This window comes from Fistularia commersonii, chromosome 24 (assembly GCF_037954325.1).
Source record: "Fistularia commersonii isolate RoL2024-O1a breed Wild chromosome 24, RoL_Fcom_v1.0, whole genome shotgun sequence".
Lineage (NCBI taxonomy): Eukaryota > Metazoa > Chordata > Actinopteri > Syngnathiformes > Fistulariidae > Fistularia > Fistularia commersonii.
Window position 1 is genome coordinate 8,926,305 of NC_141307.1, and position 122,937 is coordinate 9,049,241.

The following is a 122,937-nucleotide window of genomic DNA, read 5'->3' on the forward strand; positions in this document are numbered from 1 at the left end:
AAGGACCAAAAGTCAGTTACAGTTGCCAAAGTATTGTGGGAAAGTACTTTGTTCATTATGGACTACCCGCTAGAATACATTCAGACCAAGGTAGAGATTTTGAAAGCCGCCTTATAAAAGAACTCTTATCCATGCTTGGAGTAAGAAAGTCGCGCACCTCACCTTATCATCCGCAAGGTGATGCTCAACCAGAACATTTCAACAGAACACTTCTCTCAATGCTTGGAACTCTTGAAAATGTGCAGAAACAAAACTGGAGTCAACATATCAGTCAGTTAGTACATGCGTATAACTGCACTAAAAATTAGTCCACTGGATATTCCCCATACTACTTAATGTTCAGGCGCAATGCCAGATTGCCTGTTGACCTCTGTTTTGGTACAGCTCTCGACGGTAATTCAGAGACGTCTCACCTACAGTATGTGGACAAAATGAGAAAAGAACTCCAAAAAGCTTACCATTTAGCTGCAGAGTGTGCAACCAAGAGCCATCTGAGAAACAAAACCTGTTATGATCAACGAGTAAGAGACCAACCTCTACAAGAAGGAGACCGAGTCCTCGTAAGAAATGTTGGCCTCACTGGGAAACATAAACTACAAGATAGATGGAAATCCACACCCTATATTGTGATTAAAAAGTTTTCCAACTTACCTGTAGACAGAGTCAAACCCGAACAAGGAACTGGAAGTGTCAAAACTTAACACAGAGACCACCTTCTACAAATTGGTTATCTTGTCAGGATTCCCGATAATTCTGAACAAACTAAAAGAGTCAGAACACCAGTTACCAGGAGACAACATACTCTAAGACATCAAACACATCACCAAAATGATCAGACATCTGACATCTCTTCAAACTCTGAATCTGAGTATGAGCGTGTCTACGAGTGCCCAACCTATGATAAGGTCAGGAAACCACTGTCCATACCAGACCGAACCACCCCAGAGCATACTCCCTTTGAAAATTTCCCCTCATCTGAGAGTGAACCGGAGGTGGAGAAAGTACATTCTGTCAGTTCACAGGAAGAGGAATATCAGTCCTCCAACGAGGACGCAGATACTAATGATACAGCTGAAGACACTGATGTGGAGTTGAGAACTCAAACGAGCCCTAGAAGCAGAAAGTCAACGCGTGAAGTAAAACCAGTGATCCGCTTGACCTATGATAAACCTGGAACTCAAGCTGGGGAACCTGTGACTATTGTGCACCAGAGCATGGTCATTCACTTGAACCTCAGTGCCAGAGGAAACCCTGATCTTGTGAAACATCCTAAAACATGCCCCTACAGATCTAAGTCTAAACAGTACAGTTAGTTGAGGACATCTACAGTATATGTATATTTTAGAAGGGGGAGGATGTAGCCCGTCTAAAATTTCATTACAGACCATACAGGCTAAAATGTAAAGATGTTTTAACATTTAAGTAAAATTAAATAAGACTGAAATGGCTGTAAAACATTTAATATTTCATGTTTAAAATGTGTTCATAAATGGTTAAAAACAAGGTTTAATCTTATCTAAGGTTTTTGTTATTTATTTGGGAATCGTGCTTTTAATCGCCGCAAGCTTGTGTGAAACGTACAGCTCAACATGTGCTTTTGCTTGCATCCGAACTTGTTAAGTGTCAATATGGTATTTTCTTGAATTGTATTGGTTGATGTACACTTAGTGTCCAATCCAATGCGTGAGGGCGGGATCTGAATGAGGAAGGCAATAGAACATCTAGGCGCGAGGCATTCGACTGCTGCGTTTGCCGAGGGAAGTTTGTGAAGCTAAGCTGAAAGGAGAATGGTCATAAAACATTGTGGATGCAGAGTCTACGTTGCTGTTTTCGACTATTTAACCCTGTGATGAGTGAGTACTCGATGTATATGATTTTTATGCTAAGACGATATGTTTAAGTGCACATATGCGATGCTAATCGAGCGTTAGCATTGTTAGCATTTTACCGCAAGTTAATTTCATACTCTGTATGTAAAGTATATGAGCTTGGAATTGGAGACCTTTGACGCTCAGTGGACCGAGAGGAATTCTCTGGACGTTTCTGCTGAGGCTTAACCGATGAGTTTCACCGAGTGCACTTCGTGATGCCGTGATGCCAAGTCATTGCTAACCCGTTTGCCGAGAGGGAATCGCATGGTGATGGACAACATTTGACTATCCATTGCTTCGACACCAAAAGGATTAGTGAGTACATCAAAGCACATGCATTTTATTTTGGGGCTTGTCAACAAGTGAAACGGACATTTTCTGTTTTTCTGGTCCAACGATCCCGAGCATCGAATCAGGCCTGCCACGATTGAACTTTCTGAGAAAAACAAAAAGTACTTTAAGGTTATGGTTTTTGAACTGGACTGAACTTGAAGGGATGTACATGGTTTTTGAATATGTTTATGTAGTTGCAAAGCGACAAAATCTCAAATGAACGCACTACCAATTTTATTTCATTTTTCTTTCTTTTAATTTTGTGAAACTAAACTTTAAATTTGTACTTAAAGAGATCTGTGTTTGTCTTAATTCATATTTTATCCTTAGGAGATGGAGGCACCGCTCTAATCAAAAAGCATAAATAAGTTTAAGTTATCAAAGAATTAAGTATTATTGTTTCTCCTATTTACCATTGAAAATTTCATCTAAGTAACGTTCCCAGGGCCAGAACCATTGTACTATCACTGCATTAACTAAGAGGTTGGGTGCTACACTGCTCTAACCATAAATCATCACACACTCTCTGCCTTAGGCTACAGCCTAAGGCTAAAGCCTAAGGTAAAGAGGGATCTATCAAAGGCCATACCAGGACTCAAATGCACGGCGGGACACTTCATGACAAGAGAAAGAGAAAATTAAATAAAATACACATGAAAAAAGGAAGAGTACTACAGATGCAGTATTTGCGCCGAGAATGCTCATAGAGAAGTACAGAGAAGGCCCGTGGGAGCCCCATTGCCTTTTTGTACACCTTGAAAAGTCGTACGACAGGTTGCCAAGAGAGGAGCTCTGGTATCCTATGAGGAAGTCTGGAGCGGCAGAGAAGTGTGTTACACTGGTGCAGGACATGTATGCTAGCTGGGAGACAGTGGTGCGGTGTGCTGTAAGACGGGACCAGAGAAGTTCAAGGTGGAAGCGGGACTCTGTTGGGGATAGGCCCTGAGCCCCTTCTTGTTCGCAACGGTGACGGATGAGGGTAGACGTGAATCTCCACGGACCGTGACCTTTGCAGATGCCGTTGTGATCTGCAGTGAGAGCAGAACACAGGTGGAGGTCAAGATAAGATAAGATAAGACCTCCGTCTCGCCCCGGAGACGGAGGTCCCCGTGGAGGCCGATGTTCCTGCTTTACAAAAAAAAAAACATGGCTGATGCATCTTCCGCATCTGCCCGGTCACGTGGTGCACGGCCCCCCGACAGGACGCCAAAGCATCAAAGTAAACCCAGGACTTCAACAACCAGACTCTTGGAATCGTGTCCCCTTCAAATCCACCTGGAAAGTGGCAAAAAGTCGCCCGTGAGGAGAAAAGACACAGGTGGAAACGGGACGTTTGCACTGCTCACGATAACACAAGACACAAGACAACAGTAAAATGGATTTAAATCCACATTTACATTTAATTACATTCATGTTTTCGTCACTACCAGCAGAACAATTTTTAAACACGACGGTAAATCATCTCGTCCCGTGGCGACCCCGGCACCCCAAACAGCCTTCGACGGCCTTGAACGCTAACCCCGCCCCGCACCGGCTAATACCGGCTGTTACGACGACTGCTGGTCCGGACGGAGCCGATCGCGCTCGGTTAGACCACCGCTTTTTCGTTGTCGTTTGAGTCGCCAACATTCAATTACCGACGCGCTCCGAGGCAAGATGGCGGAAGGCTGCGAGCTAGTCTGTTTGGCTAGCGGAGCGGCTTAGTTAGCCTTACCTCAGCTCACGAAATCAGTGACGTCGTCGAGATTTCTCGGCCGAAAGGACCTAAATTACCGTCAAAAATCACCGGGAGTTGCTTCGTGGTTGTTATAAACACGGTCAATTCGGTTGTAGGTCGAGGAATCGTCACTATTCTCTGTAAAAGTGAACTTACGTCGCGGGGCTGGACAGCGCTCTTGACCGGAAACACATCGTGGAACCCCGGAGCCTTCAGTGACCGACATAAACGGTCATAAACTCTTCGGTTCAATTCTACTTCGAACTATTTAAATTAATTCTACTTCAAACTATATGAATTAATTCTAATTCTAACCATATGAATTAACTGTACTTTAAATTATGAATTAAGAAAAGAGATGTGGGACCTGTGGAATCCCCTCCGTGGACACTTTCATCCCGAGTCCCGCTTCTCTGTACTCTTATACTGGCATTCTGTGGCTTAACTGATGCCAGACCACCATCGTTGACATGCAGAGGTTTTTAAATGCACTGAATGGAGAGAAGTTCTGACACACTGTTGATGAATCAGGTCCAAGTCCAGTCACCCAGCAGCCCAGGAGTCTCCTTCTGTGCGCCGGTCTGCTCCAAGACCTCCAACATCATCCCCGTCTGCAGGAAAACAAAGAACCACAGGACCCTGGGTACAGATCTCCCATCCTGGCTCTGTAGGAGTGACTGACGTCCTCTGAGCACCTTGTTGTTCTGTCTTACCTGAGATCCAACGCCGACCCGCCCTGGACCCCCTGCATTTCACCTAGAGTGAGCAGGACCAGAGGAGATGCTGTGATAATGAGCACTGTTGTGCAACTTGAAAGTCCTAGAAAGTGACATCTGGACATCTGGAGCTCATCTGAATATAAACCACAGCGGGTAAAAACACAAACACATAAGCTGCACTTGTCTGGAAACTGCAGGTGTTCACATTGTAACGAGATATTTACACATTAACCTTTTTTTTTTTTTACTTTTAATTAGATACATACTGTTAACATTTGCAAATATGTCCTGGAAAAGCAGTGCCTGTAACACGGCTGATGGAAAATGTTCATAATGAATAAAACAAGGAAAAGTTCATCCATTTTTTATCCCCACTTTGTCCCAATCCGAGTCATTTTTGGCTTTGAACATTTCACTCTGTTGCTATTCAACTATGAGAGACAGTGCTGGGGTTAAAGAGATTTAATAAATTAACTGGTAAATTCTTCAGTAAAATAAGTATTTGGTTACCAATAAACAAGATATCACAGAGCTCCCACAGACCTGTAACTTCTTTTTTAAGATGCCCCTCTGTTCTCCACACCTTACCTGTATTAATGGCACCTGTTTGAACTGGTTACCAGGATAGAAGACACCTGTCCACAACCTCAAACCGTCACACTCCAAACTCAATCAGGCCAAGACCAAAGAGCTGTCTAAGGACACCATAAACAAAAATGTAAACCGGCACCAGGCTGGGAAGACTGAATCTGGACTAGGAAAGCAGCTTGGTGTGAAGACATCAACTGTGAGAGCAATTATTAGAAAATGGAAGACATACAAGACCACTAATAATCTCCCTCCATCTTGGGCTCCACACAAGAGCTCACCCCGAGGGCTCAAAATGATGAGACGCCCACAGGGGGACCTAGAGAATGAACTGCAGAGAGCTGGGACCAAAGTAATAAAGGCTACTATCAGTAACACACTACGCCGCCAGGTACTCAAACCCTGAAGTGCCAGATGTGTCCCTCTACTGAGATAGCATGTGTCCCATCGCGTCATCTAAATTTACTGGAGGGCATTTGGATGATCCAAAAGAGGACTATGAATGTCCTATGGTCAGATGAAACCAAAATACAACTTTTTAGTAAAAGCTAAGTGTGTCGTAGCTGGGGGAAGGAATGCTGAATCACATTCAAAATAACACCATTGCCAGTGTGAAGCATTGCTTTGGGGCTGTTTTTCTACAAAGGGACCAAACGACTGATCAGAAAGGCTGAAAGGAAAGAATTAATGCGGCCATGGATTCTGAGATTTGGAGTGAAAATCTCCTTCCATTTGCAGGAGCATTGAAGATGAAACGTGGCTGGGTTTCAGCATGACAATGATCCCAAACACACCGCCCGGGCAATGAAGGAGTGGCTTTGTAGGCAGGATCTACAAGAGGTAAGAGGTCTGCATGGAGGAATGGGCCAAACTACCAGCAACAGTGTGTAAAAACCCTGTGAATACATCAAGGGTAGGCAAACCCTTCAGCCGAAGGGGATATTCAAGTCTTTGTACTTTTTAAGACCTTAAAACACTTTATAGCCTTGCCTTTGACACTTTATGGTTTTATTTGTATTTCTTATTCTCCCTCCTTCCGACTATTATTTATTATTGTTATGTTTTACTTGAAACTCTGGCACAACAATTTCCTTTGGGATAAATAAAGTTGTTCTTATTCTTAAACAGGCCACATCTGGCCCATCAAAGATTGGTACAGAATTCATGCTTGATATGTATGGTTGGATCAACGAATGAGGGAGCTCAAAGTGGAGATTATCAATTTTTGGAGCTACTTCAGAACTCTTGAGAATTTGTCCTGAACTGAATGACACGGATTGGCTTTGTTATTTAACATTTACTGTGGACCTACTGACACACATGAATGAGCTGGACGTGAAGATCCAACCAAAAAAACGGTTTGTGAATGAAATGCAAGCAAATGTCAGAGCCTTCAAAACCAAGTCGGTTTTATTTTCAAAGCGAATATCAAAAGAGTCTGATATGTACTGTTCACAAATACATTTTTTGTTTTACATGTATCATATTGTCAAATTTTAAAAGTCAATCCGGCCCTTGAGCCAAAAAGTTTGCCCGCCCCTGGAATACCTTATGAAGACTTTTCAGAAAACCTTTGACCTGTCATTGCCAGCAAAAGGTATATAAGAAAGTATTGCAATGAATGTTTGTTCCTGACCAACTACTTATTCTCCATCATTATGTCCAAATAAGTTTGTTAAAAATCAGACAAGGTGATTTTCTGTCTCTCATAGTTGAAGTATACCAATGATGAAAATGAAAGACCTCTATCATGTTTTTAAGTGGGAGAACTTGCACAATTGTTGGCTGACTAAATACTGTTTTGCCCCACTTTATCTGGATACTGGGCACTGACACCTATTCAAATCAACATTTTAAAATGAGCTGATTTAGACTGTAATGATCATTTTGAGCTTATTTTAACCAAATTGTCAAATATTCAAATACAACATTCAAGTTTTTAGTTTCACCTATGAACAGGGTGATGGCAATCAGCACCAACAACACACTGAAGTCTCACAGCACCTTGACTGGACTGAAAATCAATGTCAAAATTAAGCTATGACAAACAGTGCACCTCTGCGTGAATTCTGTCCTCTTTAAACATATCTTGAACCCCCGGTGCATGTCTTTGTGACAACAAGTCATAACTTCTCACTCCAAACTTACCTGAAACACAAAAACAAATAAAATCTTCAAAGGGCACAGAAGAGACCTGCATGTTTTATTCCTAAACCGAGCCAAGGCTTCTTAATCCATCCCCACATCTGTCATCTGGGAGGCCTTCAACCTCTTCCAAGTGCATGAAACCACCACAAACCTGGTCAGAAGCTTCCTCCAGCATTTCTTATTCTGTAAAACAACCACAGAGTACAAAACATGGTGATCATTGGAAGTGGGCTTCAGGGCAGGCTGCGTCACATCCCCTCCAGCCTTTACCATGGCAATGGAGATGATCATCGGTGCATCTCGGTGGAGCGACGGAGGGGAGCTACTGCAGGCTTGACAGCGGCTGCCTCCGATTCGTGCCTCCAAATAATTATTGGAAAAGCCCCCCAGTACAACAGTTGAAGAACATGAAATGACCACCTAGATCCCCACCATCACCTCTACCAAATGCCAGCTGGAGAAGCTTCACTCCAACACTACCTGGGGAAGAAGAAGTTGGAAGCCAACAAGTAAGGGAGCATTTCCATCGTGAAAGGAAAGCTTACTGGCCACGGTTCCACCTCGTCGAAACAGCCATTCCTTTGATATCAGAGCTGCAGGTCCAGCCTTGGATGGTGGAAGCCTCAGATGCAGAACAGACCAACGCTGCATTGAATCCCTTCAGTGGGTTGTAGGACAGGATACAGATTGGATTGGATTGGAAAAGCAGGATTTCCCTTGAAAGGTTGTAAACATCAGACTTTTCTACTCATCCTGAAATTTATTACAAAACACACAAGAGATGTGTTTCAGTATTACACATTTACAATACGCAATTAAAAATGTGTCTGTAGATCTTTGTGCAAGTCGCTACAAATCAGCCTTGCTTGTTCAGAGATGATTAAAAAATCCTTTTCACAGAAAGGTGGATTTAGAACTCAGTAAAATTAAAAAAAACATTGTAACAGTTTTACCAGAGATTTTCAATAATAATGTTTTCGTTTCCCATATGAACAAGCAGATGAAAATGTGTACAAACAACAGACGAGAGTGCCACATGACCACAAGCATGTAATTGATTCCTAAGTACAAATACAACCACAAATACAAAACTTTTTGAGTCATGCATTGCTCCATTCAGAAGCTGATCCAGGGTCAGCCATCGCAGCCATTCAACGACAAGAAAAACGTCAACTATGAGTTCCGATAGGCTGGAATGACCGAAACGACATAGACGCTTCAATTTTCATGAAGAAGTCAGAACACAGAACACATTCCGTCCATCCTCCTGATGCCACAATTGGTTTCTATTGTTTTACAAACGGGAGAACTTTGCCACGATCCCGGTCTGACAGTCTTTAAACGCGACCAGTGTGGTGGACGGATCGGGGCTGTCGTCTTTTGTCGTCAAACACAATCCATTTGCGCTAAGATCGGATTCCTTGGTGGGAATTTATTTCGGTACACGGAAGCAAGGCGTAGAGACAGATTGTCCAGTTAACAAACTTATGTCACACGTCACCCACAACCCTCCTGCCTCTTTGCATTATCATCTACCAACATAATACAGTAGACGCACCAAATGGCACGTTAAACATTCGTCTTCACGATCTTTGAGATGTCTGCCATCAAATTTGTTATTATTTGCAATTTGAGAGGGTGCACCATCAGCTTCACTTCAAACAACATCGCTGATGCATCTTCCGCATCTCCCCTGTCACGTGGTGCACGGCCGACCAATAGGACGCCTTCTTCTTCTTTTTCTTTCGGCTTTTCCCGTCAGGGGTCGCCACAGCGAGTCAACTTTCTCCATCTAACCCTATTCTCTGTGTCTTCCTCTCTCACACCAACTACCTTCATATCCTCTCTCACTACGTCCATAAATCTTCTCTTTGGTCTTCCTCGAGACCTCTTGCCTGGCAGCTCCAATTCCAGAATGCGTCTACCAATATATTCTCTATCCCTTCTCTGTACATGACCGAACCATCTCAGTCTGGCTTCTCTGACCTTCTCTCCAAAACATCGAATTTGTGCCGTCCCTCTGATGGACTCATTCCTGATCCTATCCATCCTGGTCACTCCCAAAGAGAACCTTAACATCTTCATCTCTGCAACCTCTAGTTCTGCCTGCTGTCTTTTGGTCATTGTAACAGTTTCTAGTCCATACATCATCGCTGGTCTCACCACTGTCTTGTACACCTTTCCGTTCATTCTGGCCGATAGTCTTCTATCACATCGTACCCCTGACACTTTTCTCCACCCATTCCAATCAGCTTGGACCCGTCTCTTCACCTCTTTTCCACACTCTCCGTTGCTCTGGACTGTTGACCCTAAGTACCTGAAATCCTCCAGCTTCTTGATCTCCACTCCCTGTAGCCTCACCGTTCCACCTGAGTTCCTCTCATTCACACACATATATTCTGTCTTGCTGCGACTAACTTTCATTCTTCTCTTTTCTAGAGCATACTTCCACCTCTCTAGAGTTTCCTCAACCTGTTCCCTGCTCTAACTACAGATCACAATGTCTGCAAACATCATGGTCCATGGAGATTCCTGTCTAGCCTCATCTGTCAGCCTGTCCATCACCATTGCTAACAAGAAGAGCCTCAGAGCTGATCCCTGATGGAGTCCCACCTCCACCTTGAACTTCTCTGTTACCCCTACAGCACACCGTACCAGTGTCTCACAGCTAGCATACATGTCCTGCACCAGTCTAACATACTTCTCTGCCACTCCAGACTTCCTCATACAATACCAGAGCTCCTCTCTTGGCACCCTGTCATATGCCTATTCTAGGTCTACAAAAACACAATGCAGCTCCCTCTGGCCTTCTCTGTACTTCTCTATTAGCATTTTCAACGCAAATACTGCATCTGTAGTACTCTTCCTAGGCATAAAGCCATACAGCTGTTCACAGATGCTGACTTCTGCTCTCAGTCTAGTTTCCACTACTCTTTCCCATAACTTCATTGTATGGCTCATCAACTTTATCTCTCTATAGTTGCCACAATTCTGCATATCCCCTTTATTATTAAAAATAGGCACCATCACACTTTGTCTCCATTCTTCAGGCATCTTCTCACTCTCTAAGATCCTGTTGAATAATCTAGTCAGAAAATCTACCGCTGCCTCTCCTAGACACTTCCACACCTCCACGGGTATATCATCAGGACCAACTGCTTTTCCACTCTTCATGGCTCTTCAATGCCTTCCTCACTTCCCTTTTAGTAATTTGTGCTACTTTGTGGCCTACAATAGTCCCCTCTTCTACCCTTGCCTCTCTTTTGTTTTCCACATTCATCAGCTCTTCAAAGTACTCTTTCCATCTTCCCATCACTCTTCTAGCATCTGTCAATACATTTCCCTCTCTGTCCTTAATCACCTGGACCTGTTGTACATCCTTTCCATCGTTATCTCTGTTTCGCCAACCTGTATAGATCATTCTCACCCTCCTTACTATCCAACCGAGCATACAAGTCATCGTACGCCCTTTGTTTTACCTTTGCTACCTGTATCTTTACCTTTCGCCACATCTCCCTGAACTCCTGTCTATTCTCTTCAGTCCTCTCAGTATCCCACTTCGTCTTTGCTAACCGCTTTCTCTGCATATACTCCTGCACTTCCTCATTCCACCACCAAGTCTCCTTATCGACTTTCCCTCCAGATGACACACCAAGTACTCTCCTATCTGTCTCCTTGATAATACGAGCTGCTGTTGTCCAATCATCTGGAAGCTCACCGTGACCACCCAGACCCTTTCTCCCTGAAAACCATGCAACACTCCTCCCTTTTCAGCTTCCACCATTGTGTCCTGTGCTCTGCCTTTGTCCTCTTCATCTTCCTTGTCACCAGAGTCATCTTACAAACCACCATCCTATGCTGTCTGGCTACACTCTCACCTACAACTACTTTGCAGTCACTGATCTCTTTCAGGTTACCTCATCTATACAAGATGTAGTCTACCTGTGTGCTCTTACCTCCACTCTTATAAGTTACCCTATGTTCCTGTTTTTTTCCGGAAAAAGGTGTTCACTACAGCCATTTCCATCCTTTTTGCAAAATCTACCACCATCTGTCCCTCTGCATTCCTGTCCTGGATACCAAATCTGCCCATCACTTCTTCATCCCCTCTATTGCCTTCGCCAACATGTCCATTGAAGTCTGCACCAATGACCACTCTCTCATTTCTGGGAATATTCTGCATCACTTCATCTAACTCATTCCAGAACTTCTCCCTCTCTTCAGATTCATTTCCCACCTGCGGGGCATAGCCACTAACAACATTGAGCATCACACCTTCAATTTCCAATTTCAGACTCATAAGTCTATCTGACATTCTTTTCACCTCTAGGACGTTCCTAACAAACTCCTTCAAGATAACTCCTTCTTCATTTCTCTTCTTGTCAATACCATAATAGTACAACTTAAAGCCTGCTCCTGAACTTCTAGCCTTACTACCTTTCCACCTGGTCTCCTGGACACACAGTATATCCACCTTCCTTCTTTGCATCATGTCGACCAACTCTCTACCTTTTCCTGTCATAGTCCCAATATTCAAAGTCCCTACTCTCCCTACTCCCAGGCTCTTTCCTTTCCTCCTCTCTCACTGCTTCTGAACACGCACTCCTCTTCTTCTCGTTCTTGTTCTTCGACCCAATAAAGCCAATAAAGCCACAATAAAGCCATCTAGTCAAAACAATTTTGACTAGATGGCTTTATCGTTAAAACCTTCAGCAGTAGGTGACGACATTGTGTAGAATCACGTCCTCTTCAGCATATTTCAGCACCAGATACCAGCATTAAGAATTCCATGGTTATTTACAATATGTGCCAAAAATCTTTAACTTGGAAGATAAAAACTTTTTGACCAAATGCCTTTATCTTTCATTGTTGAGTCTGGATTTGAGTGAATTTATTCATTTTGTAGATTCTATATTTTGTAGAATTCTTTAATATTCAGCATATTTCAGCAAAAGACACAACCTCTAAAGAATTCCAAAGTTATTTACAACTTGTGCCATAAACATTCGACTTGGTGAGATAAACATTTTTGACCAAATGGCTTTATCTTTTAAATCTGCTGCTGGATTTCAGTAAATGTGACATATATTGTGTAGAATCATGGCCTTTTCAACATATTTTAGCACCAGACACCAGTTTTAAGAATTCACTTGTTATTTATAACTTGTTCCAAAAAGCTTCAACATCATGACATGAAGAGTTTTGACCAGATAGGTTTATGGTTTAAACCTTTGGGTAGATTTAGGTAAAGATGACATACTTTGTGTAGAATCACATCATATTCAGCATAATTCAGCACATGGCACCAGCATTAAGAATTCCAAAGTTATTTACAACCTGTGCCAATAAACTTAAACTTGGAAGATAAACACTTTTTGACCAAATGGGTTTATCTTTTAAAGATGTGGCTCCATATCAGTAACTGTCGCAGATATTGTGTAGAATCACGTCCTTTTCAACATATTTTAGCACCAGACACCAGTTTTCAATAATTCTCTTCTTGTTTAAAACTTGTTCTAAAAAGCTTCAATTGGTAAGATAAACACTTGATGTCCAAATGGCTGGATTTCAGTAAATGTGACATATATTGTGTAGAATTACACCCTATTCAGCATATTCCAAAAAAAGACACCAGATTTAAAGAATTACAAAGTTATTTATAACTTTTGCAAAAAACCTTCGACTTGTTGAGATACAACATTTTGACCAAATGGCTTTATCTTTCTAACCCTCGGCTGCATTTAAATAAAGATGACATATACTGTGCAGAATCACATCCTATTCAATATATTTCAACAATTACCAGCTTAAAAGAATTCCAAAGTAATTTAAAACTTGTTCCAAAAAATTCAATTTGGTGTGATAAACATTTTTGAATAAATAGCTTTGTCTTTCATTCTTTCGGCTGGGATTGAGTGAATTTATACATTGTTTAGATTCTGTATTGTGTATAATCACATCCTTATCGGGAAATTTCAGCACCAGACACCAGCTTTAAAGAATTCCAGTTTTTTAATACCATTGCCAAAAACCTTAAACTTGGAAGATAAACACTTTTTGACCAAATGGGTTTATCTTTTGAAGATGCGACTCCATATCAGTAATTGTCACATGTATTGTGTAGAATCATGTCCTTTTCAACATATTTCAGCATCAGACACCAGTTTTAAAGAATTCCCTTCTTGTTTAAAACTTGTTCTAAAAAGCTTCAACTGGTGTGATAAACACTTTATGTCCAAATGGGTTTATGTTTTAAACCTGCAGCTGGATTTCAGTAAATGTGACATATATTTTGTAGTATCACTTCATATTTAATATATTGCAGCACCAAACACCAGTTTTTAACAATTCACTTCTTATTCAAAACTTTTTTCAAAAATCTTCAACTTGGTGAGGTAAGAACTTTTCAACCAAATGCATTTATCGTTTAAACATCTGGCTGGATGCTAGTGAATCAGACATTAATTGTTTAGAATCACATCCTATTCAGCATATTTCAAAAACAGACACCAATTTTGAAGAATTACAAAGTTATTTGCAACTTTTGCAAAAAAACCCTCGACTGGCTGAGATTAAAAAATTGACCAAATGGCTTCATATTTCTAACTGTCGGCTCCATTTAAGTAAAGATGATATATACTGTGCAGAATCACATCCTATTCAATAATTTTCAACGACAGGTGCCAGCTTTAAGGAATTCCAAAGTAATTTACAACTTGTTAAAAAACCTTCAATTTGGTGAAATAAAAAAAAAAAAAGACCAAACTGCTTCATCTACTAAACCTGCAACATGACATTTATACATTTGACATATTTTGTGTAAGTTCAAATCCTATTTAACAGAAACCAGCTTCAAAGAATTCCAAAGTAATTTACAACTTGTTCCAAAAACCTTCAATTTGGGTGATAAACATTTTTGAATAAATGGCTTTATCTTTCATTCTTGCGGCTGGATTTGAGTGAATTTATACATTGTTTAGATTCTGTATTGTGTATAATCACATCCTTATCGGGAAATTTGAGCTTCAGACACCAGCTTTAAAGAATTACAACTTGTGCCAAAAACTGTCAACCTGGTGAGATAAAGATATTATATCCAAATGACTGCCAGATCTAGTGATCTGAGAGAAAGACCGGTGGTTAGAACTTCCTCCTTACACCTGCCATCGCTGTATTGACAGGATCTGACTGGACCGAGAAGGCCAAGGAGTAAACACCAAATTAACAGACTGAGTATGGTTTTGTCCATTAAAAGAAAGTAGATGTGGTTTATACTTTTGTCCGCGAAAAGTAGGTAGGTGTGGTTCATACTTTTTCCTTCAAAAGAAAGTAGACAGAGGTTTATACTTTTAGCCCTAAGAAAAGAAAGAACAGCAGGGTGCACTGGAATATATGTGTGTGTTGTCACTTCAAAGAGATTTTTATACTGACTAAAGTCAGTCTCTGAAGTAAGTGTAATTTTTAGGTTTTGGTTAAAATTGAGAAAGTTGGTTTGCAGTGACAGCTGTGTCTGCAGAATACTAGGTTCTATAGGAGCTTGGCACGGTCAAAGATCTCTGTGAACATTGTGACTGATAGTTAACCACAACAACCTGTAGTGTAAAAAAAATGGGAATCTCTTGTAGTAGAAAAAATGAAAAAGCCTTGGAAGGGGCTGTGAAGTTCATGCACAAATTGGATCCAGATACTACAAAATATTAAAGAAAACGGAAAAAGAAATACAGCAGGGATGGAAAATGAAGATTAGCATCATTAAAAAACTTATGGATGAACACGAAAAATGCAAAAACAAGAAAAAGAGTGACAAAAAGTTAGACGAAGTGAGAAAAGTTGAAAAATGGATTAAACAAGCCACTACACGAACACAAAGTATACAAAAGAAGAAGAAAAGAACAAATTAAAGATCAGAGTAAAGAAACTATGTTTGTGCAGAAGGAGGATAATGAAACAGCCGTCAAAGCTGTGATGCAGCAACCCCCACCACTGGAGATGCCACAAGGCACAGTGGGAGGGGCTCCAGAGCCATTATACCCAGATCTTAAAAAGCTGCCAGCATATGAGGACATACACAAAGACAAACAAGAACAAGTAAAAGTAAAACCAACACATCCATACAAAACACGGAGAAAGAACCTTAACAAAAGTTATATTGTAGATGAGGCCAAATTATATCCTATCATACAAGTTCCGAATCCACACGATGCGGAAAACCCCCCTGAGGTAAAAGAAGCTGCAGATAATGGCTGGGGGCCATTCCAAGATGCAGTTTTCCAGCTCGCTGAGTCATAGAGTTTGATTGGATTGGAGTTAGAACAAATATTCAAACTTGTCTTTCTATTAAAATGGGCAAGATATCGAGGTGATTACAAAGGAGGAAATCTCCAACAAGAGATTTGTCAACATCCAACAGATGGTCCTATTGTTGGAAATTATCTGGCTGCTGTACAAGCAGTATTAAATAGAGCAAGACCACTGCATGCTACCACCGCAACCCATGCACAGTAAGCAGCATGCAAACAAGAAACAGGAGAAACTGTTACACAGTTTCAATTCTGCAATGAAGGGAAATTTGGAAACCATAGTGGATTAGAATTCAATGAGCAGGATGATTCTCCTTACCAACTACATCTGAAACTTGGTCTGCTGAGAGGACCACCGAGGAGCTCCGATGAATGCCACAGGAGGTCTTTCCTACCTGAGGCTATCAGAATTTTTAATTCCTCTCCCTTCAGCCACAGGGAATCTCAAAATCTTTGTACTTAAGACCTTAAGACACTTTATAGCCTTGACTTGCTACTTAGACACTTCATAGTTTTATTTGTATTTCTTACTCTCCCCACCTTTTTTTTTATACTGTTTACACAATTTCCTACTAGTATTTATTATTGTTATGTTTTACTTGAAACTCTGGCACAACAATTTCCTTCGGGATAAATAAAGTTGTTCTTATTGTTAACTGAGAAATATGCTTTCAATTATTTTCCGTTTTATTTTGAAGGGCCAGTCCCAGCTTCCGGTCTGTCTGTTGTGTTTTTATTTGCTTGAAAATAAACTTAACTTCTTCCAGTTCCGCAAAGCAAGAGATGTGTCACACATATTATTCCTCTGTAAAAGACCCAGTCGGTATTGAGGGGTAACACGCAGATCTACTGCAGAGATAACCTCTGACAGCAGGTTAATGGCCCAGGAAACCCCCAAAGACGGCTGAAGACAGTTTGGAGCCGCTGAGAAGAGCGACGATACTGCGAACTCGGCGTGACGGTGAGCTTGATTAGCTAGTAGCTGCTAACAGTGCTACCACGTGCTCTAACTAGCAAGCCATGGAGCGGCCAAGTAGATGGTCACGGCTAGTTTTTACCGGAGATGAGAAGCAGTATGATCTCTGGGAGACTAAATTCTTGGCCTACATGCGGCTGCAGGGGGTCAAAGACACAATTCTGAGTGAAACTCCAGAATTTGATGACGATGACGAGGAGGCGAAGGACAAGGAGCAGAATGAAATGGCCTATGCCCAGCTGATCCAGTTTTCAGATGACAAAAGTCTAGGCCTGGTCATGTGCGAAGCTGCAGATGATGGGAGAAAGGCACTGAAGATGCTATGAGAGTATTATGCAGGTAAAGGGAAGCCTCGCATTATAAACCTGTATACTGACCTGACAAAACTGCCGAAAGGCAGCAATGAAAGCGTAACAGACTTTGTGATTAGGGCAGAGACTATAATCACGGCGCTAAGAAATGCAGAGGAAGTCATGAGTGATGATCTTCTCATAGCTATGGTGCAAAAGGGACTTCCAGAATCGTTCAAACCATTTGCAGTTCATGTGACTCAAAGTGAAGAAAAGCTAAAATTTGCTGATTTTAAAAGGAGATTGCGTTCACATGTAGACACTGAAAAACTCTGCGCTCATGTGTCAGATAATGTTATGAAAGTGAACACGAAAGTAAAATGACACTCTGAGGGGCAATGACAAAAACACAATGGCGGATATGGTGTGCTTTAAATGTGGTGTGAAGGGGCACAAAGCAAGAACATGCCAAAGAAGACAGTGGTGCGGTTTTTGCAAAAGCTCGATGCACAGAGATGCAAACTGCAGGCGTCGTCCAACGAGTGAACAAGCGAGACGAGCCGCAGAGGGAGAGGGCAACACATCGTAGGTTTCCTTGACCGAAGACCGGGGAGCGGACATTGTTCCAGAGCGTGGTGTGAAGATGAACGGCCTAATGGTGGACACGGGCGCTACTTCCCACATCATCACGGATGAGACAAAGTTCAAGAGCTTCGATGAGACTTTCAGAGATGACACACACCATGTTGAGCTGGTAGACGGGACCAAGTGTCAAGGCCTGGCGAAGCAGCAGAGAGAGGCAGAGTCGATCCTCATAGACAGCAGAGGACGTCACCACACAGCAACACTGAGAAACATGCTGTTCATCCCTTCCTATCCACAGGACATTTTATCTGTGATGGCCACCACAGCAAGCAGAGCAATGGTAATCTTCAATGTAGGAAAAGACATGGTCAAAATGAGTGACGGTACTGTATTTCCTATTAATGTGCAGAACAAACTTTACTACCTATCTACAGCAGATGAAAGTAATGACAAATGCAAAGGGTGTTTTGATTTACAAACATGGCATGAAATTTTCGGCCATTTTAATTATAGCGATGTACAAAAGTTGACAAAAGTGGTTGATGGTATGGTAATCAAAGGGACAACTGAAAAACCTGTATCACCATGTGAAGTGTGTATTCAAGGGAAGTTTGTGCAGATCAGAAACAGAGAGCCTGATGCAAGAGCAACAGAGGTGTTTGATTTAATGCATACAGATCTGGCAGGGCCAGTAGATCCCATATCTATAGATGGACACAGATTTGCATTGTCGTTTACTGATGATTATTCCAGTACAATTTTTGTGGACTTTCTCAAACAAAAGAGTGATACAGTGAGTGCCACAGAGAGATTCTTAGCAGACACTGCCCCTTATGGGAAGATTAAGTGTATGAGATCTGACAATGGTACTGAGTTTATGTCAAAAGAGTACCAAGGACTAATGACTAAACGGGGTATTAGACATAAAACGTCAGCGCCATACTCACCACACCAAAACGGGACAGCAGAGACAAACTTTATTCGGACTTTATTCGACATGGCGTGGTGCATGTTACTAGGTAGCAACCTACCCAAAACATTGTGGACCTATGTAGTGCAGACAGCAGCAGTGGTCAAGAACCGATGCTTTAATAATTCAATAAGCAGACGGCTTACTTTATGTTGACGGGAAACAAAACCAAATGTGTCACAAATGCAAAAGTTTGGTGCTGTGTGCTATGCCTACAAGCACAACAAAAAGAAACTTGACTCATGAGGTGAGAAGGTAATTTTCATTGGATATGACAAAAATAGTCCAGCTTATTTTGTTTATTATCCAAATAGTGAAAGAGTACTAAAACACAGACTGCTAAAATTTGTCATCTCCAGAGCAATAAACCCAGATTGAGATGAGCTTAGGCCAGGATGATGATGATCAGTTAGACTCAGGGAGACCAAACAGAAAGTCACATACAGAGGAAAGAGTGCAGGAACATATGGAAATGGGCAGCCCTGTATCTGACCGTGTGACACAGCCAACCAGTGCAGACAATGTGAGACAATCAACTAGAACCAAAAAGAAGCCCAGTTACTTAAATGGTTATGTGACTTGGGCTATTGACGATGACCAAGTGTTCACTAACATTGACTACTGTTATAGACTGGCGTGTGGTGTCCCACAGACATTTAAAGAGGCAAGGAGTTCACTTAATGCTGACAAGTGGATGAAAGCTATGGACGAAGAGATGGGGTCATTGAGAGAGAACAACATTTACCCTAACACAGCTACCCCAAGGCAAGTGTGCAGTAGGGGGAGGGTGGGTGTATGCACTAAAAAGAAATTAAGATAGCACAAACAAATATAAAGCTCATGGCAGGCAGGCAGAGCGTGCCGCTGCCCTTTATAGGGATCTTGATTAGCGGCATCTACTGCAGCTGGCGCAGATTACAAATCGGGATCAGGTGTGAAACCCTGACAACGACACCAAATGGACGTAAAGACAGCCTATCTTCATGCACCCATAGATTGTGAGCTCTATGTAGAACAACCAGAAGGGTATGAAGTAACAAATACAAAACAGAAGCTAATGTGTAAACTCGAAAAGTCACTATACGGCCTTAAACAGGCAGGTCGTGATTGGAATCTGATGCTCCATTCTTACTTGATTGACAATGACTTTATTCAGAATGAAGCAGATCATTGTGTCTATGTCAACGAAAACCAAAATGACAAAGTCATCATCATAATATGGGTAGATGATTTAATCATAGCTGTGAGTGATGAGGAAGTAATGACAGAGGTGAAAATCTTGCTGACAGCTAGATTTAAAATTATTTTCTGGGTATTGATTTTGATCAGTCAGAGGAGTGTGTTAAGATGTCACAAAGAGAATATGTGGAAAGGTAGCCCTACAGTATTGTCCAACACAAGAGATGCTGGCAGATGTTATGACAAAGCCTGCATCACAGTTTGAGTTGTTGAATTTTTCAAAGTTGAGTATTTTATTTTGATGTAAATGGGCAAAGATACCAATAATATGAGAGCAAGTGGGGGTGCTGTTAACTGAGAAATATGCTCTCAATTATTTTCCGTTTCATTTTGAAGGGCCAGTCCCAGCTTCCGGTCTGTCCGTTGTGTTTTTATTTGCTTGAAAATAAACGTAACCTCTTCCAGTTCTGCAAAGCATGAGACGTGTCACACATATTATTCCTCCGTAAAAGACCAAGCCGGTATTGAGGGGTAACACGCAGATCTACTGCTCAGATAACCTCTGACAACAGTTCTTATTCTTATATGTCTGATTGATTGGTAAACAGAGACAGTAGAAAATGTTATGGTGTATGCAAAGGCATGCGGAGGAATTACAAACAGCCAAAGAAACATCAGTTTATGTAATGGAAGATGATGATGATGATGAAGGATTGGTAATGTTTCAAGGAGGTCGTAGAGGACAAAGACCCCAGAGAGGGAGTACAGGAAGAATTAGATATCAGAGTGGAATTGAGAAAAGACAAAATAGACAGAGATGACTCATGTTGGCATTGTGGTAAAACAGGCCATTGGTCACGACAGTGTGGGCAAGAGCACCCTTACCAAGTGCACGCACCCCAACTCATTCAGGTGATGATGATGAAGAAGAGGAAGGACTAGAAAGTATAAATATAGCAAGTGCATGGGAACTACTGAATAATTTGACAGTAATAATACAGGAGCTTGCAAAACAGTTTTGACAAGAGCACTTCCAAAAATAAAATATTCAAACACAAAGATAAAAGTTCAAAGTGCCCATGGACACAGCAAAACACAAAAACTCACTGAAAAGATTAATATGACACATCCAAATACAAGCCGATCATGCCAAGTACAGATAATCATTGATCCAAGCAGTGGTGGGCTGTCAGGGCCTGCAAGGCCTTCTCTGCTGGCCCTAAGAAATATCTGAATCACAAACGTTAATTATATTTTATCCATGAATTTTTATTAAATAATTCCAAATGGTCGGTTCACTTCCTTTCATAGCTTTTCCCCTGGTTGTGCCGCTTCCAGACATATACTTTCATATTAACAATCACATTCCAGCCATAATTGGTTGTCAGGCAGGGTCAAAGTCAAAGGAATCTGCCTGTTGGGGGGCCTGCACAATCAGTTCTGCAAGCCCTTTACGCAAATAATAAGTGTTGATGACGCTGTTGCTTCAACCAATTAGATTTTGAGTTGGCGACATCAAAGCCTTCTAGCAGGCCATAGCAACATCAGCATATTCACACCCTCTGATTGCATAGTCAGAGAGTGGACAAGTGTATTAACGAGGAGAAGCGTACTCGCAAGCTGCGGACAGAAATATAGTTGTGTTTGTTTAATATTGGCATTGTCAACCCACAATGGCTGCAGGAGGAGAAGAAACGGATTCAGTTGCTCATATATTGTTAAAACTGTTTTCTAGATGGAGTTTTGAAGAAAAGCTGGGCATAGTAAAGAAAGCTTGGGTAACTCATAAGCTAGCGAACCTGTCACAACCAGGAAAAGGATTTGTTCGACATTTTCAAACCACAAACTACGACCGGTACCCCTGGGTCACAGGCTCCGAGTGTCACGACTCATTGGGTCCCCGGGCAAGCGGCACAGCAATCACAGCAATTATCCTCCGCACCTGGTGACCACACCGCACCAGGGAATAATCCCGCTAAACAGGCCTGAGTATAAAGGCGGACCCAAAGGTTCAGTCATTGTCTGATCTCATTAGGATAAGAAGTTCGTATTGTCCTCATCTCCACTTGTGTAGAAAGTCCCGGACTGAAAACCAATTAAACTACCTGCAATCCTACGTGCCTGTGTCTTTTTTTCAAAGAAGATGAGTTCAGCTGAGAGCAACTATGATATTGGGAATAGAAAGCTCCTGGCCATCAAGTTGGCTTTAGAAGAGTGGCGCCACTGGGTTGAGGGCGTTACCAACATCACTATCAGCCCAAGCAGCTGAAGTTATAGCATTGATAGAAACCTGCCAAGTAGCAGAAGGGATTGATGTAACAATTTACACTGATTGCCAATATGCCTATTCCACACTCTTTGTATTTGCAAAAATGTGGCAACAGCGAGGCATGGTGACGACTACAGGCAAAACAGTGACGCATGCAGCACTCTTAAGAAAACTGCTAGAAGTTATACTGCTCCCACGAAAATTAGAAGTAGTAAAATACAGAGCACATCACTCAGGAACAGATGATTTTACAAAAGGAAATGCCTTTGCTGACAAAATAGCAAAGGAAACAGAAAAACAAAAATACAGCATGCATGCTGAAAAACTATCTACCGCACCATCGTTAATTGACAATGATGTACTAAAAGATGCTCAGGAGAATGCGTCAGCTGCTGAAAGACAATCCTGGCTCAAGAGAGGAGCAACAGACTTCAATGGAATTTTGATGATAAATGAAAATGACCCATGGGCCTTGCCATGTGTCAACAGGAGGGATGGAGGTACTTACGTCAAAACACTTCTATACCATTATCCTAAATTCCTACTTAAAAAATTTGTGTGCACAATGTATAACATGCTTTAAAAATAATACTCAAGGAAACTAAGAACAAAGAAAGGAAGGTTTCCAGATCCACAATATCCTTTAGAAGTGATGGACATGGATTTTATTGAATTCAATTCTGTAGGAAAATATAGATATTGTTTGGTAATGATTGACAGCCACAGCAAATGGGTGGAAATTGCAACTATGACAGCGCAAAGACCAGACATCCCCCTCCCTTTTTTTGATATTTAATGTATTTTATTTCCTGAGTTGGCAACTTGCTCCTTTCCTCTCACTCACTGTTCGTAAGTATGTAGTACCACATTCCACCACAGGATGGCGTGAAACCAACTGTGATTAGTTTGCCGAGACGCGGTCACAGCATTAGTTCAGTGCTGTGTCGGCAGCAAAGAGGTTGGACGCCAGTAATGTGGCTAATGTCTGCGTTACAGGTAAAGAGTTATAACGACACGTAAATAGGTAAAAACGAGCGAAAGAGTCCCGGTGAAGTGAGTGAATGGCCGTTTAACTTGTAGGGTTGAGGTCAGCAGTAGCTTGGGTAGTGCTAATAGCATGCGATCGCTAGCCGCTAGCTAACTGTAGCCTCGTGGCGGGACTACTGTGTATTGGAGACGAGTGTCGGTTTGGAATGTGTGTAAATGTACGTGTACAGAGGGGAAATGGGAGCAATTGCTATACTGGTTTTGTAAATAAGGAAAACTGTGATTAGTTTGCCGAGACGCGGTCACAGCATTACAAAAGCTGATGCAGAAGCTGTAGTTAATCCTATCTGTAAATACATTCTGCCAACCCATGGCATACTGCAGAGAATAAATGAAGTAGTACACAATGGGTCAAGTTATGGACATTGACTTAAAGAGACATTGTTCTTATCATCCACAAACTGCAGGGTTAGTGGAAAGAACAAATGAAACAGTAAAAAACAGACTAAGAAAATGTATGGAACATACAGGAAAGACATGGCGAGAGTGCATATATATGGTAAAAATGTATATGCACATAGTTACCACAGTGAATGGTTTGACACCATTATAGATAGTACATGGTGGACCATTCAGGTTACCGATGACACATCCAGACCTAGAGAAGGCCCACACAGAAGAAACTTAGTGGAATACATTAGAAATACACGAAGGCAACGAGATGTAACAGACGCAAATGATCTGCCTGAATCTCAATCTGCTCCACAGGTGAAGGTCCGAGTTGGTGATTGGATCTTCGTGAAAGTCATAAAGAGAAGCTGTTGGAGTTCAGCACGCTGGGAAGGACCATTCCAAGTACTTCTGACCACGCCGACTGCAGTGAAAACTGCGGAACGATCCACTTGGATTCATAATCACACTGTAAGGTACTCCCTGTTGATCCTACTAACACTGGCTAGAGGAGAAGGCTGACTACAAAGGGGAGTAAGAAGGATAGTCTTACTCGTCTCAGGCAACAGCTGCATTTGTGAAGAAACCACCAGATCCCTAACCGTTTAGGTTGGAAGGATCCAGGATGAGCCCTCCAAAACAGGAGCACCCAACCCAGCAGGAGAAGGCAGAGACAAACAATGACAAGTCTGATGAGTAAAGAAGGACCTATCTCAAACTTATAAAGAACTATGAAATGAGAACAATGCTCCTCACTGTAACAGTCTCTGGTGGCAATTGATAAATATAACAGCAGGAGACCAAACTGATTGCTATGTTTGTACTGTAATGCCACTATCAGTGTCTCCTAACCCGTCTATACAACCTCATCCAACTAATGAAAGTGAAGGTCTGAAGTGGAGATGTGAAGCACAGCTGACAGATGATCATCAGTGAGAGGATCTATACCTGGATTTTGTAAACTTCATCATTGAAAATGTTTGTTCACAAATGTAGGTAGAGCCAAAGAGAACAAACATCTTCTGAGCATGTCTCCTAATGTTTGGAAAGTTCTCCTCCTTGAGAGAAGAGTAGAAATCCAGCAGAGATCCTGACTTAAAGTGCTCTGCCAGTACTACATCAGACTGCAGGTCAATGAGTTCCAGCTGAAAATCACTGGGTGCCTCATCCACACGGAAGGTAAAGAGAGAAGAAATCATGTGCATGTCATCCTCCATTGTTCTAAGATCCTCAAATCGCCTTGAAAACTCACCATACAATGCTTCTCACATGGATGAGTACCTGCAGAGGTTATCAGCTGAAGGTGTGACTTCTTTCAGGGTCAGCATGTGAGTGAGAGTGTTGCTCTCCTGTTGTCTTGAAAGCAACTGTATCTTTCTCATGAAAGCCTTCACCAGGCTGTGCATTTCATGCACAAAAAGGCCCTTGCCTTGCAGCTTGGTGTTCAGTTCATTCATCAGTGCAGTCACATCAACAGCAAATGCAAAATCTGCCATCCTGTCCTCATCTGCAAGCTCTGGGATGGCCTTGCCTTTTGTCTCACAAAACTCCTGGATTTCTGCTTTCAGATCCCAGACTCTTTTTAGCACTTTGCCCAGGCTGAGCCATCTCATAGAAGTGTGGTAGCCAATGTCACTGTGCTCACTCTCATGCTCCTCCAGAAGTGTTATAAACTGTCTGTGATTCAGTGCCCGCGCCCTGATGAAGTTAACTCTTATAGTAACAACATCGATAACATGGTTAATTTTTAGCACTGATGTGCACAACACATGTTGGTGTAAAATACAATGTAAAAATACCAATTTCTGATCAGGGTTAATTTCAGTCACTTTATCCTGCATGCGTTTTAAAAGTCCGACATTTCTCCCTGTAAGATTTGGACAACCGTCCTTGGTGACACCTGCCAGTCTGTCCCATTTCAGTCCCAACGTGTCCATACAAGCATTTACCTCAGTGAAGAGATCGCTCCCTGTCGTCATCCCTTTTAACGACCGCATTGCTGCCAGCTCCTCCGTAATCTTGAAGTCCGGCGCTATCCCACGGACAAATACGAGTAGCTGGGCTGTGTCGCGGACATCACAACTCTCGTCCAAAGCCAAGGAGAAAACGTCAAAACTTGGCACTTCACGTTGCAACTGTAGCTCCAGATTCCCCGCAATGTCCTCGATCCTTCTCGTCACGGTTCGCCTGGACAGCGGGACTTGCTCAAATGCCGCTTTTTTTCAGGGCATATTAGTGCTGCAGAGTCTACCAAGCACTCTTTCACAAACTCCCCCTCTGCGAATGGCTTGCTGTTTTTGGCTATTTTGTGGGATATCACGAAGCTGGTCTTGGTTGCTGCATCCCTGGATGTATGAAGCTTGGTAAAAAAGCCTTGCTGCGTTTGCAGCTTGGCTAGCAAAGCTTCCAATGTCCGCGTTCTTTCGTCATCAGTCAGGTTTTTATATTTCTCTGCATGTTTCGTCTGGTAATGCCGACTCAAATTGTAGTCCTTAAACACGACGATCTGCTCCCCGCAAACTAAACACACAGCTTTACCTCCAACTTCAGTAAATAAATACTTAGCTGTCCAATTTTTGTTGAAAATCCTACATTCGGCATCTACCTTTCTCTTTTTAGCCTGAGCGGATATTTTTGAGAGCGAAAATTGTCTTCTTGTGATTCAATCGCGCGCATGTCTTGATATTCGCATTACGTCATTATGTGCGTGAATTAAGAAAAAAAACAACAACTTCAGAATAAAAGCAGTGCAGCTTTAGCCCATGAATGAGGTGAAATTGGAAAGTATGTTTATTTTGTAATTTCCAATTAACCTTACACTGGCGGTCAGAGTCAACCAAAGGTATGTGGCCCGGGCCATACAATGCCCAGGTCTGTTATACAAGGTATGCTCAGGCATTTCCTACAAAGGACCAAAAGTCAGTTACAGTTGCCAAAGTATTGTGGGAAAGTACTTTGTTCATTATGGACTACCCGCTAGAATACATTCAGACCCAGGTAGAGATTTTGAAAGCCGCCTCATAAAAAAACTCTTATCCATGCTTGGAGTAAGAAAGTCGCACACCTCACCTTATCATCCGCAAGGTGATGCTCAACCAGAACATTTCAACAGAACACTTCTCTCAATGCTTGGAACTCTTGAAAATGTGCAGAAACAAAACTGGAGTCAACATATCAGTCAGTTAGTACATGCGTATAATTGCACTAAAAATTAGTCCACTGGATATTCCCCATACTACTTAATGTTCGGGCGCAATGCCAGATTGCCTGTTGACCTCTGTTTTGGTACAGCTCTCGACGGTAATTCAGAGACGTCTCACCTACAGTATGTGGACAAAATGAGAAAAGAACTCCAAAAAGCTTACCATTTAGCTGCAGAGTGTGCAACCAAGAGCCATCTGAGAAACAAAACCTGTTATGATCAATGAGTAAGAGACCAACCTCTACAAGAAGAGTCCTCATAAGAAATGTTGGCCTAACTGGGAAACAAACTACAAGATAGATGGAAATCCACACCCTATATTGTGATTAAAAAGTTTTCCAACTTACCTGTATACAGAGTCAAACCCGAACAAGGAACTGGAAGTGTCAAAACTCAACACAGAGACCACCTTCTACAAATTGGTTATCTTGTCAGGATTCCAGATAATTCTGAACAAACTAAAAGAGTCAGAACACCAGTTACCAGGAGACAACATACTCTAAGACATCAAACACATCCCCAAAATGATCAGACATCTGACATCTCTTCAAACTCTGAATCTGAGTATGAGTGTGTCTACGAGTGCCCAACCTATGATAAGGTCAGGAAACCACTGTCCATACCAGACCGAACCACCCCAGAGCATACTTCCTTTGAAAATTTCCCCTCATCTGAGAGTGAACCGGAGGTGGAGAAAGTACATTCTGTCAGTTCACAGGAAGAGGAATATCAGTCCTCCAACGAGGAAGCAGATACTAATGATACAGCTGAAGACACTGATGTGGAGTTGAGAACTCAAACCAGCCCTAGAAGCAGAAAGTCAACGCGTGAAGTAAAACCAGTGATCCGCTTGACCTATGATAAACCTGGAACTCAAGCTGGGGAACCTGTGACTATTGTGCACCAGAGCATGGTCATTCACTTGAACCTCAGTGCCAGAGGAAACCCTGATCTTGTGAAACATCCTGAAACATGCCCCTACAGATCTAAGTCTAAACAGTACAGTTAGATGAGGACATCTACACCTTTTAGAAGGGGGAGGATGTAGCCCGTCTAAAATTTCATTACAGACCATACAGGCTAAAATGTAAAGATGTTTTAACATTTAAGTAAAATTAAATAAGACTGAAATGGCTGTAAAACATTTAATATTTCATGTTTAAAATGTGTTCATAAATGGTTAAAAACAAGGTTTAATCTTATCTAAGGTTGTTGTCATTTATTTGGGAATCGTGCTTTTAATCGCCACAAGCTTGTGTGAAACGTACAGCTCAACATGTGCTTTTGTTTGCATCCGAACTTGTTAAGTGTCAATATGGTATTTTCTTGAATTGTATTGGTTGATGTACACTTAGTGTCCAATCCCATGCGTGAGGGCGGGATCTGAATGAGGAAGGCAATAGAACATCTAGGCGCGAGGCATTCGACTGCTGCGATTGCCGAGGGAAGTTTGTGAAGCTAAGCTGAAAGGAGAATGGTCATAAAACATTGTGGATGCAGAGTCTACGTTGCTGTTTTCGACTATTTAACCCTGTGATGAGTGAGTACTCGATGTATATGATTTTTATGCTTAGACGATATGTTTAAGTGCACATATGCGATGCTAATCGAGCGTTAGCATTGTTAGCATTTTACCGCGAGTTAATTTCATACTCTGTATGAAAAGTATATGAGCTTGGAATTGGAGACCTTTGATGCTCAGTGGACCGAGAGGAATTCTCTGGACGTTTCTGCTGAGGCTTAACCGATGAGTTTCACCGAGTGCACTTCGTGATGCTGTGATGCCAAGTCATTGCTAACCCGTTTGCCGAGAGAGAATCGCATGGTGATGGACAACATTTGACTATCCATTGCTTCAACACCAAAAGGATTAGTGAGTACATCAAAGCACATGCATTTTATTTTGGGGCTTGTGAACAAGTGAAACAGACATTTTCTGTTTTTCTGGTCCAACGATCCCGAGCATCGAATCAGGCCTGCCACGATTGAACTTTCTGAGAAAAACAAAAAGGACTTTAAGGTTATGGTTTTCGAACTGGACTGAACTTGAAGGGATGTACATGGTTTTTGAATATGTTTATGTAGTTGCAAAGCGACAAAATCTCAAATGAACGCACTACCAATTTTATTTAATTTTTCTTTCTTTTAATTTTGTGAAACTAAACTTTAAATTTGTACGTAAAGAGATCTGTCTTTGTCTTCATTCATATTTTATCCTTAGGAGATGGAGGCACCGCTATAATCAAAAAGCATAAATAAGTTAAAGTTATGAAAAAATTAGGTAGGTATAATTGTTTCTCCTGTTTACCATTGAAAATTTCATCTAAGTAACATTCCCAGGGCCCAAATCATTGTACTATCACTGCATTAACTAAGAGGTTGATACCTAGCTACTTGGGTTGGGTGCTACACTACTCTAACCAAAAATCATCAGACACTCTTTACCTTAGGCTACAGCCTAAGGCTAAAGCCTAAGGTAAAGAGGGAGCTATCAAAGGCCATACCAGGACTCGTATGCACGGCAGGACCGTTAATGACAAGAGAAAGAGAAAATTAAATAAAATACACATGGAAAAAGGAAGAAGACTACAGATGCAGTATTTGCGCCGAGAATGCTCATAAAGATAATACAGAGAAGGCCGGTGGGAGCCGCATTGCCTTTTTGTACACCTTGAAAAGTCGTACGACAGGTTGCCAAGAGAGGAGCTCTGGTATCCTATGAGGAAGTCGGGAGCGGCAGAGAAGTGTGTTACACTGGTGCAGGACATGTATGCTAGCTGGGAGACAGTGGTGCGGTGTGCTGTAAGACGGGACCAGAGAAGTTCAAGGTGGAAGCGGGACTCTGTCGGGGATAGGCCCTGAGCCCCTTCTTGTTCGCAACGGTGATGGATGAGGGTAGACGTGAATCTCCACGGACCGTGACCTTTGCAGATGCCGTTGTGATCTGTAGTGAGAGCAGAAAACAGGTGGAGGTCAAGATAAGATAAGATAAGACCTCCGTCTCGCCCTGGAGACGGAGGTCCCGGTGGAGGCCGATGTTCCTGCTTTACAGAAAACAACATGGCTGATGCATCTTCCGCATCTGCCCAGTCACGTGGTGCACGGCCCCTCGACAGGACGCCGAACCATCAAAGTAAACCCAAGACTTCAACAACCAGACTCCTAGGAATATGATGAATGAATGGGGAAAAATGAAAGAGAGCCAAAGGTTGAAGCGCTGACTACTGGCGACCGCAAAGGAGCAGAGACGAGTATAAAAACAAGCGGGGAGGGCATCGAAGAGGATGAAGAGTTCAAAGGCAGTGGGTCCTGATGACGTACCGTACATGTGGAGGCATGGAAGTGTCTAGGAGAGCCAGTGGTACGTAGGTTAGCGGCTGGATTACTCAACAGCGAGAGGCACAAACGAGAGAAAAAGAAATTCAGCACACATGGAGAAATACTGTACAGGGATGACGAGAAAGGCGGCGAGCGACGGACGGAGGCGGCGAGACAACGGAAAGTAACCGAACAAGGTAAGGCGGGGAACTATGACTGAGCGCGTGTCGCGCCGGGCTTGACGGTGACTCTGGTGGGACAGACACAAGGGAATGAGCGGCGTGTGTCCGTGTGTGAAATACTGGCGCTCTTGAGAGACAGCACCTCCTGCTGTTGACAGAGGGGACGAACATAAAAAAGCTTACGGCACCTGGTATTCCCAGGCGGTCTCCCATCCAAGTACTAACCAGGCCCGACCCTGCTTGGCTTCCGAGATCAGACGAGATCGGGCGTGTTCAGGGTGGTATGGCCGTAAACGTGAGAGGCCCGCGCGGAAGGGCACTTTATAAGCAGCCGTCCTCTGTCCTTTCCACCTCCAGTCATTCCCACATCTGTCAGGAGCTCCTTCTATTTAGTCGCCATGATTACAGCCAGTGGCGCCCAAGGCTACTCGAACCGAACATCATCAGACACTTTTTACCTTCGGCTGCAGCCTAAGGTAAAGGGGGAGCTGCCAAAGGCCATACCAGGACTGGTATGCACGGCGGGACACTTCATGACAAGAGAAAGAGAAAAATAAATAAAATAAACATGGAAAAAAGGACGAGTACCACAGATGCAGTATTTGCGCCCAGAATGCTCATAGACAAGTACAGAGGGGGCCGGCGGGAGCCGCATTGCCTTTTTGTACACCTAGAAAAGGCCGACGACAGGTTGCCAAGAGAGGAGCTCTGGTATCCTATGAGGAAGTCTGGAGCGGCAGAGAAGTGTGTTACACTGGTGCAGGACATGTATGCTAGCTGGGAGACAGTGGTGCGTGCGGTGTGCTGTAAGACGGTACCAGAGAAGTTCAAGGTGGAAGCGGGACTCCGTCGGGGATAGGCCCTGAGCCCCTTCTTGTTCGCAATGGTGACGCACGGGCGGGCTGACGGATGAGGGTAGACATGAATCTCCACGGACCGTGACCTTCGCAGATGCCGTTGTGATCTGTAGTGAGAGCAGAAAACAGGTGGAGGTCGAGATAAGATAAGATAAGATAAGATAAGATAAGATAAGATAAGAACAACTTTATTAATCCCGAAGGAAACTGTTGTGCCAGAGTTCCAGAAAATATAACAGTAATAAATAATAAAAGGCAGAATTAGAAATCAAAATAAACTATAAACTGTAAAGTGTCTCTGTGAAACTATAGAGAGGTGGGGGTATGCTCTGGAAAGGAGAGGAACGAAAGTTAGTCGCAGCAAGACAGCATACATGTGTGGGGATGAGAGGAACTCGGGTGGAACGGTGAGGCTACAGGGAGTGGAGATCAAGAAGCAGGAGCATTTCAGGGACTTGGACACTCTGGATTGTTTTCTGGCCCGATCGTAAATCCACGCTTTCGCGGTGCACCTGCCATGTGCAACGACAACTCCCTGGTTGGGTCACAGCCCGGCCAGGGAGGGTGGGCGCGCGCGACCATAAACAGTGAACCCGGCCTCCAGCGATACAGACTTGCTCTTGAACAGCACGACAGGGGAGGGCGCGGCCACAGTCCCCCACTACCAGAAATTATGCAGTCGAGATTCCCACATTTGGGGAATTCGCAGGGGTCAGCACAGCCGCAGTGCAATGGCTGAGCCTCGCCCTGGGTGAACCACCTTCTTGATCATGGTATCTCCCCTGCCAGGTAAGTATGAGTCGTCCCGCGCACGGACCGCTTTCACACGCACGCCGTTCTCAGTCGGGGGGGAACCCACGCGGACTCTTCCGGGAGCTCACACGCGATCCCTCTCCCGCGCGCACACACACACACACGCGCATACGCGCACACACGCACACGCGCACACACGCACACACACAAACACACTCCGTCAAAAAACCGTCAACTCTGAGTTCTGACGGGCTGGGACGCCGAAAACGACACGGACGCTTCAATTTTCACGAAGAAGTCAGAGGACAACCGGAACACGTTCCGTCCGTCCTCCTGATGCCGCGAGGGGTTTCTGCCGCTCTACGACCGGGAGAACTTCCCCCTGAGCCCAGTCTGACACAGTCTATCGGGGGCAATCCATCCGTTTCAAATGCGATCCATTTAGGCTCAGTTCTGGTCCATAGTGGGATTTTATCGGGCTGCACGGGGCGAATGGTAGGGACAGGGTTTCAGGCAGACACGCTCGTGTGTCGCTATCTACCGCTCCCTACCGGCAGAAACAGCGGGGACAGTGTCGCTGGTCACGCAGGGCACAGACAAGATCTGGATCCCGTGTGTGTCGGTTACGTATGACGTTGTTGGAGGCCACGGCAACCTTGACATCGGACACAGAAGCGGGGGGGTGCACCGTTCCCGGAGATACGAAGCGCGGAGTGGACGGAGCAAGCCCCTATTCCATCTCGCTATTCCAAAAATCAATTTAATATTTGGTCCCCAGATAGGGGACGTATCAGATATTAAACTGATAGGAACAGATACTACACTTGATCTTAGCCAAAAGGCCAAGAAGCGATAGCCCCGCGCCCTCGCTCGACGCCAGCGCATTCCCCGCACCGTCAGCTTCACTCACGACTTCATACTAGAAACAACATGGCTAAAGCATCTTCCGCATCTGCCCGGTCACGTGGTGCACGCCCCCCCGACAGGACGCCGAAGCATCAAAGTAAACCCAGGACATCAACAACCAGACTCTTGGAATCGTTTCCCCTTCAAATCCACCTGGAATGTGGCAAAAAGTCGCCCGTGAGGAGAAAAGACACAGGTGGAAACGGGACGTTTGCACCGCTCACGATACACTGGGCTGCAAACGGGCGCCATCTTGTGAACCCGTCCGGTTACCGCATTGTTGCGACCAGCTCTCACAGAGACTCGTTGCTCATCGCCGGGAAACACAATTCAAAAAACGTCACGAACACAAGACAACAGTAAAATGGATTTAAATCCACATTTACATTTAATTACATTCATGTTTTCGTCACTACCAGCAGAACAATTTTTAAACACGACGGTAAATCATCTCGTCCCGTGGCGAACACCCACTGGACCCCGGCACCCCAAACAGCCTTCGACGGCCTTGAACGCTAACCCCGCCCCGCACCGGCTAATACCGGCTGTTACGACGACTGCTGGTCCGGACGGAGCCGATCGCGCTCGGTTAGACCACCGCTTTTTCGTTGTCGTTTGAGTCGCCAACATTCAATTACCGACGCGCTCCGAGGCAAGATGGCGGAAGACCGCGAGCTAGTCTGTTTGGCTAGCGGAGCGGCTTAGTTAGCCTTACCTCAGCTCACGAAATCTGTGACGTCGTCGAGATTTCTCGGCCGAAAGGCCCTAAATTACCGTCAAAAATCACCGGGAGTTGCTTCGCGGTTGTTATAAACACGGTCAATTCGGTTGTAGGTCCAGAAATCGTCACTATTCTCTGTAAAAGTGAACTTACGTCGCGGGGCTGGACAGCGCTCTTGACCGGGAACACATCGTGGAACCCCGGAGCCTTCAGGGACCGACATAAACGGCCATAAACTCTTCGGTTCAATTCTACTTCGAACTATTTAAATTAATTCTACTTCAAACTATATGAATTAATTCTAATTCTAACCATATGAATTAACTGTACTTTAAATTATGAATTAAGAAAAGAGATGTAGGACCTGTGGAATCCCCTCCGTGGACACTTTCATCCCGAGTCCCGCTTCTCTGTACTCTTATACTGGCATTCTGTGGCTTAACTGATGCCAGACCACCATCGATGACATGCAGAGGTTTTTAAATGCACTGAATGGAGAGAAGTTCTGACACACTGTTGATGAATCAGGTCCAAGTCCAGTCACCCAGCAGCCCAGGAGTCTCCTTCTGTGCGCCGGTCTGCTCCAAGACCTCCAACATCATCCCCGTCTGCAGGAAAACAAAGAACCACAGGACCCTGGGTACAGATCTCCCATCCTGGCTCTGTAGGAGTGACTGACGTCCTCTGAGCACCTTGTTGTTCTTTCTTACCTGAGATCCAACACCGACCCGCCCTGGCCCCCTGCTGTTCACCTAGAGTGAGCAGGACCAGAGGAGATGCCGTGATAATGAGCACTGTTGTGCAACTTGAAAGTCCTAGAAAGTGACATCTGGACATCTGGAGCTCATCTGAATATAAACCACAGCGGGTAAAAACACAAACACATAAGCTGCACTTGTCTGTAAACTGCAGGTGTTCACATTGTAACGAGATATTTACACATTAACCTTTTTTTTTTTAATTTTAATTAGATACATACTGTTAACATTTGCAAATATGTCCTGGAAAAGCAGTGCCTGTAACACGGCTGATGGAAAATGTTCATAATGAATAAAACAAGGAAAAGTTCATCCATTTTTTATCCCCACTTTGTCCCAATCCGAGTCATTTTTGGCTTTGAACATTTCACTCTCTGTTGCTATTCAACTATGAGAGACAGTGCTGGGGTTAAAGAGATTTAATAAATTAACTGGTAAATTCTTCAGTAAAATAAGTATTTGGTTACCAATAAACAAGATATCACAGAGCTCCCACAGACCTGTCACTTCTTTTCTAAGATGCCCCTCTGTTCTCCACACCTTACCTGTATTAATGGCACCTGTTTGAACTGGTTACCAGGATAGAAGACACCTGTCCACAACCTCAAACCGTCACACTCCAAACTCAATCAGGCCAAGACCAAAGAGCTGTCTAAGGACACCATAAACAAAAATGTAAACCGGCACCAGGCTGGGAAGACTGAATCTGGACTAGTAAAGCAGCTTGGTGTGAAGACATCAACTGTGGGAGCAATTATTAGAAGATGGAAGACATACAAGACCACTAATAATCTCCCTCCATCTTGGGCTCCACACAAGAGCTCACCCCGAGGGCTCAAAATGATGAGACGCCCACAGGGGGACCTAGAGAATAAGCCGCAGAGAGCTGGGACCAAAGTAATAAAGGCTACCATCAGTAACACACTACGCCGCCAGGTACTCAAACCCTGAAGTGCCGAAGGTGTCTCTCTACTGAGATAGTATGTGTCCCATCACGTCATCTAAATTTACTGGAGGGCATTTGGATGATCCAAAAGAGGACTATGAATGTCCTATGGTCAGATGAAGCCAAAATATAACTTTTTAGTAAAAGCTAAGTGTGTCGTAGCTGGGGGAAGGAATGCTGAATCGCATTCAAAATAACACCATTGCCAGTGTGAAGCATTGCTTTGGGGCTGTTTTTCTACAAAGGGACCAAACGACTGATCAGAAAGGCTGAAAGGAAAGAATTAATGCGGCCATGGATTCTGAGATTTGGAGTGAAAATCTCCTTCCATTTGCAGGAGCATTGAAGATGAAACGTGGCTGGGTTTCAGTATGACAATGATCCCAAACACACCGCCCGGGCAATGAAGGAGTGGCTTTGTAGGCAGGATCTACAAGAGGTAAGAGGTCTGCATGGAGGAATGGGCCAAACTACCAGCAACAGTGTGTAAAAACCCTGTGAATACATCAAGGGTAGGCAAACCCTTCAGCCGAAGGGGATATTCAAATCTTCGTACTTTTTAAGACCTTAAAACACTTTATAGCCTTGCCTTTGACACTTTATGGTTTTATTTGTATTTCTTATTCTCCCTCCTTCCGACTATTATTTATTATTGTTATGTTTTACTTGAAACTCTGGCACAACAATTTCCTTTGGGATAAATAAAGTTGTTCTTATTCTTAAACAGGCCACATCTGGCCCATCAAAGATTGGTACAGAATTCATGCTTGATATGTATGATTGGATCAACGAATGTGGGAGCTCAAACTGGAGATTATCAATTTTTGGAGCTACTTCAGAACTCTTGAGAATTTATCCTGAACTGAATAACACGGATTGGCTTTGTTATTTAACATTTACTGTGGACCTACTGACACACATGAATGAGCTGGACGTGAAGATCCAACCGAAAAAACGGTTTGTGAATGAAATGCAAGCAAATGTCAGAGCCTTCAAAACCAAGTTGGTTTTATTTTCAAAGCAAATATCAAAAGAGTCTGATATGTACTGTTCACAAATACATTTTTTGTTTTACATGTATCATATTGTCAAATTTTAAAAGTCAATCCGGCCCCTGAGCCAAAAAGTTTGCCCGCCCCTGGAATACCTTATGAAGACTTTTCAGAAAACCTTTGACCTGTCATTGCCAGCAAAAGGTATATCAGAAAGTATTGCAATGAATGTTTATTCCTGACCAACTACTTATTCTCCATCATTATGTCCAAATAAGTTTGTTAAAAATCAGACAATGAGATTTTCTGTCTCTCATCGTTGAAGTATACCAATAATGAAAATGAAAGACCTCTATCATGTTTTTAAGTGGGAGAACTTGCACAATTGTTGGCTGACTAAATACTGTTTTGCCCCACTTTATCTGGATACTGGGCACTGACACCTTTTCAAATCAACATTTTAAAATGAGCTGATTTCAACTGTAATGATCATTTTGATCTTATTTTCATCAAATTGTCAAATATTCAAATACAACATTCAAGTTTTTAGTTTCACCTATGAACAGAGTGATGGCAATCAGCACCAACAACACACTGAAGTCTCACAGCACCTTGACTGGACTGAAAATCAATGTCAAAATTAAGCTATGACAAACAGTGAACCTCTGCGTGAATTCTGTCCTCTTTAAACATATCTTGAACCCCCGGTGCATGTCTTTGTGATAACAAGTCTTAACTTCTCACTCCAAACTTACCTGAAACACAATAACAAATAAAATCTTCAAAGGGTACAGAAGAGACCTGCATGTTTTATTCCTCAACCGAGCCAAGGCTTCTTAATCCATCCCCACATCTGTCATATGGGAGGCCTTCAACCTCTTCCAAGTGCATGAAACCACCACAAACCTGGTCAGAAGCTTCCTCCAGCATTTCTTCTTCTGTAAAATAACCACAGAGTACAAAACATGGTGATCATTGGAAGTGGGCTTCAGGGCAGGCTGCGTCACATCCCCTCTAGCCTTTACCATGGCAATGGAGATGATCACCGGTGCATCTCGGTGGAACGACGGAGGGGAGCTACTGCAGGCTTGACAGCGGCTGCCTCCGATTCGTGCCTCCAAATAATTATTGGAAAAGCCCCCCAGTACAAAAGTCAAAGAACATGAAATGACCACCTAGATCCCCACCATCACTTCTATCAAATGCCAGCTGGAGAAGCTTCACTCCAACACTACCTGGGGAAGAAGAAGTTGGAAGCCAACAAGTGTCAAGCATAAGGCCCTGACCCTGGCATTCAAAACCACCTCAGGAACAGGTCCAGCATATCTGAACAAAATGATAAGACCTTATGCTCCCGGCAGAGAGCTGCGTTCCTCTAATACAAACCTACTAGCAGTACCTTTTGCTCGCTCTAAGCGATCTCAGGCAAAACTGTTCTCAGTTCTACTACCTCAGTGGTGGAACAAACTTCCAGAAGCAACAAGACTAGCATCATCTATCTCAACATTCAAGAAACAGGTAAAAACTGTTCTCTTTCAGGACTTTTTACTGCGCTGATGCCCCAAGTCAGGTGAGGCAGCAAGTTAGGCTATGCAGTGTCTGTGTGTGTGTGTGTGTGTGTACGTTTGTGTATGTCTTTGTCAAAAAAAAACAAAAAAAAAAAGCTCACTAACCCACGCTTACTGTTCTGTATATTTCATGTGCATCATGTATTTTGCAGGTGTATTTGCAAGTGTATTTGCAGTCCCTATGTCCTCTATTGTAAGTCGCTTTGGATAAAAGCGTCTGCCAAATGCAATGTAATGTAATGTAATGATTTATGGACGTAGTGAGAGAGGATATGAAGGTAGTTAGTGTGAGAGAGGAGGATAAGAGAATAGAGTTAGATGGAGAAAGTTGACCCGCTGTGGCGACCCCTGAAGGGAAAAGCCGAAAGAAGAAGAAGAAGAAGAAGATCTGGTGAACGAATATGCTGATTAGGAATGACTACACAATATTAAAACCACATACTGTATAAATTCACTCAAATTCAGTCCCAAGAATGGAAGATAAAGCCATTTGGTAAAAAATGTTTATCTTGCCAAGTTGAAGGCATTCCTTAAATCTGGTGTTTGTTGCTGACATATGCTGGATTGGACGGGACTTCGCATTATATATTTTACATTTACTGAAATCCAGCCCTGTGTTTTAAAAGATAGAACCATTTGGTCAAAATTATTTATCTCACCAAGTTGAAGCATCTTGGGAAATGTTTTAAATATCAAGGGAATTCTTTAAAACTGGTGTCTGGTGGTTAAATATGTCGAATTGAACGTGATTCTACACAATGTATGTTGAATTTACAATAATCCAGCCGCAGGTTTAAATGATAAAGCCAGTTGGACATCAAGTATATATCTCACCAAATTGAAGTCATTTGGAATAAGTTGTAATTATTTTTTCATTCTTTTAAGCTGGTGTCTGGTAATGAAATTTGCTGATAAGGATGTGGTTCTATACAATACAGAATAAACACAATGTATAAATTCACTCAAATCTAGCCATATGAATGAAAGAAATAGCCATTTGGTCAAGAGTGTTTATCTTACCAAGATGAAGATTTTTGGCACAAACTGTAAATAACTTTTGGATTCTTTAAAGCTGGTGTCTGTTGCTGACATATACTGGATAGGATGTGAATCTACACTATATATATTATATTTACTTAAATCCAGCCTCAGGTTTAAAATAAAGAGCCAGTTGGACGGTAAGTGTTTATCTCACCAACATGAAGGTTTTTGGCAGAAGCTGTCAATAAATTTGTAATTCATTAAACCTGGTGTCTGGGGATTAAATATGCTGAATTTTATCTGATTCTTCACAACATCAAATCCACACAATGTATAAAATCACTAAAATCCAGTTGCAAGAATGAAAGATAAAGCCATTATTTCCAAAAAAATTATCTCACAATTGAAAGGTTTTGGAACAAGTTGTTAATTACTTTGGAATTCTTTGAGGCCCATTTCTTTTGTTGAAATATGTTGAAATGGATGTGATTATACACAATCTTAAATCCACACAATGCATAAATTCATTATTATCCAGCCGAAGAATGAAAGATAAAGCCATTTGGTAAAAAATGTTCATCTTGCCAAATTGAATGAATTTGGAACAAGTTGTAAATTACTTTTGGATTCTTTAAAGCAAGTGTCGGTTTCTGAAATGTGCTAGATAGGAAGTGATTTTACACACTTAATGTCACATTTACTGAAATCTGACATCCTATCTTTAACCTAAAAACAAACAAAAATGTGCAATATCTCATTTCTGTGCAATATTCAGAAACTGTGCAATATTTCATCTCATAACAGCTACACTGTGCAATATTTCATCTCATCTCATAACAGCTACACTACAACGTTCCCTTCTATCATACTATTGTGCACTCCTTACCTCACTTGTTACTAAGACACTTATAGTTTTATCACTGCTTACTAAGACACTTTATAGTTTCACTGAGACACTTTATAGTTTATAGTTTATTTATATTTCTAATTCTGCCTTTCTTTATTATTTATTACTGTTATATTTTTCTGTAACTCTGGCACAGCAATTTCCTTCGGGATTTATAAGGTTGTTCTTATTCTTATTCTTATTCTTATTCTTATTCTTAAATCCAGCCGAAGGTTAAGAGGATAAAGCCATTTGGAAAAAAAATGTGTTTATCTCAAGAGGTTTGAGGTTTTAGGCAGAAGTTGTAAATAACTTTGGAATTCTTTAAAGCTGGTGTCTGGTGATGAAATATGCTGAATAGAATGTGATTCTACACAATTTATGTCACATTAACTGAAATCAAGCCGCAAGTTTCAGAGATAAAGGCATTTGGTCAAAAAGTGTTAAACACATGAAGTTGAAAGACTTTGGCACAAGTTGGAAATAACTACGCGATTCGTTAAAGCAGGTATGTGGTGGTCAAAAACGTTTAAAAGAATATCATTCCATAAAATATATGTCACATTTACTGAAACCATGCATCAGGTTTAAAGGATAAGCCCATTTGGTAAACAAGTGTTTACCTCCACAGTTTGAAGCTTTTTCACGCAAGTTGAAAATAACTTTGGAAATCATTAAAACTCATGTCTGGTGCTGAAATATGCTTAATGGCATGTGATACTACATAAAATACTTCACAATTCCCAAAATCCAGACGCAGGTTCAAAAGATAAAGCCATTTGGTTAAATAGCTTATCTAACCAAGTTTAAGCTTATTGGAACACCTTTTAAATCACAAGATAATTCTCTAAAGCTGGTGTCTGGTGCTTAAATATGCTGAGCAAGATATGATTCTACAAAATTTTTGTCAGATTTAATGAAATCAATCCGCAGGTTTCAGAGATAAAGCTATATGGTCCAAAAGTGTTTGTCTCACGAATTTGAAAGATTTTGGCACAAGTTGTAAATAACTTTGGAAATGGTTAATGCTGGTGTCTGGTGCTGAATTATGCTGAATAGGATGTGATTCTATACACTATATTTCACATTTACTGAAATCATGCTATATGTTGAAAGGATAGTGTCACGAGTCGGGGGCAGACTCGGGCAGGGAACCACACCAACAGGGCTGGAATCCGATCTCTTTATTTAGGCAGGGTCTCAGTAGAGTTATAGCAGAGTTACAATACTCTGGCGCCAGGCAGTGCGTGCCACTGCTCTTTATGGGGATGTTGATTAGCGGCGGCTGGGCGCTGATTCTCAATTGGACCGTGCCGTGTCTCCTCGCGGCTGCCGAGGATAGCGTCCCACGGAGCCGGCCTGGGCGGTCGGGGTGGAATTGCCGTATTAACGAGGGGTCCAGGATCCGCCGAGCCGGAACCCAGGATCTTCCCTCCTGACCATAGCCCTTCCAGTCCACCAGATATTGCAAATGATACACATTTCTTAAATCCAATTTCGTGAAAATCTGGGCCCCGTGGAGCAGAGTAAAAGCCAAGTCAATAAGGGGAAGTGGGTACTTGTTCCGGATGGTGATCCTGTTCAGACCCCGGTAGTCCACGCAGGGTCTGAGGCCCCCATCCTTCTTCCCCACGAAGAAGAACCCCGCCCCGGCCGGAGAGGTGGATGGTCGTCGCCAGGGAATCTCTGATATACTCTTCCATGGCGGTTCTCTCGGGTCTTGACAGATTATATAGTCGACCTCTGGGTAGAACTGCGTCCTGCTGGAGGTCTATGGCGCAGTCATAAGGCCGGTGAGGGGGGAGGGTCAGGGCTTTATCCTTGTCGAATACCCGGGTGAGGTCATGATACTCGGAAGGGACGCAGGATAGGTCCGGGGTTAATGGTCGATCTGGGGCTGCGGAACTACCGGGGGTTGGGGCGGAGGTCAGACAGGTTGCATGGCATGATGTGCTCCAGGTCTGGATTTTGCCGGCGGCCCAGTCGATGTGGGGATTTTGTAGTTGCAACCAGGGGAACCCGAGCACCAGGGGGGAGTGAAGTCCAGACAGGATGGCGAAGGAGATTGATTCGGAATGGTTACCAGAAATCCGGATACGGACGGCGACGGTCTGGCGCTGTACATGGGCCAGCCGGCGGTTGTTCAATGACAGGGTGCAGCGGGGTGGTTGGATAGCTGTGGTGGGGATGAGGAGCCCTTTAACCAGGGCCTCGTCTATGAAGTTGCCCTCTGCCCCTGAGTCTACCAGTGGCGAGACCGAGCGCTGGTGCATGCCCCACTCCAGCGAGGTTGGCACCCGTAGGTGGGCCTGCGGGGAGGAGATCACCGTACAACTCACCAGAGCCCCCCCGGTCACTGGCGAGCCTTGGCTTTTCCCAGCCTGACCGAGCAGGTGGCGGCGTAGTGGCCCACCTCACCGCAGTAGAGGCAGGCGTTTTGGCGCCACCGGCCAGTCTTCTCCTCAGCGGTGAGGTGCGCTCGACCCAGCTGCATGGGCTCCTCCCCCGACGCGGCGGGTCCTGGGGCTGAGGGCAAAGGACGGGCAAATGAATTTGGGCGGAGTGTCCTTAGGTCCGTCCCTTCCCGCCAGCTCGTCCTTCAGCTCATCATTGAGTCCTCTCTGAAAGGCGTATCGTAGTGCCGGGTCGTTCCAGTCACACGCTGCCGCCAGGGTCTGAAACTCAACAGCATACTCAGCCACACTCTGTCCCCCTTGGGTGAGGTCGCCCAAGCGTTTCGCTGCGTCGTCTCCCTGGAGAGGGTGGTCGAAAACTTCTCTCATCTCGGCGGTGAAAGCGGCATAGGCATTCTGTAGATCGTCGCAGTCCGTCTCTCCGCCACACTGCCGACCCCCAGCGTAGTGCAGCACCGGTGAGTAGACTGATGGTATATGCTATCTTCTGTTCGTCTGTCTTGTAGGTCATCGGCTGCAAGCCAAACACTAGTGAGACTTGTAGCAAAAATCCTCCACATGGGGTTTCCGGTGACGCAATGTACTGAGACACAGGCACGGAGTTGAGCTCTCCCGAAAATTGGTAGTATTCGGCTGTTTATGAAAAAATACTTGACAGTTTAATGGTGGAAAAGTGGGTCTGAAGCATTGCAGATTGGGATGAGCACGGTCAGAGACACACGGAACGCAGCAAAATAGCAAAAACAGCAAGAAGAAGCGAAAGGAAAACATCGGCCGCCATCTTCCCCAAGCCAGGTGAGCGGAAAAACGGATGAACAGAACATGGAGAACATTCTTCGCGAATTGAAAGAGTTGAGGAAAGAAAATAAGCAAGCATTTGCAGACACTAAGGAACAATTAACTAGACTGGAGGTGTCGGTCACGGACTTGATTCAAAGGATGGAGAAGCTAGAGCGGAGAACTGAGGAAGCGGAGACCAGGGTATGCCAGGTGGAGGACACAAGCCAGCGCCATGAGAGGATGCTGAGGCACCTGTTGAAACGGGAGGCGGCCCTGAAGAACATGTGCGATGATCTACAGAACCGGATGCGCCGCAACAATCTGAGAATTTATCAAGTCCCCGAGGAAAGTGAGAAAGGTGGCATGATCGGTTTTGTGAGGAACTTAATTGAGACGGCGCTACAACTCCCGTCCGAGCTAAATATAAAAATCGAGAGGGCACACAGATCACTGGGGCTAAAGCCTGCGAGTTCAGCGCCTCCGCGCTCCATTATCGTGAGGTTTCTGGATTATACAGTAAAGGAAGCAGTGCTGCGACAAGCATGGGCCCAAAAACGAGTGAAGTTCCAAAAGGGAGTAATTTACTTTAACCAGGATTACTCTCCAGAAATACAGAGGAAGAGAACGCGGGTCCGAGGAGTGATCAAGCAGCTGAAGGAGAAGGAGATCCGGGCAATGTGCCGCTATCCGGCGCAGCTGAGAATCAACTTGGAGTCGGGAGTGAAAACATTTCCTCCGCTGGTGGATGCTGTGCCAACGTTGAAGAAGCTGGGCATCGAGTTGCAGGTTCGCGAGAGAGAGAGACTGGAATGGGAACTCTCAAAAGATACATGATACATACAAGACAGGATGGTGGGAAGAGAGAAAGAAAGGACACATCACTGTCCGCCGCAGACCTGCGGGCTGTTTTGCTGGACTAAAATGATGAGGAGTACTGTGCCCGGGTAATGTTAAAATAATTAGATAACGTTATTACTGTCAATCTTAAAGTTCTATGTGTATTACTGTTCATAGTTTAAACAGCCAAATATGCTGAAGTTAAGTGAATCATATTGTAAAGTTATTGAGAGGAGAGGAGAGTTAACTCTGCTATTATTTTCAATTAATATTTTTTTACGATGAGACCTGTGTTGGGATCACCGCCTCACCAAAGATTTTGTTTTTTTTCTTTGGTCTGTGGTTGGGACAGCACTCAGTGCACTTTGCCCAGAGGGAATCTTAAATCACAACCCTCTGCCTGCATTACAACAGGAGCTGGACAGATCTCTGTACTCAGCTGGACTATTGGAAGTCACATATGTTTACTTTATTTTTTCTGTTCTGTGTTTTAAGAGTTCTTATTTCCTTGACATGTCGGTTAGGTCGGCACAAGTGATTTTTGTTACTACGAGGGCAAGGATAGTTACTTTATGCAAAGGTGAATCTGGGGAGAGTAAAATGAAAATAAGAAATGCCGATTTATGTCAGAGGTAGGGATTATCAGCTATAATGTCAAAGGACTAAATAATCCTATAAAAAGAAAGAAAATGCTGACTCAGTTGAAGAAATTTAATTGCTCAATAGTGTTACCACAGGAAACTCACTTAAATGAGGTAGAACATAAGAAATTGAGGAGAGACTGGGTTGCACAGGTATTCTATGCTTTTTGTTCAAACAGCAGAAAGAGAGGAGTAGCAATTTTAATTAGTCATTCAATTAGTTTTGCAATTCAGAGAGAAGTGAAGGATAAAGTGGGGAGATATATACTTATTATGGGAACAGTAGGTGGAGTAGAGCTAACTATCATGAATATCTATGCCCCTAATGAAGATGACCCCAATTTCTTTAAAGAAGTGGCAACTGTAATGGCAAGAGAAGCCAGAGGTACTATAATTTTAGGAGGAGACTTCAATTGTGTTTTAAATGTAAAATTGGATAAAACTCCTTATGATTATGGGCCCATTAGCAGGAAATCCAGTGCAGCAAAACATATGTTGGAAGAATTAGGACTTGTGGATGTTTGGAGGGCTAAGAACCCGACCACGAGAGATTTCACCTTTCTGTCCATGGTACATGGGTCATACTCAAGAATTGATTTGATTTGCATTTCAAAACAAAGCTTATATAAAGTCATAGAATGTGTTATTGAACCTGGTACCCTATCTGATCATGGTCCTGTATATATGAAATTAAATTTAGGCTTTGGTCGGCACTTCAAATACTGGAGACTAAATATCTCATTGTTGACGGATCCAAATATAAAGGAAAACATAAAAAAAAACAATTGATGAGTACTTCAAAATTAATGATAATGGATCAGTATCCCCCTCGACTCTTTGGGAGGGGGCAAAGGTGGTGCTGAGAGGGAAATGTATTGAAATTGCGATTAGATTAAACCAGTGGTTCTTAACCTGGGTTCGATCGAACCCCAGGGGTTCGGTGGGTCAGTCTCAGGGGTTCGGCGGAGGTCAAGACACACATTGGTGATGACATCACTGGCTGCAGGTGATCACGCAACATAGCTTGGCCTATCCGTGCTGCAGGGATTTTGGCGCGCTCAGTTGTAGTAACTTGTGACTGTCGTGATGGTACGTCATGTGATTTCTTTCTTAATATTTTAATCCCTTCATACTAATTATGTCGGGCAAAAAAAGAAAGCGGTCGGAAGAACACGTACAATACGGATTCACATGTATGACGGAACGTGATTGGAATCGATGTCCTAACTGCATGATTTGCAAAGACAAGATGAGCAATTCTAGTCCAGCACCGGCAAAACTAAGGGAAGGCTTCCTTCAGCTGCATGGAGATGGGAACTACAAGAACATAGCGCTTGCTGAATTCAAGGTGAAGGGAGCCAGATTCGATGAAAAGGCTACTCTGCCTGTTCTTTGTACCCATCAACGAAACGATCCTCGATCCAATAAAGAAGGGTTCGGTGAATGCGCATGTAAAACAGGTGGGGTTCAGTACCTCCAACAAGGTTAAGAACCACTGGTCTAGATGCTGAGAAGGCGTTCGACTGGACATATCTGAAATTTACTATGGAACAAATGGGATTTAATATGACATTTATAAAATGGATTGAAGCACTGAATAAAGACTCAATATCAAAGGTCAGGGTGAATGGGTACTGCTCCCAATTTTTTCACCTTAAAATGGAGTTAGGCAGGGGAACCCAATCTCGCCTATTTTGCTCACATTGTGTATCGAACCGCTTGCTGAATTGATAAGGACAAACGATCAGATCGAGGGAATAGTAGATGAAGGAGGGGAGATGCACAGAATTTCGTTGTTCGCGGATGACGTTCTTTTGTTTATAAGAAATCCTCAGGCATTGCATAAGGGCCGGTATAGATGACTGAGGGACTATGGGGAGGTGTCAGGGTACAAGGTGAATGAGGGGAAATCAGAAGCAATGATGATAACAGGATGCTGGCCGACATGCTTGGACGGACAGGTGAAATTCAAGTGGTCAAAAGGGGGCTTTAGATACCTGGGAATCATTCTCACACACGACACAAGTCAGCTATATAAGGCAAATTATGGCAAACTAATTTCTCAGATCAAAAATGACATGGAAAGATGGGAGGTGCTTCCTTTGTCCTTAGTTGGGAGGATAGAAAGTATCAGGATGAATGTCCTACCTAGAATGCTGTTTCTGTTCAATGCTCTGCCTATCACTGTTCCTGTATCTACCTTTACATTACTGGATAAGCTCATTTCCAAATATATATGGCAGAACAAGAGGCCCAGAGTGAGATTGAAAATACTCTGTGCACCCAGAGATAAGGGCGGATTGGCCTTGCCACACTTAAGAAGTTACTACCTGGCAGCACAACTTGGAAAAATGGTCTCATGGATAAAACTAGATATGGACACAAGGTGGGTGCATATAGAGCAAGGTTCAGTTAAAAATGTTTCGCTTTCAACTCTCCCCTTTCTAAATTCAAAAGCAAGACGTGGACTTAAGATACAAAATGAATATGTCAACCATACACTTAAGGTTTGGGAAAAGACAAGACGATTCCTGAATCTACCTCTATCTCTATCGAGGGCAGCAAAAATAACAGCAGCAGGTGACTTTCTGCCAGCAAAGATGGACGGTGGTTTCATTAGATGGGCAGGGAAAGGTTTAATCACAATAAATCAGTTATTTGAAGGAAGAACTCTGAGGGCTTTTTCACAACTTCAGGCAAAACACGACATTGATTCTAAGGATTTATTTTGATATTTTCAAATTCGACATTATTCGATGACACACAAAGAATGGGACAATATTAAAGAAGCTTCAACTAATTTTGAACAATATTGGACTGAGATAGTTGAGAACAAAATGAACATTAAAAATACAATATCAGATATATATGGCAGGATACATATGGACACTTCAGTAGACACACTGGATGTGAAAGCTAAGTGGGAACTGCAATCTAATGCCATGATTGCTGATGGAGAACGGGAGAGTTCTTGGTTGCCCTGGCAACAATGTTTAAGCAGCCCAACATGGAGGGAGTTCAGCTGGAAGTTAAGAATAAGGTATTTTAAATCTCCCTTGATAATAGCTTCGTATGATAATAACTGTTCTCCCCTGTGTTGGAGGGGCTGTGGCATAACGGGGGACTTTTCCCACATTTTTTGGGACTGCCCTAAACTGATGAAATTCTGGGAAGAGGTAAAAAAACAAATAAGTGAGATTTTAAAATTAAACAGACCAATTGATCCACAGCAATTTATTATGGGTACAGCATCAACAAGCGGCCTAAGGAAAAAACAGGTGTTTACGCTTAGAGTTCTTCTATTAATTGCACATAAAATGATCACAGTAAATTGGCTCAAACCCCACCCACCTACCCTGGACCAGTGGCGTCAGAGGCTTAAGGATGTAAACTGCATGGAACGCATAACAGCAAACTTACGACTTCAGACAGACCTATATCTTGACAAATGGGCACCCATTAAAAAATATTTGGAGACTTGAAGATATTATCTCTATTTGACTGAGTTAGATGCTTTTCTTGGTGTTTGGGTTTTGTTTTTTTTTGTTTTTTTTTTCTGTTTTTTTTTTTAGTTTTATTTTATTTTTCACTTGCTATTGAGGAAATAAGTGACCTATAAAGATTATTGTATAATGTATATCTTGTTATGAGGTTTTGTAAGAATGTATAAAACTCTGTTAAGGAACCTGTTCTAATAAATGTTCAAAAAAAAAAAGAAAAACATTTTTGACCAAATGGCTTCATCTTTCTTGTGGCTGGATTTGAGGGAATTAATACATTGTGTAGATTCTGTCATGTGTAGCATCACATCCAGATCAGCATGTTTCATCACCGGTCACCAGCTTTAAAGAATTAGAGATATTTACAACTTGTGCCAAACAACCTTCAACTTAGTGAAATAAACATTTTAGGTCCAAATGCCTTTATTTTCAAACTTCCGCCTGGATTTCATTACAGTTGACCAATAGAGTGCAAATTCACATCACATTCAACCATTTTTCAGCAACAGACACCAGCTTTTAAGTATTCGAAAGCAATTTACAACTTGTTCCAAATGCCTTCAATTTGGCGAAATAAACATTTTTGATCAAATGGGTTTCTCTTCCCTTCTTGCATCTGGATTTCAGTGAATGTATACATTTTGTAGATTTTATATTGTCTAGAATCACATCTTAATCAGCATATTTCAGCGCCAGACACCAACTTTAAGGAATTCCAATGTTATTTACAACTTGTTCCAAAGAGCTTACACTTTGCAGGGTACACATAATTGGACAAATGGCTTTATATTTCATTCTTGCTGCTGGATTCTAGTGAATTTATATAATGTGTAGATTTTTTATTGTGTAGAATCACATCCTATTCAACATTTTTCAACAAGAGTAACTACCTTTAAAGAATTCTGAAATAATTTACACCTTGTTCAAAAAACCTTAAATTTGGCGAGATAAACATTTTTGACCAAATGGCTTCATCTTTCCTTCTTGCAGCTAAATTAGAGTGAATTCATACATTGCGTAGATTCTGTATTGTGTAGAATCACATCCAAATCTGCATATTTCATCAACAGACACAAGCTCTAAAGAATGACACGAAAACCATCAACTTGATGAGAAAAACAATTTTGACCAAATGGCTTTATCCTTTAATCCTGCGGCTGGATTTTAGTAAATATGAAATATATTGTGTTGAATCATGTCCTATTACGCATATTTCAGCAACAGACACCAGCTTGGAAGACTTCCAAAATTATTTTTAACTTGTGCCAAAAACCTTCAATTTGGTGAGATAAACACTTCCTGAACAAATTGCTTTACCATTTAAACATGTGGCTGGATTTCATTAAATATAAACTATATATTGTTGAGCATCACATTTTTTTTAGCATTTTTTAATTTTGTACTTCTTTTATAGCTGGTGTCTGGTGCTGATATATGATGAATAGAATGTGATTCTACAGATTAAATGTCATATTTACTGAAAACCAGCAACAGGATTAAAGATAAAGGAAATTAGTCAGCAAGTGTTTATCTCACCAAGTTGAATCTTTTCCGAGCAAGTTTAAATAACAATGGAAGTCTTTAAAACTAGTGTCTGGAGTTAGAATGTTTTGAGTAAGACGTAATTCTATTACAATATGTCACATTTACTGAAATCCAGTCGCAGGGATAAAAGATTAAGCCATTTGGTCAAAAAGCGTTAATCTCAACAAGTTGAAGGTTAATGGAACAAGTTTAAAATTATTTTAGAATTCTTTAAAGAACTCCAAAGTAATTTACACCTTGTTCCAAACATTTCTAGGCCATACAGCATCGCTGGTCTCACCACAGTCTTGTACACCTTTCCTTTCATTCTGGCCCATAGTCTTCTATCACATAGTACCCCTGACACTTTTCTCAATCCCATCCCAACCTGCTTGGACCCGTCTCTTCACCTCTTTTCCACACTCTCCGTTACTCTGGACTTTTGACCCCAAGTACCTGAAATCCTCCAACTTCTTGATCTCCACTCCCTGTAGCCTCACCGTTCCAGCCGAGTTCCTCTCATTCACACACCTATATTCTGTCTTGCTGCAACTAACTTTCATTCCTCTCCCTTCCAGAGCATACCTCCACCTCTCTAGATTTTCCTCTACCTGTTTTCTGCTCTCACTACAGATCACAATGTCATCCGCAAACATCAAGGGGTTTCCTGTCTAACCTCATCTGTCCATCACCATTGCGTACTAGAACGGGCTCAGAGCTGATCCCTGGTTGAGTCCCTCCTCCACCTTGAACTTCTCTGTTACCCCTACAGCGCACCGTACCAATGTCTCACAGCTAGCATACATGTCGCGCACCAGTTTAACATACTTCTCTGCCACTCCAGATTTCCTCATATAATACCAGAGCTCCTCTCTTGGCACCCTGTCATATGCTTTTTCTCGGTCTACAAAAACACAATGCAGCTCCCTCTGGCCTTCTCTGTACTTCTCTATTAGCTTTCTCAACGCAAATACTGCATCTGTAGTACTCTTCCTCGGCATGAAGCCATACTGCTTTTCACAAATGCTGACTTCTGCTCTCAGTCTAGTTTCCACTACTCTTTACCATAACTTCATTGTACGGCTCATCAACTTTATCCCTCTATAGTTGCCGCAATTGTGCACATCCCCTATATTCTTAAAAATAGGCACCATCACACTTTGTCTCCATTCTTCAGGCATCTTCTCACCCTCTAAGATCCTGTTGAATAATCTAGTCAGAAAATCTACTGCTCCCTTTCCTAGACACTTCCACACCTCCACAGGTATATCATAAGGACCAACTGCTTTTCCCCTCTTCATCCTCTTCAATGCCTTCCTCACTTCACTTTTACTAATTTGTGCTACTTTGTGGTCTACAATAGTCCCCTCTTCTACCCTTGCCTCTTTCATTTTCCCCATTCATCAGCTCTTCAAAGTACTCTTTCCATCTTCTCATCACTCTTCTAGCATCTGTCAATGCATTTCCTTCTCTGTCCTTAATCACCCGGACCTGTTGTACATCCTTTCCATATTTATCTCTCTGTTTTCGCCAACCTGTATAAATCATTCTCACCCTCCTTTCTATCCATCCGAGCATACAAGTCACCGTACGCTTTTTGTTTTGCATTTGCTACCTCTATCTTTACCTTTCGCTATATCTCCCTGAATTCCTGTCTGTTCTCTTCAGTCCTCTCAGTATCCCACTTCTTCTTTGCTAACCGCTTTCTCTGTATACACTCCTGCACTTCCTCATTCCACCACCAAGTCTCCTTGTCTACTTTTCTTCCAGATGACACACCGAGTACTCTCCTATCTGTCTCCCTGATAACTCGAGCTGCTGTTGTCCAATCATCTGTAAGCTCACCGTGACCACCCAGACCCTTTCTCAACTCCTCCCTTAAAACCATGCAACACTCCTCCCTTTTCAGCTCCCACCACTTTGTCCTCTGCTCTGCCTTTGTCCTCTTCATCTTCCTTGTCACCAGAGTCATTTAGCTGCCCCACCTCATGGGCTCATCCAGGTGGATGAAGGGAATATAAATAAAGAAAACAAACTATAATAGAGATTTAATAAAGCGCGAAAAACAGTCAACATGCAAGCAGTGGGCGTGGCTCGTTGGTCTTGGGGTATGATTCTCGCTTAGGGTGCGAGAGGTCCCGGATTCATATCACTGATGATTCCCTGACTCTCATCTTGTTTGCTCCTACTTTTTCACAGCGCTGTAATGTGAGCAAGTAAGTTTGTTTTGTTTTGTTGTCATTTGAACCGGGATATTAGCTCCGACTCCTTTGTTGCACAGGATACCTACGTTGAAGACAACTGATAGGTGAGAGCGTACCTTGACGTTGACCGGACAGGGAAGACCGAAGAACTGGTAAAATGTCACCCTTGAAAAGGTATTGAATGTGAGAAAACCTAATGGCAAATGAGATGTGACATGATTTTCTCTGCAACGCTGATCACAATCAATGGAGCCCTATCCCCACCATAATTGGGCCTGGTGGAGAAATACAAGTATTACTAAGCAAGACATGAGACAATGTCAAAGAGTCCCAACATCTCTTCAGCGGCAGTGCTGCTTCTACCGTAGAGACTGGGAGAAAATGAAAAGTAAAGCAAAGGCAAAGTCTGCCGTGAGACAAAGGGACATTGTGGGCCAATTCAACATGGCAAGAGGTGCAGGAAAACAAAAATATCCCACATGACGGAAGGCTTCTCCCGCTGAGCAGCACCAGCTGGTGGTACTGGACATGCACCACCAGGAAGAAGCAGACTGAATTGCCAGAGCTTTGTCCCTCACCAAGCATGGCCGCTGGGTGAGCTGAGATGGTGTAAAAAGTAGTATGATCTTTTGGAGCGGCAGTGGAACATGGAGGCCACAAGCTGAGCTTGACCATCAGATCCATGTATGATGTCCTGCCCCCTCCTGCCAAAGTACAAAAGTATTTTGGAGAGGATCCAGCCTGTTTCCAGTGTCCTGCCGAAGCAATCCCAAAGAAAATCCTTGAGGGCTGTAAGACCAGGCTCCCCTGAAGAATAATCAGAGCCTGCATGCTAATCTGAAGGCAGATTCACCTGTTGCCCCAAGCAAACGGTGAAGTGCCTGGTTACTGCAATGGAAAACGAGAAGGTAGCCAGCAATGCCATGGGCCCATTGTAAGCCCTGGTACTAAAGGGCTTACGAGTAGACTCTATTTTCAGTCTCACCATTCTGGATGACATTATAGCGAGGTGGTCCTGAAAACCAAATACTACAAAGGTGTCTTCCTTGTGAAGCTGACACTTGGGAGTTTTTTCTTCTATATAAGTAATCATTGGGTGGAAAAGTCTGTGATGGTTGAACATTGCTGCTGAAGCAGAGGATGCAAGGTGTGTGCGAAGAGTAGACCGGATACGTCCGTATGACACAGCAGAATGTAGCATTGGAAGGGCTCGGGCTCGTCCGGGATTTGAACCCAGGACCTCTCGCACCCAAAGCGAGAATCATACCCCTAGACCAACGAGCCACAAAAGCTTGCTGAGTTGAGTCACGACCAATCAAATTTGATTATTCATATAGCACCAAACACCAACACAGCGTTTCCATGATGCTGTACAAATATAGAGCAGGACTGAACCACACTCTTTGGAAAGACTTACAGAATACCCACATTCCCGAATAAACAAGCACTCGGAGACGCTTTGAGGAAACACTGCCCTTTACCAGCTCGAAACTGATATGAGATTCCTGAGCCTTGGGGTTTCCTTCTGATGACCACCTGCTTTTATTCTAATATGGCACTAATGGCAGGCAGCCACTTGCTGGGAGTACAATGCAAGGTGTGAAATGTAGCTGAGGCCGTGGTCTTCACATTCTACAGTCATGGCCAAAAGTTTTGAGATTGCCACTTTCACAATGTCTGTTCCTTCATGGTTTTTAGGTGTTTGCCAGATGGTTCTATTGTTGTGTCATTCTCCAAACTTTTGGCCATGACTGTACAGACCTGGTCGTCCCATCACAATTGATGAACAGCTTTAACCATCAGAAACGTTGCCCTTTGATTCAATATATTGCTACAAAACCAGATAAGTTTGGCATCAAACCACCAAACACCAGCTTTAAAGAATTCCAAAGTAATTTACAACTTGTCAACTATTTACAACTTTACAACTATTAACACCAACGCCATCTTCAAAAAGGGTCAGAGCCGCCTGTTCTTCCTCAGGAGGCTCAGATCTTTCAATGTCTGCAGGACCATGCTGCAGATGTTCTACCACTCGATGGTGTCCAGCGTCATCTTCTACGCTGTTGTGTGCTGGGGCAGCAGGCTCAAGACAGCTGACGCTAACAGACTCAACAAGCTCATCAGGAGAGCTGGATCTGTCCTGGGCGTGGAGCAGGAGTCTGTGGTGCAGGTGTCAGAGAGGAGGATGCTGAAGAAGCTCCTCAGCATCATGGACAACATCCATCACCCCCTGCATGCCACACTGACGTCCTGTCAGAGCTCTTTCAGCCGTAGACTGATACCACCGAGGAGCTCCACTGAACACCACAGGAGGTCTTTCCTCCTGAGGCGATCAGACTTTTTAACTCCTCTCCATTCAGCCGCCGGCAACCATAACAACCTATCTTTAACTTAAAAACAAACAAAAATGTGCAATATCTCATTTCTGTGCAATATTCAGAAACTGTGCAATCTTTCATCTCATAACAGTCACACTGTGCAATATTTCATAATTTCATCTCATCTCATAACAGCTACACTACAATGTTCCCTTCTATCATACTATTGTGCACTCCTTACCTCACTTGTTACTAAGACACTTATAGTTTTATCACTGCTTACTAAGACACTTTATAGTTTCACTGAGACACTTTATAGTTTATAGTTTATTTTTATTTCTAATTCTGCCTTTCTTTTATGATTTGTTGCTGTTATATTTTCTGTAACTCTGGCACTGCAATTTCCTTCGGGATTAATAAAGTTGTTCTTATTCTTACTCTTATTCTTAAGAAAAGAAGCAAGGAAGGCAACGAAGAGGATGAGGAGTTCAAAGGCAGTGGGTCCTGATGACATGCCGTACATGTGGAGGCATGGAAGTGTCTAGGAGAGCCAGCGGTACGGAGGTCAGCGACTGGATGATTCAAAAGAAAAAGAAATACAGCACACATGGAAAAATACTGTACAGGGATGACAAGAAAGGCGACGAGCGACAGACAGAGACGGCGAGACAACGGAAAGTGACCCGAAAGGTAAGGCGAGGAACTATGACTGAGCGCTTCACTGTGACTCCGGTGGGACAGACACAAGGGAATGAGCTCGGGTGTCCGTGTGTGAAATGTTGGCGCTCTTGAGAGACAGCACCCCCTGATGGGGACAGAGAGGACGAACATGAAAAAGCTTACGGCAACTGGTATTCCAAGGGGGTCTCCCATCCAAGTACTAACCAGGCCCGACCCTGGTTGGCTTCCGAGATCAGACGAGATCGGGCGTGTTCAGGGTGGTATGGCCGTAAACGAGGAAGATCGCGCGGAAGGGCATTTTATAAGCAGCCGTCCTCTGTCTTTTCCACCTCCAGTCATTTCCACATCTGTCAGGAGCTCCTTCTATTTAGTCTCCATGATTACAGCCAGTGGCACCCAAGGTTACTATAACCAAAAATCATCAGACACAATAAACCTTAGGTTGCAGCCTAAGGTAAAGAGGGAGCTAGCAAAGGCCATACCAGGACTCAAATGCACGGCGGGACAGTTAATGACAAGAGAAAGAGAAAATTAAATAAAATACACATGGAAAAAGGAAGAGTACTACAGATGCAGTATTTGCGCCGAGAATGCTCATAGAGAAGTACAGAGAAGGCCCGTGGGAGCCGCATTGCCTTTTTGTACACCTTGAAAAGTCATACGACAGGTTGCCAAGAGAGGAGCTCTGGTATCCTATGGCAGAGAAGTGTGTTGCACTGGTGCAGGACATGTATGCTAGCTGGGAGACAGTGGTGCGGTGTGCTGTAAGACGGGACCAGAGAAGTTCAAAGTTGGAAGCGGGACTCTGTTGGGGATAGGCCCTGAGCCCCTTCTTGTTCGCAACGGTGACGGAAGGCCTGACAGATGAGGGTAGACGTGAATCTCCACGGACCGTGACCTTTGCAGATGCCGTTGTGATCTGTAGTGAGAGCAGAAAACAGGTGGAGGTCAAGATAAGATAAGATAAGACCTCCGTCTCGTCCCGGACACGGAGGTCTCGGTGGAGGCTGATGTTCCTGCTTTAAAAAAAAACAACATGGCTGATGCATCTTCCGCATCTGCCCGGTCACGTGGTGCACGGCCCCCCGACAGGACGCCGAAGCATCAAAGTAAACCCAGGACTTCAACAACCAGACTCCTAGGAATATGATGAATGAATGGGGAAAAATGAAAGAGAGCCAAGGGTAGAAGCGCTGATTACTGGCGATTGCAAAAGGAAAAAAAATGAGTGTAAAAAGAAGCGAGGAGGGTATCGAAGAGGAGGAGGAGTTCAAAGGCAGTGGGTCCTGATGACGTACCGTACATGTGGAGTCCTGGAAGTGCCTAGGAGAGCCAGCGGTACGGAGGTCAGCGGTTGGATTATTCAACAGCGACAGGTACAAACGAGAGAAAAAGAAATTCAGCACACATGGAGAAATACTGTACGGGGATGACGAGAAAGGCGGCGAGCGACGGACGGAGGCGGCGAGACAACGGAAAGTGATCCGAGTGTAAGGCGGGGAACTATGACTGAGCGCGTGTCGCGCCGGGCTTCACGGTGACTCCGGTGGGACAGACACAAGGGAATGAGCTCGGGTGTCCGTGTGTGAAATGTTGGCGCTCTTGAGAGACAGCACCTCCTGCTGTTGACAGAGGGAACGAACATGAAAAAGCTTACGGCACCTGGTATTCCCAGGCGGTCTCCCATCCAAGTACTAACAAGGCCCGACGCTGCTTGGCTTCCGAGATCAGACGAGATCGGGCGTGTTCAGGGTGGTATGGCCGTAAACGAGACTAGCCTACGCGGAAGGGCATTTTATAAGCAGCCGTCCTCCGTCTTTTCCACCTCCAGTCATTTCCAGATCTCTCAGGAGCTCCTTCTATTGCGTTTCCATGATTACAGCCAGTGGCACCCAATGTTACTATAACCAAAAATCATCAGACACACTGCACCTTAGGCTGCAGCCTAAGGTAAAGAGGGAGCTAGCAAAGGCCATACCAGGACTCAAATGCACGGCGGGACAGTTAATGACAAGAGAAAGAGAAAATTAAATAAAATACACATGGAAAAAGGAAGAGTACTACAGATGCAGTATTTGCGCCGAGAATGCTCATAGAGAAGTACAGAGAAGGCCGGTGGGAGCCGCATTGCCTTTTTGTACACCTTGAAAAGTCATACGACAGGTTGCCAAGAGAGGAGCTCTGGTATCCTATGAGGAAGTCTGGAGCGGCAGAGAAGTGTGTTGCACTGGTGCAGGACATGTATGCTAGCTGGGAGACAGTTGTGCGGTGTGCTGTAAGACGGGACCAGAAAAGTTCAAGGTGGAAGCGGGACTCTGTTGGGGATAGGCCCTGAGCCCCTTCTTTTTCGCAAGGGTGACGGACGGCCTGACGGATGAGGTTAGACGTGAATGTCCACGGACCGTGACCTTTGCAGATGCAGTTGTGATCTGTAGTGAGAGCAGAAAACAGGTGGAGGTCAAGATAAGATAAGATAAGACCTCCGTCTCGCCCCGGAGACGGAGGTCCCGGTGGAGGCCGATGTTCCTGCTTTACAAAAAAAAACATGGCTGATGCATCTTCCGCATCTGCCCGGTCACGTGGTGCACGGCCCCCCGACAGGACGCCGAAGCATCAAAGTAAACCCAGGACTTCAACAACCAGACTCCTAGGAATATGATGAATGAATGGGGAAAAATGAAAGAGAGCCAAGGGTAGAAGCGCTGATTACTGGCGATCGCAAAAGGAGAAGAGACAAATGTAAAAAGAAGCAAGGAAGGCATCGAAGAGGATGAGGAGTTCAAAGGCAGTGGGTCCTGATGACGTACCGTACATGTGGAGGCCTGGAAGTGCCTAGGAGAGCCAGCGGTACGGAGGTCAGCGGCTGGATTATTCAACAGCGAGAGGTACAAACGAGAGAAAAAGAAATTCAGCACACATGGAGAAATACTGTACGGGGATGACAAGAAAGGCGGCGAGCGACGGACGGAGGCGGCGAGACAACGGAAAGTGACCCGAAAGTAAGGCGGGGAACTATGACTGAGCGCGTGTCGCGCCGGGCTTCACGGTGACTCCGGTGGGACAGACACAAGGGAATGAGCGGCGTTTGTCCGTGTGTGAAATGTTGGCGCTCTTGAGAGACAGCACCTCCTGCTGTTGACAGAGGGAACGAACATGAAAAAGCTTACGGCACCTGGTATTCCCAGGCGGTCTCCCATCCAAGTACTAACCAGGCCCGACGCTGCTTGGCTTCCGAGATCAGACGAGATCGGGCGTGTTCAGGGTGGTATGGCCGTAAACGAGGCTAGCCTACGCGGAAGGGCATTTTATAAGCAGCCGTCCTCCGTCTTTTCCATCTCCAGTCATTTCCAGATCTGTCAGGAGCTCCTTCTATTGCGTTTCCATGATTACAGCCAGTGGCACCCAATGTTACTATAACCAAAAATCATCAGACACACTGCACCTTAGGCTGCAGCCTAAGGTAAAGAGGGAGCTAGCAAAGGCCATACCAGGACTCAAATGCACGGCGGGACAGTTAATGACAAGAGAAAGAGAAAATTAAATAAAATACACATGGAAAAAGGAAGAGTACTACAGATGCAGTATTTGCGCCGAGAATGCTCATAGAGAAGTACAGAGAAGGCCGGCGGGAGCCGCATTGCCTTTTTGTACACCTTGAAAAGTCATACGACAGGTTGCCAAGAGAGGAGCTCTGGTATCCTATGGCAGAGAAGTGTGTTGCACTGGTGCAGGACATGTATGCTAGCTGGGAGACAGTTGTGCGGTGTGCTGTAAGACGGGACCAGAGAAGTTCAAGGTGGAAGCGGGACTCTGTTGGGGATAGGCCCTGAGCCCCTTCTTGTTCGCAACGGTGACGGACGGCCTGACGGATGAGGGTAGACGTGAATCTCCACGGACCGTGACCTTTGCAGATGCCGTTGTGATCTGTAGTGAGAGCAGAAAACAGGTGGAGGTCAAGATAAGATAAGACCTCCGTCACGCCCCGGACACGGAGGTCCCGGTGGAGGCCGATGTTCCTGCTTTACAAAAAACAACATGGCTGATGCATATTCCGCATCTGCCCGGTCACGTGGTGCACGGCCCCCCGACAGGACGCCGAAGCATCAAAGTAAACCCAGGACTTAAACAACCAGACTCCTAGGAATATGATGAATGAATGGGGAAAAATGAAAGAGAGCCAAGGGTAGAAGCGCTGACTACTGGCGACCGCAAAAGGAGCAGAGACAAGTGTAAAAAGAAGCGAGGAGGGCATCGAAGTAGATGAGGAGTTCAAAGGCAGTGGGTCCTGATGACGTACCGTACATGTAGAGGCCTGGAAGTGCCTAGGAGAGCCAGCGGTACGGAGGTCAGCGGCTGGATTATTCAACAGCGAGAGGCACAAACGAGAGAAAAAGAAATTCAGCACACATGGAGAAATACTGTACAGGGATGAAAAGAAAGGCGGCAAGCGACGGACGGAGGCGGCGAGACAACGGAAAGTGACCCGAAAGGTAAGCAGGGAACTATGACTGAGCGCGTGTCGCGCCGGGCTTCACGGTGACTCCGGTGGGAAAAACACAAGGGAATCAGCGGCGTGTGTCCGTGTGTGAAATGTTGGCGCTCTTGAGAGACAGCACCCCCTGCTGTTGACAGAGAGGACGAACATGAAAAAGCTTACGGCACCTGGTATTCCCAGGCGGTCTCCCATCCAAGTACTAACCTGGCACAACCCTGCTTGGCTTCCGAGATCAGAGGAGATCGGGCGTGTTCAGGGTGGTATGGCCGTAAACGAGACTACCCTACGCGGAAGGGCATTTTATAAGCAGCCGTCCTCCGTCTTTTCCACCTCCAGTCATTTCCAGATCTGTCTGGAGCTCCTTCTATTGCGTTTCCATGATTACAGCCAGTGGCACCCAAGGTTACTATAACCAAAAATCATCCGACACACTTTACCTTAGGCTGCAGCCTAAGGTAAAGAGGGAGCTAGCAAAGGCCATACCAGGACTCAAATGCACGGCGGGACAGTTAATGACAAGAGAAAGAGAAAAATAAATAAAATACACATGGAAGAAGGAAGAGTACTACAGATGCAATATTTGCGCCGAGAATGCTCATAGAGAAGTACAGAGAAGGCCCGTGGGCCCGTACGACAGGTTGCCAAGAGAGGAGCTCTGGTATCCTTTGAGGAAGTCTGGAGCGGCAGAGAAGTGTGTTACACTGGTGCAGGACATGTATGCTAGCTGGGAGACAGTGGTGCGGTGTGCTGTAAGATGGGACCAGAGAAGTTCAAGGTGGAAGCGGGACTCCGTCGGGGATAGGCCCTGAGCCCCCTCTTGTTCGCAACGGTGACGGACGGCCTGACGGATGAGGGTAGACGTGAATCTCCACGGTCCGTGACCTTTGCAGATGCCGTTGTGATCTGTAGTGAGAGCAGAAAACAGGTGGAGGTCAAGATAAGATAAGAAAAGATAAGATAAGATAAGAACAACTATATTTATCCCGAAGGAAACTGTTGTGCCAGAGTTACAGAAAATATAACAGTAATAAATAATAAAAGGCAGACTTGGAAATCAAAATAAACTATAAACTGTAAAGTGTCTCGGTGAAACTATAAAGAGGTGGGGGTATGCTCTGGAAAGGAGAGGAACGAAAGTTAATCGCAGCAAGACAGCATACATGTGTGGGGATGAGAGGAACTCGGGTGGAACGGTGAGGCTACAGGGAGTGGAGATCAAGAAGCAGGAACATTTCATGGACTTGGACACTCTGGATTGTTTTTTGGGCCGATCGTAAATCCACGCTTTTGCGGTGCACCTGCCATGTGCAACGACAACTCCCTAGTTGGGTCACAACCCAGCCAGGGAGGGTCGGCGCGTGCGACCATAAACAGTGAACCCGGCCTCCGGCGACACAGACTTGCTCTTGAACAGCACAACAGGGGAGAGCGCGGACGCAGTCCCCCACTACCAGAAATTATGCAGTAGAGATTCCCACATTTGGGGAATTCGCAGGGGTCAGCACAGCCGCAGTGCAATGGCTGAGCCTCGCCCTGCGTGAACCACCTTCTTGATCATGGTATCTCCCCTGCCAGGTAAGTATGAGTCGCACGCCTCCCGCGCACGGATCGCTTTCACACGCACGCCGTTCTCAGTCGGGGGGGAACCCACGCGGACTGTTCCGGGAGCTCACACACGATCCCTCTCGCACACACACACACACAAACACACACACACACACACACTCCGTCAAAGAAAAACGTCAACTCTGAGTTCTGACAGGCCGGGACGCCGAAAACGACACGGACGCTTCAATTTTCACGAAGAAGTCAGAGGACAACCGGAACACGTTCCGTCCGTCCTCCTGATGCCGCGAGGGGTTTCTGCCGCTCTACGACCGGGAGAACTTCCCCCTGAGCCCAGTCTGACACAGTCTATACAAGGCAATCCATCCGTTTCAAATGCGATCCATTTAGGCTCAATTCTGGTCCATAGTGGGATTTTATTGGGCTGCACGGGGCGAATGGTAGGGACAGGGTTTCAGGCAGACACGCTCGTGTGTTGCTATCTACCGTTCCCTACCGGCAGAAACATCGGGGACAGTGTCGCTGGTCACGCAGGGCACAGACAAGATCTGGATCCCGTGTATGTTGGTTACGTATGACGTTGTTGGAGGACACGGCAACCTTGACATCGGACACAAAAGCGGGGGGTGCACCGTTCCCACAGGCACTGCAATACCGGGTCAATGCGTGGAGTGGACGGAGCAAGCCCCTATTCCATCTCCCTGTTCCAAAAATCAATTTTAATATTTGGCCCCCACATAGGGGACATATCAGATATTAAACTGATAAGAACAGATACTACACTTGATCTTAGCCAAAAGGCCGAGAAGCGATAGCACCACGCCCTCGCTCGACGCCAGCGCATTCCCCGCACCGTCAGCTTCACTCACGACTTCATTCACAAATAAACCCCCTCCCCGTCTCAGCCGCTCGGCCCGGAGCGACGGCGCATCTCCCCCATCGCCCCCATCGCCCCGCTCCAAGACCTCCAACATCATCCCCGTCTGCAGGAAAACAAAGAACCACAGGACCCTGGGTACAGATCTTCCATCCTGGCTCTGTAGGAGTGACTGACGTCCTCTGAGCACCTTGTTGTTCTGTCTTACCTGAGATCCAACACAGACCCGCCCTGGACCCCCTGCTGTTCACCTAGAGTGAGCAGGACCAGAGGAGATGCTGTGATAATGAGCACTGTTGTGCAACTTGAAAGTCCTAGAAGTGACATCTGGACATCTGGAGCTCATGTGAATATAAACCACAGCGGGTAAAAACACAAACACATAAGCTGCCCTTGTCTGTGAACTGCAGGTGTTCACATTGTAACCAGATATTTACACATTAACCTTTTTTTTTTTTTACTTTTAATTAAATACATACTGTTAACATTTGCAAATATGTCCTGGAAAAGCAGTGCCTGTAACACGGCTGATGGAAAATGTTCATTATGAATGAAACAAGGAAAAGTTCATCCATTTTTTATCCCCGCTTTATTTATTATTGTTATGTTTTACTTGAAACTCTGGCACAACCATTTCCTTTGGGATAAATAAAGTTGTTCTTATTCTTATTCTTAAACAGGCCACATCTGGCCAATCAAAGATTGGTCCAGAATTCATGCTTGATATGTATGATTGGATCAACGAATGTGGGAGCTCAAACTGGAGATTAGCAATTTTTGGAGCTACTTCAGAACTCTTGAGAATTTATCCTGAACTGAATGACACGGATTGGCTTTGTTATTTAACATTTACTGTGGACCTACTGACACACATGAATGAGCTGGACGTGAAGATCCAACCAAAAAAACAGTTTGTGAATGAAATGCAAGAAATGTCAGAGCCTTCAAAACCAAGTCGGTTTTATTTTCAAAGCAAATATCAAAAGAGTCTGATATGTACTGTTCACAAATACATTTTTTGTTTTAAATGTATCATATTGTCAAATTTTAAAAGTCAATCCGGCCCCTGAGCCAAAAAGTTTGCCCGCCCCTGGAATACCTTATGAAGACTTTTCAGAAAACCTTTGACCTGTCATTGCCAGCAAAAGCTATATAAGAAAGTATTGCTATGAATGTTTGTTCCTGACCAACTACTTATTCTCCATCATTATGTCCAAATAAGTTTGTTAAAAATCAGACAATGATATTTTCTGTCTCTCATAGTTGAAGTATACCAATGATGAAAATGAAAGACCTCTATCATGTTTTTAAGTGGGAGAACTTGCACAATTGTTGGCTGACTAAATACTGTTTTGCCCCACTTTATCTGGATACTGGGTACTGACACCTATTCAAATCAACATTTTAAAATGAGCTGATTTAGACTGTAATGATCATTTTGAGCTTATTTTAATCAAATTGTCAAATATTCAAATACGACATTCAAGTTTTTAGTTTCACCTATGAACAGGGTGATGGCAATCAGCACCAACAACACACTGAAGTCTCACAGCACCTTGACTGGACTGAAAATCAATGTCAAAATGAAGCTATGACAAACAGTGCACCTCTGCGTGAATTCTGTCCTCTTTAAACATATCTTGAACCCCCGGTGCATGTCTTCGCGATAACAAGTCATAACTTCTCACTCCAAACTCACCTGAAACACAATAACAAATAAAATCTTCAAAGGTTACAGAAGAGACCTGCATGTTTTATTCCTCAACCGAGCAAAGGCTTCTTAATCCATCCCCACATCTGTCATCTGGGAGGCCTTCAACCTCTTCCAAGTGCATGAAACCACCACAAACCTGGTCAGAAGCTTCCTCCAGCATTTCTTATTCTGTAAAACAACCACAGAGTACAAAACATGGTGATCATTGGAAGTGGGCTTCAGGGCAGGCTGCGCCACATCCCCTCTAGCCTTTACCATGGCAATGGAGATGATCATCGGTGCATCTCGGTGGAACGACGGAGGGGAGCTACTGCAGGCTTGACAGCGGCTGCCTCCGATTCGTGCCTCCAAATAATTATTGGAAAAGCCCCCCAGTACAACAGTTGAAGAACATGAAATGACCACCTAGATCCCCACCATCACCTCTACCAAATGCCTGCTGGAGTAGCTTCACTCCAACACTACCTGGGGAAGAAGAAGTTGGAAGCCAACAAGTAAGGGAGCATTTCCATCGTGAAAGGAAAGCTTACTGGCCACGGTTCCACCTCGTCGAAACAGCCATTCCTTTGATATCAGAGCTGCAGGTCCAGCCTTGGATGGTGGAAGCCTCAGATGCAGAACAGACCAACGCTGCATTGAATCCCTTCAGTGGGTTGTAGGACAGGATACAGATTGGATTGGAAAAGCAGGATTTCCCTTGAAAGGTAGTAAACATCAGACTTTTCTACTCATCCTGAAATTTATTACAAAACACACAAGAGATGTGTTTCAGTATTACACATTTACAATACGCAATTAAAAATGTGTCTGTAGATCTTTGTGCAAGTCGCTACAAATCAGCCTTGCTTGTTCAGAGATGATTAAAAAATCCTTTTCACAGAAAGGTGGATTTAGAACTCAGTAAAATAAAAAAAAAACAATTGTAACAGTTTTACCAGAGATTTTCAATAATAATGTTTTTGTTTCCCATATGAACAAGCAGATGAAAATGTGTACAAACAACAGACGAGAGTGCCACATGACCACAAGCATGTAATTGATTCCTAAGTACAAATACAACCACTAATACAAAAGTTTTTGAGTCATGCATTGCTCCATTCAGAAGCTGATCCAGGGTCAGCCATCGCAGCCATTCAACGACAAGAAAAACGTCAACTCTGAGTTCCGATAGGCCGGAACGACACAGACGCTTCAATTTTCATGAAGAAGTCAGAACACAGAACACATTCCGTCCATCCTCCTGATGCCACAATTGGTTTCTATTGTTTTACAAACGGGAGAACTTTGCCACGATCCCGGTCTGACAGTCTTTAAACGCAACCAGTGTGGTGGACGGATCAGGGCTGTCGTCTTTTGTCGTCAAACACAATCCATTTGCGCTAAGATCAGATTCCTTGGTGGGAATTTACTTCGGTACACGGACGCAAGGCGTAGAGACAGGTTGTCCATTTAACAAACTTATGTCACACGTCACCCACAACCCTCCTGCCTCTTTGCATCATCATCTACCAACATAATACAGTAGACGCACCAAATGGCACGTTAAACATTCGTCTCCACGATCTTTGAGATGTCTCTCATCGAATATGTTATTATTTGCAATTTGGGAGTGTGCACCGTCAGCTTCACTTAAAACAACATCGCTGATGCATCTTCCGCATCTCCCCGGTCACGTGGTGCACGGCCGACCAATAGGACGCCTTCTTCTTCTTCTTCTTTCGGCTTTTCCCGTCAGGGGGAAGCGAGTCATCGTTCTCCATCTAACCCTATTCTCTGTATCTTCCTCTCTCACACCAACTACCTTCATATCCTCTCTCACTACGTCCATAAATCTTCTCTTTGGTCTTCCTCGAGACCTCTTGCCTGGCAGCTCCAATTCCAGCATCCGTCTAACAATATATTCTCCACCCCTTCTCTGTACATGACCGAACCATCTCAGTCTGGCTTCTCTGACCTTCTCTCCGAAACATTTAACATTTGCTGTTCCTCTGATGGACTCATTCCTGATCCTATCCATCCTGGTCACTCCCAAAGAGAACCTCAACATCTTCATCTCTGCAACCTCTAGTTCTGCCTGCTGTCTTTTGGTCATTGTCACTGTTTCTAGTCCATACAGCATCACTGGTCTCACCACTGTCTTGTACACCTTTCCTTTTATTCTGGCTGAAAGTCTTCTATCACATAGTACCCCTGACACTTTTCTCCACCCATTCCAACCTGCTTGGACCCGTCTCTTCACCTCTTTTCCACACTCTCCGTTGCTCTGGACTGTTGACCCTAAGTACCTGAAATCCTCCAGCTTCTTGATCTCCACTCCCTGTAGCCTCACCGTTCCACCTGAGTTCCTCTCATTCACACACATATATTCTGTCTTGCTGCGACTAACTTTCATTCCTCTCCCTTCCAGAGCATACCTCCACCTCTCTAGATTTTCCTCAACCTGTTCCCTGCTCTAACTACAGATCACAATGTCTGCAAACATCATGGTCCATGGAGATTCCTGTCTAGCCTCATCTGTCAGCCTGTCCATCACCATTGCTAACAAGAAGAGCCTCAGAGCTGATCCCTGATGGAGTCCCACCTCCACCTTGAACTTTTCTGTTACCCCTACAGCACACCGTACCAGTGTCTCACAGCTAGCATACATGTCCTGCACCAGTCTAACATACTTCTCTGCCACTCCAGACTTCCTCATACAATACCAGAGCTCCTCTCTTGGCACCCTGTCATATGCCTATTCTAGGTCTACAAAAACACAATGCAGCTCCCTCTGGCCTTCTCTGTACTTCTCTATTAGCATTCTCAACGCAAATACTGCATCTGTAGTACTCTTCCTAGGCATAAAGCCATACTGCTGTTCACAGATGCTGACTTCTGCTCTCAGTCTAGTTTCCACTACTCTTTCCCATAACTTCATTGTATGGCTCATCAACTTTATCCCTCTATAGTTGCCACAATTCTGCACATCCCCTGTATTCTTAAAAATAGGCACCAACACACTTTGTCTCCATTCTTCAGGCATCTTCTCACTGTCTAAGATCCTGTTGAATAATCTAGTCAGAAAATCTACCGCTGCCTCTCCTCGACACTTCCATACCTCCACAGGTATATCATCAGGGCCAACTGCTTTTCCACTCTTCATCTTCTTCAATGCCTGGCAACACTCTCACCTACAACTACTTTGCAGTCACTGATCTCTTTCAGGTTACCGCATCTATACAAGATGTAGTCTACCTGCGTGCTCCTACCCCCACTCTTATAAGTTACCCTATGTTCCTGTTTTTTCGGGAAAAAGGTGTTCACTACAGCCATTTCCATCCTTTTTGCAAAATCTACCACCATCTGTCGCTCTGCATTCCTGTCCTGGATACCAAATCTGCCCATCACTTCTTCATCCCCTCTATTGCCATCGCCAACATGTCCATTGAAGTCTGCACCTATTACCACTCTCTCATTTCTGGGAATATTCTGCATCACTTCATCCACCTCATTCCAGAACTTCTCCTTCTCTTCAGATTCACATCCCACCTGCGGGGCATAGCCACTAACAACATTGAGCATCACACCTTCAATTTCCAGTTTCAGACTTATAAGTCTATGTGACATTCTTTTCACCTCTTGGACGTTCCTAACAAACTCCTCCTTCAAGATAACTCCTATTCCACTTCTCTTCTTGTCAGTACCATAATAGTACAACTTAAAGCCCGCTCCTAAGCTTCTAGCCTTACTACCTTTCCACCTGGTCTCCTGGACAAACAGTATATCCACCTTCCTTCTCTGCATCATGTCGACAAACTCTCTACCTTTTCCTGTCATAGTCCCAATATTCAAAGTCCCTACTCTCCCTACTCCCAGGCTCTTTCCTTTCCTCCTCTCTCTCTGCTTCTGAACACGCACTCCTCCTCTTCTTCTCGTTCTTGTTCTTCGACCCAATAAAGCCAATAAAGCCACAATAAAGCCATCTAGTCAAAACAATTTTGACTAGATGGCTTTATTGTTAAAACCCTGCAGCAGTAGGTGAAGACATTGTGTAGAATCACATCATATTCAGCATATTTCAGCACCAGATACCAGCATTAAGAATACCATGGTTATTTACAATATGTGAGTGAATTTATTCATTTTGTAGATTCTATATTTTGTAGAATCCCTTAATATTCAGCATATTTCAGCACAAGACACAACCTTTAAAGAATTCCAAAGTTATTTACAACTTGTGCCACAAACATTCGACTTAGTGAGATAAACATTTTTGATCAAATGGCTTTGTCTTTTAAACCTGCTGCTGGATTTCAGTAAATGTGACATATATTGTTAGAATCATGGCCTATTCAACATATTTTAGCACCAGACACCAGTTTTAAGAATTCACTTGTTATTTATAACTTGGTCCAAAAAGCTTCAACATCATGACATGAAGAGTTTTGACCAGATAGGTTTATGGTTTAAACCTTTGGGTAGATTTAGGTAAAGATGACATACTTTTTTGTAGAATCACATCATATTCAGCACCAGGCACCAGCATTAAGAATTCGAAAGTTATTTACAACCTGTGCCAAAAATCTAAAACTTGGAAGATAAACACTTTTTGACCAAATGGGTTTATCTTTTAAAGATGTGGCTCCATATCAGTAACTGTCGCAGATATTGTGTAGAATCATGTCCTTTTCAATATATTTTAGCACCAGACACCAGATTTCAATAATTCTTTTCTTCTTAAAACTTGTTCTAAAAAGCTTCAATTGGTAAGATAAACACTTGATGTCCAAATGGCTGGATTTCAGTAAATGTGACATATATTGTGTAGAATTACGCCCTATTCAGCATATTCCAAAAACAGACACAAGATTTAAAGAATTCCAAAGTAATTTACAACTTGTTCCAAAAAATTCAATTCGGTGTGAAACATTTTTGAATAAATAGCTTTGTCTTTCATTCTTTCGGCTGGGATTGAGTGAATTTATACATTGTTTCGATAGAGTATTATCACATCCTAATCGGGAAATTTCAGCACCAGACACCAGCTTTAAAGAATTCCAAAGTTTTTTAATACCTTTGCCAAAAACCTTAAACTTGGAAAAAGCTTCAACTGGTGAGATAAACACTTTATGTCCAAATGGGTGTGTTTTAAACCTGCAGCTGGATTTCAGTAAATGTGACATACTGTATATTGTGTAGTATCACTTCATATTTAACATATTGCAGCACCAAACACCAGTTTTTAACAATTCACTTCTTATTCAAAACTTTTTTCAAAAATCTTCAACTTGGTGAGGTAAGAACTTTTCAACCAAATGCCTTTATCATTTAAACATCTGGCTGGATGCTAGTGGATCAGACATTAATTGTTTAGAATCACATCCTATTCAGCATATTTCAAAAACAGACACCAGTTTTGAAGAATTACAAAGTTATTTACAACTTTTGCAAAAAAACCCTCAACTGGCTGAGATAAAAAATTGACCAAACGGCTTCATATTTCTAACTGTCAGCTGCATTTAAGTAAAGATGATATATACTGTGCAGAATCACATCCTACACAATAATTTTCAACAACAGGTGCCAGCTTTAAGGAATTCCAAAGTAATTTACAACTTGTTAAAACCTACTAAACCTGCAACATGATATTTATACATTTGACATATTTTGTGTAAGTTCAAATCCTATTTAACATATTTCAACAACAGAAACCAGCTTTAAAGAATTCCAAAGTAATTTACAACTTGTTCCAAAAACCTTCAGTTTGGGTGATAAACATTTTTGAATAAATGGCTTTATCTTTCATTCTTGCGGCTGGATTTGAGTGAATTTATACATTGTTTAGATTCTGTATTGTTTATAATCACATCCTTATCGGGAAATTTGAGCTTCGGACACCAGTTCTTAAGAATTACAACTTGTGCCAAAAACTGTCAACTTGGTGAGATAAAGATATTATATCCAAATTGCAACTATGAGAGCGCAAAGACCAGACATCCCCCTCCCTTTTTTTTTGATATTAATGTATTTTATTTCCTGAGTTAGCAACTTGCTCCTTTCCTCACATTCACTGTTCGTAAGTATGTAGTACCACATTCCACCACAGGATGGCGTGAAACCAACTGTGATTAGTTTGCCGAGACGAGGTCACAGCATTAGTTCAGTGCTGTGTCGGCGGCAAAGACGCCAGTAATGTGGCTAATGTCTGTGTTACAGCCGACAACAAAACCCGCAAAACCTACACACTGAATCATCATCATTCACGTGTCCAACACAACCACTACAAAAGCTGATGCAGAAGCTGTAGTTAAACCTATCTGTAAATACATTCTGTCAACCCATGGCATACCCCAGAGAATAAATGAAGTTGTACACAATGGGTCAAGTTATGGTCAAGTTATTAATTGTCTTTAATATGAAACCAGATTAATCTTATTCTTAATGATCTGTATTTATGAGTGCAAACAAATTTCGTGTCATCACACTTTTTTTCTCTCTCACTGCACTCCTGCAGTCTACTTGCTGCTGCTGGCTCCTGAAACTTGGCATCTTTTTGCCTTCACAAGTGCATTGATATTGGGTGTGAAATCCTAAGTAGCAGCACATTTAACAATGTCATTCAAGTGTTTATTTGTTAATCTTGAGCGCTGCTTTGTTTTATTATTGTTCATTACAGAGAACACCTGTTCACAAAGATAAGTAGTCCCAAACATGGATAGAACCTTTGCAGCCATGGCTGTTAATTTGGGGTGACCTGGCACGAGATATTGATAAAACGTACCCAATCCCACGGACCCAAATTTATCCTTCATTGGGGAATCGCACTGCAAGTCAATAAGCTCAAGCTGAATGTCAGCTGGCATATCAGAAGGCTTCACTGTAAATGGCGAGCGAAAAAAGCCAAATTTGTTCTCAAGTTCATTGAATACCTGAAACCTCTGCTCAAACTCTCGCAGCAAATCTGTTATGTTGTCTTTATATTTATCCAAATCATTATCGGGACGGTCCGGTGCCTTCGGACGCACAGCTGTGAGACAAGAGAAATGCGCGATGTCACCGTTGGATAGCTGCGACTCCCACAGTGACAGTTTCATCTTGAACGCAGTTATGCTGTTGTAATATTGAGTGACAACTCTGTTACGGCCCTGCAATGTAGTGTTAAGTATATTCAAGTGTTGTGTAATATCAACCATAAACCCGAGATCCTGCACCCATTCCTTGCATTTAAGTTCCTTTACTGGGCGTCCCTTCTTCTCCATGAACTGTCCAATTTCCCCTCGTAGCTCAAAGAAGCGCTTGAGTACTGCACCTCTGCTTAACCACCGCACGTCAGTGTGGTATGGAGGGCCAGCATGAATGTCATTGTCACTGAGAAATGTGTCAAACTGACGGTGATTTAGCCCGCGTGCTCTGATGAAATTGACAGTTTTCACAACCACACTCATAACATGGTCCATTTGCAGTGTTTTGTAACATAACACCTCCTGGTGCAAAATACAGTGAAATGTCCAAAACTCTTGTCCTCCATTTGCGGTCTGTACTTTGTCACGGAATTTTGTGGCAACGCCTGCCTTTCTTCCGACCATTGATGGCGCACCGTCAGTAGCCAGGCTCACGGCACGGGACCAGTCCGCTCCCACCTTGTCCAGCGCCCCAACGAGAGCACTGAAAATGTCATCTGCTGTTGTGGTGTCATTCATGGGCACCAATTCAAGCAGCTCCTCGGAGAAGGTCAAAGTTTCATCAACACCTCTAATGAATATGGCCAGTTGAGCAATATCTGTGACATCGCTGCTCTCATCTATTGCAATTGAAAATGCGATAAATGACTTGATTTTCTCTTTCAGTTGGCTGCTCAAGTCACTTGAGAGTTCTGTCACCCGATCTGCGACAGTGTTCCTCGTTAGACTAATATTGGCAAAGGCAGGTCGCTTTTCAGGGCACACGACTTCTGCAGCCTTCAGCATGCATGTTTTTACAAACTCCCCATCAGAAAATGGCTTGGATGCCTGCACCAGCTCGTTGGCAATGATGTAGCTAACTTTTACAGCAGCATCAGCAATATCGCGGCTGCGCGTAAAAGCAGACTGCTGTTTCTTCAGACCAGCGACCAATTTGTTTATCTCGTCTTTCCTTATTTGTCCTTTCAAGTGGTCATACTTGTCTTTATGATGAGTCTCATAGTGGCGCCGAATATGAAACTCTTTGAACACTGCAACTTGCTGATTACATACCAAGTACACTGGTTTTGCATTCACTTCTGTGAATAAATACTTCTCAGTCCATTTTTCCTGGAAAACTCTGCACTCCGTGTCCACTTTTCTTTTTTTTGACAGTGCCATTTTGGGAAGGGTGTGTTGACCGATAACTTGTTTAGTAGTGGTGAATGGTGAAGCAAGATTGCCGGTTTATTTTTACTTGGACACATCATGTTGCGAATGTTTATGTCCTGTGACTAACTCGTGTCAGTGCCGCATGCTGGATGTGAGTGCTTTTTACACATTTACTGCCCTCCAGCGGCCGGAGGGAGCATTTGGTTTGTATTTATTTAAAAAAAAAATCACAACTTTTGATAGAAATGAGCTAGAGACTCGCTTCTTTTTTTGACATACTCAGAAATTTATGCCGGGCCGGATTAAATCATCTAACGGGCCGGGTCCGGCCCGCGGGCCGTATGTTTGACATGCCTGAGCTAGAGGGTAAAGAGGACAGTGACACTTTAATGCCATTTTCACAGTTTGACCCTCTTGGATGGATTGTGAACGGAACTTGGTAGCAAATTTTTCTAAAATGTCTAACACCTGTAATTGTGATTCTTATTCTGTTTTGTTTGGTTACTTAGTGCGTTATTCCTTGTTTGAGATGCAAGATTGCTAAAATGGCTTCCACAGCCTTGGTTCGGATGGCGATAATGTCAGGATCTCCTCAGCGCCAGCTGCAGCAGCGGCCAGCTGCCGCTAATCAAAACATCTCCATAAAGAGCAGCGGCACGCTCTGCCTGGGGCCAGAGAATTGTGAGACTCTGCCTGTGACCCTTCACCCAACCCTGTTGCTCGGCTCACCCCCCCCCCCCCCCTTCCCCCCATCTTGCCATTGAAATAAAGAGATCTGATTCCAGCCCTGGTGGTGTGGTTCCCTGCCCGACTCCGCATGGACTGTGACCGAATTCTCCGGCCAACATGGACTCGGGGAGCCCACCACGGGGGCCCGGTCTCAGCCCTGAGGTGAATCTGTGAGGCCGCAGAGATGACCAAGGCCGCCGAGACAACCACCCTGTTCCCGCTTTCAGTCCAAAGAGAGACATCAGAGGACTGTCGCAGCTGCCTGGAGTGTTCCCGCGACAATGGCTGCATGCGTTGCCCTGAGCGACTCTTCCTGTTTCTGAAGAGGAAGGGGATGTCTCACCACGGGACATGTCTTCACGCCTGTCCTGCTGGACATTATGGACAAAGAGGGAAGGACATCAGTCGCTGCTCAAAGTGTCGCTCCATGGATTGTGAACGATGCTTCAGCAAGGATTTCTGCGTAAAATGTAAGCCCGGTTTCCATCTTCGCAAAGGCAAGTGTCTGAGCCGATGTCCACAGGGAACCATCCCCCACCAGATGGACTGCATCGAGGACTGCCTCCCATCTTTGCTGGGCAATTGGAGTAGCTGGACCACCTGCCACCTCGACGGCGCCGCCTGCGGCATCAGATGGGGATATCAGACCAGAACCAGGGACATCCACTCTTCGATGGTGGCATCCAAGGAGAGAGCGTCAGCGTCCTGTCCTACACCCACCTAGGCCGGCTCCGCGGGGCGCTGGGAGGCGCCCGTTGGGACGGGGGGGGTACTGTCAGGATCTCCTCTCGGCAGCCGAGAGGAGACACGGCTGGGTCCCAATTGAGAATCGGCGGCCAGTTGCCGCTAATCAACATCTCCATAAAGAGCAGCGGCACGCTCTGCCTGGGGCCGGAGAATTATGGGACCCTGCATGGGACTCTGCCTGTGTCTCTTCACCTAACCCTGTTGCTCGGCTCCCCCCCCCCATTTTGCCATTGAAATAAAGAGATCTGATCCGATTCCAGCCCTGGTGGTGTGGTTCCCTGCCCGACTCTGCCTGGACTGTGACAGATAATAGCAGTGCAGACCAAACCAAGGACTTACTACAATGGACAAATATATGAGTGATTCAGAAAAAGAAAATTATAATGATTCGATTGTGGAAGACGACGATGATGTTGGATTAAGTGTTATCTTTAAACTGTGTACCAACATGGCGTGATGATGCAGAGGTGTCTAACATTGTTTGTAATCTCATAAACAGGAGGGAAATATTAGTTTTCTCTTTATTTATAACTATGTTATTTCGATTGCTCACATGACCTATGTCCTTAAAATGACCTTTGTCCTTAAACAGGAATTGTGTCTTCCATGACCTTAGATTCCAATGGTCATAAACATATTTAGATAAGAATTTATCCCCCTTGAACGTAAATTCTAATGGACATAAACACTTCAGGACAGAAACCTCCCCTCCCCTGTATATCATCCTGGACAACATAAGTATATGCATGAACTATAGTATCCAATGAACGTTGTTATGTAAATAAACACATTCACACAATAAAAACCAAGCGAGGAGGAACGTGGTGGGATTCTCTGGATCTTGCCTCCAAAGAGGGCGCTAAGTCTCCCCCTCTGCAGAACTCAAAAGAATAGTCGCTTATTTCATTTGATAGCCTCAGTCCCTCTTTACAGGCTTCAGTTTAGACCAGCATGAATTAGAATTACGCTCCAACAAATTGTGTGGAATCGCGTCCTATTCAACATATTTTAGCAAAAGATACAAGTTTTAAAGAATTCCCTTCTGATTTAACAGTTGTTCCAAACACTTCAACTTGGTGAGATAACCCTAGAACACTAACGTTAAAACTAGTAACACAATCACTAATGTTGGGTATATTTGACCCAATACAATATCGTGGATAAAATACAGCTTTCATCAATTTTAAAGATGGGCTGATGGGAGGTGCGACACAATCATACACTTAATAACATCAGTGAGCAGCCTGAAGCCTCCCAAGGACCCTCAAAACTCGGGCAATGGCAACACAATGAAAATCATATGATGAAAATTGTGTGGGTGAAAATAACCCAACATTAGTGTTCTAGTGTAAACAATTTTGACCAAATGGCTTTATCTTTTAATCCTGTGGCTGTATTTCAGTAAATGTGACATATATTGTGTGGAATCACATCCTATTCAGCAAATTTCAGCACCAGACACCAGCTTTAATGAATTTCAAAGTTATGTACAACTTGTGCCAAAAAGCTTCAACTTTGAGATAAACACTTTTTTACCAAATGGCTTTATCCTTTAAACATGCGGCATGATTTCAGTAAATGCTACATATATTGTGTAGGATCACATCCTATTCAACATATTTCACAACCAGGCACCAGCTTTAACGAATTCTGAAGTTATTTACAACTTGTGCCAAAATCTTTCAACTTCGTGAGATAAACACTTCTTGACCAACAGGCTTTATCTCTGAAACCTGCAGCTGCATTTCAGTAAATGTGACTTACTGTAATTGTGTAGAATCACATTCTATTCAACATATTTTACCACCAGACATCATTTTTAAAGAATTCCCTTGTTATTTGAAATGTGCACAAGAGTATGAAAGAATATTGTACATGAAGCTGTTATGAAATGAAATATTTCATAGTTAGAAATATATATACAGATAAATGATTACAATTTACAGTAAGTGGGTGAGAATTATTATTATTTTTTTTAGGTTTAAGATTTTGAGATTCCCTGCGGCTGAAGAGAGATGAATTAGAAAGTCTGATAGCTTCAGGTAGGAAAGACCTCCTATGGCGTTCAGTGGAGCTTCTCGGTGGTATCACTCTGCGGCTGATCGAGCTTTGACAGGACATCAGTGGCATGCAGGGGGTGATGAACATTATTGATGATGCTGAGGAGCTACCTGCGGCTAGATATCAGTAAATGTGACATTTTTTGTGTAGAATCGCATCCTATTGAACATATTTCAGCAACAGACACCAGCTTTAAAAAAATTCCGAAGTAATTTTCAACTTTCAACCAAATGCCCTAATTTGGTGAGATGAACATTTTTTACCAAACAGCTTAACTTTTCAAACTTACAGCTGGATTTGAGTTAATTTAAATATTGCGTATATTTTTATTGCATAAAATCATATCTAATTTAGTATATTTCAATACCAGACACCAGCTTTAAAGAATTCCTTAGTAATTTACAACGTGTTCCAAAAAATTTCAATTTAGCGATATGAACATTTTTGACCACGTGGCTTTATCTTTCATTTTTGTGGCTGGATTTGACTGACTTATGCATTTTGTAGATTCTACATTGTATAGAATCACACCCTAATCAGCATATTTCATTTCCAGACACCAGCTTTAAAGAATTACAAAATCATTTACAACTTGTGCCCAAAAACCTTCAACTTGGTGTGATAAAAACTGTATTTCTCAATGGTTTATTGTTTTAATCTGCGGCTGGATTTCAGCACATGTGAAATATGTTGCGTAGAATCACCTCCTATTCAACAAATTTCGGCAACAGACCAAAGCTTTAAAGAATTACAAATTTATTTACCACTTGATCCAAAAACCTTCGAAATGGCAAGATAAAAATTTTTGACCAATTGGAATTATCTTTTTGACCCACAGCTAGATTTCAGTATAACGACATATTTAATGAAAAATCACATCCTAATCAGCATATTTCTTCTCCAGACACCAGCTTTAAAGAATTACAATGTTATTTAGAACTTGTGCCAAAAACCTTCAAATTGGTGGAATAAACAATTTAAACCAAAATGGCTTTATCTTTATCTTACCCAAAATCCTTCTACTTGGTGAGATAAACACTCCGTTTCCAATGGCTTCATTTTTAAACGTGCGGCTGGTTTTCAGTATATATGACATTTATTTTGTATAATCACATCCTATTCAGCATATTTGAGCAACAGACACCAGCTTTAAAGAATTCCAATTAATTTTCAACTCGTTCCAAATGCCTTAAACTTGGTGAGATAAACATTTTTTACCAAACGACTTTACCTTTCAAACCTGCAGCTGGATTTGAGTGACTTTAAATATTGTGTAGATTTAAATTGCATAGAATCATATCTAATCATATTTCAATACTGAACACCAACTTTAAAGAATTCCTTAGTTATTTACGACTTGTTCCAAAAAACTTTGATTTGGCGATATAAACACTTTTGATCAAATGGCTTTATCTTTCATTTTTGTGGCTGGCTTTGACTGAACTTATACATTTTGTAGATTCTACATTGTGTAGAATCACATCCTAATATGCATACTTCATCAACAGACACAAGCTTTTTAAAGCCGTTTAGTAAAAAATGTTTATCTCACCAAGTTTAAGGCATACGGTGAAATAAACATTTTTCACCAAATGGCTCTATCTTTCATTCTTGCGGCTGGATTTGAGTGAATTTAAACATCGTAAAGATTCTGTGTTCTGTAAAATGACATCCCAATCAACATATTTCATCACCAGACACCAGCTTTACAGAATTCCAAAGTAATTTATAACTTGTGCCAAAAAACCTTCACTATAGTGAGATAAACACTTTATATCCTAATGGTTTATTGTTTAAGCCTGTGTCTGGATTTCAGCATATGTGACATATATTGTGTAGAATCACGTCCAATCCAACATATTTAGAACTCGACATCAGCTGTTAGGAATCCTCTTGAAATTTAAAAATTGTTCCAAAAAGCTTCAACTTGGTGAGATAAAAAAATTTGAAAAACTGACCTTATCTTTGAAACCTGCCGCTGGATTTCAGGAAATGTGACATTCAAAGTGTAAATTCACCTCCTATTCAACAAATGTCAGCAACAGACACACGCTTTAAAGAATTACAAAGTTATTTACAACTTTATCCAAAAACCTTCAAATTTGTAAGATAAACATTTTTGTCCAAATGACATTATCTTTTTGACCTGTGGCTGGATTTTAGTAAAGGTGACATATATTGTGTAGAGTCACATCCTAATTAGCATATTTCTTCTCAAGACACCAGCTTTAAAGAATTAAAAAGTTATTTACAACCTGTTCCAAACGACTTCAACATTGTGAGTTAAACACTTTATATCCAAATGGCTTAATTTTTAAACTTGCGGCTGGATTACACTAAATGTGACATATATTCAGAAGAATTACATCATATTCAACATACACTCACCGGCCACTTTATTAGGTATACCTGTCCAACTGCTTGTTAACACTTAATTTCTAATCAGCCAATCACATGGCGGCAACTCAGTGCATTTAGGGATGTAGACATGGTCAAGACAATCTCCTGCAGTTCAAACCGAGCATCAGTCTGGGGAAGAAAGATGATTCTAGTGACTTTGAACGTGGCATGGTTGTTGGTGCCAGAAGGGCTGATCTGAGTATTTCAGAAACTGCTGATCTACTGGGATTTTCACCCACAACCATCTCTAGGGTTTACAGAGAATGGTCCGAAAAAGAAAAAATATCCAGTGAGCGGCAGTTCTGTGGGCGGAAATGCCTTGTTGATGCCAGAGGTCAGAGGAGAATGGCCCAGACTGGTTCGAGCTGATAGAAAGGCAACAATTTGGACTCAAATAACCACCCGTTACAACCAAGGTAGGCAGAAGAGCATCTCTGAACGCACAGTACGTCCAACTTTGAGGCAGATGGGCTCCAGCAGCAGAAGACCATGCCGGGTGCCACTCCTTTCAGCTAAGAACAGGAAACTGAGGCTACAATTTGCACAGAGCTCATCGAAATTTGACAATTGAGGTTTGGAAAAACGTTGCCTGATCTGATGAGTCTTGATTTCTGCTGCGACATTCGGATGGTCGGGTCAGAATTTGGCGTCAACAACATGAAAGCATGGATCCATCCTGCTTTGTATCAACGGTTCAGGCTGGTGGTGGTGGTGTAATGGTGTGGGGAATATTTTCTTGGCACTCTTTGGGCACCTTGGTACCAATTGAGCATTGTTGCAACGCCACAGCCTACCTGAGTATTGTTGCTGACCATGTCCATCCCTTTATGACCACAATGTACCCAACTTCTGATGGCTACTTTCAGCAGGATAATGCGCCATGTCATAAAGCTGGAATCATCTCAGACTGGTTTCTTGAACATGACAATGAGTTCACTGTACTCAAATGGCCTCCACAGTCACCAGATCTTAATCCAATAGAGCATCTTTGGGATGTGGTGGAACGGGAGATTTGCATCATGGATGTGCAGCCGTCAAATCTGCGCCAACTGTGTGATGCCATCATGTCAATATGGACCAAACTCTCTGAGGAATGCTTCCAGCACCTTGTTGAATCTATGCCACGAAGAATTGAGGCAGCTCTGAAGGCAAAAGGGGGTCCAACCCGTCACTAGCATGGTGTACCTAATAAAGTGGCCGGTGAGTGTATATTGACTAGGACGTGATTCTACACAATTAAATTTCAAATTTACTGAAATCCAGCCGCAGGTTTAAAAGATAAAGCCATTTGTAGAAAAACTGTTTATCTCAAGAGGTTTGAGGATTTTGGCAGAAGTTGTCCATAACTTTGGAATTCTTTAAAGCTGGTGCCTGGTATTAGATTGAGCTGAATAGGATGTGATTCTATACAATGTAGAATCTGCAAAATGCATAAGTTCAGTCAAATCAAGACGCAAGAATGAAGCATAATGGCATTTGATCAGAAAATTTCATCTCACCAAGTTGAAGAATTTTGGAACAAGTTTAAAAAAAAAAAGAGAATTCTTTAAAACTCTGTTGCTAAAACATGTTGGTTAGGACGTGAATCTACACCACATACATCACATTTACTGAAATCGAGCCGCAGGTTTAATCATAAAGCCAGTTGGACATAAAGTATGTATCTCACAAAGTTGAAGGTTTTTGGCACAAGTGAAAATAACTGGAATTCTTTAAAGTTGGTTTGTTAGGATCAAATGTGTTGAATAGGATGTGATTCTACACAATATAGAATCTAAACAATGTATTGATTCACTCAAATCCTGTCTCAAGAATGAAAGATAAAGCCATTTGGTCAAAAAAAAAAGTTATCAAACAGAGTTGTAGACTTTTGGAACTAGTTTTAAAAAAACCCGGGAAATCTTTAAAACTGGTTCCTGTTGCTGACATATGCGAGATTGGATGTGACAATATATGTCTACAGCTAAAGCCTAAGGTAAAGAGAGAGCTATCAAAGGCCATACCAGGACTTGTATGCACAGCGGGACAGTTAATGACAAGAGAAAGAGAAAATTAAATAAAATACTCATGGAAAAAGGAAGAGTACTACAGATGCAGTATTTGCGCCGAGAATGCTCATAAAGAAGTACAGAAAAGGCCCGTGGGAGCCCCATTGCCTTTTTGTACACCTTGAAAAGTCGTACGATAGGTTGCAAAGAGAGGAGCTCTGGTATCCTATGAGGAAGTCTGGAGCGGCAGAGAAGTGTGTTACACTGGTGCAGGACATGTATGCTCGCTGGGAGACAGTGGTGCGGTGTGCGGTAAGACGGGACCAGAGAAGTTCAAGGTGGAAGCGGGACTCCGTCGGGGATAGGCCCTGAGCCCCTTCTTGTTCGCAATGGTGACGGATGAAGGTAGACGTGAATCTCCACGGACCGTGACCTTTGCAGATGCCGTTGTGATCTGTAGTGAGAGCAGAAAACAGGTGGAGGTCAAGATAAGATAAGATAAGACCTCCGTCTCGTCCCGGACACGGAGGTCCCGGTGGAGGCTGATGTTCCTGCTTTAAAAAAAAACAACATGGCTGATGCATCTTCCGCATCTGCCCGGTCACGTGGTACACGGCCCCCCGACAGGACGCCGAAGCATCAAAGTAAACCCAGGACTTCAACAACCAGACTCCTAGGAATATGATGAATGAATGGGGAAAAATGAAAGCGAGCCAAGGGTAGAAGCGCTGATTACTGGCGATCGCAAAAGGAGCAGAAACGAGTGTAAAAAGGTGCGAGGAGGGCATCGAAGAGGAGGAGGAGTTCAAAGGCAGGGGGTCCTGATGACGTACTGTACATGTGGAGTCCTGGAAGTGCCTAGGAGAGCCAGCGGTATGGAGATCAGCGGTTGGATTATTCAACAGCGACAGGTATAAACGAGAGAAAAAGAAATTCAGCACACATGGAGAAATACTGTACGGGGATGACAAGAACGGCGGCGAGCGACGGACGGAGGCGGCGAGACAACGGAAAGTGACCCGAAAGGTAAGGCGGGGAACTATGACTGAGCGCGTGTCGCGCCGGGCTTCACGGTGACTCCGGTGGGACAGACACAAGGGAATGAGCGGCGTGTGTCCGTGTGTGAAATGTTGGCGCTCTTGAGAGACAGCACCCCCTGCTTTTGACAGAGGGAACGAACATGAAAAAGCTTACGGCACCTGGTATTCCCAGGCGGTCTCCCATCCAAGTACTAACCAGGCCCGACACTGCTTGGCTTCCGAGATCAGACGAGATCGGGCGTGTTCAGGGTGGTATGGCCGTAAACGAGACTAGGCTACGCGGAAGGGCATTTTATAAGCAGCCGTCCCCCGTCTTTTCCACCTCCAGTCATTTCCAGATCTGTCAGGAGCTCCTTCTATTGCGTTTCCATGATTACAGCCAGTGGCAACCAAGGTTACTATAACCAAAAATCATCAGACACACTTTACCTTAGGCTGCAGCCTAAGGTAAAGAGGGAGCTAGCAAAGGCCATACCAGGACTCAAATGCACGGCGGGACAGTTAATGACAAGAGAAAGAGAAAATTAAATAAAATACACATGGAAAAAAGAAGAGTACTACCGATGCATTATTTGCGCCGAGAATGCTCATAGAGAAGTACAGAGAAGGCCGGTGGGAGCCGCATTGCCTTTTTGTACACCTTGAAAAGTCATACGACAGGTTGCCAAGAGAGGAGCTCTGGTATCCTATGAGGAAGTCTGGAGCGGCAGAGAAGTGTGTTGCAATGGTGCAGGACATGTATGCTAGCTGGGAGACAGTTGTGCGGTGTGCTGTAAGACGGGACCAGAGAAGTTCAAGGTGGAAGCGGGACTCTGTTGGGGATAGGCCCTGAGCCCCTTCTTGTTCGCAACGGTGACGGATGAAGGTAGACGTGAATCTCCACGGACTGTGACCTTTGCAGATGCCGTTGTGATCTGTAGTGAGAGCAGAAAACAGGTGGAGGTCAAGATAAGATAAGATAAGACCTCCGTCTCGTCCCGGACACGGAGGTCCCGGTGGAGGCTGATGTTCCTGCTTTAAAAAAAACAACATGGCTGATGCATCTTCCGCATCTGCCCGGTCACGTGGTACACGGCCCTCCGACAGGACGCCGAAGCATCAAAGTAAACCCAGGACTTCAACAACCAGACTCCTAGGAATATGATGAATGAATGGGGAAAAATGAAAGAGCCAAGGGTAGAAGCGCTGATTACTGGCGATCGCAAAAGGAGCAGAAACGAGTGTAAAAAGGTGCGAGGAGGGCATCGAAGAGGAGGAGGAGTTCAAAGGCAGGGGGTCCTGATGACGTACTGTACATGTGGAGTCCTGGAAGTGCCTAGGAGAGCCAGCGGTATGGAGATCAGCGGTTGGATTATTCAACAGCGACAGGTATAAACGAGAGAAAAAGAAATTCAGCACACATGGAGAAATACTGTACGGGGATGACAAGAACGGCGGCGAGCGACGGACGGAGGCGGCGAGACAACGGAAAGTGACCCGAAAGGTAAGGCGGGGAACTATGACTGAGCGCGTGTCGCGCCGGGCTTCACGGTGACTCCGGTGGGACAGACACAAGGGAATGAGCGGCGTGTGTCCGTGTGTGAAATGTTGGCGCTCTTGAGAGACAGCACCCCCTGCTTTTGACAGAGGGAACGAACATGAAAAAGCTTACGGCACCTGGTATTCCCAGGCGGTCTCCCATCCAAGTACTAACCAGGCCCGACCCTGCTTGGCTTCCGAGATCAGACGAGATCGGGCGTGTTCAGGGTGGTATGGCCGTAAACGAGACTAGGCTACGCGGAAGGGCATTTTATAAGCAGCCGTCCCCCGTCTTTTCCACCTCCAGTCATTTCCAGATCTGTCAGGAGCTCCTTCTATTGCGTTTCCAAGATTACAGCCAGTGGCAACCAAGGTTACTATAACCAAAAATCATCAGACACACTTTACCTTAGGCTGCAGCCTAAGGTAAAGAGGGAGCTAGCAAAGGCCATACCAGGACTCAAATGCACGGCGGGACAGTTAATGAAAAGAGAAAGAGAAAATTAAATAAAATACACATGGAAAAAGGAAGAGTACTACCGATGCAGTATTTGCGCCGAGAATGCTCATAGAGAAGTACAGAGAAGGCCGGTGGGAGCCGCATTGCCTTTTTGTACACCTTGAAAAGTCATACGACAGGTTGCCAAGAGAGGAGCTCTGGTATCCTATGAGGAAGTCTGGAGCGGCAGAGAAGTGTGTTGCACTGGTGCAGGACATGTATGCTAGCTGGGAGACAGTTGTGCGGTGTGCTGTAAGACGGGACCAGAGAAGTTCAAGGTGGAAGCGGGACTCTGTTGGGGATAGGCCCTGAGCCCCTTCTTGTTCGCAACGGTGACGGATGAAGGTAGACGTGAATATCCACGGACTGTGACCTTTGCAGATGCCGTTGTGATCTGTAGTGAGAGCAGAAAACAGGTGGAGGTCAAGATAAGATATGATAAGACCTCCGTCTCGTCCCGGACACGGAGGTCCCGGTGGAGGCTGATGTTCCTGCTTTAAAAAAAACAACATGGCTGATGCATCTTCCGCATCTGCCCGGTCACGTGGTACATGGCCCTCCGACAGGACGCCGAAGCATCAAAGTAAACCCAGGACTTCAATAACCAGACTCCTAGGAATATGATGAATGAATGGGGAAAAATGAAAGAGAGCCAAGGGTAGAAGCGCTGATTACTGGCGATCGCAAAAGGAGCAGAAACGAGTGTAAAAAGAAGCGAGGAGGGCATCGAAGAGGAGGAGGAGTTCAAAGGCAGGGGGTCCTGATGACGTACCGTACATGTGGAGTCCTGGAAGTGCCTAGGAGAGCCAGCGGTATGGAGATCAGCGGTTGGATTATTCAACAGCGACAGGTATAAACGAGAGAAAAAGAAATTCAGCACACATGGAGAAATACTGTACGGGGATGACAAGAACGGCGGCGAGCGACGGACGGAGGCGGCGAGACAACGGAAAGTGACCCGAAAGGTAAGGCGGGGAACTATGACTGAGCGCGTGTCGCGCCGGGCTTCACGGTGACTCCGGTGGGACAGACACAAGGGAATGAGCGGCGTGTGTCCGTGTGTGAAATGTTGGCGCTCTTGAGAGACAGCACCCCCTGCTTTTGACAGAGGGAACGAACATGAAAAAGCTTACGGCACCTGGTATTCCCAGGCGGTCTCCCATCCAAGTACTAACCAGGCCCGACACTGCTTGGCTTCCGAGATCAGACGAGATCGGGCGTGTTCAGGGTGGTATGGCCGTAAACGAGACTAGGCTACGTGGAAGGGCATTTTATAAGCAGCCGTCCCCCGTCTTTTCCACCTCCAGTCATTTCCAGATCTGTCAGGAGCTCCTTCTATTGCGTTTCCATGATTACAGCCAGTGGCAACCAAGGTTACTATAACCAAAAATCATCAGACACACTTTACCTTAGGCTGCAGCCTAAGGTAAAGAGGGAGCTAGCAAAGGCCATACCAGGACTCAAATGCACGGCGGGACAGTTAATGACAAGAGAAAGAGAAAATTAAATAAAATACACATGGAAAAAAGAAGAGTACTACCGATGCATTATTTGCGCCGAGAATGCTCATAGAGAAGTACAGAGAAGGCCGGTGGGAGCCGCATTGCCTTTTTGTACACCTTGAAAAGTCATACGACAGGTTGCCAAGAGAGGAGCTCTGGTATCCTATGAGGAAGTCTGGAGCGGCAGAGAAGTGTGTTGCAATGGTGCAGGACATGTATGCTAGCTGGGAGACAGTTGTGCGGTGTGCTGTAAGACGGGACCAGAGAAGTTCAAGGTGGAAGCGGGACTCTGTTGGGGATAGGCCCTGAGCCCCTTCTTGTTCGCAACGGTGACGGATGAAGGTAGACGTGAATCTCCACGGACTGTGACCTTTGCAGATGCCGTTGTGATCTGTAGTGAGAGCAGAAAACAGGTGGAGGTCAAGATAAGATAAGATAAGACCTCCGTCTCGTCCCGGACACGGAGGTCCCGGTGGAGGCTGATGTTCCTGCTTTAAAAAAAACAACATGGCTGATGCATCTTCCGCATCTGCCCGGTCACGTGGTACACGGCCCTCCGACAGGACGCCGAAGCATCAAAGTAAACCCAGGACTTCAACAACCAGACTCCTAGGAATATGATGAATGAATGGGGAAAAATGAAAGAGCCAAGGGTAGAAGCGCTGATTACTGGCGATCGCAAAAGGAGCAGAAACGAGTGTAAAAAGGTGCGAGGAGGGCATCGAAGAGGAGGAGGAGTTCAAAGGCAGGGGGTCCTGATGACGTACTGTACATGTGGAGTCCTGGAAGTGCCTAGGAGAGCCAGCGGTATGGAGATCAGCGGTTGGATTATTCAACAGCGACAGGTATAAACGAGAGAAAAAGAAATTCAGCACACATGGAGAAATACTGTACGGGGATGACAAGAACGGCGGCGAGCGACGGACGGAGGCGGCGAGACAACGGAAAGTGACCCGAAAGGTAAGGCGGGGAACTATGACTGAGCGCGTGTCGCGCCGGGCTTCACGGTGACTCCGGTGGGACAGACACAAGGGAATGAGCGGCGTGTGTCCGTGTGTGAAATGTTGGCGCTCTTGAGAGACAGCACCCCCTGCTTTTGACAGAGGGAACGAACATGAAAAAGCTTACGGCACCTGGTATTCCCAGGCGGTCTCCCATCCAAGTACTAACCAGGCCCGACCCTGCTTGGCTTCCGAGATCAGACGAGATCGGGCGTGTTCAGGGTGGTATGGCCGTAAACGAGACTAGGCTACGCGGAAGGGCATTTTATAAGCAGCCGTCCCCCGTCTTTTCCACCTCCAGTCATTTCCAGATCTGTCAGGAGCTCCTTCTATTGCGTTTCCAAGATTACAGCCAGTGGCAACCAAGGTTACTATAACCAAAAATCATCAGACACACTTTACCTTAGGCTGCAGCCTAAGGTAAAGAGGGAGCTAGCAAAGGCCATACCAGGACTCAAATGCACGGCGGGACAGTTAATGAAAAGAGAAAGAGAAAATTAAATAAAATACACATGGAAAAAGGAAGAGTACTACCGATGCAGTATTTGCGCCGAGAATGCTCATAGAGAAGTACAGAGAAGGCCGGTGGGAGCCGCATTGCCTTTTTGTACACCTTGAAAAGTCATACGACAGGTTGCCAAGAGAGGAGCTCTGGTATCCTATGAGGAAGTCTGGAGCGGCAGAGAAGTGTGTTGCACTGGTGCAGGACATGTATGCTAGCTGGGAGACAGTTGTGCGGTGTGCTGTAAGACGGGACCAGAGAAGTTCAAGGTGGAAGCGGGACTCTGTTGGGGATAGGCCCTGAGCCCCTTCTTGTTCGCAACGGTGACGGATGAAGGTAGACGTGAATATCCACGGACTGTGACCTTTGCAGATGCCGTTGTGATCTGTAGTGAGAGCAGAAAACAGGTGGAGGTCAAGATAAGATATGATAAGACCTCCGTCTCGTCCCGGACACGGAGGTCCCGGTGGAGGCTGATGTTCCTGCTTTAAAAAAAACAACATGGCTGATGCATCTTCCGCATCTGCCCGGTCACGTGGTACATGGCCCTCCGACAGGACGCCGAAGCATCAAAGTAAACCCAGGACTTCAATAACCAGACTCCTAGGAATATGATGAATGAATGGGGAAAAATGAAAGAGAGCCAAGGGTAGAAGCGCTGATTACTGGCGATCGCAAAAGGAGCAGAAACGAGTGTAAAAAGAAGCGAGGAGGGCATCGAAGAGGAGGAGGAGTTCAAAGGCAGGGGGTCCTGATGACGTACCGTACATGTGGAGTCCTGGAAGTGCCTAGGAGAGCCAGCGGTATGGAGATCAGCGGTTGGATTATTCAACAGCGACAGGTATAAACGAGAGAAAAAGAAATTCAGCACACATGGAGAAATACTGTACGGGGATGACAAGAACGGCGGCGAGCGACGGACGGAGGCGGCGAGACAACGGAAAGTGACCCGAAAGGTAAGGCGGGGAACTATGACTGAGCGCGTGTCGCGCCGGGCTTCACGGTGACTCCGGTGGGACAGACACAAGGGAATGAGCGGCGTGTGTCCGTGTGTGAAATGTTGGCGCTCTTGAGAGACAGCACCCCCTGCTTTTGACAGAGGGAACGAACATGAAAAAGCTTACGGCACCTGGTATTCCCAGGCGGTCTCCCATCCAAGTACTAACCAGGCCCGACCCTGCTTGGCTTCCGAGATCAGACGAGATCGGGCGTGTTCAGGGTGGTATGGCCGTAAACGAGACTAGGCTACGCGGAAGGGCATTTTATAAGCAGCCGTCCCCCGTCTTTTCCACCTCCAGTCATTTCCAGATCTGTCAGGAGCTCCTTCTATTGCGTTTCCAAGATTACAGCCAGTGGCAACCAAGGTTACTATAACCAAAAATCATCAGACACACTTTACCTTAGGCTGCAGCCTAAGGTAAAGAGGGAGCTAGCAAAGGCCATACCAGGACTCAAATGCACGGCGGGACAGTTAATGACAAGAGAAAGAGAAAATTAAATAAAATACACATGGAAAAAGGAAGAGTACTACCGATGCAGTATTTGCGCCGAGAATGCTCATAGAGAAGTACAGAGAAGGCCGGTGGGAGCCGCATTGCCTTTTTGTACACCTTGAAAAGTCATACGACAGGTTGCCAAGAGAGGAGCTCTGGTATCCTATGAGGAAGTCTGGAGCGGCAGAGAAGTGTGTTGCACTGGTGCAGGACATGTATGCTAGCTGGGAGACAGTTGTGCGGTGTGCTGTAAGACGGGACCAGAGAAGTTCAAGGTGGAAGCGGGACTCTGTTGGGGATAGGCCCTGAGCCCCTTCTTGTTCGCAACGGTGACGGATGAAGGTAGACGTGAATCTCCACGGACTGTGACCTTTGCAGATGCCGTTGTGATCTGTAGTGAGAGCAGAAAACAGGTGGAGGTCAAGATAAGATAAGATAAGACCTCCGTCTCGTCCCGGACACGGAGGTCCCGGTGGAGGCTGATGTTCCTGCTTTAAAAAAAACAACATGGCTGATGCATCTTCCGCATCTGCCCGGTCACGTGGTACACGGCCCTCCGACAGGACGCCGAAGCATCAAAGTAAACCCAGGACTTCAACAACCAGACTCCTAGGAATATGATGAATGAATGGGGAAAAATGAAAGAGAGCCAAGGGTAGAAGCGCTGATTACTGGCGATCGCAAAAGGAGCAGAAACGAGTGTAAAAAGAAGCGAGGAGGGCATCGAAGAGGAGGAGGAGTTCAAAGGCAGGGGGTCCTGATGACGTACCGTACATGTGGAGTCCTGGAAGTGCCTCGGAGAGCCAGCGGTATGGAGATCAGCGGTTGGATTATTCAACAGCGACAGGTATAAACGAGAGAAAAAGAAATTCAGCACACATGGAGAAATACTGTACGGGGATGACAAGAACGGCGGCGAGCGACGGACGGAGGCGGCGAGACAACGGAAAGTGACCCGAAAGGTAAGGCGGGGAACTATGACTGAGCGCGTGTCGCGCCGGGCTTCACGGTGACTCCGGTGGGACAGACACAAGGGAATGAGCGGCGTGTGTCCGTGTGTGAAATGTTGGCGCTCTTGAGAGACAGCACCCCCTGCTTTTGACAGAGGGAACGAACATGAAAAAGCTTACGGCACCTGGTATTCCCAGGCGGTCTCCCATCCAAGTACTAACCAGGCCCGACCCTGCTTGGCTTCCGAGATCAGACGAGATCGGGCGTGTTCAGGGTGGTATGGCCGTAAACGAGACTAGGCTACGCGGAAGGGCATTTTATAAGCAGCCGTCCCCCGTCTTTTCCACCTCCAGTCATTTCCAGATCTGTCAGGAGCTCCTTCTATTGCGTTTCCATGATTACAGCCAGTGGCAACCAAGGTTACTATAACCAAAAATCATCAGACACACTTTACCTTAGGCTGCAGCCTAAGGTAAAGAGGGAGCTAGCAAAGGCCATACCAGGACTCAAATGCACGGCGGGACAGTTAATGACAAGAGAAAGAGAAAATTAAATAAAATACACATGGAAAAAAGAAGAGTACTACCGATGCATTATTTGCGCCGAGAATGCTCATAGAGAAGTACAGAGAAGGCCGGTGGGAGCCGCATTGCCTTTTTGTACACCTTGAAAAGTCATACGACAGGTTGCCAAGAGAGGAGCTCTGGTATCCTATGAGGAAGTCTGGAGCGGCAGAGAAGTGTGTTGCAATGGTGCAGGACATGTATGCTAGCTGGGAGACAGTTGTGCGGTGTGCTGTAAGACGGGACCAGAGAAGTTCAAGGTGGAAGCGGGACTCTGTTGGGGATAGGCCCTGAGCCCCTTCTTGTTCGCAACGGTGACGGATGAAGGTAGACGTGAATCTCCACGGACTGTGACCTTTGCAGATGCCGTTGTGATCTGTAGTGAGAGCAGAAAACAGGTGGAGGTCAAGATAAGATAAGATAAGACCTCCGTCTCGTCCCGGACACGGAGGTCCCGGTGGAGGCTGATGTTCCTGCTTTAAAAAAAACAACATGGCTGATGCATCTTCCGCATCTGCCCGGTCACGTGGTACACGGCCCTCCGACAGGACGCCGAAGCATCAAAGTAAACCCAGGACTTCAACAACCAGACTCCTAGGAATATGATGAATGAATGGGGAAAAATGAAAGAGAGCCAAGGGTAGAAGCGCTGATTACTGCCGATCGCAAAAGGAGCAGAAACTAGTGTAAAAAGAAGCGAGGAGGGCATCGAAGAGGAGGAGGAGTTCAAAGGCAGGGGGTCCTGATGACGTACCGTACATGTGGAGTCCTGGAAGTGCCTCGGAGAGCCAGCGGTATGGAGATCAGCGGTTGGATTATTCAACAGCGACAGGTATAAACGAGAGAAAAAGAAATTCAGCACACATGGAGAAATACTGTACGGGGATGACAAGAACGGCGGCGAGCGACGGACGGAGGCGGCGAGACAACGGAAAGTGACCCGAAAGGTAAGGCGGGGAACTATGACTGAGCGCGTGTCGCGCCGGGCTTCACGGTGACTCCGGTGGGACAGACACAAGGGAATGAGCGGCGTGTGTCCGTGTGTGAAATGTTGGCGCTCTTGAGAGACAGCACCCCCTGCTTTTGACAGAGGGAACGAACATGAAAAAGCTTACGGCACCTGGTATTCCCAGGCGGTCTCCCATCCAAGTACTAACCAGGCCCGACCCTGCTTGGCTTGCGAGATCAGACGAGATCGGGCGTGTTCAGGGTGGTATGGCCGTAAACGAGACTAGGCTACGCGGAAGGGCATTTTATAAGCAGCCGTCCCCCGTCTTTTCCACCTCCAGTCATTTCCAGATCCGTCAGGAGCTCCTTCTATTGCGTTTCCATGATTACAGCCAGTGGCAACCAAGGTTACTATAACCAAAAATCATCAGACACACTTTACCTTAGGCTGCAGCCTAAGGTAAAGAGGGAGCTAGCAAAGGCCATACCAGGACTCAAATGCACGGCGGGACAGTTAATGACAAGAGAAAGAGAAAATTAAATAAAATACACATGGAAAAAGGAAGAGTACTACCGATGCAGTATTTGCGCCGAGAATGCTCATAGAGAAGTACAGAGAAGGCCGGTGGGAGCCGCATTGCCTTTTTGTACACCTTGAAAAGTCATACGACAGGTTGCCAAGAGAGGAGCTCTGGTATCCTATGAGGAAGTCTGGAGCGGCAGAGAAGTGTGTTGCACTGGTGCAGGACATGTATGCTAGCTGGGAGACAGTTGTGCGGTGTGCTGTAAGACGGGACCAGAGAAGTTCAAGGTGGAAGCGGGACTCTGTTGGGGATAGGCCCTGAGCCCCTTCTTGTTCGCAACGGTGACGGATGAAGGTAGACGTGAATCTCCACGGACTGTGACCTTTGCAGCTGCCGTTGTGATCTGTAGTGAGAGCAGAAAACAGGTGGAGGTCAAGATAAGATAAGATAAGACCTCCGTCTCGTCCCGGACACGGAGGTCCCGGTGGAGGCTGATGTTCCTGCTTTAAAAAAAACAACATGGCTGATGCATCTTCCGCATCTGCCCGGTCACGTGGTACACGGCCCTCCGACAGGACGCCGAAGCATCAAAGTAAACCCAGGACTTCAACAACCAGACTCCTAGGAATATGATGAATGAATGGGGAAAAATGAAAGAGAGCCAAGGGTAGAAGCGCTGATTACTGGCGATCGCAAAAGGAGCAGAAACGAGTGTAAAGAGAAGCGAGGAGGGCATCGAAGAGGAGGAGGAGTTCAAAGGCAGGGGGTCCTGATGACGTACCGTACATGTGGAGTCCTGGAAGTGCCTGGAGAGCCAGCGGTATGGAGATCAGCGGTTGGATTATTCAACAGCGACAGGTATAAACGAGAGAAAAAGAAATTCAGCACACATGGAGAAATACTGTACGGGGATGACAAGAACGGCGGCGAGCGACGGACGGAGGCGGCGAGACAACGGAAAGTGACCCGAAAGGTAAGGCGGGGAACTATGACTGAGCGCGTGTCGCGCCGGGCTTCACGGTGACTCCGGTGGGACAGACACAAGGGAATGAGCGGCGTGTGTCCGTGTGTGAAATGTTGGCGCTCTTGAGAGACAGCACCCCCTGCTTTTGACAGAGGGAACGAACATGAAAAAGCTTACGGCACCTGGTATTGCCAGGCGGTCTCCCATCCAAGTACTAACCAGGCCTGACCCTGCTTGGCTTCCGAGATCAGACGAGATCGGGCGTGTTCAGGGTGGTATGGCCGTAAACGAGACTAGGCTACGCGGAAGGGCATTTTATAAGCAGCCGTCCCCCGTCTTTTCCACCTCCAGTCATTTCCAGATCTGTCAGGAGCTCCTTCTATTGCGTTTCCATGATTACAGCCAGTGGCAACCAAGGTTACTATAACCAAAAATCATCAGACACACTTTACCTTAGGCTGCAGCCTAAGGTAAAGAGGGAGCTAGCAAAGGCCATACCAGGACTCAAATGCACGGCGGGACAGTTAATGACAAGAGAAAGAGAAAATTAAATAAAATACACATGGAAAAAGGAAGAGTACTACCGATGCAGTATTTGCGCCGAGAATGCTCATAGAGAAGTACAGAGAAGGCCGGTGGGAGCCGCATTGCCTTTTTGTACACCTTGAAAAGTCATACGACAGGTTGCCAAGAGAGGAGCTCTGGTATCCTATGAGGAAGTCTGGAGCGGCAGAGAAGTGTGTTGCAATGGTGCAGGACATGTATGCTAGCTGGGAGACAGTTGTGCGGTGTGCTGTAAGACGGGACCAGAGAAGTTCAAGGTGGAAGCGGGACTCTGTTGGGGATAGGCCCTGAGCCCCTTCTTGTTCGCAACGGTGACGGATGAAGGTAGACGTGAATCTCCACGGACTGTGACCTTTGCAGATGCCGTTGTGATCTGTAGTGAGAGCAGAAAACAGGTGGAGGTCAAGATAAGATAAGATAAGACCTCCGTCTCGTCCCGGACACGGAGGTCCCGGTGGAGGCTGATGTTCCTGCTTTAAAAAAAACAACATGGCTGATGCATCTTCCGCATCTGCCCGGTCACGTGGTACACGGCCCTCCGACAGGACGCCGAAGCATCAAAGTAAACCCAGGACTTCAACAACCAGACTCCTAGGAATATGATGAATGAATGGGGAAAAATGAAAGAGAGCCAAGGGTAGAAGCGCTGATTACTGGCGATCGCAAAAGGAGCAGAAACTAGTGTAAAAAGAAGCGAGGAGGGCATCGAAGAGGAGGAGGAGTTCAAAGGCAGGGGGTCCTGATGACGTACCGTACATGTGGAGTCCTGGAAGTGCCTCGGAGAGCCAGCGGTATGGAGATCAGCGGTTGGATTATTCAACAGCGACAGGTATAAACGAGAGAAAAAGAAATTCAGCACACATGGAGAAATACTGTACGGGGATGACAAGAACGGCGGCGAGCGACGGACGGAGGCGGCGAGACAACGGAAAGTGACCCGAAAGGTAAGGCGGGGAACTATGACTGAGCGCGTGTCGCGCCGGGCTTCACGGTGACTCCGGTGGGACAGACACAAGGGAATGAGCGGCGTGTGTCCGTGTGTGAAATGTTGGCGCTCTTGAGAGACAGCACCCCCTGCTTTTGACAGAGGGAACGAACATGAAAAAGCTTACAGCACCTGGTATTCCCAGGCGGTCTCCCATCCAAGTACTAACCAGGCCCGACCCTGCTTGGCTTCCGAGATCAGACGAGATCGGGCGTGTTCAGGGTGGTATGGCCGTAAACGAGACTAGGCTACGCGGAAGGGCATTTTATAAGCAGCCGTCCCCCGTCTTTTCCACCTCCAGTCATTTCCAGATCTGTCAGGAGCTCCTTCTATTGCGTTTCCAAGATTACAGCCAGTGGCAACCAAGGTTACTATAACCAAAAATCATCAGACACACTTTACCTTAGGCTGCAGCCTAAGGTAAAGAGGGAGCTAGCAAAGGCCATACCACGACTCAAATGCACGGCGGGACAGTTAATGACAAGAGAAAGAGAAAATTAAATAAAATACACATGGAAAAAGGAAGAGTACTACCAATGCAGTATTTGCGCCGAGAATGCTCATAGAGAAGTACAGAGAAGGCCGGTGGGAGCCGCATTGCCTTTTTGTACACCTTGAAAAGTCATACGACAGGTTGCCAAGAGAGGAGCTCTGGTATCCTATGAGGAAGTCTGGAGCGGCAGAGAAGTGTGTTGCACTGGTGCAGGACATGTATGCTAGCTGGGAGACAGTTGTGCGGTGTGCTGTAAGACGGGACCAGAGAAGTTCAAGGTGGAAGCGGGACTCTGTTGGGGATAGGCCCTGAGCCCCTTCTTGTTCGCAACGGTGACGGATGAAGGTAGACGTGAATCTCCACGGACTGTGACCTTTGCAGCTGCCGTTGTGATCTGTAGTGAGAGCAGAAAACAGGTGGAGGTCAAGATAAGATAAGATAAGACCTCCGTCTCGTCCCGGACACGGAGGTCCCGGTGGAGGCTGATGTTCCTGCTTTAAAAAAAACAACATGGCTGATGAATCTTCCGCATCTGCCCGGTCACGTGGTACACGGCCCTCCGACAGGACGCCGAAGCATCAAAGTAAACCCAGGACTTCAATAACCAGACTCCTAGGAATATGATGAATGAATGGGGAAAAATGAAAGAGAGCCAAGGGTAGAAGCGCTGATTACTGGCGATCGCAAAAGGAGCAGAAACGAGTGTAAAAAGAAGCGAGGAGGGCATCGAAGAGGAGGAGGAGTTCAAAGGCAGGGGGTCCTTATGACGTACCGTACATGTGGAGTCCTGGAAGTGCCTAGGAGAGCCAGCGGTATGGAGATCAGCGGTTGGATTATTCAACAGCGACAGGTATAAACGAGAGAAAAAGAAATTCAGCACACATGGAGAAATACTGTACGGGGATGACAAGAACGGCGGCGAGCGACGGACGGAGGCGGCGAGACAACGGAAAGTGACCCGAAAGGTAAGGCGGGGAACTATGACTGAGCGCGTGTCGCGCCGGGCTTCACGGTGACTCCGGTGGGACAGACACAAGGGAATGAGCGGCGTGTGTCCGTGTGTGAAATGTTGGCGCTCTTGAGAGACAGCACCCCCTGCTTTTGACAGAGGGAACGAACATGAAAAAGCTTACGGCACCTGGTATTCCCAGGCGGTCTCCCATCCAAGTACTAACCAGGCCCGAATCCTGCTTGGCTTCCGAGATCAGACTAGACGGGCGTGTTCAGGGTGGTATGGCCGTAAACGAGACTAGGCTACGCGGAAGGGCATTTTATAAGCAGCCGTCCCCCGTCTTTTCCACCTCCAGTCATTTCCAGATCTGTCAGGAGCTCCTTCTATTGCGTTTCCAAGATTACAGCCAGTGGCAACCAAGGTTACTATAACCAAAAATCATCAGACACACTTTACCTTAGGCTGCAGCCTAAGGTAAAGAGGGAGCTAGCAAAGGCCATACCAGGACTCAAATGCACGGCGGGACAGTTAATGACAAGAGAAAGAGAAAATTAAATAAAATACACATGGAAAAAGGAAGAGTACTACCGATGCAGTATTTGCGCCGAGAATGCTCATAGAGAAGTACAGAGAAGGCCGGTGGGAGCCGCATTGCCTTTTTGTACACCTTGAAAAGTCATACGACAGGTTGCCAAGAGAGGAGCTCTGGTATCCTATGAGGAAGTCTGGAGCGGCAGAGAAGTGTGTTGCACTGGTGCAGGACATGTATGCTAGCTGGGAGACAGTTGTGCGGTGTGCTGTAAGACGGGACCAGAGAAGTTCAAGGTGGAAGCGGGACTCTGTTGGGGATAGGCCCTGAGCCCCTTCTTGTTCGCAACGGTGACGGATGAAGGTAGACGTGAATCTCCACGGACTGTGACCTTTGCAGCTGCCGTTGTGATCTGTAGTGAGAGCAGAAAACAGGTGGAGGTCAAGATAAGATAAGATAAGACCTCCGTCTCGTCCCGGACACGGAGGTCCCGGTGGAGGCTGATGTTCCTGCTTTAAAAAAAACAACATGGCTGATGCATCTTCCGCATCTGCCCGGTCACGTGGTACACGGCCCTCCGACAGGACGCCGAAGCATCAAAGTAAACCCAGGACTTCAACAACCAGACTCCTAGGAATATGATGAATGAATGGGGAAAAATGAAAGAGAGCCAAGGGTAGAAGCGCTGATTACTGGCAATCGCAAAAGGAGCAGAAACGAGTGTAAAAAGAAGCGAGGAGGGCATCGAAGAGGAGGAGGAGTTCAAAGGCAGGGGGTCCTGATGACGTACCGTATATGTGGAGTCCTGGAAGTGCCTCGGAGAGCCAGCGGTATGGAGATCAGCGGTTGGATTATTCAACAGCGACAGGTATAAACGAGAGAAAAAGAAATTCAGCACACATGGAGAAATACTGTACGGGGATGACAAGAACGGCGGCGAGCGACGGACGGAGGCGGCGAGACAACGGAAAGTGACCCGAAAGGTAAGGCGGGGAACTATGACTGAGCGCGTGTCGCGCCGGGCTTCACGGTGACTCCGGTGGGACAGACACAAGGGAATGAGCGGCGTGTGTCCGTGTGTGAAATGTTGGCGCTCTTGAGAGACAGCACCCCCTGCTTTTGACAGAGGGAACGAACATGAAAAAGCTTACGGCACCTGGTATTGCCAGGCGGTCTCCCATCCAAGTACTAACCAGGCCTGACCCTGCTTGGCTTCCGAGATCAGACGAGATCGGGCGTGTTCAGGGTGGTATGGCCGTAAACGAGACTAGGCTACGCGGAAGGGCATTTTATAAGCAGCCGTCCCCCGTCTTTTCCACCTCCAGTCATTTCCAGATCTGTCAGGAGCTCCTTCTATTGCGTTTCCATGATTACAGCCAGTGGCAACCAAGGTTACTATAACCAAAAATCATCAGACACACTTTACCTTAGGCTGCAGCCTAAGGTAAAGAGGGAGCTAGCAAAGGCCATACCAGGACTCAAATGCACGGCGGGACAGTTAATGACAAGAGAAAGAGAAAATTAAATAAAATACACATGGAAAAAGGAAGAGTACTACCGATGCAGTATTTGCGCCGAGAATGCTCATAGAGAAGTACAGAGAAGGCCGGTGGGAGCCGCATTGCCTTTTTGTACACCTTGAAAAGTCATACGACAGGTTGCCAAGAGAGGAGCTCTGGTATCCTATGAGGAAGTCTGGAGCGGCAGAGAAGTGTGTTGCAATGGTGCAGGACATGTATGCTAGCTGGGAGACAGTTGTGCGGTGTGCTGTAAGACGGGACCAGAGAAGTTCAAGGTGGAAGCGGGACTCTGTTGGGGATAGGCCCTGAGCCCCTTCTTGTTCGCAACGGTGACGGATGAAGGTAGACGTGAATCTCCACGGACTGTGACCTTTGCAGATGCCGTTGTGATCTGTAGTGAGAGCAGAAAACAGGTGGAGGTCAAGATAAGATAAGATAAGACCTCCGTCTCGTCCCGGACACGGAGGTCCCGGTGGAGGCTGATGTTCCTGCTTTAAAAAAAACAACATGGCTGATGCATCTTCCGCATCTACCCGGTCACGTGGTACACGGCCCTCCGACAGGACGCCGAAGCATCAAAGTAAACCCAGGACTTCAACAACCAGACTCCTAGGAATATGATGAATGAATGGGGAAAAATGAAAGAGCCAAGGGTAGAAGCGCTGATTACTGGCGATCGCAAAAGGAGCAGAAACGAGTGTAAAAAGAAGCGAGGAGGGCATCGAAGAGGAGGAGGAGTTCAAAGGCAGGGGGTCCTGATGACGTACCGTACATGTGGAGTCCTGGAAGTGCCTAGGAGAGCCAGCGGTATGGAGATCAGCGGTTGGATTATTCAACAGCGACAGGTATAAACGAGAGAAAAAGAAATTCAGCACACATGGAGAAATACTGTACGGGGATGACAAGAACGGCGGCGAGCGACGGACGGAGGCGGCGAGACAACGGAAAGTGACCCGAAAGGTAAGGCGGGGAACTATGACTGAGCGCGTGTCGCGCCGGGCTTCACGGTGACTCCGGTGGGACAGACACAAGGGAATGAGCGGCGTGTGTCCGTGTGTGAAATGTTGGCGCTCTTGAGAGACAGCACCCCCTGCTTTTGACAGAGGGAACGAACATGAAAAAGCTTACAGCACCTGGTATTCCCAGGCGGTCTCCCATCCAAGTACTAACCAGGCCCGACCCTGCTTGGCTTCCGAGATCAGACGAGATCGGGCGTGTTCAGGGTGGTATGGCCGTAAACGAGACTAGGCTACGCGGAAGGGCATTTCATAAGCAGCCGTCCCCCGTCTTTTCCACCTCCAGTCATTTCCAGATCTGTCAGGAGCTCCTTCTATTGCGTTTCCAAGATTACAGCCAGTGGCAACAAAGGTTACTATAACCAAAAATCATCAGACACACTTTACCTTAGGCTGCAGCCTAAGCTAAAGAGGGAGCTAGCAAAGGCCATACCAGGACTCAAATGCACGGCGGGACAGTTAATGACAAGAGAAAGAGAAAATTAAATAAAATACACATGGAAAAAAGAAGAGTACTACCGATGCATTATTTGCGCCGAGAATGCTCATAGAGAAGTACAGAGAAGGCCGGTGGGAGCCGCATTGCCTTTTTGTACACCTTGAAAAGTCATACGACAGGTTGCCAAGAGAGGAGCTCTGGTATCCTATGAGGAAGTCTGGAGCGGCAGAGAAGTGTGTTGCAATGGTGCAGGACATATATGCTAGCTGGGAGACAGTTGTGCGGTGTGCTGTAAGACGGGACCAGAGAAGTTCAAGGTGGAAGCGGGACTCTGTTGGGGATAGGCCCTGAGCCCCTTCTTGTTCGCAACGGTGACGGATGAAGGTAGACGTGAATCTCCACGGACTGTGACCTTTGCAGATGCCGTTGTGATCTGTAGTGAGAGCAGAAAACAGGTGGAGGTCAAGATAAGATAAGATAAGACCTCCGTCTCGTCCCGGACACGGAGGTCCCGGTGGAGGCTGATGTTCCTGCTTTAAAAAAAACAACATGGCTGATGCATCTTCCGCATCTGCCCGGTCACGTGGTACACGGCCCTCCGACAGGACGCCGAAGCATCAAAGTAAACCCAGGACTTCAACAACCAGACTCCTAGGAATATGATGAATGAATGGGGAAAAATGAAAGAGAGCCAAGGGTAGAAGCGCTGATTACTGGCGATCGCAAAAGGAGCAGAAACGAGTGTAAAAAGAAGCGAGGAGGGCATCGAAGAGGAGGAGGAGTTCAAAGGCAGGGGGTCCTGATGACGTACCGTACATGTGGAGTCCTGGAAGTGCCTCGGAGAGCCAGCGGTATGGAGATCAGCGGTTGGATTATTCAACAGCGACAGGTATAAACGAGAGAAAAAGAAATTCAGCACACATGGAGAAATACTGTACGGGGATGACAAGAACGGCGGCGAGCGACGGACGGAGGCGGCGAGACAACGGAAAGTGACCCGAAAGGTAAGGCGGGGAACTATGACTGAGCGCGTGTCGCGCCGGGCTTCACGGGGACTCCGGTGGGACAGACACAAGGGAATGAGCGGCGTGTGTCCGTGTGTGAAATGTTGGCGCTCTTGAGAGACAGCACCCCCTGCTTTTGACAGAGGGAACGAACATGAAAAAGCTTACGGCACCTGGTATTCCCAGGCGGTCTCCCATCCAAGTACTAACCAGGCCCGACCCTGCTTGGCTTCCGAGATCAGACGAGATCGGGCGTGTTCAGGGTGGTATGGCCGTAAACGAGACTAGGCTACGCGGAAGGGCATTTTATAAGCAGCCGTCCCCCGTCTTTTCCACCTCCAGTCATTTCCAGATCCGTCAGGAGCTCCTTCTATTGCGTTTCCATGATTACAGCCAGTGGCAACCAAGGTTACTATAACCAAAAATCATCAGACACACTTTACCTTAGGCTGCAGCCTAAGGTAAAGAGGGAGCTAGCAAAGGCCATACCAGGACTCAAATGCACGGCGGGACAGTTAATGACAAGAGAAAGAGAAAATTAAATAAAATACACATGGAAAAAGGAAGAGTACTACCGATGCAGTATTTGCGCCGAGAATGCTCATAGAGAAGTACAGAGAAGGCCGGTGGGAGCCGCATTGCCTTTTTGTACACCTTGAAAAGTCATACGACAGGTTGCCAAGAGAGGAGCTCTGGTATCCTATGAGGAAGTCTGGAGCGGCAGAGAAGTGTGTTGCACTGGTGCAGGACATGTATGCTAGCTGGGAGACAGTTGTGCGGTGTGCTGTAAGACGGGACCAGAGAAGTTCAAGGTGGAAGCGGGACTCTGTTGGGGATAGGCCCTGAGCCCCTTCTTGTTCGCAACGGTGACGGATGAAGGTAGACGTGAATCTCCACGGACTGTGACCTTTGCAGCTGCCGTTGTGATCTGTAGTGAGAGCAGAAAACAGGTGGAGGTCAAGATAAGATAAGATAAGACCTCCGTCTCGTCCCGGACACGGAGGTCCCGGTGGAGGCTGATGTTCCTGCTTTAAAAAAAACAACATGGCTGATGCATCTTCCGCATCTACCCGGTCACGTGGTACACGGCCCTCCGACAGGACGCCGAAGCATCAAAGTAAACCCAGGACTTCAACAACCAGACTCCTAGGAATATGATGAATGAATGGGGAAAAATGAAAGAGCCAAGGGTAGAAGCGCTGATTACTGGCGATCGCAAAAGGAGCAGAAACGAGTGTAAAAAGAAGCGAGGAGGGCATCGAAGAGGAGGAGGAGTTCAAAGGCAGGGGGTCCTGATGACGCACCGTACATGTGGAGTCCTGGAAGTGCCTAGGAGAGCCAGCGGTATGGAGATCAGCGGTTGGATTATTCAACAGCGACAGGTATAAACGAGAGAAAAAGAAATTCAGCACACATGGAGAAATACTGTACGGGGATGACAAGAACGGCGGCGAGCGACGGACGGAGGCGGCGAGACAACGGAAAGTGACCCGAAAGGTAAGGCGGGGAACTATGACTGAGCGCGTGTCGCGCCGGGCTTCACGGTGACTCCGGTGGGACAGACACAAGGGAATGAGCGGCGTGTGTCCGTTTGTGAAATGTTGGCGCTCTTGAGAGACAGCACCCCCTGCTTTTGACAGAGGGAACGAACATGAAAAAGCTTACGGCACCTGGTATTCCCAGGCGGTCTCCCATCCAAGTACTAACCAGACCCGACCCTGCTTGGCTTCCGAGATCAGACGAGATCGGGCGTGTTCAGGGTGGTATGGCCGTAAACGAGACTAGGCTACGCGGAAGGGCATTTTATAAGCAGCCGTCCCCCGTCTTTTCCACCTCCAGTCATTTCCAGATCTGTCAGGAGCTCCTTCTATTGCGTTTCCAAGATTACAGCCAGTGGCAACCAAGGTTACTATAACCAAAAATCATCAGACACACTTTACCTTAGGCTGCAGCCTAAGGTAAAGAGGGAGCTAGCAAAGGCCATACCAGGACTCAAATGCACGGCGGGACAGTTAATGACAAGAGAAAGAGAAAATTAAATAAAATACACATGGAAAAAGGAAGAGTACTACCGATGCAGTATTTGCGCCGAGAATGCTCATAGAGAAGTACAGAGAAGGCCGGTGGGAGCCGCATTGCCTTTTTGTACACCTTGAAAAGTCATACGACAGGTTGCCAAGAGAGGAGCTCTGGTATCCTATGAGGAAGTCTGGAGCGGCAGAGAAGTGTGTTGCACTGGTGCAGGACATGTATGCTAGCTGGGAGACAGTTGTGCGGTGTGCTGTAAGACGGGACCAGAGAAGTTCAAGGTGGAAGCGGGACTCTGTTGGGGATAGGCCCTGAGCCCCTTCTTGTTCGCAACGGTGACGGATGAAGGTAGACGTGAATCTCCACGGACTGTGACCTTTGCAGATGCCGTTGTGATCTGTAGTGAGAGCAGAAAACAGGTGGAGGTCAAGATAAGATAAGATAAGACCTCCGTCTCGTCCCGGACACGGAGGTCCCGGTGGAGGCTGATGTTCCTGCTTTAAAAAAACAACATGGCTGATGCATCTTCCGCATCTGCCCGGTCACGTGGTACACGGCCCTCCGACAGGACGCCGAAGCATCAAAGTAAACCCAGGACTTCAACAACCAGACTCCTAGGAATATGATGAATGAATGGGGAAAAATGAAAGAGAGCCAAAGGTAGAAGCGCTGATTACTGGCGATCGCAAAAGGAGCAGAAACTAGTGTAAAAAGAAGCGAGGAGGGCATCGAAGAGGAGGAGGAGTTCAAAGGCAGGGGGTCCTGATGACGTACCGTACATGTGGAGTCCTGGAAGTGCCTAGGAGAGCCAGCGGTATGGAGATCAGCGGTTGGATTATTCAACAGCGACAGGTATAAACGAGAGAAAAAGAAATTCAGCACACATGGAGAAATACTGTACGGGGATGACAAGAACGGCGGCGAGCGACGGACGGAGGCGGCGAGACAACGGAAAGTGACCCGAAAGGTAAGGCGGGGAACTATGACTGAGCGCGTGTCGCGCCGGGCTTCACGGTGACTCCGGTGGGACAGACACAAGGGAATGAGCGGCGTGTGTCCGTTTGTGAAATGTTGGCGCTCTTGAGAGACAGCACCCCCTGCTTTTGACAGAGGGAACGAACATGAAAAAGCTTACGGCACCTGGTATTCCCAGGCGGTCTCCCATCCAAGTACTAACCAGACCCGACCCTGCTTGGCTTCCGAGATCAGACGAGATCGGGCGTGTTCAGGGTGGTATGGCCGTAAACGAGACTAGGCTACGCGGAAGGGCATTTTATAAGCAGCCGTCCCCCGTCTTTTCCACCTCCAGTCATTTCCAGATGTGTCAGGAGCTCCTTCTATTGCGTTTCCAAGATTACAGCCAGTGGCAAACAAGGTTACTATAACCAAAAATCATCAGACACACTTTACCTTAGGCTGCAGCCTAAGGTAAAGAGGGAGCTAGCAAAGGCCATACCAGGACTCAAATGCACGGCGGGACAGTTAATGACAAGAGAAAGAGAAAATTAAATAAAATACACATGGAAAAAAGAAGAGTACTACCGATGCATTATTTGCGCCGAGAATGCTCATAGAGAAGTACAGAGAAGGCCGGTGGGAGCCGCATTGCCTTTTTGTACACCTTGAAAAGTCATACGACAGGTTGCCAAGAGAGGAGCTCTGGTATCCTATGAGGAAGTCTGGAGCGGCAGAGAAGTGTGTTGCAATGGTGCAGGACATGTATGCTAGCTGGGAGACAGTTGTGCGGTGTGCTGTAAGACGGGACCAGAGAAGTTCAAGGTGGAAGCAGGACTCTGTTGGGGATAGGCCCTGAGCCCCTTCTTGTTCGCAACGGTGACGGATGAAGGTAGACGTGAATCTCCACGGACTGTGACCTTTGCAGATGCCGTTGTGATCTGTAGTGAGAGCAGAAAACAGGTGGAGGTCAAGATAAGATAAGATAAGACCTCCGTCTCGTCCCGGACACGGAGGTCCCGGTGGAGGCTGATGTTCCTGCTTTAAAAAAAACAACATGGCTGATGCATCTTCCGCATCTGCCCGGTCACGTGGTACACGGCCCTCCGACAGGACGCCGAAGCATCAAAGTAAACCCAGGACTTCAACAACCAGACTCCTAGGAATATGATGAATGAATGGGGAAAAATGAAAGAGAGCCAAGGGTAGAAGCGCTGATTACTGGCGATCGCAAAAGGAGCAGAAACGAGTGTAAAAAGAAGCGAGGAGGGCATCGAAGAGGAGGAGGAGTTCAAAGGCAGGGGGTCCTGATGACGTACCGTACATGTGGAGTCCTGGAAGTGCCTCGGAGAGCCAGCGGTATGGACATCAGCGGTTGGATTATTCAACAGCGACAGGTATAAACGAGAGAAAAAGAAATTCAGCACACATGGAGAAATACTGTACGGGGATGACAAGAACGGCGGCGAGCGACGGACGGAGGCGGCGAGACAACGGAAAGTGACCCGAAAGGTAAGGCGGGGAACTATGACTGAGCGCGTGTCGCGCCGGGCTTCACGGTGACTCCGGTGGGACAGACACAAGGGAATGAGCGGCGTGTGTCCGTGTGTGAAATGTTGGCGCTCTTGAGAGACAGCGCCCCCTGCTTTTGACAGAGGGAACGAACATGAAAAAGCTTACGGCACCTGGTATTCCCAGGCGGTCTCCCATCCAAGTACTAACCAGGCCCGACCCTGCTTGGCTTCCGAGATCAGACGAGATCGGGCGTGTTCAGGGTGGTATGGCCGTAAACGAGACTAGGCTACGCGGAAGGGCATTTTATAAGCAGCCGTCCCCCGTCTTTTCCACCTCCAGTCATTTCCAGATGTGTCAGGAGCTCCTTTCATTGCGTTTCCATGATTACAGCCAGTGGCAACCAAGGTTACTATAACCAAAAATCATCAGACACACTTTACCTTAGGCTGCAGCCTAAGGTAAAGAGGGAGCTAGCAAAGGCCATACCAGGACTCAAATGCACGGCGGGACAGTTAATGACAAGAGAAAGAGAAAATTAAATAAAATACACATGGAAAAAGGAAGAGTACTACCGATGCAGTATTTGCGCCGAGAATGCTCATAGAGAAGTACAGAGAAGGCCGGTGGGAGCCGCATTGCCTTTTTGTACACCTTGAAAAGTCATACGACAGGTTGCCAAGAGAGGAGCTCTGGTATCCTATGAGGAAGTCTGGAGCGGCAGAGAAGTGTGTTGCACTGGTGCAGGACATGTATGCTAGCTGGGAGACAGTTGTGCGGTGTGCTGTAAGACGGGACCAGAGAAGTTCAAGGTGGAAGCGGGACTCTGTTGGGGATAGGCCCTGAGCCCCTTCTTGTTCGCAACGGTGACGGATGAAGGTAGACGTGAATCTCCACGGACCGTGACCTTTGCAGATGCCGTTGTGATCTGTAGTGAGAGCAGAAAACAGGTGGAGGTCAAGATAAGATAAGATAAGACCTCCGTCTCGTCCCGGACACGGAGGTCCCGGTGGAGGCTGATGTTCCTGCTTTAAAAAAAACAACATGGCTGATGCATCTTCCGCATCTGCCCGGTCACGTGGTACACGGCCCTCCGACAGGACGCCGAAGCATCAAAGTAAACCCTGGACTTCAACAACCAGACTCCTAGGAATATGATGAATGAATGGGGAAAAATGAAAGAGAGCCAAGGGTAGAAGCGCTGATTACTGGCGATCGCAAAAGGAGCAGAAACGAGTGTAAAAAGAAGCGAGGAGGGCATCGAAGAGGAGGAGGAGTTCAAAGGCAGGGGGTCCTGATGACGTACCGTACATGTGGAGTCCTGGAAGTGCCTAGGAGAGCCAGCGGTATGGCGATCAGCGGTTGGATTATTCAACAGCGACAGGTATAAACGAGAGAAAAAGAAATTCAGCACACATGGAGAAATACTGTACGGGGATGACAAGAACGGCGGCGAGCGACGGACGGAGGCGGCGAGACAACGGAAAGTGACCCGAAAGGTAAGGCGGGGAACTATGACTGAGCGCGTGTCGCGCCGGGCTTCACGGTGACTCCGGTGGGACAGACACAAGGGAATGAGCGGCGTGTGTCTGTGTGTGAAATGTTGGCGCTCTTGAGAGACAGCACCCCCTGCTTTTGACAGAGGGAACGAACATGAAAAAGCTTACGGCACCTGGTATTCCCAGGCGGTCTCCCATCCAAGTACTAACCAGGCCCGACCCTGCTTGGCTTCCGAGATCAGACGAGATCGGGCGTGTTCAGGGTGGTATGGCCGTAAACGAGACTAGGCTACGCGGAAGGGCATTTTATAAGCAGCCGTCCCCCGTCTTTTCCACCTCCAGTCATTTCCAGATGTGTCAGGAGCTCCTTCTATTGCGTTTCCATGATTACAGCCAGTGGCAACCAAGGTTACTATAACCAAAAATCATCAGACACACTTTACCTTAGGCTGCAGCCTAAGGTAAAGAGGGAGCTAGCAAAGGCCATACCAGGACTCAAATGCACGGCGGGACAGTTAATGACAAGAGAAAGAGAAAATTAAATAAAATACACATGGAAAAAGGAAGAGTACTACCGATGCAGTATTTGCGCCGAGAATGCTCATAGAGAGGTACAGAGAAGGCCGGTGGGAGCCGCATTGCCTTTTTGTACACCTTGAAAAGTCATACGACAGGTTGCCAAGAGAGGAGCTCTGGTATCCTATGAGGAAGTCTGGAGCGGCAGAGAAGTGTGTTGCACTGGTGCAGGACATGTATGCTAGCTGGGAGACAGTTGTGCGGTGTGCTGTAAGACGGGACCAGAGAAGTTCAAGGTGGAAGCGGGACTCTGTTGGGGATAGGCCCTGAGCCCCTTCTTGTTCGCAACGGTGACGGATGAAGGTAGACGTGAATCTCCACGGACTGTGACCTTTGCAGCTGCCGTTGTGATCTGTAGTGAGAGCAGAAAACAGGTGGAGGTCAAGATAAGATAAGATAAGACCTCCGTCTCGTCCCGGACACGGAGGTCCCGGTGGAGGCTGATGTTCCTGCTTTAAAAAAAACAACATGGCTGATGCATCTTCCGCATCTGCCCGGTCACGTGGTACACGGCCCTCCGACAGGACGCCGAAGCATCAAAGTAAACCCTGGACTTCAACAACCAGACTCCTAGGAATATGATGAATGAATGGGGAAAAATGAAAGAGAGCCAAGGGTAGAAGCGCTGATTACTGGCGATCGCAAAAGGAGCAGAAACGAGTGTAAAAAGAAGCGAGGAGGGCATCGAAGATGAGGAGGAGTTCAAAGGCAGGGGGTCCTGATGACGCACCGTACATGTGGAGTCCTGGAAGTGCCTAGGAGAGCCAGCGGTATGGAGATCAGCGGTTGGATTATTCAACAGCGACAGGTATAAACGAGAGAAAAAGAAATTCAGCACACATGGAGAAATACTGTACGGGGATGACAAGAACGGCGGCGAGCGACGGACGGAGGCGGCGAGACAACGGAAAGTGACCCGAAAGGTAAGGCGGGGAACTATGACTGAGCGAGTGTCGCGCCGGGCTTCACGGTGACTCCGGTGGGACAGACACAAGGGAATGAGCGGCGTGTGTCCGTTTGTGAAATGTTGGCGCTCTTGAGAGACAGCACCCCCTGCTTTTGACAGAGGGAACGAACATGAAAAAGCTTACGGCACCTGGTATTCCCAGGCGGTCTCCCATCCAAGTACTAACCAGACCCGACCCTGCTTGGCTTCCGAGATCAGACGAGATCGGGCGTGTTCAGGGTGGTATGGCCGTAAACGAGACTAGGCTACGCGGAAGGGCATTTTATAAGCAGCCGTCCCCCGTCTTTTCCACCTCCAGTCATTTCCAGATCTGTCAGGAGCTCCTTCTATTGCGTTTCCAAGATTACAGCCAGTGGCAACCAAGGTTACTATAACCAAAAATCATCAGACACACTTTACCTTAGGCTGCAGCCTAAGGTAAAGAGGGAGCTAGCAAAGGCCATACCAGGACTCAAATGCACGGCGGGACAGTTAATGACAAGAGAAAGAGAAAATTAAATAAAATACACATGGAAAAAGGAAGAGTACTACCGATGCAGTATTTGCGCCGAGAATGCTCATAGAGAAGTACAGAGAAGGCCGGTGGGAGCCGCATTGCCTTTTTGTACACCTTGAAAAGTCATACGACAGGTTGCCAAGAGAGGAGCTCTGGTATCCTATGAGGAAGTCTGGAGCGGCAGAGAAGTGTGTTGCACTGGTGCAGGACATGTATGCTAGCTGGGAGACAGTTGTGCGGTGTGCTGTAAGACGGGACCAGAGAAGTTCAAGGTGGAAGCGGGACTCTGTTGGGGATAGGCCCTGAGCCCCTTCTTGTTCGCAACGGTGACGGATGAAGGTAGACGTGAATCTCCACGGACTGTGACCTTTGCAGATGCCGTTGTGATCTGTAGTGAGAGCAGAAAACAGGTGGAGGTCAAGATAAGATAAGATAAGACCTCCGTCTCGTCCCGGACACGGAGGTCCCGGTGGAGGCTGATGTTCCTGCTTTAAAAAAACAACATGGCTGATGCATCTTCCGCATCTGCCCGGTCACGTGGTACACGGCCCTCCGACAGGACGCCGAAGCATCAAAGTAAACCCAGGACTTCAACAACCAGACTCCTAGGAATATGATGAATGAATGGGGAAAAATGAAAGAGAGCCAAAGGTAGAAGCGCTGATTACTGGCGATCGCAAAAGGAGCAGAAACTAGTGTAAAAAGAAGCGAGGAGGGCATCGAAGAGGAGGAGGAGTTCAAAGGCAGGGGGTCCTGATGACGTACCGTACATGTGGAGTCCTGGAAGTGCCTAGGAGAGCCAGCGGTATGGAGATCAGCGGTTGGATTATTCAACAGCGACAGGTATAAACGAGAGAAAAAGAAATTCAGCACACATGGAGAAATACTGTACGGGGATGACAAGAACGGCGGCGAGCGACGGACGGAGGCGGCGAGACAACGGAAAGTGACCCGAAAGGTAAGGCGGGGAACTATGACTGAGCGCGTGTCGCGCCGGGCTTCACGGTGACTCCGGTGGGACAGACACAAGGGAATGAGCGGCGTGTGTCCGTTTGTGAAATGTTGGCGCTCTTGAGAGACAGCACCCCCTGCTTTTGACAGAGGGAACGAACATGAAAAAGCTTACGGCACCTGGTATTCCCAGGCGGTCTCCCATCCAAGTACTAACCAGACCCGACCCTGCTTGGCTTCCGAGATCAGACGAGATCGGGCGTGTTCAGGGTGGTATGGCCGTAAACGAGACTAGGCTACGCGGAAGGGCATTTTATAAGCAGCCGTCCCCCGTCTTTTCCACCTCCAGTCATTTCCAGATGTGTCAGGAGCTCCTTCTATTGCGTTTCCAAGATTACAGCCAGTGGCAAACAAGGTTACTATAACCAAAAATCATCAGACACACTTTACCTTAGGCTGCAGCCTAAGGTAAAGAGGGAGCTAGCAAAGGCCATACCAGGACTCAAATGCACGGCGGGACAGTTAATGACAAGAGAAAGAGAAAATTAAATAAAATACACATGGAAAAAAGAAGAGTACTACCGATGCATTATTTGCGCCGAGAATGCTCATAGAGAAGTACAGAGAAGGCCGGTGGGAGCCGCATTGCCTTTTTGTACACCTTGAAAAGTCATACGACAGGTTGCCAAGAGAGGAGCTCTGGTATCCTATGAGGAAGTCTGGAGCGGCAGAGAAGTGTGTTGCAATGGTGCAGGACATGTATGCTAGCTGGGAGACAGTTGTGCGGTGTGCTGTAAGACGGGACCAGAGAAGTTCAAGGTGGAAGCAGGACTCTGTTGGGGATAGGCCCTGAGCCCCTTCTTGTTCGCAACGGTGACGGATGAAGGTAGACGTGAATCTCCACGGACTGTGACCTTTGCAGATGCCGTTGTGATCTGTAGTGAGAGCAGAAAACAGGTGGAGGTCAAGATAAGATAAGATAAGACCTCCGTCTCGTCCCGGACACGGAGGTCCCGGTGGAGGCTGATGTTCCTGCTTTAAAAAAAACAACATGGCTGATGCATCTTCCGCATCTGCCCGGTCACGTGGTACACGGCCCTCCGACAGGACGCCGAAGCATCAAAGTAAACCCAGGACTTCAACAACCAGACTCCTAGGAATATGATGAATGAATGGGGAAAAATGAAAGAGAGCCAAGGGTAGAAGCGCTGATTACTGGCGATCGCAAAAGGAGCAGAAACGAGTGTAAAAAGAAGCGAGGAGGGCATCGAAGAGGAGGAGGAGTTCAAAGGCAGGGGGTCCTGATGACGTACCGTACATGTGGAGTCCTGGAAGTGCCTCGGAGAGCCAGCGGTATGGACATCAGCGGTTGGATTATTCAACAGCGACAGGTATAAACGAGAGAAAAAGAAATTCAGCACACATGGAGAAATACTGTACGGGGATGACAAGAACGGCGGCGAGCGACGGACGGAGGCGGCGAGACAACGGAAAGTGACCCGAAAGGTAAGGCGGGGAACTATGACTGAGCGCGTGTCGCGCCGGGCTTCACGGTGACTCCGGTGGGACAGACACAAGGGAATGAGCGGCGTGTGTCCGTGTGTGAAATGTTGGCGCTCTTGAGAGACAGCGCCCCCTGCTTTTGACAGAGGGAACGAACATGAAAAAGCTTACGGCACCTGGTATTCCCAGGCGGTCTCCCATCCAAGTACTAACCAGGCCCGACCCTGCTTGGCTTCCGAGATCAGACGAGATCGGGCGTGTTCAGGGTGGTATGGCCGTAAACGAGACTAGGCTACGCGGAAGGGCATTTTATAAGCAGCCGTCCCCCGTCTTTTCCACCTCCAGTCATTTCCAGATGTGTCAGGAGCTCCTTTCATTGCGTTTCCATGATTACAGCCAGTGGCAACCAAGGTTACTATAACCAAAAATCATCAGACACACTTTACCTTAGGCTGCAGCCTAAGGTAAAGAGGGAGCTAGCAAAGGCCATACCAGGACTCAAATGCACGGCGGGACAGTTAATGACAAGAGAAAGAGAAAATTAAATAAAATACACATGGAAAAAGGAAGAGTACTACCGATGCAGTATTTGCGCCGAGAATGCTCATAGAGAAGTACAGAGAAGGCCGGTGGGAGCCGCATTGCCTTTTTGTACACCTTGAAAAGTCATACGACAGGTTGCCAAGAGAGGAGCTCTGGTATCCTATGAGGAAGTCTGGAGCGGCAGAGAAGTGTGTTGCACTGGTGCAGGACATGTATGCTAGCTGGGAGACAGTTGTGCGGTGTGCTGTAAGACGGGACCAGAGAAGTTCAAGGTGGAAGCGGGACTCTGTTGGGGATAGGCCCTGAGCCCCTTCTTGTTCGCAACGGTGACGGATGAAGGTAGACGTGAATCTCCACGGACCGTGACCTTTGCAGATGCCGTTGTGATCTGTAGTGAGAGCAGAAAACAGGTGGAGGTCAAGATAAGATAAGATAAGACCTCCGTCTCGTCCCGGACACGGAGGTCCCGGTGGAGGCTGATGTTCCTGCTTTAAAAAAAACAACATGGCTGATGCATCTTCCGCATCTGCCCGGTCACGTGGTACACGGCCCTCCGACAGGACGCCGAAGCATCAAAGTAAACCCTGGACTTCAACAACCAGACTCCTAGGAATATGATGAATGAATGGGGAAAAATGAAAGAGAGCCAAGGGTAGAAGCGCTGATTACTGGCGATCGCAAAAGGAGCAGAAACGAGTGTAAAAAGAAGCGAGGAGGGCATCGAAGAGGAGGAGGAGTTCAAAGGCAGGGGGTCCTGATGACGTACCGTACATGTGGAGTCCTGGAAGTGCCTAGGAGAGCCAGCGGTATGGCGATCAGCGGTTGGATTATTCAACAGCGACAGGTATAAACGAGAGAAAAAGAAATTCAGCACACATGGAGAAATACTGTACGGGGATGACAAGAACGGCGGCGAGCGACGGACGGAGGCGGCGAGACAACGGAAAGTGACCCGAAAGGTAAGGCGGGGAACTATGACTGAGCGCGTGTCGCGCCGGGCTTCACGGTGACTCCGGTGGGACAGACACAAGGGAATGAGCGGCGTGTGTCTGTGTGTGAAATGTTGGCGCTCTTGAGAGACAGCACCCCCTGCTTTTGACAGAGGGAACGAACATGAAAAAGCTTACGGCACCTGGTATTCCCAGGCGGTCTCCCATCCAAGTACTAACCAGGCCCGACCCTGCTTGGCTTCCGAGATCAGACGAGATCGGGCGTGTTCAGGGTGGTATGGCCGTAAACGCGACTAGGCTACGCGGAAGGGCATTTTATAAGCAGCCGTCCCCCGTCTTTTCCACCTCCAGTCATTTCCAGATGTGTCAGGAGCTCCTTCTATTGCGTTTCCATGATTACAGCCAGTGGCAACCAAGGTTACTATAACCAAAAATCATCAGACACACTTTACCTTAGGCTGCAGCCTAAGGTAAAGAGGGAGCTAGCAAAGGCCATACCAGGACTCAAATGCACGGCGGGACAGTTAATGACAAGAGAAAGAGAAAATTAAATAAAATACACATGGAAAAAGGAAGAGTACTACCGATGCAGTATTTGCGCCGAGAATGCTCATAGAGAAGTACAGAGAAGGCCGGTGGGAGCCGCATTGCCTTTTTGTACACCTTGAAAAGTCATACGACAGGTTGCCAAGAGAGGAGCTCTGGTATCCTATGAGGAAGTCTGGAGCGGCAGAGAAGTGTGTTGCACTGGTGCAGGACATGTATGCTAGCTGGGAGACAGTTGTGCGGTGTGCTGTAAGACGGGACCAGAGAAGTTCAAGGTGGAAGCGGGACTCTGTTGGGGATAGGCCCTGAGCCCCTTCTTGTTCGCAACGGTGACGGATGAAGGTAGACGTGAATCTCCACGGACTGTGACCTTTGCAGATGCCGTTGTGATCTGTAGTGAGAGCAGAAAACAGGTGGAGGTCAAGATAAGATAAGATAAGACCTCCGTCTCGTCCCGGACACGGAGGTCCCGGTGGAGGCTGATGTTCCTGCTTTAAAAAAAACAACATGGCTGATGCATCTTCCGCATCTGCCCGGTCACGTGGTACACGGCCCTCCGACAGGACGCCGAAGCATCAAAGTAAACCCTGGACTTCAACAACCAGACTCCTAGGAATATGATGAATGAATGGGGAAAAATGAAAGAGAGCCAAGGGTAGAAGCGCTGATTACTGGCGATCGCAAAAGGAGCAGAAACGAGTGTAAAAAGAAGCGAGGAGGGCATCGAAGAGGAGGAGGAGTTCAAAGGCAGGGGGTCCTGATGACGTACCGTACATGTGGAGTCCTGGAAGTGCCTAGGAGAGCCAGCGGTATGGCGATCAGCGGTTGGATTATTCAACAGCGACAGGTATAAACGAGAGAAAAAGAAATTCAGCACACATGGAGAAATACTGTACGGGGATGACAAGAACGGCGGCGAGCGACGGACGGAGGCGGCGAGACAACGGAAATTGACCCGAAAGGTAAGGCGGGGAACTATGACTGAGCGTGTGTCGCGCCGGGCTTCACGGTGACTCCGGTGGGACAGACACAAGGGAATGAGCGGCGTGTGTCTGTGTGTGAAATGTTGGCGCTCTTGAGAGACAGCACCCCCTGCTTTTGACAGAGGGAACGAACATGAAAAAGCTTACGGCACCTGGTATTCCCAGGCGGTCTCCCATCCAAGTACTAACCAGGCCCGACCCTGCTTGGCTTCCGAGATCAGACGAGATCGGGCGTGTTCAGGGTGGTATGGCCGTAAACGCGACTAGGCTACGCGGAAGGGCATTTTATAAGCAGCCGTCCCCCGTCTTTTCCACCTCCAGTCATTTCCAGATGTGTCAGGAGCTCCTTCTATTGCGTTTCCATGATTACAGCCAGTGGCAACCAAGGTTACTATAACCAAAAATCATCAGACACACTTTACCTTAGGCTGCAGCCTAAGGTAAAGAGGGAGCTAGCAAAGGCCATACCAGGACTCAAATGCACGGCGGGACAGTTAATGACAAGAGAAAGAGAAAATTAAATAAAATACACATGGAAAAAGGAAGAGTACTACCGATGCAGTATTTGCGCCGAGAATGCTCATAGAGAAGTACAGAGAAGGCCGGTGGGAGCCGCATTGCCTTTTTGTACACCTTGAAAAGTCATACGACAGGTTGCCAAGAGAGGAGCTCTGGTATCCTATGAGGAAGTCTGGAGCGGCAGAGAAGTGTGTTGCACTGGTGCAGGACATGTATGCTAGCTGGGAGACAGTTGTGCGGTGTGCTGTAAGACGGGACCAGAGAAGTTCAAGGTGGAAGCGGGACTCTGTTGGGGATAGGCCCTGAGCCCCTTCTTGTTCGCAACGGTGACGGATGAAGGTAGACGTGAATCTCCACGGACTGTGACCTTTGCAGATGCCGTTGTGATCTGTAGTGAGAGCAGAAAACAGGTGGAGGTCAAGATAAGATAAGATAAGATATGATAAGATAAGATAAGATAAGATAAGATAAGATAAGAACAACTTTATTTATCCCGAAGGAAACTGTTGTGCCAGAGTTACAGAAAATATAACAGTAATAAATAATAAAAGGCAGACTTGGAAATCAAAATAAACTATAAACTGTAAAGTGTCTCGGTGAAACTATAGAGAGGTGGGGGTATGCTCTGGAAAGGAGAGGAACGAAAGTTAGTCGCAGCAAGACAGCATACATGTGTGGGGATGAGAGGAACTCGGGTGGAACGGTGAAGCTACAGGGAGTGGAGATCAAGAAGCAGGAACATTTCATGGACTTGGACACTCTGGATTGTTTTTTGGGCCGATCGTAAATCCACGCTTTTGCGGTGCACCTGCCATGTGCAACGACAACTCCCTAGTTGGGTCACAACCCAGCCAGGGAGGGTCGGCGCGTGCGACCATAAACAGTGAACCCGGCCTCCGGCGACACAGACTTGCTCTTGAACAGCACGACAGGGGAGAGCGCGGACGCAGTCCCCCACTACCAGAAATTATGCAGTTGAGATTCCCACATTTGGGGAATTCGCAGGGGTCAGCACAGCCGCAGTGCAATGGCTGAGCCTCGTCCTGTGTGAACCACCTTCTTGATCATGGTATCTCCCCTGCCAGGTAAGTATGAGTCGCACGCGTCCCGCGCACGGACCGCTTTCACACGCACGCCGTTCTCAGTCGGGGGGGAACCCACGCGGACTGTTCCGGGAGCTCACACAAGTTCCCCCTCGCACACACACACACAAACACACACACACACACACACTCCGTCAAAAAAAAACGTCAACTCTGAGTTCTGACGGGCCGGGACACCGAAAACGACACGGACGCTTCAATTTTCACGAAGAAGTCAGAGGACAACCGGAACACGTTCCGTCCGTCCTCCTGATGCCGCGAGGGGTTTCTGCCGCTCTACGACCGGGAAAACTTCCCCCTGAGCCCAGTCTGACACAGTCTATACAAGGCAATCCATCCGTTTCAAATGCGATCCATTTAGGCTCAATTCTGGTCCATAGTGGGATTTTATTGGGCTGCACGGGGCGAATGGTAGGGACAGGGTTTCAGGCAGACACGCTCGTGTGTCGCTATCTACCGTTCCCTACCGGCAGAAACAACGGGGACAGTGTCGCTGGTCACACAGGGCACAGACAAGATCTGGGTCCCGTGTATGTTGGTTACGTATGACGTTGTTGGAGGACTTGGCAACCTTGACATCGGACACAAAAGCAGGGGGTGCACCGTTCCCAGAGGCACTGCAATACCGGGTCGATGCGTGGAGTGGACGGCTTAGGGAACAGGGAGTGGATCTCCCTGTTCCAAAAATCAATTTAATATTTGGTCCCCGGATAGGGGACGTATCAGATATTAAACTGATAAGAACAGATACTACACTTGATCTTAGCCAAAAGGCCGAGAAGCGATAGCCCCACGCCCTCGCTCGACGCGGCGCATTCCCCGCACCGTCAGCTTCACTCACGACTTCATTTCCAAATAAACCCCCACCCCGTCTAAGCCGCTCGGCCCGGAGCGACGGCGCATCTCCCCCATCGCCCCCATCGCCCCGGAGACGGAGGTCCCGGTGGAGGCCGATGCTCCTGCTTGACAAGAAACAACATGGCTAAAGCATCTTCCGCATCTGCCCGGTCACGTGGTGCACGCCCCCCCGACAGGACGCCAAAGCATCAATGTAAACCCAGGACTTCAACAAGCAGACTCCTAGGAATCGTGTCCCCTTCAAATCAACCTGGAATATGGGAAAAAGTCGCCCGTGAGGAGAAAAGACACAGGTGGAAACAGGACGTTTGAACCGCTCACGATACACAGCGCGGCAAACGGGCGCCATCTTGTGAACCCGTCTGGTTACCGCATCGTTGCGACCAGCTCTCACAGAGACTCGCCGCTCATCGCCGGGAAACACGATTCAAAAAACGGCACGAACACAAGACAACAGTAAAATGGTTTTAAATCCACATTTACATTTAATTACATTCATGTTTTCGTCACTACCAGCAGAACAATTTCTAAACACGACGGTAAATCATCTCGTCCCGTGGCGAACACCCACTGGACCCCGGCACCCCAAACAGCCTTCGACGGCCTTGAACGCTAACCCCGCCCCGCACCGGCTAATACCGGCTGTTACAACGACTGCTGGTCGGACGGAGCCGATCGCGCTCGGCTAGACCACCGCTTTATCGTTGTCGTTTGAGTCGCCAACACTCAATTACCGACGCTCTCCGAGGCAAGATGGCGGAAGGCCGCTAGCTAGGTTGTTAGCTAGCCTTACCTCAGCTCACGAAATCTGTGACGTTGTCAAGATTTCTAGGCCGAAAGGCCCTCAATTACCGTGAAAAATCACCGGGAGTTGCTTCGCGGTTGTTATAAACACGGTCAATCCGATTGTAGGTCGAGAAATCGTCACTATTCTCTGTAAAAGTGAACTTACGTCGCGGGGCTGGACGGCGCTTTTGACCGGGAACACATTGCGGAACCCCGGAGCCTTCAGGGACCGACAGCTCCCTTCTTCACTTCCGTTAACGGGGTATGTTCGGAAAACGGCCATAAACTCTTCGGTTCAATTCTACTTTGAACTATATAAATTAATTCTACTTCAAACTATATGAATTAATTCTAATTCTAACCATATGAATTAACTGTACTTTAAATTATGAATTAAGAAAAGAGAGGTGGGACCTGTGGAATCCCCTCCGTGGACACTTTCATCCCGAGTCCCGCTTCTCTGAACTCTTATACTGGCATTCTGTGGCTTAACTGATGCCAGACCACCATCGTTGACATGCAGAGGTTTTTAAATGCACTGAATGGAGAGAAGTTCTGACACACTGTTGATGAATCAGGTCCAAGTCCAGTCACCCAGCAGCCCAGGAGTCTCCTTCTGTGCGCCGGTCTGCTCCAAGACCTCCAACATCATCCCCGTCTGCAGGAAAACAAAGAACCACAGGACCCTGGGTACAGATCTCCCATCCTGATCTCCCACTCTGTAGGAGTGACTGACGTCCTCTGAGCACCTTGTTGTTCTGTCTTACCTGAGATCCAACACCGACCCGCCCTGGACCCCCTGCTGTTCACCTAGAGTGAGCAGGACCAGAGGAGATGCCGTGATAATGAGCACTGTTGTGCAACTTGAAAGTCCTAGAAAGTGACATCTGGACATCTGGAGCTCATGTGAATATAAACCACAGCGGGTAAAAACACAAACACATAAGCTGCACTTGTCTGTGAACTGCAGGTGTTCACATTGTAACCAGATATTTACACATTAACCTTTTTTTTTTTTTACTTTTAATTAAATACATACTGTTAAAATTTGCAAATATGTCCTGGAAAAGCAGTGCCTGTAACACGGCTGATGGAAAATGTTCATTATGAATGAAACAAGGAAAAGTTCATCCATTTTTTATCCCCGCTTTATTTATTATTGTTATGTTTTACTTGAAACTCTGGCACAACCATTTCCTTTGGGATAAATAAAGTTATTCTTATTCTTATTCTTAAACAGGCCACATCTGGCCAATCAAAGATTGGTACAGAATTCATGCTTGATATGTATGATTGGATCAACGAATGTGGGAGCTCAAACTGGAGATGATCAATTTTTGGAGCTACTTCAGAACTCTTGAGAATTTATCCTGAACTGAATAACACGGATTGGCTTTGTTATTTAACATTTACTGTGGACCTACTGACACACATGAATGAGCTGGACGTGAAGATCCAACCAAAAAAACAGTTTGTGAATGAAATGCAAGCAAATGTCAGAGCCTTCAAAACCAAGTTGGTTTTATTTTCAAAGCAAATATCAAAAGAGTCTGATATGTACTGTTCACAAATCCATTTTTTGTTTTACATGTATCATATTGTCAAATTTTAAAAGTCAATCCGGCCCCTGAGCCAAAAAGTTTGCCCGCCCCTGGAATACCTTATGAAGACTTTTCAGAAAACCTTTGACCTGTCATTGCCAGCAAAAGCTATATAAGAAAGTATTGCAATGAATGTTTGTTCCTGACCAACTACTTATTCTCCATCATTATGTCCAAATAAGTTTGTTAAAAATCAGACAATGATATTTTCTGTCTCTCATAGTTGAAGTATACCAATGATGAAAATGAAAGACCTCTATCATGTTTTTGAGTGGGAGAACTTGCACAATTGTTGGCTGACTAAATACTGTTTTGCCCCACTTTATCTGGATACTGGGTACTGACACCTATTCAAATCAACATTTTAAAATGAGCTGATTTAGACTGTGATGATCATTTTGAGCTTATTTAATCAAATTGTCAAATATTCAAATACGACATTCAAGTTTTTAGTTTCACCTATGAACAGGGTGATGGCAATCAGCACCAACAACACACTGAAGTCTCACAGCACCTTGACTGGACTGAAAATCAATGTCAAAATTAAGCTATGACAAACAGTGCACCTCTGCGTGAATTCTGTCCTCTTTAAACATATCTTGAACCCCCGGTGCATGTCTTTGCGATAACAAGTCATAACTTCTCACTCCAAACTTACCTGAAACACAATAACAAATAAAATCTTCAAAGGGTACAGAAGAGACCTGCATGTTTTATTCCTCAACCAAGCCAAGGCGTCTTAATCCATCCCCACATCTGTCATCTGGGAGGCCTTCAACCTCTTCCAAGTGCATGAAACCCCCCACAAACCTGGTCAGAAGCTTCCTCCAGCATTTCTTATTCTGTAAAACAACCACAGAGTACAAAACATGGTGGTCATTGAAAGTGGGCTTCAGGGCAGGCTGCGCCACATCCCCTCTAGCCTTTACCATGGCAATGGAGATGATCATCGGTGCATCTCGGTGGAGCGACGGAGGGGAGCTACTGCAGGCTTGACAGCGGCTGCCTCCGATTCGTGCCTCCAAATAATTATTGGAAAAGCCCCCCAGTACAACAGTTGAAGAACATGAAATGACCACCTAGATCCCCACCATCACCTCTACCAAATGCCAGCTGGAGAAGCTTCACTCCAACACTACCTGGGGAAGAAGAAGTTGGAAGCCAACAAGTAAGGGAGCATTTCCATCGTGAAAGGAAAGCTTACTGGCCACGGTTCCACCTCGTTGAAACAGCCATTCCTTTGATATCAGAGCCGCAGGTCCAGCCTTGGATGGTGGAAGCCTCAGATGCAGAACAGACCAACGCTGCATTGAATCCCTTCAGTGGGTTGTAGGACAGGATACAGATTGGATTGGAAAAGCAGGATTTCCCCTGAAAGGTAGTAAACATCAGACTTTTCTACTCATCCTGAAATTTATTACAAAACACACAAGAGATGTGTTTCAGTATTACACATTTACAATACGCAATTAAAAATGTGTCTGTAGATCTTTGTGCAAGTCGCTACAAATCAGCCTTGCTTGTTCAGAGATGATTAAAAAATCCTTTTCACAGAAAGGTGGATTTAGAACTCAGTAAAATTAAAAAAAACATTGTAACAGTTTTACCAGAGATTTTCAATAATAATGTTTTCGTTTCCCATATGAACAAGCAGATGAAAATGTGTACAAACAACAGATGAGAGTGCCACATGACCACAAGCATGTAATTGATTCCTAAGTACAAATACAACCACTAATACAAAAGTTTTTGAGTCATGCATTGCTCCATTCAGAAGCTGATCCAGGGTCAGCCATCGCAGCCATTCAACGACAAGAAAAACGTCAACTCTGAGTTCCGATAGGCCGGAACGACACAGACGCTTCAATTTTCATGAAGAAGTCAGAACACAGAACACATTCCGTCCATCCTCCTGATGCCACAATTGGTTTCTATTGTTTTACAAACGAGAGAACTTTGCCACGATCCCGGTCTGACAGTCTTTAAACGCAACCAGTGTGGTGGACGGATCGGGGCTGTCGTCTTTTGTCGTCAAACACAATCCATTTGCGCTAAGATCGGATTCCTTGGTGGGAATTTATTTCGGTACACGGAAGCAAGGCGTAGAGACAGGTTGTCCAGTTAACAAACTTATGTCACACGTCACCCACAACCCTCCTGCCTCTTTGCATTATCATCTACCAACATAATACAGTAGACGCACCAAATGGCACGTTAAACATTCGTCTTCACGATCTTTGAGATGTCTGCCGTCAAATTTGTTATTTGCAATTTGAGAGGGTGCACCGTCAGCTTCACTTCAAACAACATCACTGATGCATCTTCCGCATCTCCCCAGTCACGTGGTGCACGGCCGACCAATAGGACGCCTTCTTCTTCGTCTTCTTTCGGCTTTTCCCGTCAGGGGTCGCCACAGCGAGTCAACTTTCTCCATCTAACCCTATTCTCTGTGTCTTCCTCTCTCACACCAACTACCTTCATATCCTCTCTCACTACATCCATAAATCTTCTCTTTAGTCTTCCTCGAGACCTCTTGCCTGGCAGCTTCAATTCCAGCATCCGTCTACCAATATATTCTCTATCCCTTCTCTGTACATGACCGAACCATCTCAGTCTGGCTTCTCTGACCTTCTCTCCAAAACATCGAACATGTGCCGTCCCTCTGATGGACTCATTCCTGATCCTATCCATCCCGGTCACTCCCAAAGAGAACCTCAACATCTTCATCTCTGCAACCTCTAGTTCTGCCTGCTGTCTTTTGGTCATTGTCACTGTTTCTAGTCCATACATCATCGCTGGTCTCACCACTGTCTTGTACACCTTGTACACCTTTCCGTTCATTCAGTCCGTTGCTCTGGACTATTGACCCTAAGTACCTGAAATCCTCCAGCTTCTTGATCTCCACTCCCTGTAGCCTCACCGTTCCACCCGAGTTCCTCTCATTCACACACATATATTCTGTCTTGCTGTGACTGACTTTCATTCATCTCTTTTCTAGAGCATACTTCCACCTCTCTAGATTTTCCTCAACCTGTTCCCTGCTCTAACTACAGATCACAATGTCTGCAAACATCATGGTCCATGGAGATTCCTGTCTAGCCTCATCTGTCAGCCAGTCCATCACCATTGCTAACAAGAAGAGGCTCAGAGCTGATCCCTGATGGAGTCCCATCTCCACCTTGAACTTCTCTGTTACCCCTACAGCACACCGTACCAGTGTCTCACAGCTAGCATACATGTCCTGCACCAGTCTAACATACTTCTCTGCCACTCCAGACTTCCTCATACAATACCAGAGCTCCTCTCTTGGCACCCTGTCATATGCCTTTTCTAGGTCTACAAAAACACAATGCAGCTCCCTCTGGCCTTCTCTGTACTTTTCTATTAGCATTCTCAATGCAAATACTGCATCTGTAGTACTCTTCCTAGGCATAAAGCCATACAGCTGTTCACAGATGCTGACTTCTGCTCTTAGTCTAGTTTCCACTACTCTTTCCCATAACTTCATTGTATGGCTCATCAACTGTATCCCTCTATAGTAGCAACAATTCTGCACATCCCCTGTATTCTTAAAAATAGGCACCATCACACTTTGTCTCCATTCTTCAGGCATCTTCTCACTCTCTAAGATCCTGTTGAATAATCTAGTCAGAAAATCTACCGCTGCCTCTCCTCGACACTTCCATACCTCCACAGGTATATCATCAGGGCCAACTGCTTTTGCACTCTTCATCCTCTTCAATGCCTTCCTCACTTCACTCTTACTAATTTTTGCTACTTTGTGGTCTACAATAGTCACCTCTTCTACCCTCGCCTCTCTTTCATTTTCCACATTCATCAGCTCTTCAAAGTACTCTTTCCATCTTCCCATCACTCTTCTAGCATCTGTCAATACATTTCCCTCTCTGTCCTTAATCACCGGGACCTGTTGTACATCCATTCCATCTTTATCTCTCTGTTTCGCCAACCTGTATAGATCATTCTCACCCTCCTTTCTATCCATCTGAGCATACAAGTCATCTTACGCTTTTTGTTTTGCCTTTGCTACCTCTATCTCTACCTTTCGCTATATCTCCCTGAATTCCTGTCTGTTCTCTTCAGTCCTCTCAGTATCCCACTTCTTCTTTGCTAACCGCTTTCTCTGTATACACTCCTGCACTTCCTCATTCCACCACCAAGTCTCCTTGTCTACTTTCCTTCCGGATGACACACCAAGTACTCTTCTACCTGTCTCCCTGATAACACTAGCTGTAGTTGTCCAATCATCTGTAAGCTCACCCTGACCACCCAGACCCTTTCTCAACTCCTCCCTGAAAACCATGCAACACTCCTCCCTTTTCAGCTTCCACCATTTTGTCCTGTGCTCTGCCTTTGTCCTCTTCATCTTCCTTGTCACCGGAGTCATCCTACAAACCACCAACCTATGCTGTCTGGCAACACTCACCTACAACTACTTTGCAGTCACTGATCTCTTTCAGGTTACCGCATCTATACAAGATGTAGTCTACCTGCGTGCTCTTACCCCCACTCTTATAAGTTACCCTATGTTCCTGTTTTTTCTGGAAAAAGGTGTTCACTACAGCCATTTCCATCCTTTTTGCAAAATCTACCACCATCTGTCCCTCTGCATTCCTATCCTGGATACCAAATCTGCCCATCACTTCTTCATCCCCTCTATTGCCTTCGCCAACATGTCCATTGAAGTCTGCACCAATTACCACTCTCTCATTTCTGGGAATATTCTGCATCACTTCATCCAACTCATTCCAGAACTTCTCCTTCTCTACAGATTCACATCCCACCTGCGGGGCATAGACACTAACAACATTGAGCATCACACCTTTGATTTCCAGTTTCAGACTCATAAGTCTATCTGACATTCTTTTCACCTCTAGGACATTCATAACAAACTCCTCCTTCAAGATAACTCGTACTCCATTTCTCTTCTTGTCAGTACCATGATAGTACAACTTAAAACCTGTTCCTAAGCTTCTAGCCTTACTACCTTTCCACCTGGTCTCCTGGACACAGAGTATGTCCACTTTCCCTCTCTGCATCATGTTGACCAACTCTCTACCTTTTCCTGTCATAGTCCCAATATTCAAAGTCCCTACTCTCAGTCCCAGGCTCTTTCCTTTCCTCCTCTCTCTCTGCTTCCGAACACACACTCCTCTTCTTCTTGTTCTTGTTCTTCGACCCAATAAAGCCAATAAAGCCACAATAAAGCCATCTAGTCAAAACAATTTTGACTAGATGGCTTTATTGTTAAAACCCCGCAGCAGTAGGTGAAGACATTGTGTAGAATCACGTCATATTCAGCACCAGATACCAGCATTAAGAATACCATGGTTATTTTCAATATATGCCAAAAATCTTTAACTTGGAAGATAAAAACTTTTTGACCAAATGCCTTTATCTTTCATTGTTGAGTCTGGATTTGAGTGAATTTATTCATTTTGTAGATTCTATATTTTGTAGAAATCCTTAATATTCAGCATATTTCAGCACCAGACACAACCTTTAAAGAATTCCAAAGTTATTTACAACTTGTGCCATGAACATTCAACTTGGTTAGATAAACATTTTTGACCGAATGGCTTTATCTTTTAAACCTGCTGCTGGATTTCAATAAATGTGACGTATATTGTGTAGAATCATGGCCTATTCAACATATTTTATCACCAGACACCAGTTTTAAGAATTCACTTGTTATTTATAACTTGGTCCAAAAAGCTTCAACATCATGACATGAAGAGTTTTGACCAGATAGGTTTATGGTTTAAACCTTTGGGTAGATTTAGGTAAAGATGACATACTTTGTGTAGAATCACATCATATTCAGCACCAGACACCAGCATTAAGAATTCGAAAGTTATTTACAACCTGTGCCAAAAATCTAAAACTTGGAAGATAAACACTTTTTGACCAAATGGGTTTATCTTTTAAAGATGTGGCTCCATATCAGTAACTGTCGCAGATATTGTGTAGAATCATGTCCTTTTCAACATATTTTAGCACCAGACACCAGTTTTCAATAATTCTTTTCTTGTTTAAAACTTGTTCTAAAAAGCTTCAATTGGTAAGATAAACACTTGATGCCCAAATGGCTGGATTTCAGTAATTGTGACATATATTGTGTAGAATTACGCCCTATTCAGCATATTCCAAAAACAGACACCAGATTTAAAGAATTCCAAAGTAATTTACAACTTGTTCCAAAAAATTCAATTTGGTGTGAAACATTTTTGAATAAATAGCTTTGTCTTTCATTCTTTCGGCTGGGATTGAGTGAATTTATACATTGTTTCGATA

The 122,937-nt window shown here is 45.7% G+C and overlaps 32 non-coding genes and 2 pseudogenes across 32 annotated transcripts; all 34 read right to left on the minus strand.

Annotated features, from left to right (window-relative positions):
• Window positions 1-30,260: 30,260 nt before the first annotated feature.
• LOC147220228 (5S ribosomal RNA) lies at window positions 30,261-30,379 on the minus strand. The gene has a single exon (XR_015108392.1). It is a non-coding gene; the product is annotated as a 5S ribosomal RNA (ribosomal RNA).
• A 1,195-nt stretch (window positions 30,380-31,574) lies between these two features.
• Window positions 31,575-31,738, minus strand: LOC147220229 (U1 spliceosomal RNA). The gene has a single exon (XR_015108228.1). It is a non-coding gene; the product is annotated as a U1 spliceosomal RNA (small nuclear RNA).
• A 633-nt stretch (window positions 31,739-32,371) lies between these two features.
• Window positions 32,372-32,548, minus strand: LOC147220230 (U2 spliceosomal RNA; annotated as a pseudogene).
• A 20,016-nt stretch (window positions 32,549-52,564) lies between these two features.
• trnap-ugg (transfer RNA proline (anticodon UGG)) lies at window positions 52,565-52,636 on the minus strand. The gene has a single exon. It is a non-coding gene; the product is annotated as a tRNA-Pro (tRNA).
• A 1,873-nt stretch (window positions 52,637-54,509) lies between these two features.
• On the minus strand, window positions 54,510-54,628 carry LOC147220232 (5S ribosomal RNA). Its single transcript, XR_015108656.1, has one exon. It is a non-coding gene; the product is annotated as a 5S ribosomal RNA (ribosomal RNA).
• A 1,376-nt stretch (window positions 54,629-56,004) lies between these two features.
• Window positions 56,005-56,123, minus strand: LOC147220233 (5S ribosomal RNA). Its single transcript, XR_015108623.1, has one exon. It is a non-coding gene; the product is annotated as a 5S ribosomal RNA (ribosomal RNA).
• Window positions 56,124-57,514: 1,391 nt separating this feature from the next.
• Window positions 57,515-57,633, minus strand: LOC147220234 (5S ribosomal RNA). Its single transcript, XR_015108525.1, has one exon. It is a non-coding gene; the product is annotated as a 5S ribosomal RNA (ribosomal RNA).
• A 1,371-nt stretch (window positions 57,634-59,004) lies between these two features.
• Window positions 59,005-59,123, minus strand: LOC147220235 (5S ribosomal RNA). Its single transcript, XR_015108569.1, has one exon. It is a non-coding gene; the product is annotated as a 5S ribosomal RNA (ribosomal RNA).
• Window positions 59,124-60,268: 1,145 nt separating this feature from the next.
• On the minus strand, window positions 60,269-60,432 carry LOC147220236 (U1 spliceosomal RNA). Its single transcript, XR_015108239.1, has one exon. It is a non-coding gene; the product is annotated as a U1 spliceosomal RNA (small nuclear RNA).
• A 604-nt stretch (window positions 60,433-61,036) lies between these two features.
• LOC147220237 (U2 spliceosomal RNA) lies at window positions 61,037-61,228 on the minus strand. The gene has a single exon (XR_015108167.1). It is a non-coding gene; the product is annotated as a U2 spliceosomal RNA (small nuclear RNA).
• A 19,202-nt stretch (window positions 61,229-80,430) lies between these two features.
• Window positions 80,431-80,549, minus strand: LOC147220238 (5S ribosomal RNA). The gene has a single exon (XR_015108488.1). It is a non-coding gene; the product is annotated as a 5S ribosomal RNA (ribosomal RNA).
• A 1,378-nt stretch (window positions 80,550-81,927) lies between these two features.
• Window positions 81,928-82,046, minus strand: LOC147220239 (5S ribosomal RNA). The gene has a single exon (XR_015108393.1). It is a non-coding gene; the product is annotated as a 5S ribosomal RNA (ribosomal RNA).
• Window positions 82,047-83,426: 1,380 nt separating this feature from the next.
• Window positions 83,427-83,545, minus strand: LOC147220240 (5S ribosomal RNA). The gene has a single exon (XR_015108490.1). It is a non-coding gene; the product is annotated as a 5S ribosomal RNA (ribosomal RNA).
• A 1,378-nt stretch (window positions 83,546-84,923) lies between these two features.
• LOC147220241 (5S ribosomal RNA) lies at window positions 84,924-85,042 on the minus strand. Its single transcript, XR_015108394.1, has one exon. It is a non-coding gene; the product is annotated as a 5S ribosomal RNA (ribosomal RNA).
• Window positions 85,043-86,422: 1,380 nt separating this feature from the next.
• Window positions 86,423-86,541, minus strand: LOC147220242 (5S ribosomal RNA). Its single transcript, XR_015108395.1, has one exon. It is a non-coding gene; the product is annotated as a 5S ribosomal RNA (ribosomal RNA).
• A 1,380-nt stretch (window positions 86,542-87,921) lies between these two features.
• Window positions 87,922-88,040, minus strand: LOC147220243 (5S ribosomal RNA). The gene has a single exon (XR_015108396.1). It is a non-coding gene; the product is annotated as a 5S ribosomal RNA (ribosomal RNA).
• Window positions 88,041-89,420: 1,380 nt separating this feature from the next.
• Window positions 89,421-89,539, minus strand: LOC147220244 (5S ribosomal RNA). The gene has a single exon (XR_015108550.1). It is a non-coding gene; the product is annotated as a 5S ribosomal RNA (ribosomal RNA).
• Window positions 89,540-90,918: 1,379 nt separating this feature from the next.
• On the minus strand, window positions 90,919-91,037 carry LOC147220245 (5S ribosomal RNA). The gene has a single exon (XR_015108632.1). It is a non-coding gene; the product is annotated as a 5S ribosomal RNA (ribosomal RNA).
• A 1,380-nt stretch (window positions 91,038-92,417) lies between these two features.
• On the minus strand, window positions 92,418-92,536 carry LOC147220246 (5S ribosomal RNA). Its single transcript, XR_015108417.1, has one exon. It is a non-coding gene; the product is annotated as a 5S ribosomal RNA (ribosomal RNA).
• Window positions 92,537-93,916: 1,380 nt separating this feature from the next.
• LOC147220247 (5S ribosomal RNA) lies at window positions 93,917-94,035 on the minus strand (annotated as a pseudogene).
• Window positions 94,036-95,415: 1,380 nt separating this feature from the next.
• Window positions 95,416-95,534, minus strand: LOC147220248 (5S ribosomal RNA). The gene has a single exon (XR_015108633.1). It is a non-coding gene; the product is annotated as a 5S ribosomal RNA (ribosomal RNA).
• A 1,378-nt stretch (window positions 95,535-96,912) lies between these two features.
• On the minus strand, window positions 96,913-97,031 carry LOC147220249 (5S ribosomal RNA). Its single transcript, XR_015108418.1, has one exon. It is a non-coding gene; the product is annotated as a 5S ribosomal RNA (ribosomal RNA).
• Window positions 97,032-98,411: 1,380 nt separating this feature from the next.
• On the minus strand, window positions 98,412-98,530 carry LOC147220250 (5S ribosomal RNA). Its single transcript, XR_015108397.1, has one exon. It is a non-coding gene; the product is annotated as a 5S ribosomal RNA (ribosomal RNA).
• A 1,378-nt stretch (window positions 98,531-99,908) lies between these two features.
• On the minus strand, window positions 99,909-100,027 carry LOC147220251 (5S ribosomal RNA). Its single transcript, XR_015108473.1, has one exon. It is a non-coding gene; the product is annotated as a 5S ribosomal RNA (ribosomal RNA).
• Window positions 100,028-101,406: 1,379 nt separating this feature from the next.
• On the minus strand, window positions 101,407-101,525 carry LOC147220252 (5S ribosomal RNA). The gene has a single exon (XR_015108474.1). It is a non-coding gene; the product is annotated as a 5S ribosomal RNA (ribosomal RNA).
• Window positions 101,526-102,905: 1,380 nt separating this feature from the next.
• LOC147220253 (5S ribosomal RNA) lies at window positions 102,906-103,024 on the minus strand. The gene has a single exon (XR_015108398.1). It is a non-coding gene; the product is annotated as a 5S ribosomal RNA (ribosomal RNA).
• Window positions 103,025-104,404: 1,380 nt separating this feature from the next.
• Window positions 104,405-104,523, minus strand: LOC147220254 (5S ribosomal RNA). The gene has a single exon (XR_015108399.1). It is a non-coding gene; the product is annotated as a 5S ribosomal RNA (ribosomal RNA).
• Window positions 104,524-105,903: 1,380 nt separating this feature from the next.
• LOC147220255 (5S ribosomal RNA) lies at window positions 105,904-106,022 on the minus strand. Its single transcript, XR_015108475.1, has one exon. It is a non-coding gene; the product is annotated as a 5S ribosomal RNA (ribosomal RNA).
• Window positions 106,023-107,401: 1,379 nt separating this feature from the next.
• LOC147220256 (5S ribosomal RNA) lies at window positions 107,402-107,520 on the minus strand. The gene has a single exon (XR_015108476.1). It is a non-coding gene; the product is annotated as a 5S ribosomal RNA (ribosomal RNA).
• Window positions 107,521-108,900: 1,380 nt separating this feature from the next.
• On the minus strand, window positions 108,901-109,019 carry LOC147220257 (5S ribosomal RNA). Its single transcript, XR_015108401.1, has one exon. It is a non-coding gene; the product is annotated as a 5S ribosomal RNA (ribosomal RNA).
• Window positions 109,020-110,399: 1,380 nt separating this feature from the next.
• Window positions 110,400-110,518, minus strand: LOC147220258 (5S ribosomal RNA). Its single transcript, XR_015108402.1, has one exon. It is a non-coding gene; the product is annotated as a 5S ribosomal RNA (ribosomal RNA).
• Window positions 110,519-111,898: 1,380 nt separating this feature from the next.
• On the minus strand, window positions 111,899-112,017 carry LOC147220259 (5S ribosomal RNA). The gene has a single exon (XR_015108403.1). It is a non-coding gene; the product is annotated as a 5S ribosomal RNA (ribosomal RNA).
• Window positions 112,018-113,206: 1,189 nt separating this feature from the next.
• LOC147220260 (U1 spliceosomal RNA) lies at window positions 113,207-113,370 on the minus strand. Its single transcript, XR_015108250.1, has one exon. It is a non-coding gene; the product is annotated as a U1 spliceosomal RNA (small nuclear RNA).
• Window positions 113,371-113,972: 602 nt separating this feature from the next.
• LOC147220261 (U2 spliceosomal RNA) lies at window positions 113,973-114,166 on the minus strand. Its single transcript, XR_015108183.1, has one exon. It is a non-coding gene; the product is annotated as a U2 spliceosomal RNA (small nuclear RNA).
• Window positions 114,167-122,937: the final 8,771 nt, after the last annotated feature.